At 34.8% G+C, this 144179-nt stretch overlaps 1 protein-coding gene and 1 long non-coding RNA gene across 4 annotated transcripts; one reads left to right on the plus strand and one right to left on the minus strand.

The window, feature by feature from the left end:
- Window positions 1–12233: 12233 nt before the first annotated feature.
- LOC125667383 (baculoviral IAP repeat-containing protein 7-B-like) lies at window positions 12234–95983 on the minus strand. Of its 3 annotated transcripts, XM_056160049.1 has the most exons (7): window positions 95248–95977; window positions 16740–17063; window positions 16317–16592; window positions 15964–16104; window positions 15472–15534; window positions 14657–14715; window positions 12234–14079 (listed from the first exon to the last, which is right to left on the minus strand). In XM_056160049.1, exons 1-7 carry the CDS (start codon window positions 95846–95848, stop codon window positions 13939–13941), a joined length of 1605 nt encoding a protein of 534 aa, XP_056016024.1. In that variant the 5' UTR covers window positions 95849–95977; the 3' UTR covers window positions 12234–13938. The 3 variants fall into 3 exon arrangements, with proteins under 3 accessions (XP_056016024.1, XP_056016025.1, XP_056016026.1); XM_056160050.1 differs by lacking the exons at window positions 12234–14079; window positions 14657–14715; window positions 15472–15534; ... (1 more) ...; window positions 16317–16592; window positions 16740–17063 and adding exons at window positions 90665–92304; window positions 92868–92926; window positions 93683–93745; window positions 94175–94315; window positions 94528–94803 and having other exon boundaries at window positions 94951–95983; XM_056160051.1 differs by lacking the exons at window positions 12234–14079; window positions 14657–14715; window positions 15472–15534; ... (1 more) ...; window positions 16317–16592; window positions 16740–17063 and adding exons at window positions 90665–92304; window positions 92868–92926; window positions 94175–94315; window positions 94528–94803 and having other exon boundaries at window positions 94951–95977.
- A 31772-nt stretch (window positions 95984–127755) lies between these two features.
- LOC125667727 (uncharacterized) lies at window positions 127756–143633 on the plus strand. Its single transcript, XR_007367334.2, has 3 exons — window positions 127756–127874; window positions 140540–140648; window positions 140803–143633. It is a non-coding gene; the product is annotated as an uncharacterized LOC125667727 (long non-coding RNA).
- Window positions 143634–144179: the final 546 nt, after the last annotated feature.

Consider the following 144179-nt stretch of genomic DNA (forward strand, 5'->3'; position numbering starts at 1 on the left):
CCACTATACCGGGACGATCTTCACTTCCTTAACTAGCCCAACACATAAATTTACACACTCTCCAGATCAGGAAGTTCCCCTTTGTGGTTTTCAGATGTCACGACGCGATGAAAGGTCCAACAGAAAATAGAACACTCTGCTTAAAACACATCAAAAAACCGGGATGGCAGAGACAGTTTTTTTTTAATTTTTGGTTCTGAAACATGTGGGTAGGGGGTATACATCAAAGTCAAGTTATGACAGACTATTGAAAAACCATATTTCCCTTTTATGTCAATACTTGTATTTCATATTGGTGTAGTTCATAAATCATGATCCTTGATTATATATAATCCATACATGCTAGTGCGCAAAATATGCTTTCTCGTTTTGATTTTCTCTCATTTGGGTTAAATTCGAACCACGCAAATCCCATCAGAGTACCATGCGAGGGGATTTACACACTGTACATTCAAAAACTCTGTCTTTCACATCTGTGACCATCTAACTCCCTCCTCAGTACAGACATTTTGCTGGACCGTGTAGGTTTTAATTTGAATTTCGTCAGCAACATACCACGAGTCTTAGTTTCGTATTTGCACCCATTTGTGTAAGGAATCAAGGTGCTAGCTATACGTTGCATATCATTGTTTCTATTAAGCAATTGGCTACACTTGACATCTATCCAAAACAAATTATTCTGCACATTTTTACACACATAATATCACTGTATACATGTATATGTAGTATCTCATTGTTTCATGAAATTTGACTATAAGTCATATAGTTCGAAACTCTTCCCCGCAACCCTGTTCGGAAAGGTGTCGCATCAATCCAGCAAACCCTGAGTCGAGTTATTCTCGATGAATATTTTCATTTACCGGCTTTGTAGTGATCATGTTGATTTTTTAAGTGAATGAGAGAAAACGATACCTTTACTCTAAACATTAGCTTGGATCTCGCCAACGAATGATTGTAACCTTAAGCTTCAAACTATTCACAAACAAAAGCTAATCGGTTGAAATATAAACCCAGCTGGGACACGTATATCGCTCCACTTCCAGTACTTCAAACAATCCCATTCATCAAGGAAGAACACTTCTTTAATTATTAATATTGTAAAGAATGAAATCAAAGTAATTATTCAGAGGAAGTCACATACTTTTTATGAATTTACTATTACGTATTGCACTGCTGGTAAGTATCATGGGATTCGCCAACAGTCCGTGCGAATCATCACGTGACGTACAGCGAAGTCTCATCAGGTACAACGAGATGATTTACTATAGCTATAGAGATATATCACGTATAGCGATATTTCACGACATACAGTGAGATTTCATCACGGATAGCGAGATTTCACGACAAACAGCGAGATATCATTACGTATAGCAATATTTCACGACAAACAGCGATATATCATCACGTATAGCGATATTTCACGATAAACAGCGAGATATCATCACATATAGCGAGAATTCACGACATACAGCGAAGTATCATCACATATAGCGAGATTTCACGACATACAGCGAGATATCATCACGTATAGCGATATTTCACGATCGACAAACAGCGATATATCATCACGTATAGCGAGATTTCACGATAAACAGCGAGATATCATCACGTATAGCTATATTGCACGACAAACAGCGAGATATCATCACGTATAGCGATATTGCACGACAAACAGCGAGATATCATTACGTATAGCTATATTTCACGACATACAGCGAGATATCATTACGTATAGCGATATTACACGACAAACAGCGAGATATCATCACATATAGCGATATTGCACGACAAACAGTGAGATATCATCACGTATAGCTATATTTCACGACATACAGCGAGATATCATTACGTATAGCGATATTGCACGACAAACAGCGAGATATCATCACATATAGCGATATTGCACGACAAACAGTGAGATATCATCACGTATAGCAATATTTCACGACATACAGCGAGATATCATCACATATAGCGATATTGCACGACAAACAGTGAGATATCATCACGTATAGCAATATTTCACGACATACAGCGAGATATCATCACATATAGCGATATTGCACGACAAACAGTGAGATATCATCACGTATAGCAATATTTCACGACATACAGCGAGATATCATCACATATAGCGATATTGCACGACAAACAGTGAGATATCATCACGTATAGCAATATTTCACGACATACAGCGAGATATCATCACATATAGCGATATTGCACGACAAACAGTGAGATATCATCACGTATAGCAATATTTCACGACATACAGCGAGATATCATCACATATAGCGATATTGCACGACAAACAGTGAGATATCATCACACATAGCGAGCTTTCACGACATACAGCGATATGTCATCACACATAGCGAGATTTCACGACATACAGCGAGATGTCATCACACATAGCGAGATTTCACGACATACAGCGAGATGTCATCACACATAGCGAGATTTCACGACATACAGCGAGATGTCATCACACATAGCGAGATTTCACGACATACAGCGATATGTCATCACACATAGCGAGATTTCACGACATACAGCAAGATGTCATCATACATAGCGAGATTTCACGACATACAGCGAGATGTCATGGCATAAACCAATATCTCATAATGTACAGCGAGATGTTATAGTGGTTATAACTTACAATTACTAGGTGAGTGTAGCCGCAAAAAAGATGTATCAAATGTACTAGTACTCAGCAAGTACACAAAGTATCTAGTTACGATGAAGATGAATAATTATAAATAGTTGAATAATTGTCAGTGCATTGTTTTTCATCCCGTTTATGCACTGCTAGTCTCAAGATATATACGTGTTAGTACAAACGAGAGAGAGAGAGAGAGAGAGAGAGAGAGAGAGAGAGAGAGAGACCCTATCCCCTATCCCCACCCTACCACCCCAACTACCTTTGGTATTTCATATCAAACATTACTTGTATCGGTATACTGTTTTACAAAAAAAAAAAAAAAAAAAAAAAAAAAAAAAAATGTAAAATTTCTAATTACAGATATTTCCCCCATTTTCTATTACTAGAACGTGTTCTTTTGTCAATCAATTTAGAGATTGACATAGACACATTATACTGGGGGTAGACTCTCTAATAGATAGTCACCCTATTTATTCATTGAACCTTCCGTCCCACTATATATAATATTAATGTTTTCAAAACAATTAAATTCCTTTGAGTCAGCATTTAATAAAAGTGTGACCCATGTTATTGATATAACACTTTTTTAAAATCTAGATTTTCACAAAAGAGAAGCGGAAAATGCGGCTATTACTTGTAAAAATGCAATAAAAATTTCATGGGACAGTCCTTAGAGATTCTAGGGTTACAATATAATGTGTTTTGTTGTACGTGTAACTCAGGGTGAAGTACTGTCATCTTAACTGATCTCAACGAAACGGTGAAACACTAATTTTGGACAACCCCACGAAATTTTATGTTATATGCTCTCTCACTGCATTTATCCGATTATAAATTTATCACTCGGCTCACATCTAACGGCCTAGGTGTGCCGAGTGCAAATGTATCATACTGTAAAGAAAAACAACGACCTACATTGATTGGTAAACCCAAGTTAAGCGGGTTAACTCAAGATGAATCGAACGTAATAAATATGTAACGTCACAAATATATATGACCTATTAACCTTTCCCGATCACACCTGGGTCCAACCCACATGTAATCGAGTATCTTACGTCACAGTAATGGCTGTATAAAGTGTAGGCTTGACTTATTATGGAGCATAATTGAACTTATTTCAAAATTTTCAATCCTTTAACTTTGATAAAAAAAAAAAAACTTTCTATATACCGGCGCCACTATGTTTGTTCACATGCGATGCAACCCGAGTTAGCCAAATTCGTTCTATTGCTAATTCGGTAGCGGGAGACAGTTTCGCACTATACAAGGCCCGTTCAACTTTCTTTAAAAAATGGAAATACTCCATATTTGAAGTGATATTACACATGTACAAATGTGTAAAATAATTTAAAATAAATATCAAGTGTAGCTGAGTGTTTAATGAAAACATTGATATGCAACATAAGTGTCATCATCATTCCGAGCATATAGATGTGGGTACAAATACGAAACTGAGACACGGATCAGTTGCTGACGAAAATCAGGTAAAACATGCATGGTCCATCAAAAGGTCTGTAGCTGAGAGGGAAGGTGGATGGCCCTATATGAAAGGTAGTTTTCAGAAGAGCAGACAGAGTGCATGATTGTGCACAGTATCTATATCCTCTTGCACAATACTCTGGGTTTGGGCGGAGCGGATTTAGTCCAAATGAGAGAATATCAAAGCGATAAAGGGGCACCTGCTCAGAGTATGTTTTGTGCATCAGCACTAGTACGTATAGATTACATGTAATTTAGGGTCATAATTTATCAACTACACCAATATGAAATACAAGTATTGACATAAAAGGGAAATATGATTTTTTTTATTAGTCTGTCAAAATTCTGACTTTGATTTATACCCCCCACCCACATGTTTCACCACACAAAAACAAAAAACAACAAAAAACCACACTCTGCCACCTTAGTTTGTACATGACGTGTAGTTTAAAGAACCCCAAGTTAACTCGGGTTAGGCTAAACAGAACAAAATATACAAATGTATGATTGATTGATTGATTGTTTTGCTGTTTTTCGCCATACTCAACAATTTTTCAGTTACATGCATGTGGTGGAGCCCAGTTTTATTGGTGGAAGAGAGAACCCAGATAGAGTGTACCTGGGAAGAGACCACCGACCTCCCGAAAGTAAACTGGGAAACTTTCTCACTTACCGGCGCGAGCGGGATACATATGTATGAAATATATATTTCATATAATTGAAACATAAAACATGAAATATGAAACATATGCTGTTCGTTAGAACGTATATGTGACGAACAACAAATATCGGTATATCTATATCTGCACATCTCTACAGCTAAGCTTAATGACATAACTTACGTGAAAAATATCCATTATTTGACGGCGATTTACAAGTACAGCTGTACTCAAACCTGCACGCTGATATTATTAATGTGTCTTTGTGGGGTGTGGGGCTCCTGGATCCGCCTCTGTAAGGGGTACGAAGTTTGCAACTCCCACTTTGGTTGAATAAAAAAAAAAATCATTTTTGGGCCCTACAATCCTCCATTTTGGGGGCGGTAAAGGTAAAAACTTAGGTCGCAGCCTTTACCATCCCCACCCCCTTAAAAAATTGTCTGCATCCGCTGATGACGTGTGCATGTATTATGCATGCTGTGTAAAAAAGAAATGTTTTACCGTGAACTTAACCTTATAGTGGATCGCTACACCAAAGTATCGTATTAAGGCTCGTTATCTCATATCAAGTGTGAATTCAACGAAAGAGTGATTTATAAGCCTTTGATTATTCCTTGTGTTCTTTCCGGAATAATTAAAAGGTGTTTTGTTTGCAAATACATGTATGAGATTTCAGAGTTCGAACTCGCTGTGATTTAATGCATGATATGAATATCTACTAAAACGTGCCCCGAATAGTTTTTAAATAAAGCGATATTTATGAAAATTAAAAACGTTAAATATCAATATTCGCGGGTTTGTCAAATTCGTTGATGCACATCAATTCAGATGACATTACCTCACCACGAGTTACACGTACAACAGTACACATTAGATTGTAACCCTAGAATCTCTAAGGATTGTCCCATGGAATTTTTATAGCATTTTTATTAGGTTTATTTTCTACTGGTCTTTTCTCCCCCTCTATATAATTGTAATTACACACATGTAAAATCAAGGCTTTGAGCGTATTTCATCTTATTGAGTACTGAAGTCTTGAAAAACATTTTCTCATGAATACGCTTACGCAGCGACAAAAATGATTAAGGACAGGGAAAATGAAACTATAAAGAGGTATTGATCTATTGTCCTAACCATTCTATACAATGAATTAATTAACTACAATGATTTTTATATTCCTTTTATCTAAGAAAGACAGGGTTAATCTTTGAAAAAATAATTAGTTTTACGGACTGACACAGATACTAATAAAATGAAAAAGACAGTGAGCTAAGTAATGTCATATGTACAAAGACAGTGAGCTAAGTAATGTCATATGTACAAAGACAGTGAGCTAAGTAATGTCATATGTACAAAGACAGTGAGCTAAGTAATGTCATATGTACAAAGGGTTGTTGTGAGATATGAACGCACCTATTAAAATATTGTATTGTTCATCATTCCACATAGGAACATGGTTTATTGATTAAAGAACGACTCATACAAATGTCAATAATGCTAAACTGCGGCAGTTATTTATCTTGGTTAACGAAAGATTAAAAAAATTGTCCTTATATTTAAAAATAACACGCCAGTCTATTACTGGAAACAGGTTTTCTGTGTCGGCCGTTTCGTAAGCAAAAGCGCTATACCTCTTTACTTTCAGTTTCAACCGGCTCTAGCAATTAATGTGCACTTAGGTGACACCGCTGTTCGCTTCGAATAAGTTAGTTGACTATTAACCCAAAATATATCACTGTTAATGCTGCATTACTTACCGTCTAAGTATGTAAATTCCATAAAATAAACTATCATTAAATTTTCCTTTCAAATGAGGACTTTCATATGGCGCAATATTTCATCTCCCGAAATTGAAGAGTTCCTATAGTTTGATTTTAAATTAGCGATATACAAGACGGTATGTGGAGATACAATGTGTCCGTTACTAGATAAAAAAGACTATAGGAACTCTTCAATTTCGGGAGATAAAATATTGCGCCATAGAAGTCATCATTTGAACGGAAAATTTAGTGACTAAATGTATTTTCATTTTGGGATTTTCATACCTAGACGGTAAGCAATACAAAATTGATATTGATAGAAAGTTAGTTTAACAGTCAACTAACTTATTTGAAGCGAACAGCGAATATCTAAGTGCACAGTAATTTGGTAGAACCGGCCGAAGCTAAAAGTAGATTTCCAAACACGAATTATGAAAGACTGCTCCGAGATTCGGCGAATGCCTCAGTCGAAATATTTAGCCAAGTCGAATCTCTGCCGAGATTAATCCAGGATATAACTTTCAAATATGCCATTGTTTTAAGTTTCCACTTCAATAAAACCTTTCTTTCGATAGTATTTTGTATGTTCTACATTTACAACTCTAGTTGAGTCAACTGTGTGGTAAAAATAAGCTTGAATTTGATAATTCATTAACACACATAAGAAAATCATTAGTAGTTCTATTTATATCCATGAAAAATCAAGATTGATGGCTAATTCCAGCATGGAGTAAATGTATATACTTTGCTCATATTGGAAACGCTGTACTATCTAAGACACAAATGACATAATTCCTGTCACGAAGAAAAATGGACAAATTGAAATCTAGGATACAAAGCCTGGCCTTTCTTAGTGATAAAGCACTGGTGTTATAACCCTAACGTGTAAGCATCCCCAAATAGATGAACTCTTGAAAATCGTTCCTTTGGAAACCATAATATGACGAATTAGTTAAGAAAATAATCGAATAGTAAAAGTGGTCAAAAACTTCATTGTCGCTGACAGCAAGGACAAGGGCTGTTCCCGCGGGAAAGATTCGACTCCGATAAACCGAGTACCTAATTTTCTCCATAACTACCGAGACAATGGAACCTTGATTGCGTTCGATATTTCGTAATAGAAATGGGTCATGGTATCGTGTTTTATATCTGTCTATGGCAATCAATGTACGTAAGTTTATATAGTAAGATTGAGTGGTGTTGACTCGAAGTGCACGATGATTATACCCTTACCGGGTTCGGTTACATGTCCTATATACTCATCCGCCATCAATAAATATGGGTAAATTTTCCTACATATATCATATTTGGGAAGAAAAATTGCAAGAAAAAGTTGACTTATATGGGTTGTCGGTCGGCTATTAAACTCGATGAATTCGCCGAGACGCCACAATACGACTGCTTATTGGCATCATAAATTGATATACGTTTGAAGTTTCGTATTATGAGAAAGCATGCAACATAAAGTCGTGTCTGATCTTATTATCCATAACCATTCATAGTATGTGCATGGAATTATTTTGGACTTATCCTTCTTCATTATACCGTACAATTAAAATTACTTTTGATGAATGTACCGTATTGTACAACATATACTTTTTGGAAAGGAACTATATCCAGTATATTTTTTTAAAAATTAAAAACATATATCGCACATTGTCTAATATATCTATTGCTATTCAGTGCGTGACGGTACCTTTACGTTGATGAAGCGATAGGTACGTGTGAGCTTAGTTATATTCTAAATGCTAGTAAATAGTATTTACCTAGAGAATGCATTTGTAGTTTCCTCAATCTTTCTCGATAATCTCAACGACAAATTCATCCTTGTCATTTTAGTATTTAAAGATTTATCGAAGAAATATCTATAAAATGAAATAAATCTTAAAATAAAATACACTATATGCATATATTTCAACTTTGAATACGTGGGGTAGGATTAAAATAGTACTAATTTTGAAATTCCCTAGACAAAGTAAAACTCACGTGTTCAGTTGTAAGTGTGTTAACAGGTCAAATTCGACATCCTCTGGATCACTGCCTAATACAATGATCCTAAATGTTTGTAATTATTCATGAATAATTAAAGACTCTATGATAGAGATCGCCATACTGTGCGCTGTAAATCTGTTCAAGAGAGAAATTAATTACAGCACCAAATCAACATAAGCGTATTCCATTAGTTCTATTGCTCGTTAATCATTTGAACAAATCTCCAAATGATAGGAAACATCTTCAACAGAATCAAGGAGCTTCAGATAGGTTGTTGAATTCATGCTATCTCGCACTAGTCGTATTGAGCTTCAGATAGGTTGTTGAATTCATGTTATCTTGCACTAGCCGTATTGTTGATAGCATATTTGATTAATGCGTGCTGTTATTCACAGGAAAATAAAGATACAGGTCTCTCTGACAGAATGGTTCCGGTCTCAGATTGAAATAGAGAGCATTCTGATTTAGAACTGTTACCGTAATTCAAATCGATATAGTGCTGTAATTCTACAATCCATACGTTTGGAGATATCTTGAATGCTATAAATGATATCTCTAATTCTCGAATGTATCCTTCGGATAAGACCGCAAAAACCGAGGTCCCGTGTCACAGCAGGTGTGGCACGATAATGATCCCTCCCTGCTCAAAGGTTATAAAGGCCGAGCATAGGCCTAACTTTTGCAGCCCTTCATCGGTAATGGTGACGTCTCCATATGAGTGAAATATTCTCGAGAGGGACGTTAAACAATATTCAATCAATCAGTCGAATGTATCATTCAGTGAGACGCGATCTTGAAGCGCCTCGATCATTCTGAAATGGACAGTCTCCTGGCAGGACACATTTATCCAATGTTTTTGTAATGATGGTCATTTCCTCATGAATGCGTTGTAGTTATATACAGTGCGCGTGTGAATCGGGATAAATATAGCCCGTCTATTTTAACGGATGAGAAATCAGACGAAAATGAAAGTAGAATACAAGTATAAGAAATGAATTTTGTGATGGAAAATACATGAGGATATGAACTGCAATGCTTCACGTTGACATGAACCCTAACCCCGACATGAACAATATGGTGTATATATATATATATATATATATATATATATATATATATATATATAGTCACACACACACACACACACACACACACACACACACACACACACACACACACACATATAATGTTTCGTCTGTATATACTAGTATAACTTTTATATTTTGTAGTAGCTGGCTACGAGTAGCTAACTTTTCTTACTTTTAGTAGCTGGCTACTAGTAACTGGATACTAGTAGCTAACTTTTCCTGGTTCAAGTAATCCACCATCATATGAACAATATGGTATATATATAATGTTTCGTCTGTGTTTAATTCACCATCATATGAATAATATAATGTATGAAGCAGTGGTGTCTATTTAGTATAAATGTTATACAGTATTCACCAGATGAGGGATACTTGGGATAGAGCGCTGCTAAGTTTAAATGTAATGAATTCCATCTTACCATCTTTAGGAATCGTGTAATCTCGGAACATTTTGGCGTTTGTTCGGACTTTTATATAATTATTATATTCCTTACATATTCCGGTACTTGTTGTACAAAGTAGTTCGCTTAGTTCTTTGACGCCGATTTATTAAAGGTTCCCCCATCCAAGTATAAATAATCCCCTGACACCAAACTTAAGAACTGACCTTATTAATGTGATATACACTATTATACATACAATTTTAGAAAGATTTATTTCTCCTTAAAGTAAATTTAGGTTTCCTTAGCAGACTTGGTTTCATATATTTACTGCTTATTCTATTTTGACAACGGATAACTGATTTTTTCCGTTTACCTCATACATGATCAAGATACAGGGCTCACAGCGGGTGCTGACCGGTCGACAGCGGATGCTTACATCTCCTAGGTACCTGACCTTTGATATATGCTTTGTGCTTCGCATTCTTCGTCAGGGAATTTATTCGAATTCTTTTAATTTGCTGGAATTATTTTCAATAACCTTCGTTCATTTTACTTTTGATATATTTTGGCTTTGACCGATTTTTTTTTAAAATACGTGTAATTTGTACGAGTTACATATCAAGTTTGTACAGCCACCAAACACACAAGCACGTTTTCAACTCATGTATTTATTCCGAAACTCACTCCAACAACAGAAACATAGTAACAAAACCTAGCATGGTTTATGGTATCCGGATTGCAATCCAATGTCATGGTCAATGATATGACAATATATTCTAGTTGTAATTTATGTAAAGTGAGCGAAAAATGAAACTTTACTATTCAAACCGTAATGTTGATGCAATGTATTAATAGGAAATGTAACATGTGTATATATTTCATATGTACAAAAATTCAAACAAATCCTTTCAATAAAGTAATTTAGATAAATCTCTACGCTTCACAACCGTAGTCACAGTATGCATGAATTCACAGTCATATTTCTGGTGTATGTAAATGTGAGTCTTATTAAAACATATCGGATGAACAGTTCAAAGAGAGATAATTCTGTTCACACTCTGATCATGAATACCATTCTTCATGATATTGTTCCTTTATACGTGAGCTACGAGTAGAATAACTGCAGTGATTTTTTTAGACCCACTTTAGATCAAAATATAGACCCTTTCCCCTCCCTAAAATTACAACAAAAATCCCATTTTGATTTACACTTCTAATAATAAAAACTGGGGAAAACGTATTTGTTTAAAAAAAATAAGTTTGATGTGAATTGTTTACTTACAACGTGACAAACACTGAACCTACATTTATGGAGTTCGCGTGCCAACCATAATCAAAAGCTTTAGTTTACTGGAAGTGAACGAGTCTAGCCGAAAATTACTAGTTACAGTGGCGGATTTAGAGGGGGCACAGCCGGCGCGCGCCCCCTAAACTTTTCAAATTTAAGGTAAATCGCGGTATCTTGTTTCGGAAAATGTACTAAACGATAAAAGAAGCAATAATTTCTTCCACTCCCGGAGAAATAAATAACAAAATCTTTTGATTTCTTGAATTATTTTATTGGGAGAACTTAATTTTTTCCAAAAAACCCTTAAAATGGGGGTCAATTTATTAATTTCACCTTATTAAAATGATAGAAAATAGTACAAATGACTAAATAGGAGAAATATTTCAAGCTCCATAAAATCTGTAAAATCAAGGAGCTTTCGCCATTCGGGGGCTTCGCCCTGGACCCATTGCCTCAAAGTTGAGCCCCCTTAACTGCAATTCCTGAGTTATTATTCTAATTCAAAGATAGCGGACAAAGTGTAAAAAGTAGCTTCTGCACATCAAGCAGAGATTAATTTAGAAGAATATTTGGAGAAATTACAAGGGATGCACATTTTCAGATATCTTAGTCGGTTACTCTCATCTAGGCCTCTGTTAACGACGTGGTAAAATGCAACTATATCAAAATGTTCTCCATTATAAAAAAGCGAGCTTAATGACTCCAATCAAACAAGCAGTGTATTTCGTCATTTTGAAGATGTTGAAATCGATGCCGAGAGACAAGTTGTAATTCTTCTCTGTATGCTGCTCAACGCCGTCATCGAAAAGACGAAATGAATATAGCATTGACAAAATTTCTACACCAGATCGGTTGCAGACGACCATATATTTACTTCTGACTAGATTCAGATTCTTTATTTCCTTAAGCTATACTGCTCATCGGTTATAAATACAAAATATTTAAAAATATATACAAATAAGATAGTAGAAGGTGAGAAGACATACAGATACAATACACGTGAATAATATGTGTATCAAGTACAGAATTCATAAGTTACATTTGTTTGCATGCACTAGTGAACACGCGGGCTCCACTATTGGTGAATATTAGTACTCTGGGGTGTGCAAATTCTCCATGCTTCCTAATCCTAACGCGTGCCAATATTCACCAATACAAGTTCGATAACTCTGTAATAATTTTAAACGTTCAAGAAAACAGGGCATTAGGGTTTTTCCATGAAGAAAGTACATTATTTATTATCTTCCACAAGTATATAAACTACAGATGAAGGAGAGACATGAAAATAAAGAAAATATTTTTGACCTTGTATAGTTTGGAAAGACAAACCCTTTAATGTACCAGTGCGAGACTTATAAAAGACTGAATTTCAACTTCAGTTATAAATGGTTTTATGATAGATTTATGACATTGTAATGATGATAAATAAAAACAGCCTGATTATCTGAAGGGTTCTGTCCTTAAGTAGTGCTAGCACGCCTAGAGGGGAAAATATTGTAGCGTTTTCGCTACTGCGAGGGTTTTTCAATTTCAACACTCAACTCCTGGTAGCGGAGTTATATCCAAACGATCGACAAAAGTTTCACTCTGGTAGCGAGGAAAAGTTTAGCTTTGGTAGCGAGTTAGATCTATAGTGACCTGGGCTCGGTCATATAAATTACCAAGTAATAAAATGACACAAAACAAGTGTAAAAGTTTCATTACTTTCATTTGAATTAAACATTGATTTTCTCATAACTTTGAAATACAACAATATTTCTAAAATAGTCACTTGCTAGAATATATAACCAGGGCCCCCCAGATTTCAGGTAAATTCCAATAAATATAAATTATAATTCCAACTATTTCCAATTAAGAATTTCTATAAAGTTTACCTGGACATTTCTCTTCTCTAAAAACAACACGTCCAAATAGTTCGAATGAAAAGCCAAAAGTGAATTGTCTTGTTACCGTTGACCCAACGTGACGTCAACCCGACCCAACGTGACGTTATAGACGTAACGTGCTATAGAGGAAGTATTTTATTCCAACTACCATTCTATGCTTTCAATAAAAAAAATGGATTTTAAAAAAAAACAAACGTTCAAGCAAATGCTAAAAGTTCTTCGTCTCAGACAAGCTATTACTTCGGACATCAAGTAATAGAGCGGGCTCTGACGAAATTAGATGATCTCCTCTATTAAGGATGAACGTTTTAAGACTATAATTTTTTTTATCATATTAGCAGGTTCTACACAAAAATCAATATATCAGGTTTGTCTTAAACCATTCAATAATTTCCTTTTTGAAAAACGTCATAATGTTTACATTGTTTCATTGTGTGTGAGTGGGGCTGTGGTCCGTATGGCTATGACTTATTACCGATGTCTGTCATTGGTATCATTGTTTTGTTAAACTAACTTCAAAGGAAGAGTGGGTGTATTATAAAATAAGACGTTAAAAACTGTCTAAACGTTCATGTGGAAGACCCTTGCACAGTCCTGCACCTCTTCATATTTGTATGAGGAAAACATTTAGAGAAGTAACTTATATGTAAACGATTAGTGAAACACACAGATTAATGAAACACATGGACTGTTTTTAAGTAGGGCTTTGGAACCAATAATCAGCACATTTCTGTTTTCTCAGGCCGGGAATGTCTTCACAGCCACATTGATGGACGCCCGGCAGATGGGACATTTGCGCATCGCTGGTGCACAGTGGGTACAACAGCATAGATGTCCACAGGGAAGAAAAGCGATCGCGATGTCCTCTTCCATGCAAATCTGAAAACGTTGTACATCAAACTAATATATACATATATACAAGTTTCACGAATTTTAATGTCTTTACAGAATATAATTACATCAATGCCAAGGCTACTGTAATGAAGTATAATACGTCGTCATATTGGCGGACTTTCTTTTCAAACATGAATGAAAATACAATGTATAAATATCGGCAATATTTGTATATTCCTTTTAAATTTGATTGCCTAGATGGGTAGCTCAGTCGGTTAACGTGTCGACTGCGGATGTGTAAATCGCGGGTTCAAGTCCAGCAGGGGTCTTGATTTTTAGTACTCTCTACTACATCTGCTTTTTTATTAAACAAAGTAATTTGAAAGTTTTAAATTTTAAACTGTTATTGTACATACCCTCCACTATTCATTGATATCAAACATCTCTAGTGTGTTATTTCCCCTTAATATATCTTTAAGTATCTATTTCGCAATACAGATAAGGTGTGGACCCATAAGAACAAGCCAATAAATACATGAAATAGTAACATATACATGTATGTCGAAATGCGCATCTGGTGCATCAAAATTGGTACCGTATAAGTTTTACATATGTAACATACCCGACAGAGTCTCTCCTCTCTCAGTTTTCGATTTTCTTCCCTCAGTGACCGAATTTCGTCTTTAAAAAACAAATACTTATGATGAAAATTCTGCAGTGATAATAGATACACGCAAAACAAATACCAATTGAACTTTTATATTCATAGATCAATATCTTCATATACTATTCGAAGTAGCAAGCTAGCATTTTTCAATACTCTGAAAGTTAAGTTGTCACGAAATACAAATCAAAGATTGTTGCTAGGGTTCCACGATGAAAGGTGAAGATAACGAACTGTGATCGATCTCGTATCTCCTATAAGGGATACAAAATAAAGAGTTGGACAAACACGAACCCCTGGACGTACCAGAGGTGGGATTAGGTTAACAGGAGGAATGAGCATCCATGTCGACCGGTCGCATCCAACGTGAGCCCCATGTCTTGATCAGGTAAATAGAGTAATCCGTAGTCAAATCAATGTGCCAAGGACGGCCTAACAACCGGTATGAAATATGCCAGACAGCATTTGACCCAATGATAGGTCGTATTGGTTAACTAGATCATTATAATAACTATAGAATTTGCAAAATACTGACTTTCAAAACGAGACTGTTGAAACCCCTGTAACATCAACTTGTTTGTCAGTAGCCTGCCTCGATTTCAAAACTGATCATTTGCAGAATAAGCTCTTGCGTATCGAATCAGTTGAGAGATATCAACACCATATGTTAAGTTTCTACCTAAACATTGGTTATATTTGTATTTAGTTTATTTTTTTCTCGTCATGATGAAGAAATGTTCAGAGAAGGAAGTAAGAAAAAATTTAATATATACCACTCAATCTCATAGCTCCTAATTCATCCATCATCTCTGTCGCTAGAAAATTATCTGCTGCATCTGCAATACACAAAAAGGATTAAATAAAGTGTTATTGATTGATTGTATCTTGTTTAACGTCGTCTTACTCTTACGGAGACATCACCAAGACCGGTGAAGAGCTTCGAATTTAGGCCTTTGTTCGGCGCTTTCGGCCATTTAGTAGTGAGGGTTCTTTAGCGTGCCACACCTACTGTGACACGGGATATCCGTTTTTAAGGTCATCTCCGATTACCTGTGACAGTCACACCTGTTGTCGAGCGTTTAGCTATGGAACTCTCACTACCTGTTTTAACGAGTTAGGTCTGTCGCGGCCGGGATTCGAACCCCGGCATTCCGCATGCAGGGCGAACGCTCTACTTCTAAGTCACCGCGGCGGTCAAATGAAGTGTTATAAAACATCCAAAGATGTGCTGATAGGGAGAGGGGGAGGGGTGTGGAAAGACTTACTATTTTCGTTTCTATTGTGAAAGGAAGGATCAACAGAAGTTACTGGAGGAATATCCTGATTATCATTCACTACTGGCTCAGATGATGATGCAGGGATGTCTCCTGCCAGGATTTCCTCGATCACTTCAGCTGTTGACACGTCTTGATGAATTCATACAAAATAAGAAACTACATGCATGATTTGTTCAGTGAAAATTCAACGAATGATCCATAGGAATATATTTTGAAATGCCAAATGCATGTAATTACCTTCATCCATGTCTTCTTTAATTATTCATACGGAGATGTTTTTATGACACTTTTTGGAATTATTTTAAACCATAGAAAAGTTTCATATCAATCTATTCATATACCTGCTCTATTTCTATTCAAGTGTTGATAGGCTTCCCTAATCGTGCCCCACGTGTACCCCATATGCCGGATTTCTCGAGCAGCCGGAAGTTGCTCGATGTCTCTCACGTGTTCTGTCTGTTCTTGTGGTGGTATATCTTCCGATTCTTCCTCCTGAACACTCTGTACAAGTGTTACAAAATCCTGACCACGATTCTGAATTGAGAAAGGGCATTTCGGAAACCATCGGGCGTGTTCCACCCAGGCATCATCGCCAGATTCCCAATTCCGCAATCCACCTTGAATGATATCGAGACACATAACTATGATAATCATTACTGGATTTGGATATAACTGAATACAAAACACTCTCTGAATTGCAGGTACGTTAAACGTTACATGAGATATAGAGAAATATACATTCATTGATTTGTAAAAGTAGATACCTCCACAAAAGAAACAGCGGACGTTGTCGTTATAACCAACATAAAAGAAGCCTGCAGTGCTTAAATCCCTCGGTGTCTGTGTCAGATGTGACGGCCATTGTTGGTAACTACTGATCCTGGTAGCCAGAACGGAATAGTTGGGATATCTCGGCCTATCTATTACTACTCCAAGGGGCTCTAAAGTGTCGTTGAAACCATTGGTTTGTGAATTGGGTGCTGTATGGTTTTGATGGTTCGTTCGATTTGGCGAATTTATATCATGACTTTGTTGTGCATCACTCACGTGTTCGTTGTTACCTCTACATGAGTTGTGTTCGTTGTTACCTCTACATGAGTTAGTCTCGGAATGTAACTCGTGAGACTGGTAACTCTCTCTTGATCCGATTGGTATGTTTGTGTCATGACGTCCTTGCAAGTGGCGACAGTTTGGAGATAGTTGTCTGTGAATTTCTGTAACGTTATTTCCTGTCCAATTAGAATTGTGTATTCCGCATGAAAAACAAACACATTCTTGGTTTCTCCCAGTGAAATAAAACCCAGACCGAGCAAGTCGTATTGGACTCAAAGATATGGGAAATGATAGGGGGAATGTGGAAAATGACCGCAATCGGAGCCATTCATAACGCATTTCATTGACAACATTCCCGCTGTCAATACAAGCACTGAAGTATGTGTCCAACGTGTTTGGTTGTTCGGAAGTTGGATACACGCTAATATGATTGGAATGGAGCTGAATGCCATTCTGAAGATGGAAACCAGGAGACAGTAATGAAATTACATGATTTTTCATTTCATGGGATCTTCTAATGTACTTTCCAAACTGTGATTTTCTTATTTGCTCACAAAATATCGCAAGTATAACGATAAGAATTAACACGGGAAACAACAACACCAACATTTTTCCACATATAAGTCAAGGAAATCAGAGTGTTCCTTCCTCTGCACAGTACTTCCAATATTTTCAACGTGACACTTTTGTCTCCAGGTTCGTGTGATGCATTCAAAATGCTTCACATTTGCAATGTCTGTGTCTGAAAATGAAGAGATTGCCTTGACTATAGATCTTGAAAACAATCAAACTTTATGATCAGTTTTTCTCAGCATTTCTAGCGTTTAAACATAATGGTGTAACTTATGGAAGTACAAAATCAAAATGTCTAAAACAGATTTAGATATAAAATAGGCGTGCCATTTCCACATCACACTCAGTCTACACTGTTTGTGAGAGAATGATTGTAAGCAGCAAACTCTTGGGCTATAATTATAAAGATAAATTTACTGGAACTGGTCGCGCCGATATATATATAAACAGGAATAATGTGAATATTTAGTTGATCCGTGGAAGTTGGGCCAATTGCTCAAGACTAAATCTTACTAGAACAACGCTTGCGTTGCAAAATACGCCCGTCCAGTATTTTTAGTAATCGTGTAATAGTCAAAGGAAGAAAATACAGTATGTGATATTCTTGGTGCTAACACCATGGAAAATATGTATACCAAGTTTGAAGTTTCTCATCATCGCAAACCACGCCAATTGTCTCTGTTCTCACTACGCCATAGCCGTGGTTGCATGAATATTTATGTTGATATATTAACCAATCAGGGAGCTCCCATCAATTTCATTTTAGATGAAAAATCACTTTGGAGATCATCGCGTGGCTCGTAGCGGAATAATCCGAGGATTATCGATTTTAAAAAAAATGACAAAATAGCTAATGAAAATATGGTTATTGATGAAAGGTGAATATAACGAACAATGATCAATCTCATAACTCCTATAAGTAATACAAAATAGATAGTTAGGCAAACATGAACCCCTGGACACACCAGAGGTGGGATCAGGTGCCTAAGAGGAGTGAGCATCCCCTGTCAACCGGTCACACCCGCCGTGAGCCCTATATCATGATCAGGTAAACGGAATTATCCGTAGTAAAAATCAGTGTGCCAAGAACGGCCTAACAATCGGTATGAAACACGTCAGACAGCATTTGACCCAATGATAGGTTGTATTGACGAACTAAATCGTTATAACGACCATAGAATCTGCGAAATGCTGACTTCAATAGAGGCTGTTGAAACCCTAGCTGCAGAACTGTAGCTCTCTGAAAAAAATATTTTGACGGAACATCAAAATATTTTTTTCAGAGACCTACAGTTCTGCAGCTATTGAAACCCCTGTACCATCAACTTGTTTGTCAGTAGCTTCTCTCGATTTAAAAACTTACTATACCCAGAACAAGCTCTTGCGTATCGAATCAGTTGAGAGATATAAACACCATATGCAAGTGATAATGGAATATTGCTACATAAATATGGGAAGTTGACGACGGAGAACTCAGAAGCTGAAATCATCCCGTTTGTCATACACTTGAGTAGTCAGTTTGCCGTAAATGTCTACTTTCAATAAAATATCTAAGTATGAAGCAGAATTGGACGACTCTGTGATATCTTTTATTTCAAGATTACAGGGATATATCGAATCGACATGTGAATGAAAATTAATATTGTTGATAGACAAAACGTCGTCGATATATCTAAATGTCGAATTGAATGCCACAACAAGAGATTTTTTCTTCTCGCGTAGAAGTTTTTGAATAAATTCCGCTTCATATGAATATAGAAACAGGTCAGCTAACAAAGGAGCACAATTCGTGCCCATGGGAATTCCAACAGACTGTTCGAAAACTTTATCACCAAAAACCATGAAGATAGTGTCAATGAGGAACTCTAGCATATTTTTTATTTCAACTTCAGAGTACTTGTGCGTGGAATCAGAGTGATGTTTAACAAAGTAAGTTTTTGGATGACTGATCGCTAGATATGAACATTTCTTTTTTCCATTTTTGTTGAAGAAGCAACTGTCTATGGTGTCAAACTGTCTAGTCTGTAATTTATCGTGGGGAATGGTCATCTATAGTGTTGAAAAGTCATAGGTTTTGATGTTATTGATTTGGGAAAAGTTTTACGATTTCAAGTTTACTAAAAGTTCTTTAGAATTTATCAAGGGCGCTCTAGGGGAATGTGCAGTTTAAGAAGCAATTAATTATAACAATATCAATAAATAACAATCATTCAGAAATATAGCTGCAGAACTGTAGCTCTCTGAAAAAATATGTTGACATAACAGAGAGCTACAGAGCCACCCCTTATAAAAACCTTCGATTTACGGCGCACAAAAAGCTGCGCACGGTTGAGGCCTTATATCGTTGTATTCTTGAGTTGCTGTCTCATAAATTTAATATCCAAAAATTCTTAACATATTTTCCTACTATACTTGTGTCTAAACATACCTTCAAATATTCATTAAAGCCCCATACGACCTGAAAACTCCCAGCTTCAAATGATTTCGTTTGTGCGCCGTAAATCGAAGGTTTTTATAAGAGGTGGCTCTGTAGCTCTCTGTTATGTCAAAATATTTTTTCAGAGAGCTACAGTTCTGCAGATATCAGAAGTACTAATTCTGTCAGATGTCACATTTCTGCACTGCAAACATCATAATTATATATGAAATACTGATCTAGACAAGATTTAGATTAACAAAATGAAATATACAATAATAAATAATCGAACTGCTTCACAGATCTAAGACAGTGGATAATGATAATGTTATGTGAATACATATGAAATGGTAATCAATATCAGTACAAGAGGTTCGTAAATACAGTATGCAAGTATAATACACATGTACATCCAGGATCCAGTTCTTCTGAATGTTTTATGCCTACAACTTTTACGATGTATAAACTACCCCAAATCAGGTGAAATTGTAAATCGTTTAGTCAATTAGCTACATGTATTCTTTAAACCAATATATTTAGGAATTAATAAATATCATATCCATGTATGACCTTTGTATTTATTTGTTATAAAATGTAATCATTTTAAAATTTTACGTTATGTCCATTTACATCTACATACAAATAGTCCCTTTGAAAAAGGAGGGGTATATTGTTTTTCATTTGTCGGTCTGTCTGTCAGTCTATCGGTCTGTAGACCAAGTCTTATCTGCTCAATATCTCAAGAACCCCTTGTTTGACAAACATCAAACTTTGTGAACAAGTACATCTTTATTGTATGGAAGGGGTTATATATCACAACTGTTTGCACATGTATACAATATAAAGAATATATGGAGACAAAATATATGGCAATACAATGTATAGCCTTAGGTATATATTATTTGAGAAGAGGCACGTGGGTCTCCACTCTGACCATCAATTTTCAAACAAAACCTCACAGTACAATTTCCTTTCTAACAAATAATTATTCTTAAAATATAAAAGAACATCATCAAATATGATACAATTTTTATTCATTATTATCACTATTTATTTATTTTTTTGAGTAGCCACCAATGAATCCGCCCATGAGATATGAAAACAGCGGGACGTAACTCTGAAATTTATCCATTGACCTATAAATAGCCACGCGCCACGACGAAAACAAGGCATTTTAGGCAATAAAGTTTAGAAAGCCAGATGATATAAGAACAATTAGCTATTTATCCTTTTTCAAACTTCATGAAAAAATAATTAGAATATCACAAGCAGGACACGTATAGACAAGTGCACATGCACGGAGCTGAACAATCGCGAATGTAAACAAACGTACGTCATTGATTTTTATGTGTTTGAATGAATATCGGTAAAATAATTTTTGACTTAAATGATAAATCTCTAATATGTATCATTTGAGTTTGTTTAAAATGCGTAACATTGAGTGTATTTATGTGCAAAGCGAAAGCGTATGTGTTTTACCTTGTATGTATTTTGGGGTTCCGATGTTGTGTTCTAATAACAATTAAGTAATATATTTTTTAGAAATAGAATAAGAAATGAGCTTTTGAACATTTATGGACAAAAATGTGTTTTGAAAATGATCGTGCCCTCCCCCCCTTTTTTTTCATTTTCAAACCGCATTTTTGTCCATAAATGTTTGCAAAATATAAGTTGTTCATATATATTTCTAGCTTTTAAAATCGGATATAAAATTATCATTCCGTCGGACTTTTTTTTTTTTTTCAAAAATGTATTACAAATGGTTAGCCTACATTTCTTCTAAACTTTGGTGATTACAATGATTCGTTCTCAAACTTGATAGTTTAAATTTTTTCAAAAGTTATACAATAAATTAATGTCTATTGCAATCATTTTGATGCTCAGAGTAGTGCAAACGAGTCCTAATATTTCAAAATCTCGGGGGTGACCCCTCCCCTTTACTTTTTAGATAGCTAATTAAGCATCGAATTGAACAAAAATGTGATAAACTGATTTTACTTACCAGTGACACTATATATTCAGTAGACTTAAACCATACGCAGTGACACTATGTATTCAGTAGACTTAAACCCTACGCAGTGACACTATGTATTCAGTAGACTTAAACCCTATGTAGAGCCCACTATTTTGCCTTTTACCACGTGACTCAGCTCATATTTTCATTCTTTAAACACTACACGTTACTGTTACGTTACTGTGTTGCAAACTGTGCAAGGATCGACAACTCTGTAATGTGAAACAGTGAACGACGACAGGTGATCACCAACATTTTACCACTACTAGTTGCAGATTAGAATGTTTCATTCACAAATACTTAATTTGAGCTGGTGAACCAAAGATCACTGTAGGTTGTTTATGTCTGCTCGCTACTTTCACTAGCAATGTTTTCTATCGAATTACAGTTGTAACGGGAAAGGAGAAAATGCAACGGACCAGGCCGGGATTCGAACCCGGGCCCCCTGAATCTCTAGTCAGGTGCTCTACCAACTGAGCTAACTGGCCACCTGTGATCGAACCCGGCCGACCGCTACACGGTCATTAGCTCTCTAAAATTAACCCAGTGAAGTAGTACATTGCATAGAGAAGTGATAACAGTTCAATAATTTTATTGACAATGTGTCTTTTTTCTTTTAAAATGACAAAGTAGTTTGATTTATCGACGAGGTAAGTTTTACCATGCGCGGATCTAGAGGGGGGGGGGGGGGGGGGGGGTCCCCCTGGAATTTGCAAAGATAAAAAAATTTACAATATCACGATTTATAAGAAAATAAAGGGTTGAACATTATATCACGGGTTCGATTTTGTGAAAAGGTTCGACCATAGACATATAACAGACTGTTATATGTCTCTGGTTCGACCCCCCCTGGAAAAAATTTCTGTTTAGGATTTTTTGTTGACTGTTGTACACCGATCCACTGCACTTCGTGACCTTATACTTTGACCAATGAAATACGCTGAAAAAATAAGCCCCGCCCACCAACTCGAGCCTCGGACATCCGCCATTGTTTTGTATAGTAAACACAGAAAGTTATCGACCGATCATGTGTTAATATAATTATACAGTGTGTACGCATCTTTTTGTATGAGGAATGATTAAACAATTTTCTCTGGAATCTGTAAACCACACAGTAGGTATTCAGACAAACTTAATGGAGCCAAATTCACACCATTTCCATCAACGAAAGACAGACTTGCAAAAGTGTACATACCGTTTATTGCCTTATGTCACAGACCTCAAAGTCAGCTAAATGTCCACAAAATAACAAAGACACGTATCAATGAACTCGGTAAGATGTTGATGTTTTGTTGTTTATTGTACTACGCAGACATTTATAATCCAGGCACATAGCATCTTTTTTCGGGGGGGGGGGGGGGGGGGGGGGGGGGGGGGGCTTGCTGATACATCAGGGTTGGGCGGTTAAAACCACCCCCGGTTTTAACCGTCCCGGTCAATACTCCCTAAGTGGTCAATACTGGTCAATTGAGATTTAAACTGTCCATTTTCCTATTTTTGTACATTTTTTGCAAAGATGAATTTAGTCTTTTCATTATATTCAATTCAATTATTTATTGATTCACCAAGCATGTTGGCATACAATCATGTTACACAATATGAGATATATAATGGCAATAAACTAATTACTAACAGTTCATTTACATATATGTAAATACAAGTATAGAATAGAATATGATTTATTTCCAAATTAGGGCCCTCTCGGGCATACAGCATACATGATTGTTAACATTTCAATGTGCAATGACGATAAATTTAAAAAAGAAAAACAAAACAAGAGTAAAATATGCACTATTAGTATGAGCAATGTTCATACATATATGAGACATTTGAACATGATAATACTTATTTGTATTATATGTAAGTACCACCGTGTATCCTAATGCAAAACAGTCAGAAATACACATAGGAAAATATAGATGTCTATATATATACATGTACATAACGACTCTACATGTAATAATAGTAAAGGTAGTAAAGTACATATGATTAACTCCACTGTAATGCAAAAGATACCACGGGACAGTGCATTGGTACTAGATCAACATGTCATGTTTATAATGAGTGCATATGTGCATTATGGTTTCATATGGTTCACACATAATATACAGTAATACTAGTAGTATGAGCTTAGACAATGTACATAACACGAGACATTACTTGATGTAATATATGTAAGTACCACCGTGTATCCTAATGCAAAACAGTCAGAAATGCACACGTAGTACAAGTACATATGATTGAATGTAATGCAAAAGATACCACGGGACGATGCATTGGTACTAAGTCAGCATGTCATGTTTACAAGGAGTGCATAATTATGTATAAACATATTGGTTTGAACTTTCACATGTTTCATTTTATATTGCTTCTTTAATCAAATCGCAAAGGGCTACAAGTACATCAGTATTTTCACAATTGAGTAACCATATTAATCTATTCATGTTGTCAAGACTGGAAAAATGTTCACATTGTTGTTTTATAATTTCATACATGTTCTGCCTGAGTGAGTTATAAGTTAAACATTCAAAAATTAGATGAATTTCATCACCAATTTTACAAGAAGAACACTTTGTGCAAAATCTTAAATGTCATTGTCTAGGGATTCCTGAATAACGACCTCGTTCTACTGGTAAATTGTGCGCTGATGTACGTAATCTTGCAAGTGCTTTACGTTGTGCAGGTGGTAAGAGTGTTAAGTAGTTTTCAAAAACAAGATTAGTTTTAAATTTAACATAAGTTTCAAGTTTTCCATTTTGTAAACTTCTGATATGTCCCCATTCTTTCAAATAATGATTGCATAACAATTCCTTGCATTTTTTCTTAAAAATTGATAGGTTATTGATTGCAATATGATTGTTTCTAATTCCAACAATTCCAAATAACTTTTGCACCACACCATACCATGATTGCGATTTTAATGTACAAGCATTATGCTTACTTTGCATGTATGCAGCATTTAGTAGAGGAAAAGAAGTACCCAGATTTTCTAATCTGTTTACATATTTTATTATATTTTTCACTACTGACATCAAAATGTAGTGGAAAGCTGCCAAGTTCGGATAGTGTTGCAAAGTTTGAGCTTTTTCTATGAAGACCTAGAATAAATTTACAGAATTTTACATGGAGGTTTTCACATTTTAATTTAGAGTAAAAATCATATAAGGAGATATCATTGCGATTGAAAAAAGAAGGGCGATTAAAAATTCCCCAAATCTCACTGCCGTAGAGTAAAATTGGCTTGATTGTGTGATCAAAGACATGAAGGGATGTTTTAATGCTAGGTTGTAATGATAAAAATTCTTTATGTAGTTTGAAATATGCTTTCATTGCCTTTTTGTACAGATCCTCTTGAGCATTAGAAAAATTTCCAGCTGTATTGAAATATATTCCCAAATATCTGTAAGAGGGGACACACTGTATTTCCCTTTTCTCCAAAATAAAATTTTGCTTGAGAAATCTTCCTGCCTTGTTAAAGATTAAAACTTTAGTTTTATCAATATTGACTTTCAAGCACCAATCAGAACAGAATTTTTGCAATTTATCAAGGTTACATTGTAAACCAACTGCTGAGTGTGACAGCAATATTACATCATCTGCATACATTAAACAGTGTATTATTTTATTGTTTAGAACTATTGGGTCACTTGCATATATATATATATATTTGATATGTACCTGTGATATTAGACTATGTATGCAATTTAGTATTGCATATTACATAAATTAAATGTAGTTATAGCACTCTACTTTTGGTGCGCAATTCAAAACATTCATGTAAAAATTCACAAAACCTTCTAGCATGAACTACATGGACAGGATTGCATAGTACTTTACAATGGTTTTCCTTTGATATATCATCGTCTGAATTGTAGATATTCAAAGGGTAATATTTCTTATATCTTTATACATGAAGCAGTCATATGAAAAATGTAACTCATCTTCAACAGTAGTTTTACAAAACTGACAAAAACGACATTCTTTTGGAATACATGGTTTTGAATATCTACCAGTTTCAATTTCTAAAGGGTGGGCAGATATTCTTAGTTTTGTTAATCTAGAGCGTACTACTTTCGTATTTGGAAATTTCAAATAGTCTTGTAATTCATAGTTCTTTCTAATTTTACTGTAAAATAGCAATTTTCCACGTTTAGAGAATTCAGTATTTTGCATTTGCATGTTAATATTATCAATATAGTAATTCTTCAAGTAATTGTAAAATGTGCTTTTATCAATATCCAATGATGGAAGATTTAGCTTATTTCTTAACTTTATTATTTGTCCTTGCCAATTTTCCTGTATGCCAGTATTATAAAGGTTATCATCTTCCAGTTTAGCAGCCATAAGTATTGGATTTCTAATACCATTTTCATTATCATAGCTTTTTAGTCTTTTGTAAAATTTGAACATATAGAGGAGAGCTTTAAAGCAGATGGGGAATGTTCCTAGTTCATATTTGATGGCTAAATTTGAAGCTTTTTTCTGTACACCCAAAATGTCTTTAAATATTAAGTGCTGTATTTTTTCAAAGGGTAGTTGGTCACAATTGTTAATGTTAATATTAAAGTCTGAAATCCAAATTTCAGAACCATATAAAATGATAGGTTCAATAAGAGCAGAATAAAGTTTTAAAAGAGTTTTTACAGATAATTTATCATAAAAGGGCAAGAAATGTTTAATTGCATAAAAAGCTTTCCGTGCACGGTCAGCTAGCTGTTCAGCTGCATATTTAAGTTTGCCATTACAACTGAAAATAATTCCCAAATATTTATATTCATGTGTAAGATGAATTATTGAGTGATTATAATAAAAATAGTGTTGGGCTGTGTCAATTTTCTTATTTGAGAAAATCATTGCATTAGTTTTATTAAGGTTAACAGTTAATTTTTCCTTTATGCAATATTCTGAAAGGCAGTCTATCGAAGTTTGAAGGCCTTCTTTTGTAGTTGAGAGGAAAATTAAGTCATCTGCAAAGAATAAATGACCAACTTCAACATTTTGAAGTCTAGGTGGGTTTGTGTTAAAATTCATAAGTTGTGAGTAGAAATCATCAATAAATATATTAAAGAGAGTAGGGGAAAGGTTATCGCCTTGCTTAACCCCACGCGTAGCCACAAATGGTTCACTATATCTAGATTCATCTTTGCAGCAATATTTAGTGTTTGAATACATGTGTTTTATGAGATTGTAAAATTTCCCACCTACACCTTTTTTGTATAGTTTGGTTACCAAAGAAGTTCTATCTATGGCAAATAAAACTTCAAATTACTCGCCCTTGCTTACAGGTGGCGCACGATTTGTTAACGTCCAAGGCGTTTCTAACCTCAAGTTTAAGAGAGCGTCGGAAGGACATGTTTAGATTAGAAAGTTGTTGAATATTTAGTAACGATGGCGGATTACGGTTCGTAGGACCTCACTGCGCTTAGAGACGAACTTAGAAAACGCATTGCAAGACTCTCTGGGCGGGAAGGAAAGCACGTTGAGAGTTTCAGCTGTAACCGAATTTTCTCTGTCACATCGATTAAATAAAGACATTCAATACACATTGAACGTTTTTCATTGTAAACTACTTCGTGGTGAAGTTTACATACTTAAACAGTAGTTTAGGTTGAATATATAATATACAATACATCATAATTCTTTATAAGTTGTTGAATTGCATATGTTTAAAACAATAAGATGCGCCCCCTCCCTCCCCTCTCTCGATCGAGGATTAAGAATATCAATTATAAATATATCCATATATATCTGAAATTCTATTATTAAGCTGTTGAAATGTGTAGTAATAGTGAATGAATATGTATAACTTCTCTTTATGAAATAAAATTCACGATAGAGAAGGCACATGTATACAGAGTACATGATATATCATACCACATTAAACAGTTTATTTGCGTGTTTTAACTTATATCACTTACGTGATGACGTTACGATAGGTAAACAGTTTGCGATTAACTTTTTTATTAGTCCATAGGGCAAGCGAGAGCATAATAATTGGCAGGTCAAATAAATTTTACTACCCCATATGCTAGCTGTACAATAATGATTCAAAATTTCGAGTTTCTACATTTTAATTGAATATTACAATTTGGATTGCAAGTTTAAGACGAAAGTTCAAGCTTTCTTTCAACTTCTAAATTCACGTCTCCATCCATATACCATGATTGATATACTATGAGTTGGTTGTACTCTGCGTGAAAAGCACGACTGTATCCTGCGTATAGGAATGGTTGTATCCAAATGACGTTTGTCCTTGGTGTTGCAGGAAACTGATGTAGGCCTACATAATTTGACCCGTGTTTACTTTCATGTATAAGATTTATCATGTTTATATGTACCATGACAGTTCATGATATGAATGATTTAATACTAAAATACATCACTTAACAAATGTAGTACACTTTTCAATTTGAAGGTCAATTTGAATGTTCATACTTCATGCAGATTGAAATCGAAGTTACAAGTGAATATTGAAAAACGTAATGCAATGATTTTTTAAAATAAAAACCACAATGAACAATATGCCTATGTGTGGCTTTTATTATAAACACGACATTGTATATATGATAGTGAAATTTGTATTTACTTCACTTGGATAAATTTATAGCTTTATGAATTTGCATTTAATTTTGATAAAAGTAGATATGATTCAAATTTTTTTTCTAAAAAATTCAGAAATATCTTAATCTCTTGAGATTCACTTTTCTTCTGGTTTGCGTCAACAGTTAAAATAGGCTAGGACTGGTATTTGTTTCTTTGACGTATTGGACTGTACTTCTGTGGGTCAGTTGATAAACATGACATAACAACATAACTATGATAATGCAAACTTTGATAAGTTATGAAAGTTTGACAATTTCATCTCATATTTTGATTAATTTCATATGTATTGACTATTGAAGAATCCAGACTTGTTTTCCCTGAAATTCATACAATATTTTACAACACTTTTTGAATTATAACAAAATTAACAATGAAAGTAAAGTGTTGAAATTAATTTACAATCCAGTCATCAAAAACGAAAACAAGACCTAAGAATATTCACTGCCTTACAGTTACAGTCTGATTATAGCCACCCCTCCATTACAGTCGTGTCGTCGTACCGAGTGACGGCGGAGGGGGGGGGGGGTGCTATTAGCAATCGCATTCATTCATATTTTGACGACCTTGGTTAACTCTAAAATTAATTTTTAAATGACATCTGAAATGTATTTTCGTACTATACTTGGTTTATGTATTGAGGACTCAAATTTCCCCTGTTCGATTATAGATCTAGTCTAGAAAGAATGGGGGGGGTGGGGGGGGGAGTCATAGAATTATAAGATCATTGATGACTGTATCACTAAGGATAAATAAAATTTCAGTATAAAACATTCATGCAGAATATTACGATCTACAGAGCAAATGTTTAATCCTCCGTAAATACTATCTGCAACAAAGTCGTCATCTGATATCTGTGAAGTCGGACTGAACTGAAGACTGAAGTTTATAGCGCACGACGCTGAGTGGAACTTAAAACGATCGTTGTCGCTGTCACATTTGATGACAATGAACCAACTGATTTTTTTAAAAGCTTCATATCTCGGGAATTCTACCCCCGCTCCCTGTTTGCACAACAAAAACCTTGCACTCTCTTATAAATCTTATGTACACCGGAAGTGAACAAGGACGTAAACGAGTCTTGCGCCACCTATGTTTGAAATAGGGGAAACAACTGACAAATATTCGCAATTGTATCAAAAGCTTTGGTGAAATCAACAAAACATGCATATATGTTTTGTTTCTTGTGTTTTAAATATTTGTTAATAAGAGTTTTTAAGATAAATATGTTATCTGTAGTGCGATGATTCCTCCTGAATCCAAATTGATAGTTACTAAGTAGTTTATTTGTTTCTAAGTATGAGTTTAGGCGGTACTGTAGAAGCCCATTAAAAGTTTACCCATACAGCTAGTAACACTTAATCCTCTATAGTTGGTTGGGTTACATGGGTCCCCAGATTTATAAATGGAAGATATTTGTACTAGATTCCAGTCTTCGGGTATTTCCCCAGAAAGAAGAATTTTATTAAAAAGTTTGTTATTACAGATAAAAGTATATTTGAACTACTTTTAATAAATTCATTGAGTATCAAGTCTTGTCCTGGTGAATTGCCACATTTTAGATTTTTAATACCAAGTTTAACTTCACTGTATGTAAAAGGATAATCAAGGGGATTAAGGTTTTGTATTTCAGAGTCAACTACATCTTCATAGGCATTATTTCCTTTAGAGCATAATAAGTTTTTATAGTGATCCACAAACATGTGAAGACTTGGGGAAGAAGAATTGGAGTTTAAGTGCATTTTATTTTTCTTTAAAATTTTCCAGAAATCTTTTGAGTTATTCTGATTCAAGTTATCAATTTTGTCAGTGATTGTTTTATAAAATTCATGTTTTGATTTCTTTCTCATAATGTTAAATTGTCGTTTGGCATTTTTGAAAGCATGTAGAAGATTACAGTCTTTTGGTTTGCTCTGCTCTCTTCTTCCAAGTCTTTGGACCTCCCTTCTTAATTGAATTATATCATTAGACATCCATGGTTTTGGTTTAGGTTTGTTTTTCTTATGCTTATTTATTGGTGGTTTAAAAAGAAGAGTTTTAGATGCAGCTGTTACATATATATGAGTTAATTTATTGTTAATTTCATTAATACTGAAGTTTTCACTAAGGCTGTTTTCAAGTTCAACTAGGCAGTTAGTGCTCTCTACATCAACTAAAGCTGTTTGATAAGCAAGTTTACATTGATCAGACCAAATATATTGTCCTTTCAAAGGACTAGATCCGCATATAATGTTTGGTTCACATATGAGTGGATTATCAAAGGGACAACATTTGAGCCTAGTACATATAATACTATGATCTGACAATTCTGTAGGTGGTAAAACACTAAAATACATCACATTATGTAAAACATGACTGGTAGCCAACATATAGTCTATACAACTAGAACCATTAAAATTATAAAATGTACAATAACCAAGAGAATCACCCAGGAATCTTCCATTAAGAATTCTAAGGTTTAAGGTTTTACAAAGTGTAGTTAAGAGTTCACCATGTAGATTGGTATGATTATCAGTGTTATTGCGTGGTAAAGTAGAATCGGGTGAATAATCTGGAGGTAGGGGGCAATCAGAAAATGTTTCTGTTACAGAATCATATGGAAAAAAATCAGGTAGATCCCCTGCGCGTGCATTGAAGTCGCTACTTATCAATACTTCTCCAAGAGACTGAAAGTAGGAAACTTCAGTAGTAATTTGAGAAAACACATTTTCAGACAAGTCTTTTGATTTGTATGGTTTCACATAGCAAAAGCATAAATATATATCCCGTGATCTACAGTCTGAAAATTTAACATTTTCTACTTTTATCCAAATGGAGTTATCAGATTCCTTTACTTTTGTAAAGTATTTGTAAATATCTTTTTTCACAAATATCATAAGCCCTCAAGATTTTCTGCCTCTCTTTTTAGCTCACCTGAACCGAAGGTTCAAGTGAGCTATTCTGATCACATTTTGTCTGGCGTCTGTCTGTCTGTCCGTCTGTCTGTAAACTTTTCACATTTTCGACTTCTTCTCCAGAACCACTGGGCCAATTTCAACCTAACTTGGCCAAAAGCATCCTTGGGTGAAGGGCTTTCAAGTTTGTTCAAATGAAGGGCCATGTCCCTTTCAAAGGGGAGATAATCACAAAAATGCAAAAATTGGGTGGGGTCATTTAAAAATCTTCTCAAGAACCACTGGGCCAGAAGAGCTGAAATTTACCTGAAAGCTTCCTGACATATTGCAGATTCAAGTTTGTTCAAATCATAGCCCCCGGTGGTAGGATGGGGCCACAAGGGGGGATCAAAGTTTTACATACAAATATATAGGGAAAAACTTTAAAAATCTTCTTCTCAAGAACCACTAAGCCAGAAAAGCTGAGATTTACATGAAAGCTTCCTGACATAATGCAGATTCAAGTTTGTTCAAATCATGGGCCCCTGGGGTTGGATGGGGCCACAATAGGGGATCAAAGTTTTACATACAAATATATAGGAAAAATCTTTAAAAATCTTCTTCTCAAGAACCACTGAGTCAGAAAAGCTGATTTTTACATGAAAACTTCCTGACATAGAGCAGATTCAAGTTTGTTCAAATCATGGCCCCCGGGGATAGGATGGGGCCCCAAGGGGGGATCAAAGTTTTACACACAAATATATAGGGAAAAACTTTAAAAATCTTCTTCTCAAGAACCACTAAGCCAGAAAAGCTGAGATTTACATGAAAGCTTCCTGACATAATGCAGATTCAAGTTTGTTCAAATCATGGGCCCCTGGGGTTGGATGGGGCCACAATAGGGGATCAAAGTTTTACATACAAATATATAGGAAAAATCTTTAAAAATCTTCTCAAGAACCACTAAGCCAGAAAAGCTGAGATTTACATGAAAGCTTCCTGACATAGTGCAGATTCAAGTTTGTTAAAATCATGGCCCACGGGGATAAGATGGGGTCCCAAAGGGGGGATCAAAGTTTTACACACAAATATATAGGGAAAAACTTTAAAAATCTTCTTCTCAAGAACCACTAAGCCAGAAAAGCTGATTTTTACATGAAAACTTCCTGACATAATACAGATTCAAGTTTGTTCAAATCATGGCCCCCGGGGATAAGATGGGGCCCCAAGGGGGGGATCAAAGTTTTACACACAAATATATAGGGAAAAACTTAAAAATCTTCTTCTCAAGAAACACTAAGCCAGAAAAGCTGAGATTTACATGAAAGCTTCCTGACATAATGCAGATTCAAGTTTGTTCAAATCATGGGCTCCGGGGGTTGGATGGGGCCACAATAGGGGATCAAAGTTTTACATACAAATATATAGGAAAAATCTTCTTCTCAAGAACCACTGAGCCAGAAAAGCTGATTTTTACATGAAAACTTTCTGACATAGTGCAGATTCAAGTTTCTTCAAATCATGGGCTCCGGGGGTAGGATGGGGCCACAAGGGGGATCAAAGTTTTACATACAAATATATAGTTAAAATCTTTTTTTCAATAACCACTGAGTCAGAAAAGCTGATATTTACAAGAAAACTTTCTGTCATAGTGCAGATTAGTGATGAAACGATTGTCGCCGATGATCGATTGTCGGTCGTTCAGATACCTACGATGCTACTAATCGATTACAAAATATAAGTCGCCGACATCGTTGACCAAACAAAATCCGGAAATCACTTCAACTTTGTTCAAATTTTATTTTCTGTATGTCAAACCCGATCAAAAATAAGCAAACAAAATGGCGGGAGATATGAAGGACGGTAACAACGACATTCAACAGTCAAATAAAGGAGCCTATCTCTGATGTCTTTGATACATTGAGATTATAGATAAATTCCATTACTTGATATATTGGAATTCTGATTTATTTACCAGTGAACAAATGAAACAAAGAAGAATTCAAATGTTTCCATACATTTAATGGTTCTGTTACATCTCATTTGAGGGGGAAACACTTAAAGCTGTATGGTCCGAATTACAATATTTTTTTCCATCTCGTAAAAACGCTATTAAATCATAGCACGTATGTAGTTATGAGAGTGTACGACCTATCATAAATTATTTCATCTGTTTTAACCCAAATAATTTGATTTTAAATCGATGTTTACAAATAACCGCGTCACTCTGCCATTTCAAGTGACAGTCACGTGACCAGTTCAAACTTTCAGATCATCGGTGGTCTTATCTGTGCAAAGCTGTGTATTTTGTTATAACAGTACCCGGTACCATAAGTTTAATAGAAATAAAAATATCAAATACCTCTTAGTAATTCGTTGTTTTAAGCTCTTTCAGCCTTAAAACTAGACAGTTGCGTATGATTAATACATCATGTTGGGATTCCCCTGACGCGCGTGGGTCTATTTATAGACGTCTATTCTGGGATGATTTATATATGTAGCCACCATATTTACTTTCTAAATAATATTCGCACTGTTTTCTTTTACATGCAGATGTTTTCAAGCATGTAATTAAGGGAAAGTTAATAACTTTATAAAGTAATGAATCTGCTTTAAAGTAATTATGTACAAAAATAATACATGAACATCGGGTCATACAGCTTTAAATGCCAATTCCGATTTTAATCGATTATTAATCGATTACATGTGTCCGATTATTGCCGATAATCGATTGTGGTTTTTGGTCCGATTGCCCATCACTAGTACAGATTCAAGTTTGTTCAAATCATGGTCCCCGGGGGGTAGGAGGGGGGGGGGGAGTCAAAGTTTTACATACAAATATAGAAAAAAGCTTTAAAAGAACCATTGGGCCAAAGAAGTTGACATTTACATGAAAGCTTTCTGACATAGTGTAGATTCAAGTTTGCAAAGGGTAGTTTGGGCCATAATAGGGACCAAGGTTTTACATGCAAATATATATGGAAAGTCTTCAGATATGGGCCAAGGTGACTCAGGTGAGCGATCCCATGGGCCTCTTGTTAATCTTTTTAGCATTGAGTATAAATGGAGTAGCAAATCCTGGAAGATTATGTGGTGAATCCTGCATGGTTTCAGAAAAACAAATAACATCATACTTGTGATACAAAGAACTAAAAAATTCAACATTATCATCAAATTTTGATTTACTTAAACTATGTATATTCCAGTATGCAATGTTAAGCATGTTGTACTTGATTGCATAAATTCTCTTGACTGACTATGGATCAATTGATTATCAATAATTTTCATTAGATAATTAGATGTAATTTCATAAGTTTAATATATCTGGTTTGCTGAAACTTCGATCATATCTTCAGAACTATAAAAGAGGGTCACATATAGCATAACTAGACAATAGGATCTGCTTATACATGTACCTGGACAGATTAAGAATAACAGGTAGCTGGATATTAAATAAACACAGTGATTTAATATGAATTGGGTGACAGGTGCTGTAGATAAACAATGTGTTGCAATGTACAGAGCAGGAGATGTACCTGAGCACAGGAAACAGAGTTGACAGGTGTTAATTAAAATACTCTGGGACCAGTGTACATGTTATTGTTATGAAAACATCACCAACACACCACCTCAAATGATTATTTAACAGTTAAATGAAGATTTGAAACAATAGGTAGTTCTTGATAAACTAAAGAATTTGAACAGAAATAGAAAACACTTTCCCCATCATACTATCTATGGCTTCAACAAAACATCCTTTTGGGAAATACCACAATTTTCCTCTCACATTCACTTCTTGACCTGCCAAGAGACACAATCATGAAGCCTAGAGATCTTATTTGGAATTTCTATGATATTGTTGAGGACAACAAGACCACAGCAAGATGTAAAGACTGCAATGCTGTTGTCAGTGCCAAAGTAATACGGCTAGGAAACAGTTTTTAATTTTTACAATAAACTTTTACATCTTCCCCAATTTAACAGAGTCATTTTAGGATTTACAGTATTTATTTAACATTATGACTTGCAAGTATAATATAAACTGATGGTGCATGTTATGAATTACAGTATTTACCATAATGGCCACTGAAACATTTAAAATAACCAACAACACAGACTATAATGACCAAACAATTTTCAATCAACCAGTATTGACCACCGGCCCGGTCAGTACTCATATTGACCACTTTTTTGCCAACCCTGTGATACATATCTTCAATTTTTATGTACTCTCTTTTTGCAACTGTCACAAAAGGGGAGGGTCAGAGGAAGTGTATATCATAGCTGAAAAAAAGAGGAAAAACTGTCATTGTAAGGGGAAAAGGGGTCAATATGTTGTCACACTACACTGCTCTGAGCACTGTTTGCAAAGTTGTAAAACACATGCAACTAAAATCCAGTGTTTGCAGTTTGTATTGTGCTTGTTAGTCATGGATTACATACTGCTGATATTGATAATTAAAGCATACATTTGTATAAATGTATCAGTTAAACTTAGTTGCGAATGTGTGAACAAAACCTAAACGATGACCCTACCGGGATCTGCTGAAAGTAATTTTGTTTTGTTTTCTTAGCAATATGATGAGCCAATAGCTGGATACCAAGTCCCGTGTGATGTTACATGTAAATAGGAGGAAATGCACCTGTCACTCAGGATACATATGGAGATTGGATAGAACAATAAACCAATTCAAGTGCATGAGCACCCAATTTACCGAAACGGTAATCATTACGATATGTTAAAAAAATTTAATCAGTCTACTGACAAAGGAATGTAAATTATGGAATAAATATATGAAGACAAATCTCAACAGCCTGTTTGGCAAGAATAATGAGAATTAAGCATTACAAAACCCGAGTGAGGATCGTCATCCTGACGCGGGGCCTGTCGTTTCGATGTGATTTCTACGTTTTTGTGAGTGGTATGAAATAATTTGAAAGCATATAAATAAAAATGAATTATCAAAATCAACCCTTCTCCTTCACATTGGATGAAATGATGACCCTTTTAAAGTAATCTAACGACAGTTTAACCGGGATTATCTCGAAAGTGTTTGCAGTCGCCGCCATTGTTTACTTTTTTTGTCCGAGTCTCCGTTGTTGCTATGACGTAACCATGGTGGGCGGGGTTTAAGTGGCGACAGTGGATCAGTGTATTTTCAATATTCGCACGACAGTCGTGCGCGCTTATATTACAGCTCCTATCCGCGCGATATTCTTTTCCCAATTATCAATTTCTTCTACTTGCCCATGAGTTAGAGATATTATATTTGATTTGCATGATTTAAAATCATTAATAGCTTCTGACAATTTAAATAAAATCAAACGAGATGTCTACACCATTATTTAATTCATCTCTAACTTTGACAAATCACCAGTTCAATGTTCACTTCTAGTTATAACATATATAGGCCTATATATATATATATATATATATATATATATATATATATATATCCAAATTGTGTTTTTAAAAAATTAAATCACAGTGTCCGGTATAAAATATTAAAAGAAATAGAATAAACAGTACACAAAGTTAAAAATTTAACGCAAGCGCTTTCATTTTATAATCCTCAGGCGTTACATTTTAAAATAGTTTTGAAATGGTTTGACGTCATAAAGGCGTCCTAACATTTCACGTACATAACGACGTCATAAACGAATGAAGGGAAAAGGATTTTATGTTAAGCATATTATGACGTCATAGATAATAACAGTAAACATATTTTACAGTAAGCTATTGAGAGCCGGTTTTAAAGTCTTAATAAAGTGTCTTTCTTTTTCTCGTCGGGAAATAGTATTTTCTGTATACAGTTTATAAAACGGAAATACACTGAATTGTCCGTGGCCACACACATCTATATGTTCACTAACTTTAATTTTTCTGTATTCGGGTGCTGAAATGTGTTGTTTATGAACTCGTATACGAGTTCGCAGAGTAGTTCCAGTTTCACCGATATAATGTTTTCCACAGCCAGCACATGTTATAACATAAATTAAATTTCGTTCGAATTTAACAACAAGGAATTTACGGTAAATTCAGATATGACGTGCTCCACCAAAAATTTAATTTATGTTATAACATATATTGTGCTGGCTGTGGAAAACATTATATCGGTGAAACTGGAACTACTCTGCGAACTCGTATACGAGTTCATAAACAACACATTTCAGCACCCGAATACAGAAAAATTAAAGTTAGTGAACATATAGATGTGTGTGGCCATGGACAATTCAGTGTATTTCCGTTTTATAAACTGTATACAGAAAATACTATTTCCCGACGAGAAAAAGAAAGACACTTTATTAAGACTTTAAAACCGGCTCTCAATAGTTTACTGTAAAATATGTTTACTGTTATTATCTATGACGTCATAATATGCTTAACATAAAATCCTTTTCCCTTCATTCGTTTATGACGTCGTTATGTATGTGAAATGTTAGGACGCCTTTATGACGTCAAACCATTTCAAAACTATTTTAAAATGTAACGCCTGAGGATTATAAAATGAAAGCGCTTGCGTTAAATTTTTAACTTTGTGTACTGTTTATTCTATTTCTTTTAATATATATATATATATATATATATAATAAAATGTTAAGGAAGTTTCTTTTGCATGTTTTTTTTTTTTGTATCTACACACACAGATATGATACTACTGACCACAGAGAATCCCCATCAGACAACTTCCTGTTTGTTCACCAGACAGCATGGCAAAGACGTCTTCTGAGCATGTACGGGACAGATATTTGCATCATGGATGCCACATATAAGACCTCCAAATATGCACTCCCTCTGTTCTGCAGTCTTCACGAAAAACTTTGTGAAGCACAGGCCCATCGGGCCTCCCAGTATAATAATTATGCAAGCCCGAACAATATTTTACAGGCCCAAAATGTTTTTTGTAATTTGATCACTTGTCATTTACAAGGTGCTGCATACTGATTCTACACTATAGATACATACATGTTTTATTGTAGGAAAATACAGGTCAAGATGATCAGAGTTAGAGAACAGCTGACATTAAAAGGATTATCTTATTTTATTTTTCAACATATTAATCTCGCAGATGCATCAGCAGCTCATGTTCTACTTTGTTTTGTATACACCACGTACAAAGCATTTTGTTTTCTCCAAAATCAAATCTTTAATAGCCAAGGCCTACCCTCGGTCCAATGGGCCATGCATTTTCGTTCTTTTCTCCTAGTATGACAGGTTTTTTGGTTTTTTTTTTTTTTTAAATCTGATGGTTGTGAATCTTGTGATTGTGAAATACGCTTGGGTGGTTTTGAATTTCCAGACGAGCCCCCTCCCTATACTTCAGAAAAGGCAGCATGGTTGATCGTTTTTCTATGCGAAATTTGACTACTAAGTCATGACAAAGTCTGAGTCAATCTCACGTTTTATTTGTAATATATACAGAACATATAAGAAAACATTTACAGGCCCGTCGGACTCCTGGGTTTAATATTTTAAGAAGCCCGCGATCCCGATTTTACTGGCCTCGGGCATCGGGCCACTGGTTAATGTCGAAGACTGGTTCTGTATATGTGTTCAGACTATTGTTGGGCATTCCATATGTGGTTCCTTCCTGGTTTCCACAGAGAGTAAGAAAGCAAACCATGAGGGTTTGATGAAATTAAGGAATGGAACCCAGGATGGACTCCCATGTACATGTATTTCATCACTGACTATGATGAAAGAGAAATTCAGTCAGTTGAGGAAATTTTTGAAGGTTAAAATAAGTTTATAATTCCAAGTTTGTTGTAGAATTGAAAGCCAAGTAAATTGATCCATGAAATCCACAGATATTTATTTATTCTGTTAAATTGATAATTTGTTATTACCACAGAATGTACTGTGTACCTCTGCTCTTTTCATTGGGAACAATCATGGATACGTTGGTTGAAACAAATTGCACATGGGGTTGGTTCAAATCAAGATGAGATGATTGAATTGTAAGTAAATATTCAAGTATATCAATCCTCAAGTATTGAAAAATGAAATTCATGCTTATTTGGTTTTACTTTTATAAACCTTTGATTTATCTGGTTATTATCATATCATGCTTTAATTTCTCACCAAATTTGTTTTTTTATATGTAATGATCTAAATCATATAGATATCAATGGCACATATACTCAGTTGCATGAAGTATCAAGTTTACAATTGACCATTTGTGGAGGAAGAAAACATTTGGGGGGGGGGGGGTGTACTATGGCACAGGGTAACAAAATTGTTTACATTTCTATACTGAAGCATTCATAATTTAATAATTCATTTGCAATGGGTTTTGTCATCAATAATTCCACAGGATGAGAAGAATAGCTAATGCTGATTCAGAAAATGAATGTAAAGAAGTTGTGGACAGACTGAAAGAACACCCTCATTGGCAAAGTAACCAGCAGATGCAAAAGTGGTTTGACAAACAATGGCTATCAGTGGTTATCAGTTGCACATGTAAGTTTTTATGTTGAGACACTCGAGTTACTGACAGGTGACCTATTGCTATTTTTCTGCATATGCAGCTCTAGGATTCTGACTCTTAAGGCGAGTCCAGAATAGTCATATAGTGTTAATATAACATATATTAAGTTAAGTAATATAGCATATATTAAGCCTTTCATCAATATTGGCACTTTCAGGGACATTTGTGTTTTAAAAAAACATCCTGTTTTAAGTGCCACTGTCGAATATTAAATTTTTACTTAGATATGCAGAACAGGAAAATTATTGAATATTTTGTAGCACTTAGGTCCACTGATGCAAATACAATAATAACATATTCTAGGTTCACAATTCTAAATTTATCCTGAAAATTTACACACTTAACGAGAAAGATTTTAAATAAGTGTACCAAGGATGTTTATTCATAATCTGATGTCAGAGTGATCGCCAAAAACTTAAAGACCATACTGCCAAAATTTCTAAATCTATAACTCTTTTTAGCTCACCTGAACCGAAGGCTCAAGTGAGCTTTTCTGATCACATTTTGTCTGTCGTCCGTTGTCTGTCAGTCTGTAAACTTTTCACATTTTCGACTTCTTCTCCAGAACCACTGGGCCAATTTCAACCAAACTTTGCCAAAAGCATCCTTGGGTGAAGGGCTTTCAAGTTTGTTCAAATGAAGGGCCATGCCCCTTTCAAAGGGGAGATAATCACAAAAATGCAAACATTGGGTGGGGTCATTTAAAAATCATCTTCTCAAGAACCACTGGGCCAGAAGAGCTGAAATTTATCTGAAAGCTTCCTGACATATTGCAGTTTCAAGTTTGTTCAAATCATGGCCCCCGGGGGTAGGATAGGGCCACAAGGGGGATCAAAGTTTTACATAGAAATATATAGGGAAAATCTTTAAAAATCTTCCTCTCGAGAACCACTAAGCCAGAAAAGCTGAGACTTACATGAAAGCTTCCTGACATAATGCAGATTCAAGTTTGTTCAAATCATGGCCCCCGGGGGTTGGATGGGGCCACAATAGGGAATCAAAGTTTTACATACAAATCTATGGGAAAAATCTTTAAAAATCTTCTTCTCAAGAACCACTGAGCCAGAAAAGCTGATTTTTACATGAAAACTTTCTGACATAGTGCAGATTCAAGTTTGTTCAAATCATGGCCCCCGGGGGTAGGATGGGGCCACAAGGGGGATCAAAGTTTTACATACAAATATGTAGGGAAAAACTTTAAAAATCTTCTTCTCAAGAACCACTAAGCCAGAAAAGCTGTGATTTACATGAAAGCTTCCTGACATAATACAGATTGAAGTTTGTTCAAATCATGGGCCCCGGGGGTTGGATGGGGCCACAAAAGGTGATCAAAGTTTCACATACAAATCTATAGGAAAAATCTTTAAAAATTTTCTTCTCAAGAACCACTAAGCCAGAAGAGCTGATTTTTACATGAAAACTTTCTGACATAGTAAAGATTCAAGTTTGTTCAAATCATGGCCCCGGGGGTAGGATGGGGCCAAAAGGGGCGATCAAAGTTTTACATACAAATATATAGGAAAAACTTTAAAAATCTTCTTCTCAAGAACCACTAAGCCAGAAAAGCTGATTTTTACATGAAAACCTTCTGACATAGTGCAGATTCAAGTTTGTTCAAATCATGGCCCCCGGGGGTAGGATGGGACCACAAGGGGGGATCAAAGTTTTACATACAAATCTATAGGAAAAATCTTTAAAAATCTTCTTCTCAAGAACCACTAAGCCAGAAGAGCTGATTTTTACATGAAAACTTTCTGACATAGTGCAGATTCAAGTTTGTTCAAATCATGGCCCCCGGGGGTAGGATGGGGCCAAAAGGGGCGATCAAAGTTTTACATACAAATATATAGGAAAAACTTTAAAAATCTTCTTCTTAAAGGTCAAGTGTAATAAAAATAGATTTGAAAATAAAGTTTATAATTCATTAAAACCCGTTTTGAAAAGTTTATTGATGTGTTTAGTTTTTTTTTTATATCCAGGTAAATGCGCAAAATACCTATTCCAATATGGTTGTTTATAGAAACGAATGAATTATCGCCCTTTCTTATGACGTCATCTGAGACAATTGTAGTGGTTTACGCCTGTATATCATCGTTTTAATTTCTGTGAGAAATTGCCAGTTTTAGCAACACCGTGGATAGTGACGGTGAAATACCGTAGATACACTTGAATTTAGGGATTCAACCTTTTATATTTGTACCTGCACCCCTTTCGAAACCATCCGATAGTAATATGTCTATGTTCGACAAATATCTCATAGGAATCTCAGTTAGAAATTATTTACCGAGCCAGTCCAGAGAAAAGTGGGAATGATATTGGAAAAAATGTTCTATCAAAAGATAACCTTTGTATTTTACACAATCTAGGCTAATCAAAATCAAACTTCATAGATACTCGCCGTATGCTCTATTGTAGCGATTGTGAGCGTATTTAACTAGATTGACGCTCACGTTTGTATTTTTTAAAATGGAATTTACCAGTATGAGATTGATCAGATTCAGATTATAATGTGTTTAACTAGATATATATTTAATTGAAAAATGCCTTTTTTTAAAAAGGAACAACAAAAGACAAAAGAAAAAAACTTATTATGCACAACGTTATTTGTACCCCCCCCCCCTTTTTGAAAAAAGAAAAACATTTACATGTAGATACAATATCATAAAATGTAAATTAGGCCTATCAGTACATGTAATTTCTTCACAATTAACACACGTCAAATGCGAAATTGAAATATTACGGCACAAAGTTAACGAATTGTTGCATTTTGAGGTGTGAAAATTGCCTTAATGATTCATGATCTATTAATTGATGTAGCACTTAAAAGCACATTAGGAAAAGGAAAAACTTGTACTTGTTTTCATAATGAACTTGAAGAAAAAGCTTTGGAAATTTGACTGACCTAATATTTTAAATAAGGTTTTATCAAAATCGGTTTTTTAAATTGAATTCATTTCCATTTGTACAATATTTCATTTTTTTCAATATATATATATATATATAGTGAAGAAATGAAATGATGAGTCCCTTATAAATATAGTATGAGTACGACAATATTCGAAAGATATTTCATTTAATAAAAGAAATAAAATCATTTTGAACTAGGTAATGGGCGACATTAATCTTTATGTGCAATCGCAAACCCATTGAATACAATGTCGCATTAAAGCTTTCAGTGGTGGATGTAGAGAGGGGTGGATTGCATCCCCCTTAATTTGGGTTGAACTTTTTATATGATTAAAATACATCCCTCCACTTGTTTTGTAGGATGTCCAGTTAATCATCACTTTGCACTTTGTTTGGAGTTAAACAGATGATGCGTCGGGGTTGATGGAAACCTGATCCTCGTTAATTAAAGTGTCACTCACTGATTCTCGTGGCTTGTCACAAATCTCAGTGTCTCTTTTCAGTTTCAGTGTCCAAATTCTTCGAAATTTAGGGTCTTTTGGGAAAAGAAACATACTTAATCCCTGTCCCGATTTGACATTGCAGTTCAAAGCAGTGCATTGTACCATAAATACAGGACTTTTCTATGTAGACACTATAAAACCCTATCAATGCAATCGAAAGTTGTCTCAGATGATGTCATAAGCTACGAACGATAACTCACGTCACGACACATTTATCGATCGCTCAGGTAAAAGTTTAATAGCGCCGTGTACTTCACGCCAAGTGATTTTTATCAAAACTGCCATGGAAATTAATCCATAAGTGTACGACAGACATTTTTCTGTGTAAAAGTCAAGTTTTAGGAAAATCACTGTACTTGACCTTTAAGAACCACTAAGCCAGAAAAGCTGAGATTTACATGAAAGCTTCCTGACATAGTGCAGATTCAAGTTTGTTCAAATCATGGGCCCCGGGGGTTGGATGGGGCCAGAATAGGGGATCAAAGTTTTACATACAAATCTATAGGAAAAATCTTTAAAAATCTTCTTCTAAAGAACCACTGAGCCAGAAAAGCTGATTTTTACATGAAAACTTTCTGACATAGTGCAGATTCAAGTTTGTTCAAATCATGGCCCCCGGGGGTAGGATGGGGCCACAAGGGGGATCAAAGTTTTACATACAAATATATATAGTTAAAATCTTCTTCTCAATAACCACTGAGTCAGAAAAGCTGATATTTACAAGAAAACTTTCTGATATAGTGCAGATTCAAGTTTGTTCAAATCATGGCCCCCAGGGGGTAGGATGGGGCCATTAGTGGGGGGGGGGTCAAAGTTTTACATGCAAATATAGGGAAAATCTTTAAAAATCTTCTTCTCAAGAACCATTGGGCCAAAGAAGTTGACATTTACATGAAAGCTTTCTGACGTAGTGTAGATTCAAGTTTGCAAAAATCGTGGCCTCCAGGGGTAGTTGCATGGGCCATGATAGGGACTAAGGTTTTACATGCAAATATATATGGAAAGTCTTCAGATATGGGCCAAGGTGACTCAGGTGAGCGATGTGGCCCATGGGCCTCTTTATTTAGTTCAGTTGAGGTGGGCAGATGTATGAAACGTATTCATGTTAGAAATTGACAGGCATCGTCTACATCCTTCTCTTTGCTAGCCTGTTTTGATTTTTGAAAATGTGAAAATATGCTAGAACTGGTGACAGTTTGCACTTTAACGATTCAACTCAGATTTGCCTGGATTGATGTACTGAGTATAGATCGACTTTCCATAATTTTGATATTGCATGCATCTTTTGTAAGGAAATCAACACTTACTTGCTGTTTATTCATTTTCACACTTTTCAAGTCTCTGGTTGAATTATCATGATTATGAGTTAATATTTATTAGCAGGAAGGGGGTGAAAATCCAAATATGAACAATTTGGAAAAATTAGTACACATATTGTTTCTCAGATAGCTTCTTGACATAGTTGAAATAATTATCTTTGTTGATATCATCAGAAACATATGCTTTTAAAATCAAATGTGAAATATCAGAAAGCTTTCTGAGAGATAAAATGCAAAGTTTTCTGACTCAGTTTTAATTTTTTTACTAACACCAATCTCTAGATAAACTGAAGTTGCATGCTGCTCTTTAAGAAAGGACTGCAATACATGGACCAAAGGCATGTGTTTCTAACAGAGACTCAATATTTTTAGGTGAAATAAAAGTGTTTTAAAAGAGTTTTTTTTTTAATCAATCTTGAAAAATGGAAATATTTCATTTTAAGTCTGATTTCCTACAGCTGTAATGAAATGCATAATGGATATGCAATATTTATAGCTTTTAACTTACCCCAGAATGAAGTTTCATTTTTTGAAAAAAAAAAATTTTTTTTGAATTTTTAGGTCACCTGAGTTAATTAAGGTGACCTATGCAATTGGTTGTCTTCCATCGTCATGCGTCATCCAATTGTTTTTGAATGAAGCATCTTTTAGACAAGGGGAACATAAATGATAAATTTCAGGATTCCTGCACCCCTAGGGCCCTAGGGATGGGGCAAAACTGGGAGAGAGATTACTGTAACTTGTTTACGAATTGACTGCATGAGAACCTGCTGAATAGCCGTCTTTTTCTATATGGTGCAATGTGATTGACGGGTAGTTTCAGTCTATGCGAAAGTTTTTTGGACCACACAGGACATTCGGTCCTGTGTAATCAATGAACACACCGGACAGAACCAAATTTTGTCAGACCGAAAAACCTAATGTAAAATAGAGAAACACGTGAAAATGCAAAACCAAGGAAATCTTATTTATTATACTAGTAATACTATACCAGGGATCCCTCCCGCATAATACTTTAGACGGTCCATGCGGTTTAATCACATTCATTTACGTATTTGGATTTGTGTGATATTTTTTACTTATAACAAACATTTAATTGACTCCGCGTCAAAATAATAAAGCTTAAAACCGAATACTGAGACATCGGACACTCCGGTCCGGTGTAAAAAATGACACATCGGACCTGAGGCACTGCACATCGGTCAGGTCCGACGGTCCGATGTCTTTCGCATAGACTGTAGTTTTCATGAATACATGCATTCCAAACAAAAGGTCATGCGGACGTGACCCTCTATTGGGTTCTTCAAATTCTATGGTAACAATCTATGTGAACGGATCAAGTACTTTAAGGCAAGCTTTTATAATTTGCATACATATAGATTCCTTATGGTAAGACCTTACATTTCATATATGAGGCCAAAAATAAAAATTGTTGTTTTTCCACAAATTCGACCAACCCTGAATTATAAGACCCTAGATTTTTTGTTTAAATGCTTTAACAGAGATAAAAAAAAAAAAAATACCCATTGTTTTGTGTCAGTCATATGAGCAACTCATGATGTTTGTAATCAAAACATTATGGTAGCTAGGCCAGTATTACATCCATGCGTGTATCGCACAGAGAAAGGTGATTTGACAGTACGGAATATCGGAACCATTATTTCCTCTCCAATTCCATTGCGGTTTCGATATTTAGTATGCCCAAAACGAGCTGCATGTTGATGCATGCATGTGTCTGGAGATTGATGCATAAATTGTGATTATTTATATCATTTCATAGTGGCCTGTTGTTTTATTGACTCGAGAAAATCTCATTATTTAGTAACTATCCACATACATGTATGCCTGTCGTGAGGAAATAAAATTTTGTTTTATTTCTCATGTTTTTGGTACTAGCTAGGGCATTCACTTGTATTAAACATTCTGAAAAATAATCTTCAAACCAGGCAGATATTTTTGTATCAGAAATGAGTTTTCTTTAGCCATCACTAATTCGTATACAAGAGTTGCCTAAGTGACGCATAATTTTCATAACTTCTTTTTCTGTAAAGTTTTTAAAAAATTTCTAGTTCCGTTATCCTATATTGATCAAGTTAGCAAATAGGGATATACTTCAAAGCTAATTAAGTGTCTTGTTCTTTACATTAAAGGGACTGGTTCACGTTTTTTGATAAAAATATTTTTCATTTTTGATGTTAAACATTAGAAATATAACTCATTTAATGTTGACAGCCAAAATTTTGACCTTCTGAATGCATGAATGAAAGCAATATTTTAGCTTTAAATATGTGTTATGTAAACAAAGACTCAAGTCTTTTTATGTAAACAAACAAACAAGTGAAATATTGATTTTGTAATATAATGCATCTTAATTTTGCATAGTCACAAATTTAAACTTTTAGATTACACTTTTCACCCCAAAAATGCTTGAAAAATGAAAGATATAATAATACTTAGATCGATATCCATTTCTTTTGAAAATTCCGTTAACAATAACATATCGCAATCTTTGTTTACAAAACAAATAATAAACTCTCTAAATTGAGCTTCTGTGATGATGTATAACCTTAATTTTCATGTCAAATCTTTCAATCACATTAGACAGTAAATTTTGATCATTAAAAGTGAAAAACAAAATTTTGCGTAAAATCGTGAATCAGTCCCTTTAAAGGGACTGGTTCACGTTTTTCGGAAGAATTATTTTTTATTTTTGATGTTAAAAATCCAAAATATAACTCATTTAATGTTGACAACCAAACTTTAGACTGTCTGAATGCAAGGATAAGAGCAATATTTTAGCTTCGATTCTTTGTTATGTAAACAAAGACTCGTCTTTTTATGTAAGCAAACAAACCCTTGAAACGTTAATTTTGTAAATTAAAGCATATTCATATAGTACAATTACAAATTTTAACTATGAAATGACACATTTTACCTAAAGTATACTTGAGATGTGATATGATTTTGATTTTTGTTTTGATGTTTCTGCCACACTCAACAATTTTTCAGTTATATGGTGGCGCCCAGTTTTTATTGGTGGAAGAGAGAACTCAGATACAATGTACCTGGGAAGAGACCACCGACCTTCTGAAAGTAAACTGGGAAACTTTCTAACTTACCGGCGCGAGCAGGATTCGAACCCGCGCCGGCAGAGGTGAGAGGCCGTGTGATTTTGAGTACAATGCTCTAACCACTCGGCCACGGAGGCCCCTAAGAGATGTGATATGTACAGTATAATGAACTTGGATCAATATCCATTTACTTTGAAATCTTCGTAAACAATAACACACCTCAATCTTTGTTTTCAAAACAAATAATAAACTCTCTATAATGAGCTTCTGTCATGATGAATAACCTTATTTTTTTTAGGTCACCTGAGTAAGCTCAGGTGACCTATTGCAATCGGTTGTCGTCCGTCGTCGTTCATTGTCCGTCGTGCATTAACAATAGACATTTTCAACTTCTTCTTGATAACTATCATTCCAATTCTTTTCATATTTGGTATGAAGCATCTTTGGAACAAGGGGGGCATAAATTTTAAATTTCAGGATTCCTGCACCCCTGGGGCCTTAGGGGCAGGGCAAAAACTGTCCAAAATTGACCAATTTTCAAAAATCTTCTTCTCAAGAACCGCACACGTGTAAGAAAAACTAAATGCATGGTGATGGAAAGCAGGAAAGGCTCTACCAAAATTGTAAATTTCATGATTCCTGGGTTAAGGGTTCTGACTCCAAGGCGGGGCCAAACTTGGTATATAGTGTTTATGTGTAAAACAGTTAAATATCTTCTTTAGTGCTGTTGATACTAAATTGAAAGTAAGTGGATAGAGCAGGTAGTCTTTTGCCAAAATTGTAAATTTGATGATCCCTGAAGTAAGGGTTCTGCCCCCAGGGTGGGGCAACACTTTGTATGCAGTATTTATGCGCAAGTTTACTGATGCTGTATAAAATCTAAATGCATACTTAGGAATAGCAGAAAAGGATGTACAAAAAATGGTGAATTTCAATCAAAACCCAGGATTATGACTTAAGGATGAGTCCAAATTAGTCATATACGTTTTGATGTTTTAATGTTAATACACCTATTATTTAAAGCCTTTCATCAGTGTATGTACTTTTGAAGGCAGTGAAGTTTTAAGAACACATCTCATTTTATACTGTTGCTGAACATTAGAATTTAACTTAGATATTCAGAACAGGAAAGTTTTTCTAGATTTTATAGCCCATGGAAGTAGTGATACTTTTTCACTAGTATTCAGGTGACCGATATGGCCTGTGGGCCTCTTGTTTATGAAACCTTCTAGACATATTAGACTGTAGATTTTGATCATTTAAAGTGAAAAACAAAATGGGGGGGGGGGGGGGAGGGGATCGTGAATCAGTCCCTTTAAAGACTTTAATTGATAAACTGCCAATCTGTAGTGCTTTTGATGTTGATGTCATCGATGCAGACAGATGTCACATTTGTCAGATTTTTATGCACATTTGTAACCATTTCTGCTGCATCTTGCTGAGGACATTGTGAAAAAACAGTAAACAAATTAAAATTTTGTTATAGTTAGATAATTTTAGCTAGAAAAGAGTTGGGTCCCATTAGGATGAGTGCATGGGGTGTGCCCTGACTGCATGTCTGCCTATCCTAGCACCATTTAGATTTTGTATCAGTATAAACTTACAATATGTTAGTGTTCATATCTCTGTGATGATTTTTGTTTTTTGTTCAAAATCATGACATTATTTTCCTATCAAACATATCCAATAGTAGTATTCGTATGGCAACCCATTATGAATTTAGAAACAAAATATCTGGTACATGTACAGTGAAACTTCTCTAAACCGGCCGGCTCTCGGACCGGAAAAAACGGCCGGTTTAGAGGGATGGCCGGTATACCGAGAATTTAGCAATTATAGACATTTTATCTCAATATTCACAAAGTAGGTACTGTTCACCTTGATCTGGTGATCTATGATCAATTATCGGTGGAGATTAAATTAGTCCGCTTGTACCTAAAGATAATTATGAATTACAAGAAATATTTTGCTGAAATCATCTAATTTTAAACTGAAAATCTATAACAGGATACATAAAGAAAACACAGAGGCCTATTATTGGAATTCCTCTTACCTATAAAAACTCTGTTTACATTCATCGCTTATGTCATTAACAATTTTGTTTTGACGTTTTTAAAAAGTACAGTAGTAAATATGAAATTGTAATTTGAATATTTCTTTGGAATTTTAAGTCTATGGAAACCAAGAAAATTAATCTATCTTTAAATGATTATCATTAACAGTCATGGGTTTGTTCTTTATTAACTACCGCTTATATCCATACGAAAGTATGGTGAAACAATATGGCGTTTGATATGGTATTCATTCAATAATTTCCCAACTGTGTTTTACATTTTGTACAGAATTTGGAAGGGTCTCTTGGATTAGCTAAGTGTCAATTAACACCCTTGACAGCACAGGTAAACAATAGAAATTAAAGAGGCCACTAGTGTTTTTCACACCTCCGAAGGATAATTTCACACCTGGCCAGTTGGTCAGTCAATTTGCACACCTGGATGATCTTAATTAACATTTGGCCAAGATTTTCTTGTCTTCAAAAAGTGGCCAGTATATTAAGGGTAAATTACACATGTTTGTTAACAAATGTACTTTAAAAAGTGGCTGATCAGATGTCCGGTTTTCAGGGGTGGCCGGTTTTGTAAGACTTTCTTTGTAAGGAAATGTTAAGATTTCTGCTGGGACTTTGAAAATCGGCCGATATTCAGGGAGAACCGGTATTCTGAGGGGCCGGTTTGGAGAAGTTTCACTGTATATAGATAATGTCATAAATGAGTCAACTTTTATGTTTTTTGATCTATATATTTTATCGAAAAATACTGTATAGAGTGAAAATAAATCGCAGTGGAAATTTTCACTATATTCGCAGTCTAGACAAATTCTCAAATTTAATAAACTGAATATTTTTATTTTCATAATTCCTTAATACACAATGTGTTTAAAAAAGGAGAGGGAAAGTATAGGGATTCAAATCCGCGAATTTATGAACCTGTGAATGTGTATAAAATAAAAAAAAAACCGCAAAAATTACAACCCATGAAATTATTCCCCTATACGATACTGATTGTTTCTCAAAAGACATCTGGATATAATCAATTAATCATCAACCAGCAATATCTTACTCTAATTGTACATGCATGTATTCAATGGGCCCATATGTAATGACCTTGATACCAGGCTGTTGTTATTTTAACATTTGTAACTAACTGTACTTCCATGTATAATTTAAGGTTTCTTGATTGTCGTGCTACATGTATGTCATCAGAAATGTTAGCATTATGTTATTCATTTATAAGGCGTCATATACAGCATCGTAAATTATTGCATCATTATCGAAATGATTTGAATTAAAAAGGCCAATTATAATAGCGATATCTTTACAGATTTAATTCATGAACATGATAAATGTAAAAACCAAATAGTGAAAAGTACATTTTTTATTGTTATGATGCCATAACACAGACGGCTGTGCTAGCAAATTTTCAAAATGTGTTGTTACACAACCACCCATGGTATTGCACCATCGCTGTAAAAACATTTTATTAGTATTCAAAACTTAATTGAGCTTTTAAAAATTATTGATGAATAAGATTTTGCAAACTATATCAGTTCATTTCATTAACAATTTTGAAGTCTACGATAAATATTGTAGTATTTACTTTCACATTATAGTTAATTTTGTAATGATATCTTGACATGATTGTTTATTTTACCCTAAAATAAAATTCCAAAACCAGTAACTTAAAGGAGAGTCCCTTAGACAGATGCTGAAAAGAGGACAGTTAAGTCAGAGTTGTGTCAATTCATCATATTCGGTAAAGCGTTGGTTTCAACATTTTAATATTTACAACTGACCAGGTGTAAAGGTGCACATTTTCCATTTTTTGAATGGGAAAAGGAGTGGGTTCGATTCCCTCGGTCAGTATATACAATAAATTTTGAAATCATAGCATATACCGAAACTCCATTTTTGTATTACTGTTTACATGTTGTAACTTGCTGGGTCCTTGAATAAAAGGGGAGGGGTAAAATGGAACACTTGCAATCTTAATTGTTTGTGAACAGTCAGAGGTCTTTCCACTTTTTGTTAGTTTTCTAACAAAGAAAATTAGAGCTAATTTGGGTATGACTAGTCAATAGCTGTTGTATTGTTTCATTTAGCAATATGAATTAGGGTAAAATTACAAGCATTCGATATCATGGAATTCAAATAGTTTCAATGTTATTTATTTCTGTATTGATTTATTAAGGTAGTTATTCTGCATTGATGAAGTGCCTTGTGTAGAATTCAAACTGGTGAATATGAAATGTGGTAGAGTTTGGATTTCTTTGCATGCAATTCTACTTTCAATTTAAAAAATGGTAAACTTTATATAGAATGCTGTGCAGATTTATTTGTTGGATTTGTTGAGAGTGTTTATGTATTGGGTGTCATTCATTGAGTTGACTAGGATTTTAAAAGAGGATGTGCAAAATGTGCAGTGTGTTCAGGATGACAATTGTGTACAGTTTGCATAGATTGAACATTAGTTATTCGTTTGTCTGTTTTTCATGTACTCTGTGTAGGCAGCTGTTTGAAATCCTGGGTAAGCTTGACTGTGATAGATGCATATAGAGAAAAAGAAAGAACTCTATAGGAAAACATGGAAGGATATCAAGAACTTGTTTCTCAATTCTATACAAAAATATCAATTAAAGGACTAAACGTTTAGGTTAGTGATGTTGGTAACCTAGACAATATGAAGGGAGATGTATGCATTTATGTTAAATTCTATATATACATAACTTTTGATGTACACCAATAATTTCTCCAAGACACAAAACTTCTTATGTGTACATTATGAATGAAATCTACCCTCATATTTTTGGCCCACATAGTTTCATCAAACCCCTGCAAGAAGATGAAGAAATATCGGACATTTGTCATTATAATGTGCATTGTGTAAAAGATGTTGATATACAGATCAAGATACATAACAAATGTTTGTGATGTTATTGTTACTAAAAATAAAACCATATCTATATATGAATTGCAGATACATTAATATGTTTATAACTTAAGGTAGTACTCTACATCGTCACAATGGCTTACTTCCTTTAAAAACATGGATGAAAAAATCGATATCAGCAATATTTGACTTTTCCTTTTCCATTTAAATACCTAGCCGAGTAGCTCAGTAGGTTAGAATAACGACTGCTGACCTGTAGGATGCAGGTTCGTCCAGCAGGGAATTTAATTTTTTTTTCAGATTACCCTCCACTAAAACTGTATTTTTGACAAAATAAAGTAAATTTGAAAATTTTCAACTTCAAAATATTATTGTACATATCCTCCAATTTTCATCTACATCAAAATTCTCTGATGTAGCATACCTCCTTAAAGATATCTCAAAAATGTTAGAATGAACTTTTATGAAAATTCAACAAAATATCATTTTATTTATACCATAATGAAAAGTGAAGATAACAAATAATACAAATTTTATGAATATTCAACTACATGTACATATGTAAATGATTATATTAAAACAGAGATTGAAATTTGTCAAAATGAGGAAAATATATTGGTATCAAAGTACAAGTACTAAGAAATAACATTGGACTGACATTATTGTTTAGCTCACCAAAGGCTTTAATTAGATCTGTAAATGTTTGATGAATCCTGCCATATATTTTTTAAGTAAAAACTGTAATTCCAGAACATAATTTGCTTCCAGAATGTATCAAAACATTAATACTTTATTAAATGTATTGATATATCAAATTGAACCCCTCTAATCACAAAAAAAAAAAAATATTAAAAAATGGGGGTCTCTTGAAAGAGAACTTTTTTTACAGGATGGATGTCCTACAGAATTTGTAAGAACTACAATGGGTACAGTTGGAAACTTGATATTTTTTTTTTATAAAGGGAAGATTAAAGCAGAAAATGTGTGGAGTAATAGCTTTCAGTAGCAATATAAAAAAGGTTTGAAATGGACAGACAGTGTACCAGTCATGCTGAAATGTTTTGGTATCCAAGTAATATAGATGCACATTGAAATCATCCAGAATGAATCAAACATCCATCAGTTTTGGTGGATACATGTAAACGATTATTAATAAGCATTTTCAACATAATTTAGAAAATAGGCTCAAAATAAATTTCTTATACATATATATTTTTTGATGATTCGATCCTTATGCCAAATCCATTCGCAATATTGTATTTACAAGGAAATGGAATTTGTTAATTTCTTAAAGTCTCTTCCTTATAGCCCCTTAAAGTTTGAATAGTTTTATTAAAAAATATATTTTAATTGTTTGTGGTGATTTTTTTTTTACTTCACAATTTTTTCCCCAAAACATAGAAAAAAGGAAACATTATTCATATGTACATGTATTTAAGAATATGTATCGTTCAGGTGTTAGGTGTACTGATTTTGGAATACAGTTGTGCTTAATTAAAGAATTAAGCACAGTTACTGACATGATATATGCATGCAGTTAAAACAAGTTTAGTTTGAAAAAAATAATATAACTTTTAATATAACCTGTATGTGTATAAACGTTTTGAATTTATTATGATTAAGTAGTTTAAAACCATGTTGCATCAAATTGAAAAACAACCAAAATAAGATATTATTGTCATATAAAAGATATGTGAAGGAAAAAGCTCACAGGTTTCGAACCGTCTACAACTCGCAGGTTAACGAAAAAATAAATGCCTTAACCATATATATTTACACGGTCATGAGATGATTTGGCAATGCATAAAATGAAAACGAGGACACTACCCATAATATTTCAAAAAGATTAATTAGTAACTGTTTGCAATGAAAGAGGATCTTGAGGAAGAAAAAAAGTGTGGCAGAGGGACGGACTGACCATGTCATTAACAATATACCCGAACTTTCTTTTAAAAATGCAGGTATAAAAAAAAAATCAAAGAAAAAGAAGACAAGTTTAAGTGGAGGAACTGTTAAACCGACAGTAGGATCTATTCTGGCTTATTTGTGCCATTTTACATTTCGTCGTCTTATCGTAATTTCGAGGTGAAAAGACGACAAAACAATGATTAGCGACTTTTCGCCCCGAAATAACGAAAAGACGACCCCCCAAAAAAGTCAAAAAGATGACAAAATACATGCGAAAAGACGACCAAACAGACAAACTATCGCAAATTAACGACCAATTCAGTCCTTTGACGTTTTGTCGTTATTTCGAGACAAAGGGACAAACGAAATGACAACAAAAACGAAGATAAAACACTGGGGTCAATGTAACGGACATCCCACGATGGATGACGCTGACACAGCTGAAAATTACTATTGTTGATTTCGTAATAATATAAAAGGATTGTTTATCCGTGTTTCGTGTTTTAATTGCTATACTACTATACATAGAAATAAAATACAGAGACACGGTGTCATAGTTTTTTTCCTAAATAAAGACATCAACTGTACAAAAGAAATACAAACAAAGAACTGGGTAATGTGGGTAATTGTAAAAACTAAATCACAGTTGATGTTGGTAACTTGATAAATTGGTGTACGTAACTGATGCTGCCATTAGACAAGAACGATCATATACATCTAGCTCTGAAATTCGTGTCTTCACAAATAGTTGAATCTGGTCAATATAACTGAGGAGTTTGCCAATCGACGACTCTCGCGATCAAAATTGAACCCTTTCCCATTACCAAAAATACCATAGGGGGAAACATATCAGGAACAGGCACTTTGTATCGTTTTACGAGGCGGGGAGGGGGGTGGGTGTCCGCGGAGAAGATGACTTCACAATTATCCAAAATGCTTTAAAAGGGAAGGGTAGCTGAGAGATTGTTCTTCAATACATGTTCGGTTCACGATTCGCACAATAAATATTACTCTACTCCCCCACCCCCAGACCCATCAATACGATTAAAGGAAAATATGTTTTGGAGATATAATGAGTTGCATATTACCCCCTCCCCCTCATAATTATGATTTGTATCGACCAAAAATCATGTTCGAATTTGTATTATTTTTTAATTAATTTTATGTTTTGATTTGCTTGTCAATAATTTTACGCATTTATTAAGTCATCTTCTCCGGCTGCTCTCCTTCGTAACATTGAAAAACGATACCACGTGCTGTTATATGAGACTTCACCAAATGATATGAAAGAGATGCGCGTTAATTTTATATGTTGAAAATTTCAAAATTCAGGTAAGTATTATTGATAACTGTAGACGAAAATTGTTAAGTATGTTCACATAACAAAGTCACAAGAAAAAGAGATGGAGAAAAGGGAACAATATTTAAATTTTGTTTCGTATAATCATAGAATTTGTGCATACCGGTATCAATTCACTAATTCATATATCAAATAATGTATGCGTTCCATAAAATTAAGACTTGTTGTTTTTTCTGGGTGTTTATGTACTGCTTACAAAATTTTGATATCTCAATGTTAATGGGAATTTGAGAAATGTAAACAAATTAAGAGTTGAAGATAATGAACAGTGATCAATCTCATAACTCCTATAAGCAATACAAAATAGAGAGTTGGGCAAACACAGACCCCTGGATATACCAGAAGTGGCATTATGTGCCTAGGAGGAATAAACATCGCCTGTCCACCGGTCACACCCGCCGTGAGCCCTATATCCCGATCAGACAAACGGAGATATCCATAGTGAAAATCAGTGTGCCAAAAACGGCTTAACAATCGGTATGAAACACATCAGACAGCATTTGACCCATGATAGGTTGTTTTGACGAACTAGATCGTTATAACGACTATAGAACTTGCGAAATGCTGACTTTAAACGAGGTATGTGTAATAGACTTTACATGTGTATTATCATTTTAATATCGTACTGGTGATTGGGGAAATACTTTTTAAAAATCTGGAGGTTTATATTTTCGATGGCCTCGACAATTTGAGCTTTTTATTTTTAGAGCCGTGTCTAGACGAAAGCAATGCCTCTCAGAGAGAGAGAGAGAGAGAGAGAGAAAGAGAGAGAGACAGACAGAGACAGACAGACAGAGAGAGAGAGAGAGAGAGAGAGAGAAAGAGAGAGTATAATTACATGTACAAGAATTTTATCCGTCCCGTATTCAAAATTACAAAATCGTCGTAAAACTACATGTAGCAACATCAAATACACACTGTTAAGAATACTTTAAAAAATTGATTAAGTTAGATTTATGCATCTGTGTACATCGCTGTTGATCCGATGTGGTCGAATCATGTGCACTTTGGTGTAGTAGAATATATTGACATTGAAGGTTTTATACATTAAAATTCCTTGATTTACTTAATATCGAATCATTCTTTTTATTCTACTTTACAATTTACTTCACTTTAACTATTCTTTTTCCTCGATTTTTTGTTTTTTTTGTTTTTTTTTGTTTTTGTAAATGGAAAAATCAACTTTGACAAATGAGATAAATTATATAAAGTGATCTTTCTATTTCTAAAAAGTTCAAAAACAGTAACTTCCTAAATAACCTCGAGCTCTAGTCTACATATTGAAAGAGTAAAACGATGTTAATGCAAGTAAAGTAAGAAAACATTATTGGTATATAAGTTCCTTTGTCTAGAATTATTAGTAAAGATTTTTAAAACAAGATATGTATTTTGATGTGCATTTACTGATACTTACATATGCGCCTGAAAAATATCAAGTTATACCCCAAACTATTTGCTGATATTTTGGCTCCAAACTTGTTTTTAATGATTGTAGGAAATATAATCAATCGTTTTCATTCATTTTTTTTCAAATACATAAAAACTCATATAAATGAATATATACAGTAATTGTACTTTAAAGTTTACAAAATACGGAGAGTAAAATCTACAAATGTTTCGCCTCGCCATTTTTCAGCCATAGTGAATTTTTCGTTGCATTTACCAACACCTGCTCCACATACACGGTGCAGGTGATGTACACCAAAACGCCTAAGGAGAGGTGTACAATGTAGACAGATAGAATGCGCATTTAGTGGTATTCTCTATTCTCTTTAGAAAAGTGGACAGGCATGAATGTAAACTATCCTTTATTTAGGTTTTCTGATCATTTACGGACATCGTTTTCTATTGTTACTCTTTTTGTTTGTTGTTTTTTTTTTAAATTAATTTATTTATTTTTTGTTGGTTTTTGTTGTTGTTGGGTGTTTTTTTGTGGGTTTTTATACGCCCGTCTTAAGACGGGACGTATTATGGTATGGCGTTCATGTCCGTCTGTCTGTCCGTCTGTCCGTCCGTCTGTTAGCTTTTTCGTGTCCGACCCGTAACTTAAATACTAAAAGGCGTAGAATCATCAAACTTTGTCTGTAGATACATCTTGGGTAGAAGGTGTGTCGCACATTAAAACCAGGTCACTGTGACTTTTCATTAAGAAGATATCCGTCTGTCCGTCCGTCTGTTAGCTTTTTCGTGTCCGACCCGTAACTTAAATACTACAAGGCCTAGAATCATCAAACTTTGTCTGTAGATACATCTTGGGTAGAAGGTGTGTCGCACATTAAAACCAGGTCACTGTGACTTTTCATTAAGAAGATATGGCCATATATGGCAAAAACTTGTCCGGCTCATAACTTGAAAACTATTAGACCTAGAATCACCAAAATTGGTCAACTAATGCATCTTAGGTAGAAGGTGTGTCGCATCCTACTTTAAGGTCACTGTGACATTTAATTAAGGTGATATAAAAAAATGTTTTAATGGGAACAATCTATACTGTTAACAATATGTGACGGGCGTATCATGTGCCGTGGCGGTGCACTTTATTTTTTTGTACTATGGATTTCTTCATTTAGGGATTAGATTATGAACAGGCTGCTGTGTATTTCATTTCTATATCTAATACATGTAACACATTAATGAAATTATAAAACAAGATGCCCATGGGCCACATCGCTCACCTGAGTCACCTTGCCCCATATCTGAAGACTTTCCATATACACTATATTTGCATGTAAAACCTTAGTCCCTATTATGGCCCCAACCTACGCCTGCAGGCCATGATTTTTACAAACTTGAATCTACACAATGTCAGAAAGCTTTCATGTAAATGTCAACTTCTTTGGCCTAATGGTTCTTGAGAAGAAGTTTTTAAAGATTTTCCCTATATTTGTATGTAAAGCTTTGATCCCCTATTGTGGCCCCATCCTACCCCCGGGGGCCATGATTTGAACCAAGTTGAATCTGCACTATGTCAGAAAGCTTTCATGTAAATGTAAGCTTTTCTGGCTCAGTGGTTCTTGAGAAGAAGATTTTTAAAATTTCCCCTAGATATTTGTATGTAAAACTTTGATCCCCCCTTGTGGCCCTATCCTACCCCCGGAGCCATGATTTGAACAAACTTGAATCTGCACTATGTCAGGAAGTTTTTATGTAAATTTCAGCTCTTCTGGCCCAGTGGTGCTTGAGAAGAAGATTTTTAAATGACCCCAACCTATTTTTGCATTTTTGTGATTATATCCCCTTTGAAAAGGACATGGCCCTTCATTTGAACAAACTTGAAAACCCTTCACCCAAGGATGCTTTTGCCCAAGTTTGGTTGAAATTGGCCCAATGGTTCTGGAGAAGAACTCGAAAATGTAAAAAGTTTACAGGCAGGCGGACAGACGACGGACAAAAGACGATCAGAATAGCTCACTTGAGCTTTTAGCTCAGGTGAGCTAAAAACGAGAGAATTACAAAACCAATGATAATTTTCAGCTGAGTTTGCGCTAAACATCTTAGGATAACTTTAGTAACGGACATCACACTGACCCCAGTGAATATACGACTTAAAGCTGATATGTTTTCTTAAATATAGTAGAATTCTCTGTGTTTGCCATATTTCTCTGCTTATCCGCCACATTAGATGTATATCCTATAGTTATATCTATCAGGGTTGACATGGTATATAAGGGGACGAATTTGGTACCCTTCATCCGATAGTAATGTGTATAGGGTATATGTAAGTAATTTGTTATATATATAATGACTCGTGTTTTATAGAAATTCATCGAATTTCACGTAAATAAATTAACGCTTGCCCCAAATGGACCTATATATCACTTTGAATCTATATACATGTATGTATGTATATGTATGTATTATAACAATGTCTCTATATGAGAAAGGAAATGATGATATATTTCTCCTTTATTTTTCCAGTCTGATTTGTAGGAATGGAATATTGATTTTGTTGTCTGTCGTAGATAATCAATAATTACATTTACAAAGAAGGAATCATCTAAAATCATAAATCATTGTGCTCAGATACTAGTATTCTACTGAAGAAATCTTTAATGTTATATAAACAATAGTGTAGTAAAAACTGTGCCGGATTTAAAGGGCCCCCCCCCCCCCCCCCCAATTATAAGGTAAATCATGGCCTCTTGATTAGAAAAAAAGGATAAAAGAAGCAATCATTTTTTCTGAAAATAGACTTATAGCTGTATACACGTATTGAAATTTCAAATCGATGTATTCGATAAGATAATAATATTCAGTAAAAATCCATGATGAGGTGTTATCATTCTTTTATGATGCCATGTCAATATAATGCATTAGTGGGAAATCCCAGAATCATATACTGATTTAGATATCAATAATAACAAAGCTGAATGCTTCTCCTTTTTCTAACATGTCTAATGAAAATCAAGAAAAGAACACCGCTCTTGCATTTAATCTAAATGTACTTCAAAATCAATTTATTTCTGCTCTGACCGTAATCGTGTTTCTAATTTTCAGGGACGATTTAAAAGGAAAATACATAAATTGGAACTCCATTAGGATGGAATGAACTGCAAATAAGTACATTTATCACGCCTCAGACAAAATTGTTGAAATCTAATTGGTCAGATCTTGGTCACATGACGCCGTGAAAAAAACCGTATCATGCGAGTAAAATCCGTATTGGGCGAGTAATTTTATTTATCGTCGGGTTCGACTTGCAGCCGTGTCAAAAGGAAAGACATTTGACTAAGTTGTATGATATAGATATAGACCCCCACATCTTCGACGTGATAAATTCGTTACACAGTTAGTTAGTGACCTGATACGGAAAAATACATGTACTTGTATCAGTAGTGAATCACCTTTTGCCACCCCTTTTTAAGAAATATCCCATCCATTTTTCTTGCTTGTCGAGAAATTTAATGCAAGTGTGAAATGAACTCCTCCGGCTGTTTCCTCCTCACGTGGGTGTATTCTCCATACGATTAATTGATTATATATTGTTTAAAGTCCCTCTCGCGAATTTTTCACTCATATTGAGACGTCACCATTGCCGGAGAAGAAATGCAAAATTTAGGCCTATGCTCGGCGCTTACGGCCATTGAGCAGGGAGAGATGTTTATCGTGCCACACCTACAGTACCAACCAGACCCAACCTGACACCCAAACAGTCCCGGGTACTGCTCTGGGACTGCTCTTTTCAAAACGTGGGACTGCCCTGGAACTGCTCTAGAAAGCAGTCCCAGCAGTCCCCAGGACTGCTTTCTAGGACTGCTTTGTTCAGCCAAACGTGAATGAATCACTTGATGTTATGATTGACAAGAAAGCCCCGTCCACCATGTATTCAGAATATACACAAATCACTTCAGTAGTTTTTTCACTGCTCACTGACGCACTTTCACTAGAGAACTTGAGAAATTAATGGATGGAAATAGAATAACAAGAATAACAAGAATATTTCCCTACATTCGGCGAGGCAATGCTGGCAATAGGTAACCCATATCTAACTAATCATTTACAAATTAAAAATACGTGTAAACGTAAGTGGAAAGCAGTTTTTGCTAGTTTAATAAGACGATAAGTGAATAAATCATTTAGGCGACTTTAAACATATTTATTTCATTAATCCAGTCAAGAAATAGATATCATTATGCTACATAATTTTCAGAACCCAAGATACACTTCACATGTATGAAATATTAAAAAAATAAATAATGAATAACAACAACAAAATTGCCTGACAGAACATGGACGTCAATTAATTTTACGTTGTGAAATTGTTGTTATCAGACTTATCAACTCTGCATGTACAGTGTATCTTTTTTCATTCGTATTCATAAAGTATCATTTTGTTATAAATTCATGAAAAAGTGCCACAAGTATTTTGAATATGTTCTGTTTTCATGTATAATGCATTGTTTTTCTCTTTAATTACATTGTAAGTCATTTATCTTGAATTTCGACTATCGTATTGACACACTCCAGCGATTATCGACAATGTTTATTGTTTACACTGTCAGCTTAGCTCCTTTCACTAGTTATTTTAACCCCGCCTACTGGGACTGCTGGGACCGGTGTAGCGGTGATCGCTGTCGCTAGTGCTCAGGGTCGCTCTAAATATAGCGGTAGCCCTGCTGTTCGACGCTCGCATAATTCGACCCATAGGTAAATGTAAACATTTTATATGGTTGTAATCAGCAATTCTTGTGAAGTATGGTGATGAAAAAAACCCAAAAGACAATAAAACAATTTGTATTATTGAATTATTTTGTTTAAAAAAACCCAGAAAATGCTTGGTTTTTAATTCTACATCTGAAATTGTGATCGGCATATGAACTTCATTTATGTACATATTTTAATGAGAAGACGTGCATTTTAACTAATATATTAAATTATATAACTAGTGCAGCTCCTTTAGAAAAAATATCAACAGAAACTTACTAATAATTATTCATTTTACATGCAAGAATCATCGAGATCGGCATCCCACCAATGTCGTCCTGTACTCGAGTCTCGACTGATTTATTTCATTATGATTATGATAACAATACCTTGAAAGTAAGATAGTGGTTTAAAAAGAAAAAGTAAATATTATTGTTTTTATTGTCGATGATTTAATTGCTAGTATGAATAAATGCGAATCATGATCACACTCTATCAGTCTAATTCAAAACAAAGTTGTGACTCGAATTTCCTCTATTGTGTTTTTTAATATCGAAAAGCAATCAGCTATGTCAATGAAGTATTTTTATATAGGTGTTGAAATGCTTAGGTATTTAGTTTTAATTTTTTGCGCAATTAGTTATGAATTTAAAGCAGATTTTCGACATAGTTTGTGGTCAGAATAATCCATGCCGCATGGCTAATTTTCATTTGTAATTAAATGAGCACAAAGCACAACTAACCAATCCAATAAACTTATCATGGTTATGTAACACTAACCTGACTGTAATAGAGTGAATTTTACATGTTTTTAATACTTTATTTCAGGGATTTTATTTATTGAAAATAAATTGCTTTAATTCAATTTCTTTACAGAGTTTTGAAATTTGATATGAGAATAAAGTTTTATCTAATTGAAATCATTATTATAACTATGACTTGTGTTTGTCTTGTTATTTCATTACTTATTAAATTTTACTGCTTACTATGCAGAACAGGTTTTTCTTTAGGATAATTGTTACTATTTATAGATCACTCTAGCTTGGTCACATGGTTTTTAGGAGGGAAATTTCTTTTGAGGACAGGTATTCTTGTTTTCATGCTTAAGTGGCACAGAAGGGTTGTTCGATAAAAGTTTCATATAGTAGTTTGTTCTTTACTAGTGGATTGATTTGTTGCATTTTAATGCATTTCTTGTTCTTTCTTCCCTTCATTTGTAGTCACCACATCTTTTATATGTTTGGGTGTGGTAAAACAAAAAAGAAGACCCCCCCCCCCCAATGAAATATGCTGGTGTGACGTGGTGTCAGTATATTTTTCTGAATTAAAGTAACAGAAAAGCAGTGTTCGAAATTGGTTTAAAACTTAGTACAGACTGGGTTTATGCCAAAACAAGATGACATAGACCTCATCGAATTGGCATACACCGCAAGATTGAAAAAAATAACACAAATTTAAAACATTTTTATTTACTTCTATTGTACTTATAAAGCATATTTTCTTTCCATTTCCAAAATAGTGTTCTCTTTTCCTCATAACGTTTATCAGACGTCGACTTGTGGGATAACTTAATTGCTTTAAACTAAGAAAATTAACATACACGGTTTGTTATATCCCAATTACAATTGTTATAGACCAGTGTCATTTGACATAGACTCGGTCTATGGTTAATTTCAAACACCAAGAAACGTCCGAAAGGTCAGTTATAAAACAGCATCACACATAATTGTAATATATCAACAAGTAATTTTGAAACAGTGCACTTTCTAATGTTGACTGTCTGGTATCACCCTCATCTTACTGGAGTTTGATAGGCTATATATCAAAATAGCAAAACCGGCTGAAAGCTCAAGTGAACTTTTCTGATCACCTGTTGTCCGTTGTCTGTCCGTCTGTCTAAACTTTTTACATTTTCGACTTCTTCTCCAGAACCACTAAGCCAATTTCAACCAAACTTGGCCAAAAGCATCCTTGGGTAAAGGGCTTTCAAGTTTGTTCAAATGAAGGGTCATGACCCTTTCAAAGGGGAGATAATCATAAAAATGCAAAAATAGGGTGGGGTTCATTTAAAAATCTTCTTCTCAAGAACCACTGGGCCAAAAAAAGCTAAAATTTACATGGAAGCTTCCTGACATAGTGCAGACTCAAGTTTGTTCAAATCATAGCCCCCGGGGGTTGAATGGGACCACAGTAGGGGGTCAAAGTTTTACATACAAATATATAGAATAAATCTTTAAGAATCTTCTTCTCAAGAACCACTGAGCTAGAAAAGCAGAGATTTACATGAAAGCTTCCTGACATAGTTGCAGATTCAAGTTTGTTCAAATCATGACCCCCGGGTGTTGAATGGGGCACAATAAGGGATCAAAGTTTTACATACAAATATATAGGAATACATAGGAAGAAACTGTAAAAATCTTTTTCTCAAGAACAGCAAAGTCATGATTATTCATAATTATATGTAAGCATCTTCAAGTAGTGAAGCAGTTTGCTCAAATCTTAACCCCCCAGGGGTAAGCGAGGAACACAATTGGCAATGGGCAATTTAGTTTTAGATAGGAAAATGAAGAAATTTGTTTACAAACAGTGATCAGTCTTATTAATATGGAATCATTCTCAGGTATTGTAGATTCAAGCTTTTTCAAATCATGACCTCTGATTTCCTTAATTAAATCATTGCCTAAACCATAATATTGTCAATCCCCAAAAAAGTAGACCAGGGGTCATAATGTGAAAGTGCGTTCTTTTTAAACTAGATACAGATATATATTTACAATACGAGGATGTCTGCTAATGTCACTTCTTTTAATAAGACTAAGAAAGAAGGTAATTTTGTGACATCATTGCCCAGCTCATACCACGTGGAGGTATCCTCATATGAGCCATAATTTTGAATAAAAATTTAAACCCAAATGAAAAATAAAGTCCTGAAATTTTCTTAGTAAGTAAAAACAAAATATTAACAATTAGAATGAAGCTTTAAAAAATTTCAGTGCTTGATTTAAAAAGTATGATCTAATTTGGAATGAATAAAAATAAATGTTATAGAAAGCCAAAATGAAGAGGCGAAATAAAATAATATGTGTGGTTTCAGTTACAATCCCTTGAAAAATAGGGTTGGTATGTAGGAATTATATTTAATTTCTTTTTTATTATAGACTTTAGATGGAAACAGTTTCCTTTTATCGTCACTTCCTTGCATATACCATTTACATATACCTATCAAAATTGGTAGGGATCACCCTAGTTTTTACAATTCTAAGACTTATATATATATTCTAAAAAAATAAAATAAAAATGCAGAACAAAATCAGTGCATTTGCCAAAATCATATTGTCATATTTCAACCAGGTTACAGTTTTCAAACCCTTCCAAGTTTTTAAATCTATCCAACTTTTTCAAAAATAAGTAGGGTTATTGCTCAGTATATTCAGACAACCTGAATTTTGCACTATTGTTTATTTAAGCATTTTTTAGTTCTATGTCACTCTTTGTCTAACGTTAGATGGCCTGTTGTAAGTGTTTACAGCTTAGCATTTTAGCGGTATCTATATATTGGCTATGCAAGAACTTTAAGCTTCACCTGAAGGAAAACGGGTCAAAAACCTATATTGTATAGTGGTAAATAAAGTTAACCCCTTCTCATAAAAGAAAATCTTGAAAAAGGTGTGTATTGTATTTGTATACGGTAACGAATTTTGGAAATATTAAAAACAAAAAACAAAAAAGTTGAGGGACGGGGGTAAAAAATAGGGACTGTCGGGTAACCGTAACCGCACATGTTTTTATTTGGCCTGAACAATAATGAAGAAAAGGTCAGTGCTCAAAAGGTGAAAACAAAAGTTTTAAACCAAAGTTTTCAAGAATGTCTTGCCAATCAGAATTTCATGCTGTACTGAAATTTTTTATTATTATGGATCCATTGAAAATAATATCAAGTTGTTATTTTGCTGTTTTCAAATGAATGAACTATTATCTTGTTAAAATTCCTGTCTTTAAAGCATTCAAAAAAAAATTTCTCTGAACCCTACAGTTTTGAATTTACATGGAAAAAGTTTGAAGATGCAAATATATCATACTATGTATTGATTTGCATCTAAAACCAACATTGAAAGAATCCTTAAACTCCAGAAATTATTCTGCATGCAACACCTGATGAGCTTTCAAAACCCTTGTATGAAAAATAAGGATGGTTAAATGTACTTGAATTAATTACATTACATAAGTGTATGTTATTGATAAAAAAAAATAGTATGGTATGAGCTCCACATATGTACGGGGTATTTTTGTTTTTCAAACTCATGAATCATACTCCCTGATTTCCGAATTAAAATATAATCTTCGTTTACCAAATCATCGAACTATCTTATTCAAAAACGCTCTTAAATACTCCGGTGAATATGTATGGAGTGAGCTACCACTGAACATAAAATTATCACCATGTCTACCTGTAGTTAGAAGAAATGGTGAAAAATTCATAATTAGTCCTCGTTAATCTTAAATACATGTTCTTATATATACATGTGTATGTATGTGAATATATATATGTATATCTTTTCATACCCGCCCCTTTTCCCTTCTGTACTACCTATATCTTCCACACCATGAATATTGACCCCCATAATTGTTTTAACTACCACTTTCTTATACATTTTCTAAATAAAGCATTATTATTAGTATTAAATAAATTCAAATTGTGTAATTCTCTTAATGCATTACATGTAATTCAAGTAATTTTTTTCGGATTGTGTGAAGTAAAAAGGTTAATAATAACATGAGAGCCAAAATTTGAATGATTGATATTAAATGGGTTTATGAAAAAGATAAGTTTTTATTAAAACCTTTAATAATTACATAACAGAGAGTCAGCATACAACATTGAGAGTAGTAATAAAATAAGTGTATATTATTTACAATATCTCAAGAACAATAAAACTGCTATTTACAACAACTGCATATATATACATTTTTCGCACTGATGTACTCGAGGTTCATAAAAATCAGGTGGACTCGCCGATCAATGCATCTGTTTCCAGGTTCAATTGATACTGATTTATTATTTACCTGTACATACCTTATAGGTCCACAGACCTCATAATTGGCCTCAATGTCTCAGAAATGTGGGTAGATTATTTTACAGAATGAAAGCTTCTGCAATCTACATTAAGTCCATTTAGTATCAAGGTTCATAAAAATCAGGTGGACTCGTCGATCAATGCATGTTTCCAGGTTCAATTGATACTGATTTATTATTTACCTGTCATGAGTTTCTGTTGCAGAATTAGGTCCACAAACCTCTTAATTGTCCACAGGATTTCGGAAATGCTGTAAATCACGGACGTCAAGGTAGGATTCAAGCCAACCAGTGTATGCCTGCACTTGCTCTTGGGTCATGAGAACAAGGTTTCCAATTCGCCTCATTGGGGTAGTGCTTTTGGTGTGCCAAGTGAACAAGTAATCTGAAATCAAAAGATTTTGAGATCTTTTAGATTTTCTCCATTGATTAAACACCTGAAAAACAACATCATTCATGAGTAGGAATGATCTTGACTGGTCACACTGCACATGAATGCCAACCTTAGATAAAATAAAAGCAAATGTGTTAGTAAGGTCGTTAAGGAAAACTGGAATTGTGCTGGCATCTGGTTCCATCGGATAAGAGGAATGGTCATCAAAGACACGTGTTGTCACTGTGGCATCATCCAAAAGTCTGGATCTATGAAAGGATGGATGGAAAGGAGGGTAAACTTTTGAATTTGAAAATATGAATTGACCAGCTTGAAGACGTGATATGTTGATGCTTCCTAGCATGGACTGTATGCATGATTGGGAGTTGAACTATGTTCAATCTCCCTGGGTCATCACGCACTTTTCTGCGCAGTAATTTGTATTGATTTGTATAGTGGTCGTCAGCGAGGGTTCTGTGTCAGCTGATTTACTCCTAGGTAAATCAACATAAACTTTTATAAACATCCGCCATTAAATAATCCATGTAACTTTTCTGAATTAATCTAATTTTGATAATTGACATGTAAATAAATGCAATGATATTGTATTCAAATCAATTTGAATACAAGATTTCGATCAAATTGATACTGATATACATAGAAAAATAAAAGATAAGGTTGAAAATTGTCGTTTGTAGCGTAGCGTCACCTACAAACATTGATAGGGAAACGAACGACAACTGCACACAAGCCCTATTGACACCGTGGCGCGAAATATCGAATACGGTGCGAAACCTCAGAACATTTACAAGAAATAACTCTACAACATTGTGTATGTGTATATATTTGGTGTTTTTTTTAATGTGATATAAAAAATGCTTGATGTTACATGTAGATTGAATTAAAACACGTCATTCCCAGTCAAGAACTTTCGATTGGGATCGGAATACGAAATAAAATTTCTTATAAATCCGGTGGCAAAGTGAAACTTCTTCATGCTTCAAGTTATTGAATTACGTAGTAATTGCACGTTACACATTAGAGAACTGTTCCTTTTAATAAAGAAAGTCACAAAATAGATACAAAATGAGTGTACCTTATTCATTACTGTTACCGAGCTTTCGTCGACTATAATCTCGAAATGGCGTGTTTCGCTGCGCTTGATGACGCTAAGGTCCACATTTTCTACGTGAGTAGTGTGATATTTGTTTATGGATTTTTTGCGCATACATGGTATGTCCCGGCTAGGAATAATGGAAACTTTCTCACATATGTATGTAAAGACATATTAATCTCTATTTTTAAAATGTAGAACACTTTTATCAAATGACAATGTTTGAAAACGCTTAGAGCCCCGATGTCAGAATTTCCTTTTCCAAGACATTAATATGTCAAATTCATTATCCTTTTTTAATAGTATGTACCATATTTTGTACCAGTTATCCATTTTGAATCCCCTATTACAATGGGATTTTGCTGCACTCTGTAATGTTTGAGTGGATGTCATGAGTGTGTGTCAAACAGAAATTTTAAGAGCATGGGATAAGGTGCTGCCATGTATTACTTCACTATCAAAGTTTAACCCAGTTGCCACAATGTTGAATTTATGCTGCAAAAAGGATTGGAAATTGCTCTGGTCAAAATACATTGTTTATTTGTCTACAGATGAAAGAGACATGAGGATTCTCCCTCACAAACTGAAAAAAAAAATAGTTATGGATCTTGTACATGTATAGTTTATTAATCACTATAGATTTCCAGCATCACAAGTCTGATTCCACTATATGCTTTCCATACTGTCAGGTTCATTCACCCCCTGTTTGAGCCACAGTATAATATCCCAAATACCTTGGCAATAAATAACATTATTTGACTAGTGTTTCATTTTTAGCGGAGTTGCTATGAAGTCGAACTCGGCTTATGATGTGATGAAGTGCCTTTGGGCGGGCAGGCGGGCACGCATCAACATTTCATTTCCGCACCATAGCTCTTGAGCAAATTATAGGATCTCATTCAAACTTAGATGGATTGTCACCCTCAGTAAGATGAGAAAGCTTATCGATTCTGGGGTCACTAGGTCAAAGGTCAAGGTCACTGGCTATAAATAGACTGAAATTTGGAGAAAATTTTGTTTTCCGCACCATAGCTCTTGAACGAATTATAGGATCTCAATCAAACTTAGATCGATTAAGTAAGACAAGAAGCCTATCGATTCCGGGGTCACAAGGTCAAAGTCACAGTGGCTATAAATAGACTGAAATTTGGAGAAAATTTTGTTTTCTGCACTATAATTTTTTAACAAATTATAGGATCTCAATTAAACTTAGATGGATTATCACCCTTGATGAGACAAAGAAGCCTATTGATTTTGGTCAAGGGTTAAAGGTCAAGGTCACAAAGGATTTAAGTCGGCTGAAATTTATGTACGCAAAATTTTGCTCCCTGCTTGATAATTCTTGAAAACTTTTCTGCCGGTTCCCTCTATGCCCATTCCTTGCGCAACTCGGCTTGCGCATTTCCGATGCCCGACAATTTTTAATTTTTTTGCATTTCATTTATTTTGAGTTATTATACAATTATTTACCATTCCATTGATCCTCTACAGGACTAGTATACTCAGGTGACAGTTTAGCATATTGGACTACCTTTTCAAGTAATGAATCCTTAGAATTAGCTATAACTAGGATTAAACTTGAATGTATATATACAGGGGAAAAACTTCTTCACAACTGCAAGGCATTGATAACCATATTGATTTGAATGTTTTGGCCATAATATGTGGTCACATTTTTCATGAAAATATAAAGGGGTGAAATTCTAGAAAACAACAACACGACTTTAGTTACTCGAGGAGCGTTGTGGCCCATGGGCCTTCCATTATCCATGTTTGCTGTTGTAACGCTTTGAAAAACAACAACAGTTGATTTGTATCTAAAATCATGATAATATTGAGTCATTTATCCCCCTACCCTTCCTGTACTATCTTTTCTAACTGAATTTCCACAATGTTCAACTCCCACGAGTACTTTAAGTACTTTGATTTTTCCAGGTTGTCTCGCAGATGGGGAACCATCAAATTCCATCTACAACAAACTAAAGAAATTAAATTCATGTCAGCATCACACTTGGCAGCATAGTTCAAAATGATGAGAAGAACATTGTCTGGAAGGGAAGAAAAGAAATCTTTATTTGGATGTGTGTTCTGTCCCTTCTGTCTGCGGCGGCTTGGAAGCTTCATGCTCGTTTCCCAGCTGTTTGAACCGCTTTGCTGGTGGGTCTTTTCGGAAGCGGTAGAACCTAGAACTACAAGGATTAAAATTATGAATATTACTCCCAGCAGTGTTTTGGTTCTGGTCGAGAGAGCTGGTATCTTGAGCTGTTGCCTGTTCTGGTTGGTAATTAGTGGCAACCATGATGTCAGCAAGGAGGTGAAGGTTGTCCTCAGCAGACGACATAATGCCTTAACTGTCAATGAAAAAACATCAGTTTGTTGGTTAGACAGCATACCCCTATGACAGCCAAATTCCCTAAAGTGCCTGCATAAAGAAAGAGAATTTGGGAAGTAAATTGTCACTGCTTTACCACCTTGGTCTGGAAAACCATTAGCATCCCTTGCATGTGATAAGTATTTTCCCCATTTTTTCTCTCCCGAATTCTGAAACTACACTTAAATTATCTAGTTCAAATCAAACCGCCACCTATTTGCACCTTTTACAGACCATACACTAGTCAGTTGTGACAAAATATGAAACGGTCATTCTGAAGAACGACTCCAGTCACCGACGCTCATAATTAATTCTAAATAATTATTTTCCCCATTTTTTCTCTCTCGAATTCTGAAACTACACTTAAATTATCTAGTTCAAATCAATTTCTTATGTAGATAAAATAAAAATAAGCTTGATGATCATTTGGTTTAGTATACTACATATTACATGTAATGATTGTCAAAACAAAATCTGATGGCAGAATTATGGTTGGCTTCCTTTCACTCCAGATTATTGTCAAAACAAGAAGTAAGTGAACTATCATATAATAATTGCTATATAAACAAGTTAATGATTTCTCCTTTCTTATTATCTAATAATGAACATCTAATAATGAACTGAAAGTGCTAAATGTGGCAAAACAAACATCAATAATGATGACATGTATTCCCTTCTACCTCCTATCCACTGTAAGAAATGTCTGGTGTCTGAACAACAGCTTTAGTGAGCATTTGGGTACCACCTGTTATTATTATTTTAAAAGTATATATGGGGTCTCATTTGCTAAGTAATTTTTGTGACTTTTCCTACATATTTTGTGACTTTCTGTCCAGTGACGTTTATCCTGTGACTTTTTGTCCGTATACCAAACATGAGTCCTATTTTGACTAATTTCGTGAAACTGAAACGTGTCCTTTGTAAGCAATTATAGTTGGGGCATAAGCGAACAGATATACGTTGACCTTGAAAATAAATAAATAGATATTAGGTGAATAAAGAAGAAGAAAAAGCCGCCAGACGTTAGTTTTGTTGTCTTATGGTTTTTATTGTGAATAAGAAGGATGGCACGATCCCTCATGCCTGCTGGTTTCTACACACGACCCTGCTATATGTACATGTATATAGAGTCTAGTTGGTTAAATTTTAACACAAAAAGAATTATCTCGTAATAGGAAAGTCTTCCACTTTTGTACAAAAACACCCAAAGTAAACCTCCAAGTTGTATACAGTAGATGTGTGGTTGTTCGCATATCGGAGATAATTTGAATTCAGATAATCAGAAAATATATTTGAAATAAAAGAGGGTGAGAGAAGAAACATACTATGCAAAATAAATAAATGAATAATAAAACAATGTTGAATATGTGCCCACGTATTGTTCGTAAATTGGGCGAGTGGTACTTGTACTAATACGATTACGAAGGTTGGTCACGGTAGAATAACCTGATGTTATTTTATTTACAGGTAATTGTTTACACCTACACTTTAATCCAAGTTTAAGGCGTCTAGCTGGGCCTTGTTCTCACCTGTTATCATGTGATTAAAAAATAAAAGATGACTTAGGAATTGTTATGGAGATAACACTATTGTAAATATGTTTTGAATAAAAAGCCATTGTTTTCAAGTTGTTTATTCGTTATTAGATATCTTAGACATAATTCAGAAATCTTATGCATTAAAATATCAATTTTGGAGTTGGATAATACAAGTTAATTTGTATCTTTCAAGTTATGATGTGCATACGAAACAGAAAACTGAGAAGGGGGTTTATTATTACTATGGATTTAAAACCAATGGGGCACCGCTTCGAGTTAAATACCACGCATGCGCAGAAGCCGGTGATCCGAGTCGTTCTTTTCCCTATATATTCTATTAAGAGCGACCCTGGTCACCAGCGACAGCCACCACGGTTACACCGCTGGGACTGCTTTTCGGTTTGTTTACTGGGACTGCTCTGGGACTGCTTTCTGTCAGGTTGGGTCTGGTTGGTACTGTACTGTGACACGGGACCTCGGTTTTGCGGTCTCATCCGAAGGACCGCCCCATTTAGTCGCCTCTTACGTCAAGCTAGGGGTACTGTGGACCTATTCTAACCCGGATCCCCATGGGAATATCTCCATACGAAGAATTGTTATACTTAGAATTTCATGCGATTTTATAGACTTTCGGTAATTTATAATTGATTATATTTAAGTTCAAACCCAAACAAATATTTTTTTAATTCAAATATAAGCACCAATGTCACTCTTGTATGTTTCCGCCAATCCACAACTTTAAAATACAGTAACTGCATGCTTGAAAGCACTTATATTAATGATTCTTTTTCTTTCTATATGTGAAATGACACCGCGCCTCGAAGTAGGACAGCCTCCCCCCCCCCTCTCTCTCTCTCTCAAACACCAATTCAATCATTGAATATGTACATGTAAAACGTCGTAAATAATTATCTGATGCCCGAAGAGACAATGAATCTTGAAAGCTTTACTATACATGTATTTTTTACTTAAATATTCCTTTTCATACATGTTTTTGTGCAATCAACTGTCTGTTTGGATTGCGTATACAATGCCCGTATTTCTATTCAGATATAGTAATCATCTTTAATTTCGAATTGTGCACATAATATCTCCAAACAAGTGTACAGTGTATATGTACATGCATTGTCAGATTGATGATTTCTAACTTCAAAAACCCTGACCAGTCGAGATTTCAATACAGAAAAAATATTCGACTCTGGTATCTCCTCTGATTAAAGATATCGTGGTTGACACTTGTGAAGTGTGTCGCAATCTCTATAATGACAATTTGTTACAAAAGAAGTTTATTATTGTATCAGAATAAAGAGAATCTAACATTTTTGGTAAACGTGCCTCTCGAGTCCGGGTAAAAAGCTGTCTGCATTTGTTGCGGTATTTTTAATGTCATGTACAATACTTATGCATATCTGCCTGTATTTTGCAAGAATTGAATATGCCATCTCTCTCTCTCTCTCTCTCTCTCTCTCTCTCTCTCCATTCTATCAGCAAATTATTTCTCCGCGTTTCTCTCATGTCATTGACATAACTGCAAAGTCTTGCATGCACATGTAAGTAATAGTATGCAAGAAAACCTGTTTCGCATTTTAGTCTAAATCATGTAAACTTTCAGAATATTTCACTGATATACATGTACATGTATACAATATGTTATTTGTAATTTTGAGCAATCCATGATATTTCAAAACGTGATTTCATTGTTTTCCATTTCCTGTACATTCTTATCAGAGATGTGCACAGGTCGAATCCAGCTAGAAAATCTTGTATAGCAATTAATTGGCTATCTGAAAGAAATATGGCCAATGAGAAAAAAAAAATTCGTACATGTCAGTTTAAAGGAATACGCTGTTTCTGTTAAATTGTCGTCTTTTTGCAAGTGTTTTGTCAATTTACCTGCTTTACACAAGGCGGGTTGTCATCTTTTCAATATTTTGGGGCAAAAAATCGCTAATTAACGTTCTGTCGTCTTTTCACCACAAAATAACAACAAAACCTAAGCGAACACACGAGAAAATTGTTTGTTAATTTGCGGATTTTGTTTGTCGTCTTTTCGCATGTATTTTTACTCTTTTCGACCTTCCGTTTTGTCTTCCTTTGTCTTTTCGTTATTTCGGTGGGAAAAAGTCGCCAAATTTTCGTTTTATCGTCTTTTAGTTTCGTCGTCCCGAAATCACGATAGGAAGAAAAAAAAAGAAAAAAAACTGACACAAAACAGTCACCACAAAGATCCTCAAGGAAAATTTCCTTTGGGTTGGAAGTACGAGGAGGTATTGTATTTCATCATATTTCCGTGGAAGACAATTAGTCGCATGAAGCCAGTTTTCTAGGGAGGGGATATTTTTGCTGGTTAGAACAATGTTGGGGTCTATTTTTTAATGTATTTTCCATTTCAAATATAAATGTTCTATTTGTATGTAATTGGAAAATAAACATAGAGTATAAGAAACCTCAAAATTAAGTATCGCTACAAGTGCCCAGGTAAGAAACGAACAGCCAACCCCTGCCTATAAATTTTAATCAAACACGTTATGTGCCACGTTAACATTCCGTTCAAAAAATGCTCTTCCTACTTTCATTTGTAGGACAACTATAGCAAAGGAGGTCTTTCGAAATATATATTTTTGAAACCTGCTCAGGTTCGAAAAAAAGCTGTCAATGCGCATTTCAGATTCACTGCAACCACCCTAAAGCCAGGCAAGAATGTTTTTCTAATTTCTTCAGGGACCGACCCTATTTCTTTTCCAAACTGCATCAGTCACGTAGATATCAAATACCGTTCCAGATAGCGCCCTTGCATTAAAAGAGGAACAGTGTTTGAAGGGGTTAAATCCCACTAAAATTCATCATAAGACACCGATATACCAAATTTCATTTACTCCCAAATGATTGAAGAAACTAGTCGATATATATATATATATATATATATATATATATATATATATATATATATACAGTATATATTGCCCACATGCTGGGTCTGTTAAATCAAACCGATTTATTGGGACCTACAAGAAAGAACAGTGTTATGCACTAAAGTCTTTTTGAATACTATTAGCCTCTTGGGTAGTATTACATATATAAATATATATAGGGTTAAAATGGATACGTTTCTGGTAAAATTAAACTCCTTTCATAGAGAGATGCTGGGTCAGACACAGTAATAATCTTGGGACCCCCTCGGCCCCTCCCAAGGCCCAATAATCTCATTATATATATAATATACATATATAGAAACATTGGGACCTTCATATTGTTTTTGATTGAGCAAATTGGGTCTCGAAAATCAAACCAGATTTTTAGGACCAGTGATGATAAATGCTCACAATTAAAGCCCAACAAACAGCATTATTTGGCATGTCACTGCAGCAGCACCTATTGGGGTTTCAATGAATTAACAAGATGCGTTATCAGATGCTATCAACTGAGTAATATGTATAGCAGTTACATGTAAGTGTGCTGCAGTTTCACGGGAGATCTGAGTGCAATATTATATAGTTAATATAAAGAAAATATTGTTGTTTCTCTACTGTGGCCTTTGTAGTGACACAATCGAAACACTACATGCACAACTAGACATTAGACATAAAATGTCACACGAATGAGGTCCCCTAGAAGGTCATCAGAGATGCAAGCACAATTGTTTACAGACTGACAACTAGGCATCATACACTTTAGTTTGCAAAGAAACTCAACAAACACTGGGTGAAATCAAACCCAGACTTTGGGGTCCCCAGAACAAAAGCATGGCACTCTACCACCAAGTTACTGCAGTCCCAAGTTGATACCATTCAAATATAAAACATTGTTTCTGATGAAGCCAACAGATAAAACAAGTTTCTGATGAATTTTATCAACATATATATTAATCAATTTATAGAGACAAGTAAATTTCCAAAGGTCATGAAAGAAGCAAAAGTCGCATTAATTTAGAAACAAGAGGCTCATGGGCCACATCGCTCACCCGAGTCACCTTGGCCTTGCCATTGTTCAGCTGTTGTGAGTTTTAAAAGATTTATTTTATCAATCTTTATTTCCTTGAAAAAAGTTGACCCCATATTGTAGCCCCTAAAGATCACAACATAAATTGGTCAAAGTCGTAAGGTCCAACTTTAAGGTAAAAATTCACGAAATAATAAGGTCTTGCCATAAAGAACCTATATACAATGTTCAGGAAATATTGAATAGACCAGGATTTTGTTTTTAAACAGTAGGCCAAAATCACAATGATTTGAACAAACTTGAACTGCACTATGTCAAGAAGCTGTCGTGTAAATTTCAACTTTTCTGGCCCAGTGGTTCTTGAGAAGATTTTCAAATTACCCCACCCTAATTTTGCATTTTCGTGATTATATCCCCTTGGAGAAGGGAGTTGCTCTTCATTTGAACAAACTTATATCCCCTTCACCCTTTGGTGAAATTGACCCAGTGGTTCTGGAGAAAAAAATTAAAATGTGAAGAAAAGTTTACAGACAGACGGCGGACAACAGGCGGTCAGAAAAACTCACTTGTGCTTTCAGCTCAATAAATACAGAAAAAACAAAATGTATGGTAAAAGGTACAAAAGAAAAAATTTCAACACTTTCTGATCTATCACTTTTCATAAACAATGATTTATTTCAACATTCCTATGCTGAAAAGGTACTTGGAACAATAGTTAATCCGTCTCTGAATTGGACAAATCAAATAAATCTTGTATGCTCTGTTGTATCATCCTGTATATATCTCCTATCCAAACTTTATTTGCCTTTAGAGGTAAGAACATTATTTTACAATGGTTCTATTTTACCTATCTTGGATTACTGCTGTTCTATATGGGGAAACTGCAGTACAATGACATAGATAGAATACACAAGTTACAAAAAGAGCTGCTAGGGTAATTCTTGATGCAGATTCACTTCCCCCTCAGCGCTGCTGGGGTAATTCTTGATGCAGATTCACTTCCCTCCTCAGCGCTGCTAGGGTAATTTTTGATGCAGATTCACTTTCCCCCTCAGCGCTGCTAGGGTAATTCTTGATGCAGATTCACTTCCCCCCTCAGCGCTGCTAGGGTAATTCTTGATGCAGATTCACTTCCCCCCTCAGCGCTGCTAGGGTAATTCTTGATGCAGATTCACTTCCCCCCTCAGAGCTGCTAGGGTAATTCTTGATGCAGATTCACTTCCCCCTCAGCGCTGCTGGGGTACTTCTTGATGCAGATTCACTTCCCCCCTCAGAGCTGCTAGGGTAATTCTTGATGCAGATTCACTTCCCTCCTCAGCGCCTTTATTTTAAATTTTAAAAATGATAACATTTAGTAATAGGATTACTTATAATATTGATTGATTGACTATTGTTTAACGTCCCTCTTGAGAATATTTCACTCATATGGAGATGTCACCACTGCCGGTGAAGGGCTGCATTTAGGCCTATGCTCGGCGCTTATGGCCATTGAGCAGGAAGGGTTCTTTAATGTGTAGTCACCTCTTGCGACAAGCAAGGGGTACTGAGGACCTATTCTAACCCGGATCCCCACGGGGTGATTACTGATTGTTTGTAATAAGATGCTTTTAATATGCAAATGTTTACATATAAAAGGATCAGAATATATAACTGAAAATTTGAAATATATGTTGGAGATAATCATTCCTATAAACTAAAATGCTGAAACTAACATTCTTAGTGTTGAAAAACCAAAGACAGAACTTTTTAAAAATCATTTTAGATATTCTGGACCTTTGGTATGGAATCAACAACCCATACTCAGTTAATACTTTCATATTTTTTGTATATCACTTAAATTATTGCGTATGCTTTTTCATGTTTAACATCTATAAATTTTATTATTACACTTTGGGACACCGTGAAGATTTGCAGTAACTAACTGTGTTACCCTCTTCAAATATAGAATTATTATTATTATTCACATAAGGTTTTATCTTAACAAAATTAGTGCAAGTCAAAAAACATTGAAGTCACTGTCAGTATATCAAGCAATATGCACTTGAAAGCTGTTCCCCTTCATATATCATGTGGATTTTCGGAGTTTCATATTGTACAGTTTCGTTCTAATCTGTGGAAGAATACGCAACATGAGAGAAGGGCACAAACACTGGACATCTTTTAAATTGGAATTACGGACATTTTTGCCTTACCTACACACTATGGTTTAAACTTTTTACGAAGACTTTCTGTTTCTTCCTCTCTCCAATGCCTTTTCTTGCTTTTCTTCAAACCTGAAATTATCCAAATAAATGTGGGAATCATTATGTTACTTCACTATAAATATTAACATTACAATCAACAAACAGACTCCATGAGTAAAAAATCCCCACTGTCAGAAATATAGGATCTTGCACTCATACATGTATCGATGTATTAAATTTATGAAAGGAGTTAATGATTTCATGAATAAGAACACATGCTTTAAACAAGACCAATACAGTCAAAACCGGTTATCACGTTCACCTCTGTACAAAATTACTTGAGTGTTTAAACAGATTGCAGGGTTCGAAATTAACTTTTTCAAGCACTAGTCTATACCGACTAATGACTATGGATGTTCATTAGTCCGCAAAGCATTTTACTAGCCCGTCCAGTGTATCATATAAAATGATTCCATAAATAAATTTTATTTAATGAAACCAAACACTTCGCAGTTGCAAACAGTTCAATTTTTGACACCTACAGTGGAAAAAGACAACCATACTTTATTGTGCTTTCATGATCTTCAGTCTCTGAGATACTGACGTAACCCCTTAAAAATGTCCATGAGTTTTGCAGGTCAGCATGTCATTATCACGCAAGCACTTAATCATGTACGTAATCGACCATAAGTTCAAACATCTCAGACAAATTGGCTGAAATCTTACTCAATTCAAGATTTATATGCAGATTCTCACTAGTCCATACGGACTTACTAGTCTAACATGTTATTTTTTACTAGTTTTGGACTTACAGACATGAGGTAATGTCGAACCCTAGATTGGGAGAAATATTGTACGAAATTTTTTTAGACCCACTCCTGACTTTTTGATACTAACAAAATCGTCTCCATACGAGTCCATAGTATCTGATTTTAATTGACCATTATTTCCTTTTATATCACAAGACTGGTAAGTGCTGTAGATCCAGTTTTATTCGTGAGACTTCTATTTTCGCGTAAATTCACAAGAACATAGATTCATGAGAATATAACACTTGCGAATGAAAGATTTGCAATGATAATCACTGAGTTTACTTGTTATATGTACCAGAAAATTCTGTAAATTATAATGTTTTTTCCTCAATTTTGAGTAGCACCTCCAAAAAGTCCCATAATTTATGTCTAGCACAACTGCGTGAATTTTAAGACCATCTACAGAAGTCAACACTTAGGGCTGTAGAGATATGTGGGAAAGATGTAAGAAGTGTTGATTGCACAAAGTAGACAGGGTTGTACAATAACAGTAGTCTGTGACAAGAAAAATAAGTTGGGGCGAATAAAACTGGGTAAATCAGTAGCCCAACAGACTAATAGTGGTTTTGTCTAATACTATTGAATGAAGAGCTCCAGATAAGTGGCAATTCTGCATCTTATATGGAATGTGAATTGAACATTCAATCCATGTGTCATATACGCAAAGCAACTCTTACTCCTCGCTTAAGATTGAATATGAATGGTGTTTACTACAGATATATACAGTTTCATGTCTATAAACATCAATGAGAAATTAAAGAAACTTTCCAGATCCCCTGCCATTTCTGCATTGGGAAAAGCTAGTACCGAATGCATTCTTGGTCACCAAAGTGCTTTTCATTTAAAGGACTATGCATTGAATATGAACTTTAATAACTTGGACTTTGAATTACATTTTTTTTTTCAAGGCAGGATGTCAGGCACACAAAAACTTACATCTCTTCTACATGATTAAAAAAAACACCAGTACCAATGTTACAAATTATGCATCTGATGCAGGAACAAATGGAAAGGTCTGTCGATCAGGGAAAAGTAAAATGTTCATTCACGTAATAAAGGACAATTCACTCATGAATAACAAAGCAATACCCTTGGTTTAAAGTAGTCAAAAATGAACGTGTTCAATATCAAAGACACTGAAATTGACAGAGAATAGACAACATCTAGCTTTGTATGTCATAATATTTCAATTCAAATATAAAGCAATAAAACATGTTTTACAACCAGTTAATTTGTTTGTTTTTTTAAATATATTTCATATTTTTTTTTTATTGAACACATTTCAAAAATACTACTTGGGGGCAATTTTGATGGGTAAATACTCCACTATATTTTTAAAATGATTGTTCCGAAAGACCCTATAAGTCTATTGGAACACTGCTAATGTATACTATATGTACATGTATTTCCATTATAACTTCAAAACAGCAATTAAAATATCCAACCATAATTTGTCTCAATTAAATGTATTAATAATACGTTTGAATAAATTAAATACACATGCATATTTCAATTTTTCAAAATAACTAGTGTTACAGATTATACAAAGATGTTTAGCATAGTAGATGTGTAGGGCTGGTAACATTTCTACTCATGTACTAGCCTAACTGTTGTGTCGGGCCTTGAGTAGGTACACTTTACTTAGGACGCCCGCCTGCCTTGCATGCCTGCATTCGCCATACTATTCTAAGATGTACATGTTGTGTAATCTGGCCAAAAAGTAGTGATGGTGCATCAGTTAATGTTCATAATTGATCATCGGTTGGAACCAGTTGCTGCTTCCAATGCGATTTTACAGATTATAATCGGAAGACATGGTTTTATTTTAAAAAGCATAATCTTACAAAGTATTTCATGGTTTATTTTTTCATTTACACATGGATATCTATATATTTACACATAGATATGATTAGAAAGTTATGTTAACAATCGCTGTTTTCTGATTATCGGTACAACACTACAAAAAAGTGCATCATCAGGTGAGTTCCATTAGCGCCTCTAAAGACTTCTGCCTACATTGATCCATGTAGTAAGAAGGCTTACCGGTACCCTTATTTACAAAACCACAGAAAGTAATAAAAAGCACATTCAAAATATGGTACTTACAACCGTTAACTCTCTTGTAGAATGTAGAATGATCGAAACAGCCTATACTTTTCTTTTTGTGTATTGACGTCATGTCCAAGATGTTTGTTATATCCAGAATCTGAAGAAATTAAAGAAACTTGCTTATTCCACAGCTTTTCACAAAATATACAGTCAAACTTTGATATTTTATTATCCAACATAAATCCTGAAAATGTGATTTTTGTCCATATTTACATATCAGTGTATTCAGATTGTATATCTTGAACTACGAGTATTTCAAACAGATTCTGTTGGTACCTTTGGATTCGCGATAATGAAGTTTGACTGTACATTTCTATATTTGAAACATAGTAACAAACTACCATAAAATTTTCTTCATGTTACAGCATGGTCATGCCATTTTCATATGTCAAATTGTTATTGTTTTGTCATTGTCAATTGTATATTCAGTGCCAGTTTATCAAATAGTATATGTAGGTCATATTATGTTTCTTTCAGTTGTTGTGTCATTAAGGAAGTTAGCTCCTGAGCTTTTGAGTACAACTGCACAGGATGTTACAACTAAGTATTTACTGAATCAATACTGATCCCATTGCTGCAAACATATTACACATCTTATACTGAACCCTATCCAGTTGAAAACTTTTGTGCCAATTCAAATTTTGAAATGGTTTGACATGGACTATATTTTTTGGCGGAAGGATTGATTAGTAAAAAAGTTCTAAATCTGCATGATATTACAGTTTCTGTTTCATCCAATATATCTTCTATTTTTATACTCTTATATGTGTATTTCAGGTTTATAATTTATGATATAAGTGGTTGAGACTTGGAACTCATTCAAATGTTGTAATTTATTAATTTGGTTGATATATTTTTCCAAATAGAACACCAATTCTTTAAAAAGTTTAAGATTTCTTTACTCGAAATTTTGTGTAAAAATTAAGTATTTTCACCAATGATTTTAAGATTTGATCTCTAACCCCCCACTATTTTTAGTTTCATTTTCAATTTGAAGACAAGACCTTGGAAATTATGTAAAATTTTAGAAATTGACATTACTCCTAAGATGTTCTTTTAAACTCTCAAATTTCATGTCATGAATTTTTTTGTACATCAATGGAAAAAGGTGATTATTTATTTCCATTACTAGTATTAGACTTTTTTTTATCTGTAGTGTTAGAAGACATGATTATATATCTATTTTATGTAATGATTGATTTGTATTGTTTATGTTGTGTTGACACCAACAGACAAATCAAGGTTGACATTTCAAGTGCAAAAGGTCATGTTCAGAACACTGTAGCTCAATAAAAAGCATTGTGACCCCAGTTTTTGTTTTTAATTTCCTAATTCTCCTTCAATGTAGAAATCAAAAATACACTTCCCAAAAGATTGACATTACTTCAAATCTCAGGTACGAATCTCTTTTAATGTTTTCAATGATGTTTGTACTATATACAATCCATTTACTTATGAAACAAACCTGTGAAACAGTCGAAATGCATTTCCTAAGAGCGATAGACGTAATTTGTTCAGGAGACTGTAGACCAGGGCAGTGGTCCACTACTTCTCTCAGGTCAGCATTTCCAGTCGAGGGGGATTTGAATTCTGTACTTATTTGTTGGTAGGATTCCAACTTCATCATGCAATGCATTAAGGAGATCTATTGCATTCTTTGCATCTGGCAGAAGTAGAACGTATGCATCAACATTTTCGTGAGATTTTATCATAATGATCATATCCATTCCGAAAATATCATATACATGATATATTTTGCAGAGTTTACTTCAGAAATAAAATTATGTGAAAAAGGGCCCCTTGACCTAAAAAAAATGGGAGACAATTTTTAAATATTAGGGGGTAAAAGATTTAAATCTTTAAATGAGTCTCATAACTAAATCAACGAAAAGGTATTAATGGATTCCTCAAAAGGGGACAGACCAAGGTAAATATACAAAGTCAACGGACACAAAAACGCATACAACAGGGACAGACCAGGGTAAATATACAAAGTCAACGGACACAAAAACACATACAACAGGGACAAAAATGAACCAAGCAACAGCTACTAGGTACAAATATCAGCCCTTTCCCCTCCCCAAATTTACAAAAATTTCCCAATTTTAATTTGCACTTCTCCCAATAATAGAAACTGGGGAAAATGTATTTGTTAAAAGATAAGTTTGATGTATGACGTAACAAAGACGCATCAATTCTAGATTATTTAGAGAGAATAGTTCAAGATTTTAAGAACTTAAAGAAAAGAAAGTTAAATATTTAAAATAAATGAAGAATGGCGTCAATTTGTGTTTGATTACTTGTTTGATATGATATAGTTAGCTTATTTACAATGATGCTTGTTTTTCCCGATCGACCAAAATGTCGACACTTTTTCCAAATTCGACAGCCACAGGACCCTCTGGAAATATGATAAAAAATCACTGAACTGTTTTCAATGAACAAGAGACTTGTCGGCCTTACTGCTCGTACCACACACAGAACATCCAGCAGGTATATGAAAAGTGTTGCATACTAATTGTGCAATGAGTTAATCTTTCAAACGAATGGGCCTCAGATTTTATGATCGATCATTACACATAATTCAGTGGCTCCCTCCAACCCATTATAACAATGTCTGTTAAATATGTAATGAGTCCTGTCAAATTGACATATACAGTGTAGTTAAGGACCAATACATATCTGGAACATATCACTAGCATGGGTGGATACAGTAGAGTGAACAATGAAATTATCTATAACTCATTAACTGTAATATATCGCACACATTTACATCATGCAGTGCCGTTCATGAATACTTTATTTTCTAAATATGACGAGAAAATGAATTATAAATTATTGACATATAAAGCTAAATATTTATATTTTCAACTTTTTCCTCTTATTTAACACTATTACGAGCTGTGCGTATTTATCACTGTATAGGCACTACTTTTACTAAGGCAATGCACATCTAGCCAGCGCTTCCGCTTATTACAGACGTCTATCAATAGATGAAATCAACATCACAAAATGTATTTATGATTTTATCTGTATTCCAAGCAGTGGACTTTCATCAATATTAGACATATTTCTGTAAAACAATGTTTTACTTATAAAAATTCATCTGCTACACTGAGTTTTGGTCATCCTTATGTAAACAATGGTTGAATTTGGCAAATTTGATATGGGTGATGTGGAATGTACCTTCTGCTTGACGATGACATATTTGCAGGACTACATCTTTCCTTTATGGCACCTCAGAAGTACATCAAGACCTACATACCACACAGTCTATGTGCCACAGCCATTACAGCCATGTCAGTTTAGAAATAGTCCAATCATGTTTATAACGGGGCATCGAAGGGAGGCGTCATTAAAATTTATTGAGTCAACAGAAGAGTTCAGTGAGCTCATGTTTGTCAACAAATAGTCTACAAATCCAAATCGATACCGCCCCTTACCTTTGTGCACTTCCACATCCTCTGTGATGTCAGTTCTGTCAGGAGTTCTGCGTCCTCTGTCCTGTATATAAATGATTTGCCTACACCTGAAGACTGCCGCTCTGTTCTTCATGTTCCTCCACCTCACTGTTCTGTTACCTCCGTAATGTCCACAGAATAATTTTCAAAACTGCCCTGCAACAACTGCGTCTTCTACCTTTAAAAGTGAAAGGGTGCAGCAAATCTGTAACGTTACGCACCCAGTACGTTTTTATAAGTTGTTCCAAAGTTACCAATTTAGACATAAGGAAGAGTTGACAATTATATATTCCTGAGTTAATGTATGAAAGGTAAAGATAACGAACAGTAATCAATCTCATAACTCTTACAGACAATACAAAATAGATAGTTGGTCAAACACGGACCCCTGGACACACCAGAGTTGGGATCAGGTGCCTAGGAGGAGTAAGCATCCCCTGTTGATCGGTCGCACCTGTCGTGAGCCCTATATCCTAATCAGGTTAACTGAGCTATCCGCAGTCAAAACCAGTGTGCCAAGAATGGTCTAACAATCGGTATGAAATACTCAGACAGCATTTGACCCAGTGATAGGTTGTATTGGGAAACTAGATCGTTATAACGACCATAGAATTTGCGAAATGCTGACTTTAATCGAGACTGTTGAAACCCTTGTATCATCAAGTTGTTTGTCAGTAGCTTGCCTCGATTCAAAAACTGACTTAATGCAGTACAACCTCTTGTGTATCGAATCAGTTGAGGGATATATACACCAAATGCAGGTGATAGTGGAATATTGCTACATAAATATGGGAAGTTGACGATGGAGAAGCTGAAATCATCGCGTTTGTCATACAGTTGAGTTGTTAGTTTGCCGTTAATGTCTATTTTCAATAAGATATCTAAGTATGAAGCAGAAGTGGAGGACTCTGTGGTCTTTATTTCGAGCTCACAGGGATGTATCGAATTGACATATGAATGAAAGTTATTATTGGTGATAGACAAAACGTCGGCGATATATTGGGTCAAATGCTGTCTGAGGTGTTTCATACCGATTGTTAGACCGTTCTTGGCACATTGATTGTGACTACGGATAACTCCGTTTACCCGATCAGGATATAGGGCTCACGGCGGGTGTGACCGGTCGACAAGGGATGCTTACTCCTCCTAGGCACCTGATCCCACTTCTGGTGTGTCTAGGGGTCCGTGTTTGCCATACTATCTATTTTGTATTGCTTATAGGAGTTATGAGATTGATCACTGTTCGTTATCTTCGCCTTTCATATATCTAAATGTCAACTTAAAGGCCATAGCAAGACATTTCTTCTCATGTAGAAGTTTTTGAATACATACTGCTTCATATAAATAGAAAAGCAGGTCAGCTAACAAAGGAGCTCAATTCATGTTCATGGGAATTCCAACAGACTTGGAAGACCTGATCACCGATAATCACGAAAATATTGTCAATGAGGAACTCTAGCATATTTTTTATTTCAACTTTAGAGTACTTGTGCGTGGAATCAGAGTGGTGTTTAACAAAGTAAGTTTTTGAATGACTGATCACTAGATATGAATGTTTCCGTTTTCCATTTTTGTTGAAGAAGCAACTGTCTATGATGTCAAAAAGTCTAGTCTTTAGTTCGATTTTGTGAGGAATGGTCGTGTAAAGTGTTGAAAGGTCATAGGTATTGATTTGGGAAAAGTTTTGCGATTTCAAGTTCACTAAGAGTTCTTTAATTTTTTTAAGAATCCACATTTGATTAACACCACGTCTGGCATATGTAGTAGCCCAGTGTCTGTCTTTATGGGATTTGATCACGTGACCAACCTGTATTTATATCCGGATAGATATTTTAAAATGATACCTTGTTTCTGAAATAAAGTATGATTTTGCTATCCAACAAGAGAATTGAACTTACATAAATGGAGTTCGCGTGCCAACTATAGTAAAAAAGTAAAACTATTATAGTTGAACCGAACGTGCATTAGTTTGCCGGAAGTGAACAACTCTAGTTGAAAATTACTAGCATTTCTACCACGTACTACAATGTAGTGGTGTAGTTCAAAGATGGCGGACAAAGTGTAAAACGTAGCTTCTGTACAACAAGCAGAGAAATGACAAGGGATGCATAATACATGTATCAGTTGTCTTAGACGCTTACTCCCATCTAGGCCTCTGTATTACCTTTAACTCCCGTTAACGACGTGGTAAGATGCAACTATATTAAAATCAAAGTTAACCATTTTACACTATAGAAAGCTAGCTCGATATCTGCAATCAAACGACTAGTGTATTTTAGATTATACATGTATGATTCATCGTTTCGAGGACATTTTCGAGAAACAAGCTGTAGTTGTTCTATGTATGCTGCTACATTTTGTAATTCTTCAACGCCGTCATCAAAAAGACGAAATAAATATAGCATTGACAAAATTTCTACACCTGATCGGTTGCAGACGACCATATTTTTACTTCTGACTAAAATTTGTTTACATGCACTAGTTGACAAGACATGCGTAAATGTAACTTCCTCATGCACTAGTTAACACGCGGGCTCCACCAATGGTGAATATTAGCACTCTGGGGTGTGCAAATTCCTCATGCCTCCTAACACTAACGCATGCCAATATTCACAAATATAAGTTCAGTAACTCTGTAATATTTTCCCCACTCACTCAAACGTTCAAGCAAATAGTGCATCAGGATTTTTCCATGAAGAAAGTAAAACTACTATTTCACTAATTTAATTGTTATCTTCCACAAGTATATAAAATACACTTATATGTGGACCTCGGGTGCCTAGGAGGAGTAAGCATCCCCTGTCGACCGGTCACACCCGCCGTGAGCCCTATATCCTGATCAGGTAAACGGAGTTAACCGCAGTCAAAATCAATGTGCCAAGAGGCTTAACAATCGGTATCAAATACTCAGACAGCATTTGACCCAATGATAGGTTGTAATGACGAACTAGATCGTTATAACGACCATAGAATTTGCGAAATGCTGACTTCAATCGAGACTGTTGAAACCTTTGTATCATCAACTTGTTTGTCAGTAGCTTACCTTGATTTAAAAACTGACCTAATGCAGGACAAGCTTTTGTGTATCGAATCAGTTGCGATATATAAACACCATATGCAGGTGATAATGGAATATTGCTACATAAATATGGGAAGTTAACGATGGAGAAGATGAAATCATATCGTTTGTCATACAGTTGAGTCGTCAGTTTGCCGTTAACGTCTACTTTCAATAAAATATCTAAGTATGAAGCTGAAGTGGAGGACTCTGTGGTGTCCTTTATTTCGAGCCCAAAGGGATATTTCAAATCGACATATGAATGAAAGTTATTATTGTTAATAGACAAAACGTCATCGAAATATCGAAATGTCAAAATGAAGGCCACAGCGAGAGATTTTTTCTTCTCACGTAGAAGTTTTTGAATAAATTCTGCTTCATATGAATATAGAAACATGTCAGCTAACAAAGGAGCACAATTCGTGCCCTTGGGAATTCCAACAGACTTGGAAGACCTGATCACCAAAGACCACGAAGATGTCAATGAGGAACTCTAGCATATTTTTTAATTCAACTTCAGAGTACTTGTGCATGGAATCAGAGTGGTGTTTAACAAAGTAAGTTTTTGAATGACTGATCACTAGACACCTCTGTCGGCGCGGGTTCGAATCCCGCTCGCGCCGTTAAGTGAGAAAGTTTCCCAGTTTACTTTCGGAAGGTCGGTGGTCTTTTCCCAAGTACATTGTATCTGGGTTCTCTCTTCCACCAATACAAAACTGGGCGCCACCATATAACTGAAAAATTGTTGATTGTGGCGGAAAACATCAATCAATCTGATCACTAGATATGAATATTTCCGTTTTCCGTTTTTGTTGAAGAAGCAACTGTCTATGATGTCAAAAAGTCTAGTCTTTAATGTATCGTGAGGAATGGTCGTGTATAGTGTTGAAGGTTTTAATGTTATTGATTTGGGGAAAATTATGCGATTTCAAGTTTACTAAAAGTTCTTTAGAAATTTTTAGAATCCACATTTGATTAACACCACTTCTGGCATATGTAGTCGCACAGTATCTGTCGTTAAGTTTCTCCTTCACAGCTGTTAATATTTTCGTGAGGAGGAAAGATAGGGGCTTGGAAGAACATTCACTGGATCCAGCAATGTATCTTTGTAAGGGTTTTTATGTAGTTTAGGAATCCAGTATAGGTACGGTAACTCATATTCATTCGACCCATTGACTGGGATATTAAATGTCTAAAACCGAAGCATGGTTTTGAAGAATTTCATATTTTGAAAGGGCAGCTGGAGTATAAGTACGATTACCAAATGTGGAATTAATGCCAAGTTTGTTGAAAATACAGTTGTAATAATGAGCCTTACAAACAAAGACAATGTGTTACTAGCTTTGTCAGCTGGAACCAAAACATATTCCTTATGTAACGTATCTAATTATTTTATCTTTTATCATTTCTGGTTTACTAAACACAGAAGGATAGATGGTACGTACTTTTGTTTTCATATGTCTAATGCGGGATTTTAATATTCCTCTTATCCTTTTAACCCATTCTGACAATGTATCAAGTTCTTCTTTTTCATATTTAGTCCATCGTGTGTGGCATTATCTTCAACATAATTCATAATAGAGATGAAGTTCATGTACAACTACTGTTAAAAGTAATGGGGGAGGGGACAGTCTCAATTTATTTGCACTATTAAATTTTAAAAAAAAATGCTCATTGTCAAAGACGGGGGGGGGGGGGGGGGGGGGGGGGGCTAGTTCTTCGTGCCTGTTTTGGAATACATTGTTAGAAACTATATTTGTTTTGAACCTATTGAAATATTTAGAATTTTCATGATCATGGAACAAAAATTGAGTTAATGAAAAGAAATTAATTTTCTTTTTAAATATACATGTATATATTAAACATGGCTTCGGACAACACGTCTAGTCTAACTCTACAATTCTTCTTCTTTCAAACCACGGGTTAGATCTAGTTAATGTCAATATGAGCTACTACTTCCTTTACAAGGTCAACAGCATTTCCGCGGCCATGGTAGCTAGTGTCGCTTGATTTGATCGTCTCCATGCTATTTTTCAAGGTATTTATGTGTCGCACATGTTGTGACTTTGCACCTTTTTCTTTTTCATATGTCTGCTTCTCGCATACATTCCGACGTGTGTCATATTTTTACATTAGTTACCATTTCCGCAGCAGTGTTTGGTAAAGTTAGTAAAAATGATTTGGAATATGAAATGGTTTGAGAGATAAAGCGTACTTATATTTACATGAAAATGCTTGCGAGAATTAAACATTCCTAGTATGGACGTTAATATTTGACCAAAAGTATCGATTGTCGTCATAAGGGGAGGGGGTATTTTTCGCAAACAATGATCAATTATAAAAGCACCAGAATAGTTCGTACGTTTCCCAAGCAAGATTCGGAGAAATGCGTGTCCAGTTCTAGTTTCACACTACTATAGTAAATATCAACAAACGATCATCGTCTAACACTTGCACCGAGTCATTGTTTACACACTATCATTATTATTATGTTTATTTAGGCAAAGCATCAGATAAATTAAAAATCAGAATCAAATATTTTGTAAAATACATTAATAATGTCAATCAGGGATCACAAATGAATTTGGCACATTGCTATCATATGTACACATTAGCACTCCAGATATTATCACAGCTATAGTCACCAACAACTTCATTATCAAAATACATGCTTATCACTGTACCAGGTCTTATCACAGACAATACAAATTATATACTTTAAATAAATCTTTGCCTAGGATAACCCATGAAAACAATTTATAAATCTTGCTTATTTCCAATGGGGTCCTAAGATGTTATAAGTTAATTATAGATTATATATGACTAAGACAGCATAGACAAAAATAAGATTGAGCATCAGATGATTTTCCTAGCCCAATTTAAGTAAAACTATGTACATTGTTTGATTATATATTGATACAAAATATTTTTTAAAATGTATCATTATACACTATAAAAACATTAGATATAATGCTTTCTTCCCAAACGATTGACTTGCTTTTTGTAAATGCCTAGAGATGCAAATTGCATGTACATGCAGGAGCGATTTCGGTGACATGTAGGCTATGCTATCAAAATCACTGCACATGGCGCATACTATATACATATATGTATAATATATGCAATGTATATGAAAAGGGAGACTTGTAATCAATATGAAATAAAATAAAAATTATCATTTGACAAGAATTCAATCAACAGATTTACACATGACACTTGACAGCGGTAGCAAATTACGACAAAATATGATGACATTTTCCCCGCTATACAATGTGGTGACGTACTTTTTTATTGTGACGTCATATAGTGTGTCTGTACAGCATTGTGATTTTTCTCGGGAAGCTTTAACTACGCTGCGTCCGGTTCTAAATTTATAATAAATTCACAATCATCACGTGATCATCGTCCCGCATATCCTTAAATTAAGCAAATGCTAAACGTTCTTCGGTCTCAGACAAGCTATTACTTCGGACATCAAGTAATAGAGCGGGCTCTGACGAAATTAGATGATCTCCTCTATTATGGATGAACGTTGTAAGAGTATGAAAAATGATTTTTTTTTTTTTTTAAATCATATTAGCAGGCTCTACATAAAAGTCAATTTATCAGGTTTGTCTTAAACCATTCAATAATTTCCTTTTTGAAAAACTACATAATGTATACATTGTTTCATTGTCTGTGAATGGGGCTGTGGTCCGTATGGCTATGACTTATTACCGATGTCTGTCATTGGTATCATTGTTTTGTTAAACTAACTTCAAAGGAGGAGTGGGTGTGTTAAAAAATAAGACGTTAAAAATTGTCTAAACGTTCATATTGAGGACCCTTGCACAGTCCTGCACCTCTTCATATTTGTATGAGGAAAACATTTAGAGAACTAACTTATATGTAAACGATTAGTGAAACACACAGATTAATGAAACACACGGACTGTTTTTCAGTAGGGCTTTGGAACCAATAATCAGCACATTTCTGTTTTCTCAGGCCGGGAATGTCTTCACAGCCACATTGATGGACGCCCGGCAGATGGGACATTTGCGCATCGCTGGTGCACAGTGGGTACAACAGCATAGATGTCCACAGGGAAGAAAAGCGATCGCGATGTCCTCTTCCATGCAAATCTGAAAATGTTGCACATCAAACTAATATATACAAGTTTCACGAATTTTAATGTCTTTACAGGATATAATTACATCAATGCCAAGGCTACTTTAAGGAAGTATAATACGTCGTCATATTGGCGGACTTTCTTTTCAAACATGAATGAAAATACAATGTATAAATATCGGCAATATTTGTATATTCCTTTTAAATTTGATTGCCTAGATGGGTAGCTCAGTCGGTTAACGTGTCGACTGCGGATGTGTAAATCGCGGGTTCAAGTCCAGCAGGGGTCTTGATTTTTAGTACTCTCTACTACATCTGCTTTTTTATTAAACAAAGTAATTTGAAAGTTTTAAATTTGAAACTGTTATTGTACATACCCTCCACTATTCATTGATATCAAACATCTCTAGTGTGTTATTTCCCCTTAATATATCTTTAAGTATCTATTTCGCAATACAGATAAGGTGTGGACCCATAAGAACAAGCCAATAAATACATGAAATAGTAACATATATGTCGAAATGCGCATCTGGTGCATCAAAATTGGTACCGTATAAGTTTTACATATGTAACATACCCGACAGAGTCTCTCCTCTCTCAGTTTTCGATTTTCTTCCCTCAGTGACCGAATTTCGTCTTTAAAAAACAAATAGCTATGATGAAAATTCTACACTGATAATAGATACATGCAAAACAAATATCAATTGAACTTTTATATTCATAGATCAATATCTTCATATACTATTCGAAGTAGCAAGCTAACATTTTTCAATACTCTGAAAGTTAAGTTGTCACGAAATACAAATCAAAGATTGTTGCTAGGGTTCCACGATGAAAGGTGAAGATAACGAACAGTGATCGATCTCGTATCTCCTATAAGGGATACAAAATAAAGAGTTGGACAAACACGAACCCCTGGACGTACCAGAGGTGGGATTAGGTTAACAGGAGGAATGAGCATCCATGTCGACCGGTCGCATCCAACGTGAGCCCCATGTCTTGATCAGGTAAATAGAGTAATCCGTAGTCAAATCAATGTGCCAAGGACGGCCTAACAACCGGTATGAAATATGCCAGACAGCATTTGACCCAATGATAGGTCGTATTGTTAACTAGATCATTATAATAACTATAGAATTTGCAAAATACTGACTTTCAAAACGAGACTGTTGAAACCCCTGTAACATCAACTTGTTTGTCAGTAGCCTGCCTCGATTTCAAAACTGATCATTTGCAGAATAAGCTCTTGCGTATCGAATCAGTTGAGAGATATCAACACCATATGTTAAGTTTCTACCTAAACATTGGTTATATTTGTATTTAGTTTATTTTTTTCTCGTCATGATGAAGAAATGTTCAGAGAAGGAAGTAAGAAAAAATTTAATAGTATACCACTCAATCTCATAGCTCCTAATTCATCCATCATCTCTGTCGCTAGAAAATTATCTGCTGCATCTGCAATACACAAAAAGGATTAAATAAAGTGTTATTGATTGATTGTATCTTGTTTAACGTCGTCTTACTCTTACGGAGACATCACCAAGACCGGTGAAGAGCTTCGAATTTAGGCCTTTGTTCGGCGCTTTCGGCCATTTAGTAGTGAGGGTTCTTTAGCGTGCCACACCTACTGTGACACGGGATATCCGTTTTTAAGGTCATCTCCGATTACCTGTGACAGTCACACCTGTTGTCGAGCGTTTAGCTATGGAACTCTCACTACCTGTTTTAACGAGTTAGGTCTGTCGCGGCCGGGATTCGAACCCCGGCATTCCGCATGCAGGGCGAACGCTCTACTTCTAAGTCACCGCGGCGGTCAAATGAAGTGTTATAAAACATCCAAAGATGTGCTGATAGGGAGAGGGGGAGGGGTGTGGAAAGACTTACTATTTTCGTTTCTATTGTGAAAGGAAGGATCAACAGAAGTTACTGGAGGAATATCCTGATTATCATTCACTACTGGCTCAGATGATGATGCAGGGATGTCTCCTGCCAGGATTTCCTCGATCACTTCAGCTGTTGACACGTCTTGATGAATTCATACAAAATAAGAAACTACATGCATGATTTGTTCAGTGAAAATTCAACGAATGATCCATAGGAATATATTTTGAAATGCCAAATGCATGTAATTACCTTCATCCATGTCTTCTTTAATTATTCATACGGAGATGTTTTTATGACACTTTTTGGAATTATTTTAAACCATAGAAAAGTTTCATATCAATCTATTCATATACCTGCTCTATTTCTATTCAAGTGTTGATAGGCTTCCCTAATCGTGCCCCACGTGTACCCCATATGCCGGATTTCTCGAGCAGCCGGAAGTTGCTCGATGTCTCTCACGTGTTCTGTCTGTTCTTGTGGTGGTATATCTTCCGATTCTTCCTCCTGAACACTCTGTACAAGTGTTACAAAATCCTGACCACGATTCTGAATTGAGAAAGGGCATTTCGGAAACCATCGGGCGTGTTCCACCCAGGCATCATCGCCAGATTCCCAATTCCGCAATCCACCTTGAATGATATCGAGACACATAACTATGATAATCATTACTGGATTTGGATATAACTGAATACAAAACACTCTCTGAATTGCAGGTACGTTAAACGTTACATGAGATATAGAGAAATATACATTCATTGATTTGTAAAAGTAGATACCTCCACAAAAGAAACAGCGGACGTTGTCGTTATAACCAACATAAAAGAAGCCTGCAGTGCTTAAATCCCTCGGTGTCTGTGTCAGATGTGACGGCCATTGTTGGTAACTACTGATCCTGGTAGCCAGAACGGAATAGTTGGGATATCTCGGCCTATCTATTACTACTCCAAGGGGCTCTAAAGTGTCGTTGAAACCATTAGTTTGTGAATTGGGTGCTGTATGGTTTTGATGGTTCGTTCGATTTGGCGAATTTATATCATGACTTTGTTGTGCATCACTCACGTGTTCGTTGTTACCTCTACATGAGTTGTGTTCGTTGTTACCTGTACATGAGTTAGTCTCGGAATGTAACTCGTGAGACTGGTAACTCTCTCTTGATCCGATTGGTATGTTTGTGTCATGACGTCCTTGCAAGTGGCGACAGTTTGGAGATAGTTGTCTGTGAATTTCTGTAACGTTATTTCCTGTCCAATTAGAATTGTGTATTCCGCATGAAAAACAAACACATTCTTGGTTTCTCCCAGTGAAATAAAACCCAGACCGAGCAAGTCGTATTGGACTCAAAGATATGGGAAATGATAGGGGGAATGTGGAAAATGACCGCAATCGGAGCCATTCATAACGCATTTCATTGACAACATTCCCGCTGTCAATACAAGCACTGAAGTATGTGTCCAACGTGTTTGGTTGCTCGGAAGTTGGATACACGCTAATATGATTGGAATGGAGCTGAATGCCATTCTGAAGATGGAAACCAGGAGACAGTAATGAAATTACATGATTTTTCATTTCATGGGATCTTCTAATGTACTTTCCAAACTGTGATTTTCTTATTTGCTCACAAAATATCGCAAGTATAACGATAAGAATTAACACGGGAAACAACAACACCAACATTTTTCCACATATAAGTCAAGGAAATCAGAGTGTTCCTTCCTCTGCACAGTACTTCCAATATTTTCAACGTGACACTTTTGTCTCCAGGTTCGTGTGATGCATTCAAAATGCTTCACATTTGCAATGTCTGTGTCTGAAAATGAAGAGATTGCCTTGACTATAGATCTTGAAAACAATCAAACTTTATGATCAGTTTTTCTCAGCATTTCTAGCGTTTAAACATAATGGTGTAACTTATGGAAGTACAAAATCAAAATGTCTAAAACAGATTTAGATATAAAATAGGCGTGCCATTTCCACATCACACTCAGTCTACACTGTTTGTGAGAGAATGATTGTAAGCAGCAAACTCTTGGGCTATAATTATAAAGATAAATTTACTGGAACTGGTCGCGCCGATATATATATAAACAGGAATAATTGGAATATTTAGTTGATCCGTGGAAGTTGGGCCAATTGCTCAAGACTAAATCTTACTAGAACAACGCTTGCGTTGCAAAATACGCCCGTCCAGTATTTTTAGTAATCGTGTAATAGTCAAAGGAAGAAAATACAGTATGTGATATTCTTGGTGCTAACACCATGGAAAATATGTATACCAAGTTTGAAGTTTCTCATCATCGCAAACCACGCCAATTGTCTCTGTTCTCACTACGCCATAGCCGTGGTTGCATGAATATTTATGTTGATATATTAACCAATCAGGGAGCTCCCATCAATTTCATTTTAGATGAAAAATCACTTTGGAGATCATCGCGTGGCTCGTAGCGGAATAATCCGAGGATTATCGATTTTAAAAAAAATGACAAAATAGCTAATGAAAATATGGTTATTGATGAAAGGTGAATATAACGAACAATGATCAATCTCATAACTCCTATAAGTAATACAAAATAGATAGTTAGGCAAACATGAACCCCTGGACACACCAGAGGTGGGATCATGTGCCTAAGAGGAGTGAGCATCCCCTGTCAACCGGTCACACCCGCCGTGAGCCCTATATCATGATCAGGTAAACGGAATTATCCGTAGTAAAAATCAGTGTGCCAAGAACGGCCTAACAATCGGTATGAAACACGTCAGACAGCATTTGACCCAATGATAGGTTGTATTGACGAACTAAATCGTTATAACGACCATAGAATCTGCGAAATGCTGACTTCAATAGAGGCTGTTGAAACCCTAGCTGCAGAACTGTAGCTCTCTGAAAAAAATATTTTGACGGAACATCAAAATATTTTTTTCAGAGACCTACAGTTCTGCAGCTATTGAAACCCCTGTACCATCAACTTGTTTGTCAGTAGCTTCTCTCGATTTAAAAACTTACTATACCCAGAACAAGCTCTTGCGTATCGAATCAGTTGAGAGATATAAACACCATATGCAGGTGATAATGGAATATTGCTACATAAATATGGGAAGTTGACGACGGAGAACTCAGAAGCTGAAATCATCCCGTTTGTCATACACTTGAGTAGTCAGTTTGCCGTAAATGTCTACTTTCAATAAAATATCTAAGTATGAAGCAGAATTGGACGACTCTGTGATATCTTTTATTTCAAGATTACAGGGATATATCGAATCGACATATGAATGAAAATTAATATTGTTGATAGACAAAACGTCGTCGATATATCTAAATGTCGAATTGAATGCCACAACAAGAGATTTTTTCTTCTCGCGTAGAAGTTTTTGAATAAATTCCGCTTCATATGAATATAGAAACAGGTCAGCTAACAAAGGAGCACAATTCGTGCCCATGGGAATTCCAACAGACTGTTCGAAAACTTTATCACCAAAAACCATGAAGATAGTGTCAATGAGGAACTCTAGCATATTTTTTATTTCAACTTCAGAGTACTTGTGCGTGGAATCAGAGTGATGTTTAACAAAGTAAGTTTTTGGATGACTGATCGCTAGATATGAACATTTCTTTTTTCCATTTTTGTTGAAGAAGCAACTGTCTATGGTGTCAAACTGTCTAGTCTGTAATTTATCGTGGGGAATGGTCATCTATAGTGTTGAAAAGTCATAGGTTTTGATGTTATTGATTTGGGAAAAGTTTTACGATTTAAAGTTTACTAAAAGTTCTTTAGAATTTATCAAGGGCGCTCTAGGGGAATGTGCAGTTTAAGAAGCAATTAATTATAACAATATCAATAAATAACAATCATTCAGAAATATAGCTGCAGAACTGTAGCTCTCTGAAAAAATATGTTGACATAACAGAGAGCTACAGAGCCACCCCTTATAAAAACCTTCGATTTACGGCGCACAAAAAGCTGCGCACGGTTGAGGCCTTATATCGTTGTATTCTTGAGTTGCTGTCTCATAAATTTAATATCCAAAAATTCTTAACATATTTTCCTACTATACTTGTGTCTAAACATACCTTCAAATATTCATTAAAGCCCCATACGACCTGAAAACTCCCAGCTTCAAATGATTTCGTTTGTGCGCCGTAAATCGAAGGTTTTTATAAGAGGTGGCTCTGTAGCTCTCTGTTATGTCAAAATATTTTTTCAGAGAGCTACAGTTCTGCAGATATCAGAAGTACTAATTCTGTCAGATGTCACATTTCTGCACTGCAAACATCATAATTATATATGAAATACTGATCTAGACAAGATTTAGATTAACAAAATGAAATATACAATAATAAATAATCGAACTGCTTCACAGATCTAAGACAGTGGATAATGATAATGTTATGTGAATACATATGAAATGGTAATCAATATCAGTACAAGAGGTTCGTAAATACAGTATGCAAGTATAATACACATGTACATCCAGGATCCAGTTCTTCTGAATGTTTTATGCCTACAACTTTTACGATGTATAAACTACCCCAAATCAGGTGAAATTGTAAATCGTTTAGTCAATTAGCTACATGTATTCTTTAAACCAATATATTTAGGAATTAATAAATATCATATCCATGTATGACCTTTGTATTTATTTGTTATAAAATGTAATCATTTTAAAATTTTACGTTATGTCCATTTACATCTACATACAAATAGTCCCTTTGAAAAAGGAGGGGTATATTGTTTTTCATTTGTCGGTCTGTCTGTCAGTCTATCGGTCTGTAGACCAAGTCTTATCTGCTCAATATCTCAAGAACCCCTTGTTTGACAAACATCAAACTTTGTGAACAAGTACATCTTTATTGTATGGAAGGGGTTATATATCACAACTGTTTGCACATGTATACAATATAAAGAATATATGGAGACAAAATATATGGCAATACAATGTATAGCCTTAGGTATATATTATTTGAGAAGAGGCACGTGGGTCTCCACTCTGACCATCAATTTTCAAACAAAACCTCACAGTACAATTTCCTTTCTAACAAATAATTATTCTTAAAATATAAAAGAACATCATCAAATATGATACAATTTTTATTCATTATTATCACTATTTATTTATTTTTTTGAGTAGCCACCAATGAATCCGCCCATGAGATATGAAAACAGCGGGACGTAACTCTGAAATTTATCCATTGACCTATAAATAGCCACGCGCCACGACGAAAACAAGGCATTTTAGGCAATAAAGTTTAGAAAGCCAGATGATATAAGAACAATTAGCTATTTATCCTTTTTCAAACTTCATGAAAAAATAATTAGAATATCACAAGCAGGACACGTATAGACAAGTGCACATGCACGGAGCTGAACAATCGCGAATGTAAACAAACGTACGTACGTCATTGATTTTTATGTGTTTGAATGAATATCGGTAAAATAATTTTTGACTTAAATGATAAATCTCTAATATGTATCATTTGAGTTTGTTTAAAATGCGTAACATTGAGTGTATTTATGTGGATACATATATGATCTTAGATCGAAGTGCACCGGCGGTATTACCCCTCAACATGCGCGGATCCTAGGCCCCTTGTGTATAACTTTACTATTTCTGCAGGGCAAAGCGAAAGCGTATGTGTTTTACCTTGTATGTATTTTGGGGTTCCGATGTTGTGTTCTAATAACAAATAAGTAATATATTTTTTAGAAATAGAATAAGAAATGAGCTTTTGAACATTTATGGACAAAAATGTGTTTTGAAAATGATCGTGCCCCCCCCCCCTTTTTTTTCATTTTCAAACCGCATTTTTGTCCATAAATGTTTGCAAAATATAAGTTGTTCATATATATTTCTAGCTTTTAAAATCGGATATAAAATTATCATTCCGTCGGACCTTTTTTTTTTTTTCAAAAATGTATTACAAATGGTTAGCCTACATTTCTTCTAAACTTTGGTGATTACAATGATTCGTTCTCAAACTTGATAGTTTAAATTTTTTCAAAAGTTATACAATAAATTAATGTCTATTGCAATCATTTTGATGCTCAGAGTAGTGCAAACGAGTCCTAATATTTCAAAATCTCGGGGGTGACCCCTCCCCTTTACTTTTTAGATAGCTAATTAAGCATCGAATTGAACAAAAATGTGATAAACTGATTTTACTTACCAGTGACACTATATATTCAGTAGACTTAAACCATACGCAGTGACACTATGTATTCAGTAGACTTAAACCCTACGCAGTGACACTATGTATTGAGTACTATATTGCCCTTTTGCTTTTCTATATTGCCCTTTTGCTTTTTACTTTTCCAGTAATTTGCCGTTTGCCTTTTACCAGGTGACTCAGCTCAAATTTTCATTCTTTAAACGCTAGAGTGATTTCCAATATCACATATCTCGTTACTGGGATTTCCGTTGCGAACTGTGCAAGGATCGACAACTCTGTAATGTGAAACAGTGAACGACGACAGGTGATCACCAACATTTTACCACTACTAGTTGCAGATTAGAATGTTTCATTCACAAATACTTAATTTGAGCTGGTGAACCAAAGATCACTGTAGGTTGTTTATGTCTGCTCGCTACTTTCACTAGCAATGTTTTCTATCGAATTACAGTTGTAACGGGAAAGGAGAAAATGCAACGGACCAGGCCGGGATTCGAACCCGGGCCCCCTGAATCTCTAGTCAGGTGCTCTACCAACTGAGCTAACTGGCCACCTGTGATCGAACCCGGCCGACCGCTACACGGTCATTAGCTCTCTAAAATTAACCCAGTGAAGTAGTACATTGCATAGAGAAGTGATAACAGTTCAATAATTTTATTGACAATGTGTCTTTTTTCTTTTAAAATGACAAAGTAGTTTGATTTATCGGCGAGGTAAGTTTTACCATGCGCGGATCTAGAGGGGGGGGGGGGTCCCCCTGGAATTTGCAAAGATAAAAAAAATTTACAATATCACGATTTATAAGAAAATAAAGGGTTGAACATTATATCACGGGTTCGATTTTGTGAAAAGGTTCGACCATAGACATATAACAGACTGTTATATGTCTCTGGTTCGACCCCCCCCTGGAAAAAATTTCTGTTTACGATTTTTTGTTGACTGTTGTACACCGATCCACTGCACTTCGTGACCTTATACTTTGACCAATGAAATACGCTGAAAAAATAAGCCCCGCCCACCAACTCGAGCCTCGGACATCCGCCATTGTTTTGTATAGTAAACACAGAAAGTTATCGACCGATCATGTGTTAATATAATTATACAGTGTGTACGCATCTTTTTGTATGAGGAATGATTAAACAATTTTCTCTGGAATCTGTAAACCACACAGTAGGTATTCAGACAAACTTAATGGAGCCAAATTCACACCATTTCCATCAACGAAAGACAGACTTGCAAAAGTGTACATACCGTTTATTGCCTTATGTCACAGACCTCAAAGTCAGCTAAATGTCCACAAAATAACAAAGACACGTATCAATGAACTCGGTAAGATGTTGATGTTTTGTTGTTTATTGTACTACGCAGACATTTATAATCCAGGCACATAGCATCTTTTTTCGGGGGGGGGGGGGGGGGGCGCTTGCTGATACATCAGGGTTGGGCGGTTTTAACCGTCCCGGTCAATACTCCCTAAGTGGTCAATACTGGTCAATTGAGATTTAAACTGTCCATTTTCCTATTTTTGTACATTTTTTGCAAAGATGAATTTAGTCTTTTCATTATATTCAATTCAATTATTTATTGATTCACCAAGCATGTTGGCATACAATCATGTTACACAATATGAGATATATAATGGCAATAAACTAATTACTAACAGTTCATTTACATATATGTAAATACAAGTATAGAATAGAATATGATTTATTTCCAAATTAGGGCCCTCTCGGGCATACAGCATACATGATTGTTAACATTTCAGTGTGCAATGACGATAAATTTAAAAAAGAAAAACAAAACAAGAGTAAAATATGCACTATTAGTATGAGCAATGTTCATACATATATGAGACATTTGAACATGATAATACTTATTTGTATTATATGTAAGTACCACCGTGTATCCTAATGCAAAACAGTCAGAAATACACATAAGAAAATATAGATGTCTATATATATACATGTACATAACGACTCTACATGTAATAATAGTAAAGGTAGTAGAAGTACATATGATTAACTCCACTGTAATGCAAAAGATACCACGGGACAGTGCATTGGTACTAGATCAACATGTCATGTTTATAATGAGTGCATATGTGCATTATGGTTTCATATGGTTCACACATAATATACAGTAATACTAGTAGTATGAGCTTAGACAATGTACATAACACGAGACATTACTTGATGTAATATATGTAAGTACCACCGTGTATCCTAATGCAAAACAGTCAGAAATGCACACGTAGTACAAGTACATATGATTGAATGTAATGCAAAAGATACCACGGGACGATGCATTGGTACTAAGTCAGCATGTCATGTTTACAAGGAGTGCATAATTATGTATAAACATATTGGTTTGAACTTTCACATGTTTCATTTTATATTGCTTCTTTAATCAAATCGCAAAGGGCTACAAGTACATCAGTATTTTCACAATTGAGTAACCATATTAATCTATTCATGTTGTCAAGACTGGAAAAATGTTCACATTGTTGTTTTATAATTTCATACATGTTCTGCCTGAGTGAGTTATAAGTTAAACATTCAAAAATTAGATGAATTTCATCACCAATTTTACAAGAAGAACACTTTGTGCAAAATCTTAAATGTCATTGTCTAGGGATTCCTGAATAACGACCTCGTTCTACTGGTAAATTGTGCGCTGATGTACGTAATCTTGCAAGTGCTTTACGTTGTGCAGGTGGTAAGAGTGTTAAGTAGTTTTCAAAAACAAGATTAGTTTTAAATTTAACATAAGTTTCAAGTTTTCCATTTTGTAAACTTCTGATATGTCCCCATTCTTTCAAATAATGATTGCATAACAATTCCTTGCATTTTTTCTTAAAAATTGATAGGTTATTGATTGCAATATGATTGTTTCTAATTCCAACAATTCCAAATAACTTTTGCACCACACCATACCATGATTGCGATTTTAATGTACAAGCATTATGCTTACTTTGCATGTATGCAGCATTTAGTAGAGGAAAAGAAGTACCCAGATTTTCTAATCTGTTTACATATTTTATTATATTTTTCACTACATCAAAATGTAGTGGAAAACTGCCAAGTTCGGATAGTGTTGCAAAGTTTGAGCTTTTTCTATGAAGACCTAGAATAAATTTACAGAATTTTACATGGAGGTTTTCACATTTTAATTTAGAGTAAAAATCATATAAGGAGATATTGCGATTGAAAAAAGAAGGGCGATTAAAAATTCCCCAAATCTCACTGCCGTAGAGTAAAATTGGCTTGATTGTGTGATCAAAGACATGAAGGGATGTTTTAATGCTAGGTTGTAATGATAAAAATTCTTTATGTAGTTTGAAATATGCTTTCATTGCCTTTTTGTACAGATCCTCTTGAGCATTAGAAAAATTTCCAGCTGTATTGAAATATATTCCCAAATATCTGTAAGAGGGGACACACTGTATTTCCCTTTTCTCCAAAATAAAATTTTGCTTGAGAAATCTTCCTGCCTTGTTAAAGATTAAAACTTTAGTTTTATCAATATTGACTTTCAAGCACCAATCAGAACAGAATTTTTGCAATTTATCAAGGTTACATTGTAAACCAACTGCTGAGTGTGACAGCAATATTACATCATCTGCATACATTAAACAGTGTATTATTTTATTGTTTAGAACTATTGGGTCACTTGCATATATATATATATATATTTGATATGTACCTGTGATATTAGACTATGTATGCAATTTAGTATTGCATATTACATAAATTAAATGTAGTTATACCACTCTACTTTTGGTGCGCAATTCAAAACATTCATGTAAAAATTCACAAAACCTTCTAGCATGAACTACATGGACAGGATTGCATAGTACTTTACAATGGTTTTCCTTTGATATATCATCGTCTGAATTGTAGATATTCAAAGGGTAATATTTCTTATATCTTTATACATGAAGCAGTCATATGAAAAATGTAACTCATCTTCAACAGTAGTTTTACAAAACTGACAAAAACGACATTCTTTTGGAATACATGGTTTTGAATATCTACCAGTTTCAATTTCTAAAGGGTGGGCAGATATTCTTAGTTTTGTTAATCTAGAGCGTACTACTTTCGTAATTGGAAATTTCAAATAGTCTTGTAATTCATAGTTCTTTCTAATTTTACTGTAAAATAGCAATTTTCCACGTTTAGAGAATTCAGTATTTTGCATTTGCATGTTAATATTATCAATATAGTAATTCTTCAAGTAATTGTAAAATGTGCTTTTATCAATATCCAATGATGGAAGATTTAGCTTATTTCTTAACTTTATTATTTGTCCTTGCCAATTTTCCTGTATGCCAGTATTATAAAGGTTATCATCTTCCAGTTTAGCAGCCATAAGTATTGGATTTCTAATACCATTTTCATTATCATAGCTTTTTAGTCTTTTGTAAAATTTGAACATATAGAGGAGAGCTTTAAAGCAGATGGGGAATGTTCCTAGTTCATATTTGATGGCTAAATTTGAAGCTTTTTTCTGTACACCCAAAATGTCTTTAAATATTAAGTGCTGTATTTTTTCAAAGGGTAGTTGGTCACAATTGTTAATGTTAATATTAAAGTCTGAAATCCAAATTTCAGAACCATATAAAATGATAGGTTCAATAAGAGCAGAATAAAGTTTTAAAAGAGTTTTTACAGATAATTTATCATAAAAGGGCAAGAAATGTTTAATTGCATAAAAAGCTTTCCGTGCACGGTCAGCTAGCTGTTCAGCTGCATATTTAAGTTTGCCATTACAACTGAAAATAATTCCCAAATATTTATATTCATGTGTAAGATGAATTATTGAGTGATTATAATAAAAATAGTGTTGGGCTGTGTCAATTTTCTTATTTGAGAAAATCATTGCATTAGTTTTATTAAGGTTAACAGTTAATTTTTCCTTTATGCAATATTCTGAAAGGCAGTCTATCGAAGTTTGAAGGCCTTCTTTTGTAGTTGAGAGGAAAATTAAGTCATCTGCAAAGAATAAATGACCAACTTCAACATTTTGAAGTCTAGGTGGGTTTGTGTTAAAATTCATAAGTTGTGAGTAGAAATCATCAATAAATATATTAAAGAGAGTAGGGGAAAGGTTATCGCCTTGCTTAACCCCACGCGTAGCCACAAATGGTTCACTATATCTAGATTCATCTTTGCAGCAATATTTAGTGTTTGAATACATGTGTTTTATGAGATTGTAAAATTTCCCACCTACACCTTTTTTGTATAGTTTGGTTACCAAAGAAGTTCTATCTATGGCAAATAAAACTTCAAATTACTCGCCCTTGCTTACAGGTGGCGCACGATTTGTTAACGTCCAAGGCGTTTCTAACCTCAAGTTTAAGAGAGCGTCGGAAGGACATGTTTAGATTAGAAAGTTGTTGAATATTTAGTAACGATGGCGGATTACGGTTCGTAGGACCTCACTGCGCTTAGAGACGAACTTAGAAAACGCATTGCAAGACTCTCTGGGCGGGAAGGAAAGCACGTTGAGAGTTTCAGCTGTAACCGAATTTTCTCTGTCACATCGATTAAATAAAGACATTCAATACACATTGAACGTTTTTCATTGTAAACTACTTCGTGGTGAAGTTTACATACTTAAACAGTAGTTTAGGTTGAATATATAATATACAATACATCATAATTCTTTATAAGTTGTTGAATTTCATATGTTTAAAACAATAAGATGCGCCCCCTCCCTCCCCTCTCTCGATCGAGGATTAAGAATATCAATTATAAATATATCCATATATATCTGAAATTCTATTATTAAGCTGTTGAAATGTGTAGTAATAGTGAATGAATATGTATAACTTCTCTTTATGAAATAAAATTCACGATAGAGAAGGCACATGTATACAGAGTACATGATATATCATACCACATTAAACAGTTTATTTGCGTGTTTTAACTTATATCACTTACGTGATGACGTTACGATAGGTAAACAGTTTGCGATTAACTTTTTTATTAGTCCATAGGGCAAGCGAGAGCATAATAATTGGCAGGTCAAATAAATTTTACTACCCCATATGCTAGCTGTACAATAATGATTCAAAATTTCGAGTTTCTACATTTTAATTGAATATTACAATTTGGATTGCAAGTTTAAGACGAAAGTTCAAGCTTTCTTTCAACTTCTAAATTCACGTCTCCATCCATATACCATGATTGATATACTATGAGTTGGTTGTACTCTGCGTGAAAAGCACGACTGTATCCTGCGTATAGGAATGGTTGTATCCAAATGACGTTTGTCCTTGGTGTTGCAGGAAACTGATGTAGGCCTACATAATTTGACCCGTGTTTACTTTCATGTATAAGATTTATCATGTTTATATGTACCATGACAGTTCATGATATGAATGATTTAATACTAAAATACATCACTTAACAAATGTAGTACACTTTTCAATTTGAAGGTCAATTTGAATGTTCATACTTCATGCAGATTGAAATCGAAGTTACAAGTGAATATTGAAAAACGTAATGCAATGATTTTTTAAAATAAAAACCACAATGAACAATATGCCTATGTGTGGCTTTTATTATAAACACGACATTGTATATATGATAGTGAAATTTGTATTTACTTCACTTGGATAAATTTATAGCTTTATGAATTTGCATTTAATTTTGATAAAAGTAGATATGATTCAAATTTTTTTTCTAAAAAATTCAGAAATATCTTAATCTCTTGAGATTCACTTTTCTTCTGGTTTGCGTCAACAGTTAAAATAGGCTAGGACTGGTATTTGTTTCTTTGACGTATTGGACTGTACTTCTGTGGGTCAGTTGATAAACATGACATAACAACATAACTATGATAATGCAAACTTTGATAAGTTATGAAAGTTTGACAATTTCATCTCATATTTTGATTAATTTCATATGTATTGACTATTGAAGAATCCAGACTTGTTTTCCCTGAAATTCATACAATATTTTACAACACTTTTTGAATTATAACAAAATTAACAATGAAAGTAAAGTGTTGAAATTAATTTACAATCCAGTCATCAAAAACGAAAACAAGACCTAAGAATATTCACTGCCTTACAGTTACAGTCTGATTATAGCCACCCCTCCATTACAGTCGTGTCGTCGTACCGAGTGACGGCGGCGGAGGGGGGGGGGTGCTATTAGCAATCGCATTCATTCATATTTTGACGACCTTGGTTAACTCTAAAATTAATTTTTAAATGACATCTGAAATGTATTTTCGTACTATACTTGGTTTATGTATTGAGGACTCAAATTTCCCCTGTTCGATTATAGATCTAGTCTAGAAAGAATGGGGGGGGGGGGGGGGGGAGTCATAGAATTATAAGATCATTGATGACTGTATCACTAAGGATAAATAAAATTTCAGTATAAAACATTCATGCAGAATATTACGATCTACAGAGCAAATGTTTAATCCTCCGTAAATACTATCTGCAACAAAGTCGTCATCTGATATCTGTGAAGTCGGACTGAACTGAAGACTGAAGTTTATAGCGCACGACGCTGAGTGGAACTTAAAACGATCGTTGTCGCTGTCACATTTGATGACAATGAACCAACTGATTTTTTTAAAAGCTTCATATCTTGGGAATTCTACCCCCGCTCCCTGTTTGCACAACAAAAACCTTGCACTCTCTTATAAATCTTATGTACACCGGAAGTGAACAAGGACGTAAACGAGTCTTGCGCCACCTATGTTTGAAATAGGGGAAACAACTGACAAATATTCGCAATTGTATCAAAAGCTTTGGTGAAATCAACAAAACATGCATATATGTTTTGTTTCTTGTGTTTTAAATATTTGTTAATAAGAGTTTTTAAGATAAATATGTTATCTGTAGTGCGATGATTCCTCCTGAATCCAAATTGATAGTTACTAAGTAGTTTATTTGTTTCTAAGTATGAGTTTAGGCGGTACTGTAGAAGCCCATTAAAAGTTTACCCATACAGCTAGTAACACTTAATCCTCTATAGTTGGTTGGGTTACATGGGTCCCCAGATTTATAAATGGAAGATATTTGTACTAGATTCCAGTCTTCGGGTATTTCCCCAGAAAGAAGAATTTTATTAAAAAGTTTTGTTATTACAGATAAAAGTATATTTGAACTACTTTTAATAAATTCATTGAGTATCAAGTCTTGTCCTGGTGAATTGCCACATTTTAGATTTTTAATACCAAGTTTAACTTCACTGTATGTAAAAGGATAATCAAGGGGATTAATGTTTTGTATTTCAGAGTCAACTACATCTTCATAGGCATTATTTCCTTTAGAGCATAATAAGTTTTTATAGTGATCCACAAACATGTGAAGACTTGGGGAAGAAGAATTGGAGTTTAAGTGCATTTTATTTTTCTTTAAAATTTTCCAGAAATCTTTTGAGTTATTCTGATTCAAGTTATCAATTTTGTCAGTGATTGTTTTATAAAATTCATGTTTTGATTTCTTTCTCATAATGTTAAATTGTCGTTTGGCATTTTTGAAAGCATGTAGAAGATTACAGTCTTTTGGTTTGCTCTGCTCTCTTCTTCCAAGTCTTTGGACCTCCCTCCTTAATTGAGTTATATCATTAGACATCCATGGTTTTGGTTTAGGTTTGTTTTTCTTATGCTTATTTATTGGTGGTTTAAAAAGAAGAGTTTTATACGCAGCTGTTACATATATATGAGTTAATTTATTGTTAATTTCATTAATACTGAAGTTTTCACTAAGGCTGTTTTCAAGTTCAACTAAGCAGTTAGTGCTCTCTACATCAACTAAAGCTGTTTGATAAGCAAGTTTACATTGATCAGACCAAATATATTGTCCTTTCAAAGGACTAGATCCGCATATAATCTTTGGTTCACATATGAGTGGATTATCAAAGGGACAACATTTGAGCCTAGTACATATAATACTATGATCTGACAATTCTGTAGGTGGTAAAACACTAAAATACATCACATTATGTAAAACATGACTGGTAGCCAACATATAGTCTATACAACTAGAACCATTAAAATTATAAAATGTACAATAACCAAGAGAATCACCCAGGAATCTTCCATTAAGAATTCTAAGGTTTAAGGTTTTACAAAGTGTAGTTAAGAGTTCACCATGTAGATTGGTATGATTATCAGTGTTATTGCGTGGTAAAGTAGAATCGGGTGAATAATCTGGAGGTAGGGGGCAATCAGAAAATGTTTCTGTTACAGAATCATATGGAAAAAAATCAGGTAGATCCCCTGCGCGTGCATTGAAGTCGCTACTTATCAATACTTCTCCAAGAGACTGAAAGTAGGAAACTTCAGTAGTAATTTGAGAAAACACATTTTCAGACAAGTCTTTTGATTTGTATGGTTTCACATAGCAAAAGCATAAATATATATCCCGTGATCTACAGTCTGAAAATTTAACATTTTCTACTTTTATCCAAATGGAGTTATCAGATTCCTTTACTTTTGTTAAGTATTTGTAAATATCTTTTTTCACAAATATCATAAGCCCTCCAGATTTTCTGCCTCTCTTTTTAGCTCACCTGAACCGAAGGTTCAAGTGAGCTATTCTGATCACATTTTGTCTGGCGTCTGTCTGTCCGTCTGTCTGTAAACTTTTCACATTTTCGACTTCTTCTCCAGAACCACTGGGCCAATTTCAACCTAACTTGGCCAAAAGCATCCTTGGGTGAAGGGCTTTCAAGTTTGTTCAAATGAAGGGCCATGTCCCTTTCAAAGGGGAGATAATCACAAAAATGCAAAAATTGGGTGGGGTCATTTAAAAATCTTCTCAAGAACCACTGGGCCAGAAGAGCTGAAATTTACCTGAAAGCTTCCTGACATATTGCAGATTCAAGTTTGTTCAAATCATAGCCCCCGGTGGTAGGATGGGGCCACAAGGGGGGATCAAAGTTTTACATACAAATATATAGGGAAAAACTTTAAAAATCTTCTTCTCAAGAACCACTAAGCCAGAAAAGCTGAGATTTACATGAAAGCTTCCTGACATAATGCAGATTCAAGTTTGTTCAAATCATGGGCCCCTGGGGTTGGATGGGGCCACAATAGGGGATCAAAGTTTTACATACAAATATATAGGAAAAATCTTCTTCTCAAGAACCACTAAGCCAGAAAAGCTGAGATTTACATGAAAGCTTCCTGACATAATGCAGATTCAAGTTTGTTCAAATCATGGGCCCCGGGGGTTGGATGGGGCCACCATAGGGGATCAAAGTTTTACATACAAATATATAGGAGAAATCTTTAAAAATCTTCTTCTCAAGAACCACTGAGTCAGAAAAGCTGATTTTTACATGAAAACTTCCTGACATAGAGCAGATTCAAGTTTGTTCAAATCATGGCCCCCGGGGATAGGATGGGGCCCCAAGGGGGGATCAAAGTTTTACACACAAATATATAGGGAAAAACTTTAAAAATTTTCTTCTCAAGAATCACTAAGCCAGAAAAGCTGAGATTTACATGAAAGCTTCCTGACATAATGCAGATTCAAGTTTGTTCAAATCATGGGCTCCAGGGGTTGGATGGGGCCACAATAGGGGATCAAAGTTTTACATACAAATATATAGGAAAAATCTTTAAAAATCTTCTCAAGAACCACTAAGCCAGAAAAGTTGAGATTTACATGAAAGCTTCCTGACATAGTGCAGATTCAAGTTTGTTAAAATCATGGCCCACGGGGATAAGATGGGGCCCCAAGGGGGGGATCAAAGTTTTACACACAAATATATAGGGAAAAACTTTAAAAATCTTCTTCTCAAGAACCACTGAGCCAGAAAAGCTGATTTTTACATGAAAACTTCCTGACATAATACAGATTCAAGTTTGTTCAAATCATGGCCCCCGGGGATACGATGGGGCCCCAAGGGGGGGATCAAAGTTTTACACACAAATATATAGGGAAAAACTTTAAAAATCTTCTTCTCAAGAACCACTAAGCCAGAAAAGCTGAGATTTACATGAAAGCTTCCTGACATAATGCAGATTCAAGTTTGTTCAAATCATGGGCTCCAGGGGTTGGATGGGGCCACAATAGGGGATCAAAGTTTTACATACAAATATATAGGAAAAATCTTCTTCTCAAGAACCACTGAGCCAGAAAAGCTAATTTTTACATGAAAACTTTCTGACATAGTGCAGATTCAAGTTTCTTCAAATCATGGGCTCCGGGGGTAGGATGGGGCCACAAGGGGGATCAAAGTTTTACATACAAATATATAGTTAAAATCTTTTTTTCAATAACCACTGAGTCAGAAAAGCTGATATTTACAAGAAAACTTTCTGTCATAGTGCAGATTAGTGATGAAACGATTGTCGCCGATGATCGATTGTCGGTCGTTCAGATACCTACGATGCTACTAATCGATTACAAAATATAAGTCGCCGACATCGTTGACCAAACAAAATCCGGAAATCACTTCAACTTTGTTCAAATTTTATTTTCTGTATGTCAAACCCGATCAAAAATAAGCAAACAAAATGGCGGGAGATATGAAGGACGGTAACAACGACATTCAACAGTCAAATAAAGGAGCCTATCTCTGATGTCTTTGATACATTGAGATTATAGATAAATTCCATTACTTGATATATTGGAATTCTGATTTATTTACCAGTGAACAAATGAAACAAAGAAGAATTCAAATGTTTCCATACATTTAATGGTTCTGTTACATCTCATTTGAGGGGGAAACACTTAAAGCTGTATGGTCCGAATTACAATATTTTTTTCCATCTCGTAAAAACGCTATTAAATCATAGCACGTATGTAGTTATGAGAGTGTACGACCTATCATAAATTATTTCATCTGTTTTAACCCAAATAATTTGATTTTAAATCGATGTTTACAAATAACCGCGTCACTCTGCCATTTCAAGTGACAGTCACGTGACCAGTTCAAACTTTCAGATCATCGGTGGTCTTATCTGTGCAAAGCTGTGTATTTTGTTATAACAGTACCGTACCATAAGTTTAATAGAAATAAAAATATCAAATACCTCTTAGTAATTCGTTGTTTTAAGCTCTTTCAGCCTTAAAACTAGACAGTTGCATATGATTAATACATCATGTTGGGATTCCCCTGACGTGCGTGGGTCTATTTATAGACGTCTATTCTGGGATGATTTATATATGTAGCCACCATATTTACTTTCTAAATAATATTCGCACTGTTTTCTTTTACATGCAGATGTTTTCAAGCATGTAATTAAGGGAAAGTTAATAACTTTATAAAGTAATGAATCTGCTTTAAAGTAATTATGTACAAAAATAATACATGAACATCGGGTCATACAGCTTTAAATGCCAATTCCGATTTTAATCGATTATTAATCGATTACATGTGTCCGATTATTGCCGATAATCGATTGTGGTTTTTGGTCCGATTGCCCATCACTAGTGCAGATTCAAGTTTGTTCAAATCATGATCCCCGGGGGGTAGGATGGGGCCACAAGTGGGGGGGGGGTCAAAGTTTTACATACAAATATAGAAAAAAGCTTTAAAAGAACCATTGGGCCAAAGAAGTTGACATTTACATGAAAGCTTTCTGACATAGTGTAGATTCAAGTTTGCAAAGGGTAGTTTGGGCCATAATAGGGACCAAGGTTTTACATGCAAATATATATGGAAAGTCTTCAGATATGGGCCAAGGTGACTCAGGTGAGCGATGTGGCCCATGGGCCTCTTGTTAATCTTTTTAGCATTGAGTATAAATGGAGTAGCAAATCCTGGAAGATTATGTGGTGAATCCTGCATGGTTTCAGAAAAACAAATAACATCATACTTGTGATACAAAGAACTAAAAAATTCAACATTATCATCAAATTTTGATTTACTTAAACTATGTATATTCCAGTATGCAATGTTAAGCATGTTGTACTTGATTGCATAAATTCTCTTGACTGACTATGGAACAATTGATTATCAATAATTTTCATAAGATAATTAGATGTAATTTCATAAGTTTAATATATCTGGTTTGCTGAAACTTCGATCATATCTTCAGAACTATAAAAGAGGGTCACATATAGCATAACTAGACAATAGGATCTGCTTATACATGTACCTGGACAGATTAAGAATAACAGGTAGCTGGATATTAAATAAACACAGTGATTTAATATGAATTGGGTGACAGGTGCTGTAGATAAACAATGTGTTGCAATGTACAGAGCAGGAGATGTACCTGAGCACAGGAAACAGAGTTGACAGGTGTTAATTAAAATACTCTGGGACCAGTGTACATGTTATTGTTATGAAAACATCACCAACACACCACCTCAAATGATTATTTAACAGTTAAATGAAGATTTGAAACAATAGGTAGTTCTTGATAAACTAAAGAATTTGAACAGAAATAGAAAACACTTTCCCCATCATACTATCTATGGCTTCAACAAAACATCCTTTTGGGAAATACCACAATTTTCCTCTCACATTCACTTCTTGACCTGCCAAGAGACACAATCATGAAGCCTAGAGATCTTATTTGGAATTTCTATGATATTGTTGAGGACAACAAGACCACAGCAAGATGTAAAGACTGCAATGCTGTTGTCAGTGCCAAAGTAATACGGCTAGGAAACAGTTTTTAATTTTTACAATAAACTTTTACATCTTCCCCAATTTAACAGAGTCATTTTAGGATTTACAGTATTTATTTAACATTATGACTTGCAAGTATAATATAAACTGATAGTGCATGTTATGAATTACAGTATTTACCATAATGGCCACTGAAACATTTAAAATAACCAACAACACATACTATAATGACCAAACAATTTTCAATCAACCAGTATTGACCAGTATTGACCACCGGCCCGGTCAATACTCATATTGACCACTTTTTTGCCAACCCTGTGATACATATCTTCAATTTTTATGTACTCTCTTTTTGCAACTGTCACAAAAGGGGAGGGTCAGAGGAAGTGTATATCATAGCTGAAAAAAAGAGGAAAAACTGTCATTGTAAGGGGAAAAGGGGTCGATATGTTGTCACACTACACTGCTCTGAGCACTGTTTGCAAAGTTGTAAAACACATGCAACTAAAATCCAGTGTTTGCAGTTTGTATTGTGCTTGTTAGTCATGGATTACATACTGCTGATATTGATAATTAAAGCATAAATTTGTATAAATGTATCAGTTAAACTTAGTTGCGAATGTTTCAACAAAACCTAAACGATGACCCTACCGGGATCTGCTGAAAGTAATTTTGTTTTGTTTTGTTTTCTTAGCAATATGATGAGCCAATAGCTGGATACCAAGTCCCGTGTGATTTTACATGTAAATAGGAGGAAATGCACCTGTCACTCAGGATACATATGGAGATTGGATAGAACAATAAACCAATTCAAGTGCATGAGCACCCAATTTACCGAAACGGTAATCATTACGATATGTTAAAAAAATTTAATCAGTCTACTGACAAAGGAATGTAAATTATGGAATAAATATATGAAGACAAATCTCAACAGCCTGTTTGGCAAGAATGATGAGAATTAAGCATTACAAAACCCGAGTGAGGATCGTCATCCTGACGCGGGGCCTGTCGTTTCGATGTGATTTCTACGTTTTTGTGAGTGGTATGAAATAATTTGAAAGCATATAAATAAAAATGAATTATCAAAATCAACCCTTCTCCTTCACATTGGATGAAATGATGACCCTTTTAAAGTAATCTAACGACAGTTTAACCGGGATTATCTCGAAAGTGTTTGCAGTCGCCGCCATTGTTTACTTTTTTTGTCCGAGTCTCCGTTGTTGCTATGACGTAACCATGGTGGGCGGAGTTTAAGTGGCGACAGTGGATCAGTGTATTTTCAATATTCGCACGACAGTCGTGCGCGCTTATATTACAGCTCCTATCCGCGCGATATTCTTTTCCCAATTATCAATTTCTTCTACTTGCCCATGAGTTAGAGATATTATATTTGATTTGCATGATTTAAAATCATTAATAGCTTCTGACAATTTAAATAAAATCAAACGAGATGTCTACACCATTATTTAATTCATCTCTAACTTTGACAAATCACCAGTTCAATGTTCACTTCTAGTTATAACATATATAGGCCTATATATATATATATATATATATATATATATATAATAAAATGTTAAGGAAGTTTCTTTTGCATGTTTTTTTTTTTGTATCTACACACACAGATATGATACTACTGACCACAGAGAATCCCCATCAGACAACTTCCTGTTTGTTCACCAGACAGCATGGCAAAGACGTCTTCTGAGCATGTACGGGACAGATATTTGCATCATGGATGCCACATATAAGACCTCCAAATATGCACTCCCTCTGTTCTGCAGTCTTCACGAAAAACTTTGTGAAGCACAGGCCCATCGGGCCTCCCAGTATAATTATGCAAGCCCGAACAATATTTTACAGGCCCAAAATGTTTTTTGTAATTTGATCACTTGTCATTTACAAGGTGCTGCATACTGATTCTACACTATAGATACATACATGTTTTATTGTAGGAAAATACAGGTCAAGATGATCAGAGTTAGAGAACAGCTGACATTAAAAGGATTATCTTATTTTATTTTTCAACATATTAATCTCGCAGATGCATCAGCAGCTCATGTTCTACTTTGTTTTGTATACACCACGTACAAAGCATTTTGTTTTCTCCAAAATCAAATCTTTAATAGCCAAGGCCTACCCTCGGTCCAATGGGCCATGCATTTTCGTTCTTTTCTCCTAGTATGACAGGTTTTTTTTTTTTTTTTTTTTTTTTTTTTTAAATCTGATGGTTGTGAATCTTGTGATTGTGAAATACGCTTGGGTGGTTTTGAATTTCCAGACGAACCCCCTCCCTATACTTCAGAAAAGGCAGCATGGTTGATCGTTTTTCTATGCGAAATTTGACTACTAAGTCATGACAAAGTCTGAGTCAATCTCACGTTTTATTTGTAATATATACAGAACATATAAGAAAACATTTACAGGCCCGCCGGACTCCTGGGTTTAATATTTTAAGAAGCCCGATCCCGATTTTACTGGCCTCGGGCATCGGGCCACTGGTTAATGTCGAAGACTGGTTCTGTATATGTGTTCAGACTATTGTTGGGCATTCCATATGTGGTTCCTTCCTGGTTTCCACAGAGAGTAAGAAAGCAAACCATGAGGGTTTGATGAAATTAAGGAATGGAACCCAGGATGGACTCCCATGTACATGTATTTCATCACTGACTATGATGAAAGAGAAATTCAGTCAGTTGAGGAAATTTTTTAAGGTTAAAATAAGTTTATAATTCCAATTTTTTTGTAGAATTGAAAGCCAAGTAAATTGATCCATGAAATCCACAGATATTTATTTATTCTGTTAAATTAATAATTTGTTATTACCACAGAATGTACTGTGTACCTCTGCTCTTTTCATTGGGAACAATCATGGATACGTTGGTTGAAACAAATTGCACATGGGGTTGGTTCAAATCAAGATGAGATGATTGAATTGTAAGTAAATATTCAAGTATATCAATCCTCAAGTATTGAAAAATGAAATTCATGCTTATTTGGTTTTACTTTTATAAACCTTTGATTTATCTGGTTATTATCATATCATGCTTTAATTTCTCACCAAATTTGTTTTTTTATATGTAATGATCTAAATCATATAGATATCAATGGCACATATACTCAGTTGCATGAAGTATCAAGTTTACAATTGACCATTTGTGGAGGAAGAAAACATTTGGGGGGGGGGGGGTGTACTATGGCACAGGGTAACAAAATTGTTTACATTTCTATACTGAAGCATTCATAATTTAATAATTCATTTGCAATGGGTTTTGTCATCAATAATTCCACAGGATGAGAAGAATAGCTAATGCTGATTCAGAAAATGAATGTAAAGAAGTTGTGGACAGACTGAAAGAACACCCTCATTGGCAAAGTAACCAGCAGATGCAAAAGTGGTTTGACAAACAATGGCTATCAGTGGTTATCAGTTGCACATGTAAGTTTTTATGTTGAGACACTCGAGTTACTGACAGGTGACCTATTGCTATTTTTCTGCATATGCAGCTCTAGGATTCTGACTCTTAAGGCGAGTCCAGAATAGTCATATAGTGTTAATATAACATATATTAAAGACCCAATTTTAAGTCTATATATATATATGCTATATTACTTAACTTAAAGACCCATCTCATGACCTTAAGGTCAGTGAAAATGTAGGCGGAGCCTAATCTAAACAGATGTTATTTACCTGGAGTGGCCAGGGTCTACCAAGGTGTTAATTGCTATATCCCATGACACTCAAAGAAATACACAGAGGCAGAACATGGTAGAAATCTACCTGTCCATGCTTTTTTATAGTTTTGATATACGCAGGACCTGTCTCAGGGACCTCTGCAGAGGGTAGCTGACACACATTCTACATCCATCCCCCCCCCTCTCTCTCTCTCTCTCTGCATGTCATTGACTCAATGAATAATTTCTGTTATAAATATAGAGGTATCATAAATTGATGACATAAATTATTTCAATAGGTTACAAGTTTTAAAACTTATTGTGTAAATTATTGTTCAATTTCTGATTGTGTAATTTATAATACATGTACAGGTATATAGAGGGGGAAAATTACAATTTTATTGAAATTGCATTGTTCAGGGGCCTTTTTAAAAACAATTGAATTACAAGAAAATAGCAGTTGTGGACAGGTCATTTGCTATCAAAACTCAGGTATATTGGGCTTCCTCAAGATCTAAAGAATGCCTGTAGATACTGGCTGTTATTGTTATCAAAACACCTCTCTGGGGTAGCCCCAGACCACAGTGTCTGCAGATGTCACTCCACCTGAGATCTATTGTTAAATGTTTGATTGGCAGGCAGCTTACAATTTGGGGGTGTCAACTTAAAATTGGGTCTTTAAGCCTTTCATCAATATTGGCACTTTCAGGGACATTTGTGTTTTAAGAAAACATCCTGTTTTAAGTGCCACTGTCGAATATTAAATTTTTACTTAGATATGCAGAACAGGAAAATTATTGAATATTTTGTAGCACTTAGGTCCACTGATGCAAATACAATAATAACATATTCTAGGTTCACAATTCTAAGTTTATCCTGAAAATTTACACACTTAACGAGAAAGATTTTAAATAAGTGTACCAAGGATGTTTATTCATAATCTGATGTCAGAGTGATCGCCAAAAACTTAAAGACCATACTGCCAAAATTTCTAAATCTATAACTCTTTTTAGCTCACCTGAACCGAAGGTTCAAGTGAGCTTTTCTGATCACATTTTGTCCGTCGTCCGTTGTCTGTCAGTCTGTAAACTTTTCACATTTTCGACTTCTTCTCCAGAACCACTGGGCCAATTTCAACCAAACTTTGCCAAAAGCATCCTTGGGTGAAGGGCTTTCAAGTTTGTTCAAATGAAGGGCCATGCCCATTTCAAAGGGGAGATAATCACAAAAATGCAAAAATTGGGTGGGGTCATTTAAAAATCATCTTCTCAAGAACCACTGGGCCAGAAGAGCTGAAATTTATCTGAAAGCTTCCTGACATATTGCAGTTTCAAGTTTGTTCAAATCATGGCCCCCGGGGGTAGGATAGGGCCACAAGGGGGATCAAAGTTTTACATAGAAATATATAGGGAAAATCTTTAAAAATCTTCCTCTCGAGAACCACTAAGCCAGAAAAGCTGAGACTTACATGAAAGCTTCCTGACATAATGCAGATTCAAGTTTGTTCAAATCATGGGCCCTGGGGGTTGGATGGGGCCACAATAGGGAATCAAAGTTTTACATACAAATATATGGGAAAAATCTTTAAAAATCTTCTTCTCAAGAACCACTGAGCCAGAAAAGCTGATTTTTACATGAAAACTTTCTGACATAGTGCAGATTCAAGTTTGTTCAAATCATGGCCCCCGGGGGTAGGATGGGGCCACAAGGGGGATCAAAGTTTTACATACAAATATGTAGGGAAAAACTTTAAAAATCTTCTTCTCAAGAACCACTAAGCCAGAAAAGCTGAGATTTACATGAAAGCTTCCTGACATAATACAGATTGAAGTTTGTTCAAATCATGGGCCCCGGGGGTTAGATGGGGCCACAAAAGGGGATCAAAGTTTCACATACAAATCTATAGGAAAAATCTTTAAAAATTTTCTTCTCAAGAACCACTAAGCCAGAAGAGCTGATTTTTACATGAAAACTTTCTGACATAGTGCAGATTCAAGTTTGTTCAAATCATGGCCCCCGGGGGTAGGATGGGGCCAAAAGGGGCGATCAAAGTTTTACATACAAATCTATAGGAAAAATCTTTAAAAATCTTCTTCTCAAGAACCACTAAGCCAGAAGAGCTGATTTTTACATGAAAACTTTCTGACATAGTGCAGATTCAAGTTTGTTCAAATCATGGCCCCCGGGGGTAGGATGGGGCCAAAAGGGGCGATCAAAGTTTTACATACAAATATATAGGAAAAACTTTAAAAATCTTCTTCTTAAAGGTCAAGTGTAATAAAAATAGATTTGAAAATAAAGTTTATAATTCATTAAAACCCGTTTTGAAAAGTTTATTGATGTGTTTAGTTTTTTTTTTATATCCAGGTAAATGCGCAAAATACCTATTCCAAAATGGTTGTTTATAGAAACGAATGAAGGAATTATCGCCCTTTCTTATGACGTCATCTGAGACAATTGTAGTGGTTTACGCCTGTATATCATCGTTTTAATTTCTGTGAGAAATTGCCAGTTTTAGCAACACCGTGGATAGTGACGGTGAAATACCGTAGATACACTTTTCGAAACCATCCGATAGTAATATGTCTATGTTCGACAAATATCTCATAGGAATCTCAGTTAGAAATTATTTACCGAGCCAGTCCAGAGAAAAGTGGGAATGATATTGGAAAAAATGTTCTATCAAAAGATAACCTTTGTATTTTACACAATCTAGGCTAATCAAAATCAAACTTCATAGATACTCGCCGTATGCTCTATTGTAGCGATTGTGAGCGTATTTAACTAGATTGACGCTCACGTTTGTATTTTTTAAAATGGAATTTACCAGTATGAGATTGATCAGATTCAGATTATAATGTGTTTAACTAGATATATATTTAATTGAAAAATGCCTTTTTTAAAAAAGGAACAACAAAAGACAAAAGAAAAAAACTTATTATGCACAACGTTATTTGTACCCCCCCCCCCCCCCTTTTTGAAAAAAGAAAAACATTTACATGTAGATACAATATCATAAAATGTAAATTAGGCCTATCAGTACATGTAATTTCTTCACAATTAACACACGTCAAATGCGAAATTGAAATATTACGGCACAAAGTTAACGAATTCTTGCATTTTGAGGTGTGAAAATTGCCTTAATGATTCATGATCTATTAATTGATGTAGCACTTAAAAGCACATTAGGAAAAGGAAAAACTTGTACTTGTTTTCATAATGAACTTGAAGAAAAAGCTTTGGAAATTTGACTGACCTAATATTTTAAATAAGGTTTTATCAAAATGGGTTTTTTAAATTGAATTCATTTCCATTTGTACAATATTTTATTTTTTTCAAAATATATATATATATAGTGAAGAAATGAAATGATGAGTCCCTTATAAATATAGTATGAGTACGACAATATTCGAAAGATATTTCATTTAATAAAAGAAATAAAATCATTTTGAACTAGGTAATGGGCGACATTAATCTTTATGTGCAATCGCAAACCCATTGAATACAATGTCGCATTAAAGCTTTCAGTGGTGGATGTAGAGAGGGGTGGATTGCATCCCCCTTAATTTGGGTTGAACTTTTTATATGATTAAAATACATCCCTCCACTTGTTTTGTAGGATGTCCAGTTAATCATCACTTTGCACTTTGTTTGGAGTTAAACAGATGATGCGTCGGGGTTGATGGAAACCTGATCCTCGTTAATTAAAGTGTCACTCACTGATTCTCGTGGCTTGTCACAAATCTCAGTGTCTCTTTTCAGTTTCAGTGTCCAAATTCTTCGAAATTTAGGGTCTTTTGGGAAAAGAAACATACTTAATCCCTGTCCCGATTTGACATTGCAGTTCAAAGCAGTGCATTGTACCATAAATACAGGACTTTTCTATGTAGACACTATAAAACCCTATCAATGCAATCGAAAGTTGTCTCAGATGATGTCATAAGCTACGAACGATAACTCACGTCACGACACATTTATCGATCGCTCAGGTAAAAGTTTAATAGCGCCGTGTACTTCACGCCAAGTGATTTTTATCAAAACTGCCATGGAAATTAATCCATAAGTGTACGACAGACATTTTTCTGTGTAAAAGTCAAGTTTTAGGAAAATCACTGTACTTGACCTTTAAGAACCACTAAGCCAGAAAAGCTGAGATTTACATGAAAGCTTCCTGACATAGTGCAGATTCAAGTTTGTTCAAATCATGGGCCCCTGGGGTTGGATGGGGCCACAATAGGGGATCAAAGTTTTACATACAAATCTATAGGAAAAATCTTTAAAAATCTTCTTCTAAAGAACCACTGAGCCAGAAAAGCTTATTTTTACATGAAAACTTTCTGACATAGTGCAGATTCAAGTTTGTTCAAATCATGGCCTCCGGGGGTAGGATGGGGCCACAAGGGGGATCAAAGTTTTACATACAAATATATATAGTTAAAATCTTCTTCTCAATAACCACTGAGTCAGAAAAGCTGATATTTACAAGAAAACTTTCTGACATAGTGCAGATTCAAGTTTGTTCAAATCATGGCCCCCAGGGGGTAGGATGGGGCCATTAGTGGGGGGGGGGGGTCAAAGTTTTACATGCAAATATAGGGAAAATCTTTAAAAATCTTCTTCTCAAGAACCATTGGGCCAAAGAAGTTGACATTTACATGAAAGCTTTCTGACGTAGTGTAGATTCTAGAATTAAAAGCAAAATGAATCAGGCACGCAGCATCGTAAAAAAAGGGGGGATGTGAAGATAATTTCACACTATTGCCTGAAAATTGACAAGTAAATTTTAATCCAAAGTTATAAAAAATCCTTGATGGTGTGTGTGGTGGTGGTGGTGGGGGGGGGGGGGGGGCTAAGGTTGTTCTCTCAATTCAATTTTACACTTCCACTGTGTACAGTTTAAGAGAATGCTATTAAAAAAAAAAAAAAAAAAAGAGGAGGGAGGGCAACCAGTCTGTCTAAAAATCGACCTCTGTACGTAAAAATTTATCAACTTTGCATGTAATGATAAAAGGTGTAGAACCATTGCTACGTGCCTGATAATTATATAAGTGATCATTTGAGTAATTGCAGTACAGTTCAGTCCATGTTTTTACAAGTACAACGGCTAGTGTCACAATTTGCCTTGCATTTACAGCGAAAAACGTTCAAAAGTTTATCTGGCGAGACTTGTAATTTAGTTTTAACGGATACAAGAATTGCTGAAAAGTGATAAGCCCCAATTCGAAGGATCCAAATTAATCATTTCTTTAGTCCACTCTATGACTTAAAAAATTCTTGCATTGCTCCTTTTTTGCAGCTGTAGTTAGTAGTTAGTGGCAATGACTGAACTTATAAAAATGATATTGTGTTAGACAATACTTCACAACGCAAATCTCCTATAAGTGTCTCTATGGTATTCCATCGTACAAAGTCGACATGACATCGACACCAGAATATATCTTTTTGCTCTATGAAATCCTCATATAGGAAGGTGAAGATAACGAACAGTGATCCATCTCGTAACTCCTATAAGCAATACAAAATAGAGAGGTGGGCAAACACGGACCCCTGGATATACCAGAAGTGGGATCAGGTGCCTATGGGCTATAAGGAGTAAGCACCCCCTGTTGACCGGTTACACCCGATGTGAGCTCTATATTTTAATAAGGCAAACGGAGTTACCCTTATTCAATATCATTGTGCCAAAAAACGGCCTAACAATCTATATGAAACAAGTCAGACAGATTTGACCCAATGATATGTTGTATTGGCAAAGTAGATTGTTATAACAACCATATAATCGCGAAATGCTGACTTTAAACGAAACAGTTGAAACCCCTTCACCATCAACTTGTTTGTCAGTAGCCTGCCTCCATTTAAAAACTAATCATATACAGAATTTTTTCGCGATTTGTCTACATTTTGACTATACAGGACCCGTTCCGATGCCGAACATTCTTGACGTTGTGTCGCATCCTGTGAATGCATGTAGAAATGGCAAGGATTGACAAATTTCGTTTCCTAAAAAGACGTCTGGTTTTAACGATATTCTTCACTTAGGGGCAAGATCAAAAATTCAATGTCTCACAAAAAACTAAGTTCACATACATGTAGTTTTCACCAAGAACACCCCCCCCCCCCTTTAAAACTTAATATGACAAATGTTGAAACTAATCGAATAACAACAGAAGAAACGTACGATTATAAATAACACTAGTATACCTTTTCTACTGTTTATTCACAAATGAAAGTGTACATTAAATCTATTAAATGTTCATTAATATGTTTTAAATATTATGTGGTATTCAACAGTCGCTTGTCTTTTTCCTTTTTCCACTAAAGTGTAATCGATGTCGGATGTCAGAAACTTACGGGAGTTTTTATTCCCCTCCCCCTAACTAATTGAATTTAAATTTTCATCCGACATTGATTTCGTCCCTTAGGGCAGTTATGTTTATTTCAGAGTTCGTTGCTATTTCTGTGCTTTATATATAGACATTTCGAACACAATGTGCATTTTGTATGATCCTCTAAAATTTACGATAAATAACTGTATCCCATTTCCATTCTCAATGATCGTGTGCCAGCGTGGCGAGAATTCCATCGTCATCGAAAACAAGTTTTGTCTTGAATAGATGGCCGGGCGGTCTAGCACGCTGTTCGCATGCTGCTAGGAGATGTGGTTCCACAGGTCGTGAGCCCAAGACTAATTAGAAAGAGTAACTACTCGATTTTACATCAAATCATGATACTATGCGCAAGTGTTTATTATTTATATTATCAATGTTTTATTATCATTATTATTACACATGAATGACTCCCCAAACCTGAATTTGAAAAAGAAAAGCAAAAATACTTTACTTACTTAGTTTTATAAAAGTTTTTAATACAAAGCGCTTGCTCAAATGATGAAGATACAAAATAACTGAAACTTTTAACCCGAATGGCTTTCCATACTTTCTTTTTTAACAACCGTAATTCCCCCTTGTAAATTGACACTAATTCTTTAAAATTTCATTTATAATTGATTATTCATAACTTTTAAAGTAAATATTGTGTTCTATATTAAAATTAATTCAGTAGAGGGTCAAACAAAATATTTTGAAGATTTATTCGCGAAAGTTCCCCGGGAATGGAAGTCGGCAAAGAATATGAGATGCTGAGCAATATTGTATGTATATAGGTCTTAAAATCACCTTTTTAATACAACTGTTTAGCTGTTTAATCGCGTTTTTTATTACATGCACTTTAGATCATCGTGTATAACTTTATTCCGATGACTGTCACAGTTAAGTTACTCCCCTTTACGTGTACGGCGTGCCGTAAACACCACAAAATATCGATGATTTACTAAAATATTTAAGTCTAAATTTTAAATATTTCCCATTGTCCGATTTTGTCCGATTTTTTGTATGTTGTTAATCAAGCTTTTGTTTATTAAATTCCATCGAGTTTGTTTCTGTTGCAATTACTTTGAGGTGATTTGCTAGATTGATTAGACTATATATGCAATGTACTACTTCACTGGGTTAATTTTAGAGAGCTATTTAATTCGATAAAAAACATCGCAAGTGAAAGCACAGGGGCTAAGCCCGTTTTGGGCCCGAACTCTGTGATACCATAAATCTATATTTATGGTATCACAGAGTTCGGGCCCAAAACGGGCTTAGCCCCTGTGAGTGAAAGTAGCGAGCGCGAGCAGACATAAACAACCTATACTCCACCAGCTCAAATTAAACAAATGTGAATGAAACATTCTAATCTGCAACTCTTAATGGTAACTTTAAATTGTATTTTTTACGAATGTTATATTTTTATCATCTTACATGCTTAAACAAACTATGTCTCACCCGTAAAATGTTGGTGAGCAGCCGTCGTCGTTCGCTGTTTCACATTGACAAAGGACCCGGATGTAAGATTTTTTTCCCTATGACCTTTTGACCTAGCATGACGTTAGAGTGTGCAAAACAGAGATTTTGAGAAAAAAATGGTTGCCATCACTTTCACAGCAATGCCCCTTTAAAGTAAGATGTAAGTGCACAGGTATCTGAATTTTAATCTAATTATTTCAATTATCTATTGATTCACCAAGCATGTTGGCATACAATCATGTTACACAATATGAGATATATAATGACAATAAACTAATTACTAACAGTTCATTTACATATATGTAAATACAAGTATATATTTGATATGTACCTGTCATATTATATGTATGCAATTTAGTATTGCATATTACATAAATTAAAGGAGGTTGACAAAACACGGACAGTCACGGACGCACGGATGCACGGAAATAGATAAAAATAGTACAAATCACGGATTCATTTTGCACGGATGATAAAATTTTCCGTGCATTTTTTAAAATATAGAATATGCATGTGCATGTAGGTTGGGGATATGTAGGTAGAATCTACCAGTCACGGACATTTTCTGTGCATTGTGACGCCACTGTAATTGTTAAACATGCGAAATGTACACTAAATTACAGACGGAAGACTATATTTCTTTCATAATACAAGAATAATATTTTATTTTAATCGTTATTCTCTTATAATTCTTTAATAAGAACAATTTACAGAATTTCCGTAACTTTTGTATCCGTGACTATAAAATCGTCCGTGACTTTAAAATCATTCGTGACTTAAAAAATCGTCCGTGACTTTTAAGATTTGTTCATGCAGTTTCCGTGATTTGATGTGTTTATGGATGTAATAAATAATGATAATTGTGTTTCTAGTTTGATACAGAGGCAATGAGACCCCATTTAATGGATTGCATAAACAACGGAATTTTCCGTAAATTCCCTTCATCTACATGCAAGCGCGAACAGTCCGTAGAATTAACATTCGACATAAAGTTGTTTTGTACTTGTAGAATGCCTGACTATGGATTCATGTTTAATTGTACAAAGTGTCGCCAGTGGTTTCATCCACGATGTCAAAATTCAACACTTATAGTACTAAACAAATTAGGAAGTCAAAAACAATCAAATGTATGGATTGTAAGAGTTCTTAAATGATATATGATGTTATTAAATTTCTTTTAATTATTTACGTGCAATTTGTGTTATTATTCCAGGTATTACATGTCAGTACACATATAATACACTTCTTTTTTTTTTTTAGATTCACGGAAATTGTTATCATCCACGGATGAATCCGTGATTTATATTATTTATCAAATCACGGACAGATTTTTTCTTCAGTCGCGGATACCATAGTTTACGGAAATTCCGTAAATTGAAGAATTTATATGAAATAACGATAAAATACTTGTATTTGAAAGAAATATAGTCTGCCGTCTGTAAATCTTACATTGTTATGATGTAATGAAGGAATCACGGAAATATTGCATACAAATCACGGACAAATGTTTGTGACGAAACAATTACGGTGACGTCACAATGCACTGAAAATTCCGTGACTGATAGACATTCTCTGGGGTGTACACAAAACAATTCAAAATATGTTCAAAGTCACAAATCAATTGATTTTATAATTTTAAAAAATGCACGGACAATTTTATTATCCGTGCAAAATGAATCCGTGATTTGTACTATTTTTTCTATTTCCGTGCATCCGTGCGTCCGTGACTTGTCCGTGTTTTGTAAATGGCGAAATTAAATGTAGTTATAGCACTCTACTTTTGGTACGCAATTCAAAACATTCATGTAAAAATTAAATGTAGTTATATATAGCACTCTACTTTTGGTGCGCAATTCAAAACATTCATGTAAAAATTCACAAAACCTTCTAGCATGAACTACATTGACAGGGTTGCATAGTACTTTACAATGGTTTTCCTTTGATATAGCATCGTCTGAATTGTAGATGTTCAAAGGGTAATATAGTAATTAGAAAAAAATGTGAAGAAATTTTTTTCTATATCTAAATAAATGGAGAGAGAGGGGGAGAGAGAGATTTCTTTATTTACATGTATATCTGTTGATTACAGTTCAGATACTGGGTTTGTGAGTTGAAATTAATCAAATGGAGTGGTAAAAATTCACCTTTATATCGTATGATTTACATATCAGGATTTTATCCAGGTTCGTTATTCTGGTTTGTGGAATGCTAATTGATACTAAGTTAGAATAATCTAAGCTGTATACCAAAGTAGGTCTTCATGGGACTTTACGGCTCTATGCATCGTAAATAGAGATCGGGTTCAATGCGTCGGGTGTGGGATTCACACAATATATGCTGAGCGCGAAAGGCGCCATGATGTTATACCGGTAAACATCATTTTGAACATGAATCGAGAACAGGAGTTGAATCAGTTGATGCAGATATTCTGAGGAGAATCTTCCAGTCATTGAGTAAGTGAATTACTGTGTATCTTATAGTTATAAACTCTCTAATATATTGTTCAAAACGAAACTGACCATCGCTCATATTGTATGTTGTTGCGTCAAATCTAGTTTCTGTGGAAACGAGGGCGTTATTTATATTCGGTCTTTCTATCCCCCTCGTTTCTGTCCAAGCCTTCATAAAGTATGTGGGAAATCAGTCGCGATTCGGTTTGAATTTATTTCAGCTTACATTTAATGTGAATCGTTCGAAAACTTGCATAAATCAATTCATGAATGATTTTGCCCACAGGTGCTTGGGTCATAATATATGAATACACATCTAACCTTATACATATGTAAATAATCAACAAGGTCGGAAGCTTAAAAATGGCGGCGATTCAACTCGCTTATTTACAGGCCGAAGTTCTGCAAAAAATAAAACTTACTGTATCTTTTCCTGTGATGTGCACATCCCAATATAGCTAAATCACAGTCTTATATCCGTACATGTTGTAAATATACTCTTTAAATTTAATTTTGACAGTTTTTTTCTGTCAACCTTCTCAACCTGCCTGGAACTCTTCTTAAAATGTATCACGCGAACCAAAAATGACGCTTCCGGAAAATTCGAGGTAACCCGAATGCCAATGAACAGTATGAAAAACGTAAAGATATTCCGAGATTTTCAAACATATCGACTTGGCGCGTATTCAAACGAAGAAAAGGAAACAAGATGAAAAATAAAGAAAATTTTAATCTGCAAAAATGTTACGTAAAAAAAAAAAAAAAAAAACACCAAAAAACAAGTATTTTGTATATTCATGTAGTTATTTCTTGAGTTACTGCAAATACTAAACGTAAATAATCGTTTTCAACAAAAATACCCAAGGATTTCCAAGATTTACAGGTCACATAATACATTATTGCATAGTACTAGTAGGCTAGTACTTTATGGATATAAAAAAAAAATATTGCGGATACTGAACTTCTGATTCTAGTCTGAATTAAATTTACTTCTCTTATAAGAAACTGGATTCGGGTTACCTCGAATTTTCCGGAAGCGTCATTTTTGGTTCGCGTGATACATTTTAAGAAGAGTTCCGGGCAGGTTGAGATGGTTGACAGAAAAAACTGTCAAAATTAAATTTAAAGAGTATATTTGCAACATGTAAGGATATAAGACTGTGATTTAGCTATATTGGGATGTGCACATTACAGGAAAAGATACAGCAAGTTTTATTTTTTTGCAGAACTTCGGCCTGTAAATAAGCGAGTTGAATCGCCGCCATTTTTAAGCTTCCGACCTTGTTGATTATTTACATATGTATAAGGTTAGATGTGTATTCATATATTATGACCCAAGCACCTGTGGTTTTGCCGCAAGGGAATGTTTTCTCGACGTTCCGTCCCATAATCAATCCGTCCCTTAGTCGATTCGTCCCATTACCGATCCGTCCCTAGACTATCTGTCCCCTAGTTAATACGTCCCCTAGTCGATCCGGCCCAGAAAAAATGATATTTTTTCAAGTGGTATTTACAATACTGAATTGATTTAATTCATCTGTGTATTTCATCTTCATGCATGGTGTGTGTGCCGCTGATATCTTCTGTCATCAGGTAGTCATCCTTTAATATGCTCTATGGTATTTATGGCTTGATTGCAGACTAATTAACTTGGATCACACGTAATGTAAATTAATCTTCTTGAGACTGTTTATCATAACGAATATCTCTTCTTTTAAAAGGAAGAAAAATATACTTTGCCAAAGCATTTAAGGTATTTGTTCCTCCATATTGAAATAAGCTTTCAGTATTTCCCAAAAAGAAGAGATGTTTTGATATTTGACAGCTTTATCTAAGATCATTATACACATAACAATATTCGATTAAGTGGGCTTAATTTTCAATACAAAGAATACCTTTTGTTTTTAGACAAAGTTTACATACTCTCATTTCTTGGAATATTTCTATACCTGCCACATTCTATTTCCAAATCATGAGCAATTCTTTGAACTTCTGGAGTTTAAAAAAAACACAAAAAACTTCTAATAGTTACATGTAGGTTACTGTAAGCTCGTAATTAATGATCAAAGGTTGCACAACAATGCAGTTATAAAAACTGTTTTCACTAAGGTGTTTTCACAAAGATCAGTGGACATGGGACACACATTTACATTGATTGCTATACATAGTTGAATAACTATGTTTTTACAATAATTAATGAGCACACATTTTCATAACTATCTCACTTAAAACAACAATTACAAATCCTAGTTAAGGGTTGTATAAATTTTTTTATTTACATGTCTGATTTCGGCACACAGGCACTTGTTTCTGTAAATGACTTACGACTTCTGTATACGAAGAACAACATTAGTATACAGAAGTCATAAATCATTTACAGAAACAAGTGCCTGTATTTCGGCAGTTATCTAATTTTGATAACTATAACTGCAATATATATGCAAAAACTTCCCTTTTTCTTAAGTAATAATCATTTATTGTGTCTCTGATTTAAAAAAAATGGAGGGGCCGGATCGACTAAGCAAAATGGGCCGAATCGACCATGGGACGGACCGTCTAGGGACGGAACGACCTGTTATCCAAGGGAATACATTTGAAAACATTCAATTCCACACGAAAGCAACGATAATCGTCGTCATTTCAAACACAACAGCTTTTCTCTGTCAAGTTCGCCTCCATGATAAACAATTACTTCAGCGCATGCGTCACCTCAACAGCTAGAGGCCCAAGAGGGATGAAATGCCTTACTTTAGTAAATCGCACACAAATCTAACTTTTTCAGTTTATTTTTTCATTACACGCATCATATTTTTGTGAATAGACATATTTTTCTGAATTTGAAAATACAGAAAACAATATAGATAAAAAGGAAGTTGTTACATAAATTATTCTAAGTGTTTGTTGAAATGAAAAATAGAAGAAAATGTACGTAATTTGAATTTAATCGCAAGTTCGATATTGTCTGAAATAAATGCACATATTGTTTTTGCTGTGCTGTTTGTTTTGAAAAATGTCATCGTTGTAACAAACAAAAACAAAAAAACAAAAAAAACAACAACAAAAAAATATGAATAATAATAATAAAAAGAAAAAAGATAATTAACAGAAGTGTTGAAATATTGTTTGATTGATCTCGACCCGCATAATATCAGGCGCGGATATAGATTTTCAACGAGGATGAACCAGAGGATCTGTTGACTGTTGTTGGGGCCATCATTAAATTTTTGTTTGTTTGATGTACTCCGACCCACATTTTTCAAGTCGGGTAGGTAGGCCGGTATTTTTTTAAAATTTTTTTTTTTGAAAATCAGATTTACAAATTTTCTTATGTTTTCATTAAACACATAACGCTGCCAGACAGAATAGAGTTTAGAACAATAATTTTGTACACATTGTATATAGTACATGTAAATCTTCCAATGTCTCCTGAAATTTACTGAGGTCATTTTGCATTCGTCACGGATGAGGACCTCTACAGTTGTTAATTAATTAATGAACACCACTTTTTGTTACCACCGGTCGATTCCGACATTCATAATAGCAATCACTTAAACACTTTCATGTGATCCATGAATATCCAAGTGAATTGCATGATGACAGCAATTTACAATAAGTTTTAATATTACCCAATATAATTTTAATGCCGACTTTCCCGCATCGTTCAAATAGTTATGACGATCGTGGTCCATTCGTGGGTCTCAGTTTAAGAGCAAAGTAAAAGTGCCGTTCGCCTATTAAATCGTCATAACATTTAGATAATCCTATATCAAAATAATATGTGTGCCTTTTCAGAAATATAGACCATCAACTTAAGCGCCGACTCGTGGTCCGCCATAATTTTGGTGCGCTATCCCACGTGATTTTTTTTTTTTATCTTAATAACATGCATGGCTTTCTAACTTTTGTACATAAATACGATCAAGCCTCGACGGGGGAGTTCGTAGCTCCTTGTTCTATCTTTTTGGTAGATAATGTGGTAATTTGGAGCTATGATGCGGTATATTTGATCGTTCACATAGAAAAGTGTTTGAAAAGTTCCCGGATTAACAAATGGTCATTATCAAAGTGAAAGTAGAACCGAAAGACGTCCTAAGGACATTTTGATATCAAGAATTCTGTAAAACAACTAGTCCAAATAATAAAAAAAAAAAATGGCATAAAGTTTAATACAAATTCAAAGAATGTCTATTTTCCAAGGAGCAAATAAAAAAAAAATTAATAAATTTCCAAGTGTGGAAAAAATGACCGGGTCGGGGCAAATTTCACGGGGCGGTCGGAGTACATCAAACAAATCAATTTTTATTTTAAGCCTGATACCATGATATGTGTTTTGTACAGTGTACTTATTTTTTATCGTATACTTGCAGTTTTATAAGTTAGTTACCGATTAAAACATCCTTTAAAAAAGAATTGAATATGACAAACGTTTATATTTACAATGTTCATTGATAAACGTTCAATATCTGACAAAAAACTTCATTCACTTAGTCTTCATCAACACACACACACACACCTTAAAATAAAATTTGATGATGTTGAAAATAGTAATCAGTGTACATGAATATCGATGTCTGATTGCATAAACTTGCAGGAGTTTCGAACCCCTCCCCCATAAATATTTAAAATTAAGTTTTGATCCAGCATTGATGATTTGACATTTTCCCTAAAAGAGTTCAATTGATTCTGTCCGATGCATGTGAATGGATCTCTTTGTTAGATAATTAATGTCCAGTTTGATATTGGGGGTAATCGTTCATTAATGACACTCCAGAAAGTCTCTCCTTTCCCATTGTGGAACGTATAGTACATCTTTACAAGTAAGTGTTGAAATGAAAAGGACCTTTCTACTTTGCAGTTGGTAACGGGTAAGGTGCAGCCGATGAAGAATTATAATTTCTGCGAGTTGGAAAATATCTTTATTGAATTCCGACAAGCATTTCACTTGGCATCAACTAAATCTACGACTGACCACTTCTGTTTCCAAGCGCTGACCTCGTGTTGGAGAGACGTGGGCGATTAAAAGTCATTTCCCCGCATAAATAAACTCTCTCTCTCTCTCACTCCCAAAATCAAAAGGAGGATTGCAGCCTGTGCAACCCCCACCCCCCGTCGAGATCCGCCAATAAATGTTCAGTAGACTGAAATTAATCACCTTCATTGATTTGCAGTTTAACAGTCTGTATAAACAGATAAAGTTCTTATGTCACAGGTTTGTAAGATACAACCCCCCCCCCCCAAAAGGAAGATATGATGAATAAATATAATAACAAAATATAAAAATAAAAATGACTAGTTCTAATTGTAACGGGGACCGTTACATATGTTCCCCAATTAAAAAGTGATGTCTTTGTGAATCTATAGCAAAAAATCATTTTATTTTAGGCTTTAATTTCATGCACAATATGGTCATTTCAGTACCAAGAAATGAAAGAAGGCGTTGCACGTGCATTCACACACGCGCGTGTATGATTCCGAATTTTTGTTGATGTCGTTCAACCGGCATTTGTATCATATACCCACAGTATGAATTTCATAACGTTTCCACCAAATATAAGGAAGTTATAGCAATTTTAAAATCGTCCAATCAGAATTCAGCACACGTGCATGCACGTGCTGAGCAGTAATTCTAACCACATCAATTTGTAAGGAGTACCAAGAAACATCTAAACCCCTAATATCAATAGAATATGATGAAAAACAAAAACGTTATCGTCCTTTAAAAATTGAACATTTGAAAAACGTTGCACGCGCATGCGCGTGTGCGTTGGCATTTTTGTTCTACCAATATATAGATACACATATTGTCTACGTATTTTGTGAATATCATCCCATTCGCTTCATAAATAAGATAGTTACAAACGTTTTAGTATTATCCAATCAAAATGAAGCGCACGTGCATGCGCGTGCAAATTGGTAATTTTGACCATGCAAATCAGTTAAGGGTCTCAATATCTACCTATGGTATGAATATCAAGCCATTTCAATGAACAATAAAAAAGTTAGACTGATTCCAAAGTTAGTGTACAAATTTTGTAATACACGCGCATGGGTGCGCGTGCAGACAAAATAACTATTATTTTTCATATCTACAAATGATATACTACCATCCTATTTAGGTTTCATATCGATCCCTTTAATATTCTGATTTTCCATTTTTTGTACCAAAATTGCAGTGCGCGCGCGTGCATGCACGTGCAGACAAAATGACTATCACTATGCACATCTACAAACGCTATACTATTATCCTGGAAAGTTTCATATCGATCCCTTTTGTAGTTTCTGAGAACACTACCGGACAAAAAAGTACCGGAGAAAAAGAATAATAAAAATAACTAGACATGATCTCGTTGCGAGCAACGAGTAGGTCTTCCGTCCGATTTGTTGATGCACTCGGAGTTAAAAAAAAAAAAAAAAAAAGACAAATGAGTCCCAATTTAGTTTCCGACTTTAAGGCACTTTAGATATAATAAATTTTTCATATCATAAGCTTCTGAAGCAAAGTTGCGGTGAAATTCGTTTGAAATTCGACTCTCCAGGCGAGCCATAAGGCCCGCGGGCCTATTTCTTGATGTCATTTGTTAGCCCTCTATAGACTCAACAACTTTAGTTCTATATGTCTTTACAAAATATTTACCTGTAAAAAGTTATTGAGATCGACCGATATTGACAAAAAATCGACTCTACAGGCGAGCCATTAGGACCATAGGCCTATTTCTTGATATCAATCGATAGATCTCGATAAACTGAACAACTTTTGTTCAATATGTCCTTACAAAATATTTACCAGTTACAAGTTTTTGAAATCGACTGATATCGACAAAAATCGACTCTACAGGCGAGCCATGAGGCCCACAGACCCATTTTTTGATATTGATCGATAGGTTATGACACATTGAACAACTTTTGTTCAATAATGCTTTTCAAAAAATATGTCGTTTTAAAGATATGAGGCGTCAAATATTTACGATTTTGGCCCTTAAAATCTCTAATTACGTAACATATGACCTACTTTTTGATTTGATAAGATCAAGCTCGTTGAGATGAACATTTCCGCTTCTACAACTTATTATAAAATATTAATAGTTTCTGAGATATTCTCAAAAACATTTGGACCCTTCTGAACCCCTAATTTAAAGGGCCAGCCCGTTTTGCTTGATATCGTAAGAAAGGCCTTGTCATTTTAAACATTTTTTGCTCAACAAGTATTTAGAAATTCTTTACCGTTTTCGAGTTATCTCTACAAGAAATATTTAGGGGCCAAACTGTAGCTCCCTAACGGGGCCACATAGGGAAAAAACGAAATGTACATATTGTTTAGATTATCATTCTGAACAACTTTTGTTCAATAATGCTTTTCAAAATATTTGTCGTTTTCAAGATATGAGGCGTCAATTATTTATGATTTTGGCCCTTAAAATCCCTTATTACGTAACATATGACCTACTTTTTGATTTGATAAGAACAAGCTCGTTTAGATGAACATTTCCGCTTCAATGACTTATTACAAAATATTAATAGTTTGTGAGATATTCTCTTAAACCTTTGGACCCTTCTGGGCCCCTAATTTAAAGGGTCAGCCCCTTTTGCTTGATATCGTAAGAAAGGTCATGACATTTCAAACATTTTTTGTTCAACAAGTATTTAGAAATTCTTTACCGTTCTCGAGTTATTTCTAGAAGTAATTTTTAGGGGCCAAACTGTAGCTCCCTAACGGGGCCACATAGGGTAAAAACGAAATATGCATATTGTTCAGATCGTCATTCTGAACAACTTTTGTTCTTTATTGCTTTTTAAAATCTTTGTCGTTTTCGAGATACAAGGGGTAAAAAATTTATGGTTTTGGCCCTTAAAATCCCTTATTATGTAACATATGACCTAAATTTTTATATGAATAGATTTGGATTGTTGAGATGAACATTTTTTGTTCTTTGACTTATACCAAAATATTAACGATTTTTGAGATATTTGATCTAGACTTTGAGCCCTTCTAGATCCCTAATTTAAGGGGCTAGCCCCTAAATCTTGATATTTTCGAAAAGATCTCGTAAATGTGCACAACTTTTGTTCTACATGTCTTAACAAAATATTTGCAAGAAAAAAGATATTGGAGATCAAAGGTCAAAAATCGCCAAAATCGGCGAAAAATTTTGGCATCCATTTTTTCAGGTCCAGGCGAGCCTTTAGGCAAATCGCCTCCGGTAAAATCGAATCCCCCACAAATCTTCTAAAATGTTTACTCTATCTTGTGTAGAAATTTCAAGACTCTAGCTTCAAAACTAACGGAGGAGATGTGTGGACAACAAGGCCCTTCAAAAAGTCACTAAAAGAGAGATAACTCCTGACTGGAAGTGACGTCAAGCACGAAATTTTGCAAGCAAAGTCTCGTCACCAAAAGACATCTTTCCTGAAAATTTCGTGAAAATCGATCGAGAAATGGCTGAGAAAAACGCGTGTACTACCAAGGAAAATAATAATAATAATAATAATGAAGAAGAAGAACGCGAACAATAATAGTAAGGTCTTCAGCAGGACACGGAAGACCTTAATAATAACTAGACACTCATTACTAGTAATGAGTAGGTCTTCCGTTAGACCACTTCCGGTAAAGAGCTTTCTATTCCTACGAAAACCATTTAAATGTATCAGAAAATGTGCCTTGACAATGAATGAGAAATGTATTATCAAATTTTTTACTCCTTTCTTGTAACTTCCGGTGACGACCGGAAGTACTATTCAGATGCTTTTTCCTATAAATGACAGCGACTCTTATTGTCTATATCCCCTCAAAATTTCACGTCTCTATCTGAAAGAGTTCTCAACAAAAAGAAGTAGACTAAAGAAAGAAAAAGTAGTAGGTTACTACCGACCGGAAGTCAATTTTGAAAAAAAATTATCAAAACTTTAGAAGTTGATACTTTTTATTAAGACATGTGAAAATCATATGAAAGATTTCAAATATAAGCGAGATTTATGGGGACAAAGAGACAAAAAGTAAAAAGGTATTTTATCAAGAAACCGGAAGTAGTTGTTTTGACTACCGACAGACTGAATATTCTTTTGACACTTTGAAAGAGAGTTAATAAACTAGTATAGGTTTCAATTTAAAAGAAAAAGTTTGAAATTTGCGATTCTTTCGATCACTTCCGGTGACGACAGGAAGTGACGGTCGACATGTTCAACCCCCTACTGCACGCTTACAAACGGAGATTGATCATCCCTGAATATTTGATGACCCTATATTTTACCTTTTCCAAGAAAAATGCTGGACAAAATTCCTTTTGAGAAACAGAAAATCGGCCATATTTTCCGATCGGAAGTGAATTTTGTAAAAACAAAAATAATTATAGCAAGGTCATTTTATAAGACATTATCCCTGAAAATTTCAAGAAAATATATCCAGCCATCTCTGAGAAATCACTTGAAGAAATCGGAAAATCGACATTTTTTTTAAATACTTCCGGTATAGACCGGAAGTGACGGACGAAAAAATTGAATGTATGTGTGCAATGGACTACTGTTAGTTGATCAACTCTACAAGTTTCAAGCGTCTATCTATATTCATTATTGAGAAACTGAAAAAACAAGGTTTGAATATGTCCACCCCATATCTCACGACCGGAAGTGAATTTTACAAAAATAATTAAATTTGATCTAGACATTTATAGTGTCTAAAACATATGTAAAATTCAAATCATTAACTTGTTTTATGACCGAGATTTATGGCACTGAAAAATGAGAGAATGAATAGTCTTTCTTTGATATAACCGGAAGTTGGAGATTCAACTTCCGGTGGGATCAATAGTTTTTTTGAGAATTACAACGAGACCTAATAAAGCGATATAGGTTTCAATTTGAAAGAAAAAAGTTTGAAATTTATGATTTATTAATCACTTCCGGTGACGACCGGAAGTGACGGCCGACATTCTTAACCCCCTATTGCACGCCTACAAAGTGAGATCTATTAACCCTGAAAATTTGGTGACTCTATCTTTTACCGTTTCTGAGAAAAACGCTGGACAACGAAAACAGCCAATAAGCTGTATTTGCCGACCGGAAGTGAATTTTACAAAAATATTTGACGTTACTCTAGACATTTATAGTGACTATAATATATGTAAAACTTCACTCATTAACTAGTCTCATGACCGAAATTTATGGCTCTGAAAAATGAGAGAATGAATAGTCTTTCTTTGATATAACCGGAAGTTGGAGATTCAACTTCCGGTGGGGTCAACATTTTTTGAGAATTAGAAGGACATATAGTAAACCGAAATAGGATTCAATTTGAAAGAAAAAAGTTTAAAATTGATGATTTATTTAAACACTTCCGGTGACGACCGGAAGTGACGGCGACAAAAAATATTACATGCATGCACCATAGAGAAAATAGATCTATCATCCCTGAAAGTTTCATTCGATTATCTTTAGTCGTTTTCAAGTTTACCCCCGGACAAAGCTGCTGACAAAAACCGGAAAATCGGACGAATCTCACCAACGGAAGTGAATTTTGAAAAAATGAAAAAAAATGCCTCGAGGTACACTCGTTCTCTTCAATCTGTGAAAGTTTCAGGAAATCCATCCAACGGTCTCGGAGACGAAAGGGAAAAAAAAAATAATAATAATAAACAGTAGAATCACTAGAAGGTCTTCCGTTTGGAAACGGAAGACCTTAATAATAATAAGAAGAAACAGAGTAAAAACAATATGTTCCCAAACTTTGTTTGGGGAACATAAATATAAAAGGGGGAAATAAACACATGAGATGCAGTTCCTTTAATGATAATTAATCCCATTTCAGGAATGTAGTACACATTGCCCACTTTCTACCTTTGAATGGTCTTTTTTAAATATTTTTTATTCCCAATTACATTTTTTTTACTTATTTTGTTTCCAGTAATTCATTATTTTCATATTCAGAAGAATAAGTCCATTCACAGATATGAAATGCAATGCGTGTGATGAGAAATAAACTGAAAAAGTTAGATTTGTGTGCGATTTACTTTTAGTAACTTATTTCACCCCTCTTGGGCCTCAAGCTGTTTAACAAAATGTGGTGACGCATGCGCTGAAGTCATTGTTTATCATGGAGGCGAATTTGACAGCGAAAGGCTGTTGTGTTTGAAATGATGATGATTATCGTTACTTTCGTGTGGAATTGAATGGTTTCAGTTGTATTCTCTGCGCAAAATCATTCATGAATTGATTTATGTAAGTTTTCGAACGATTCTTATCAAAGGTACGCTGAAATAAATTTAAACCGAAGCGCGGCTGATTTCCCACATACTTTATGAAGGCTTGGACAGAAACGAGGGGGATAGAAAGACCGAATATAAATAACGCCCTCGTTTCCACAGAAACTACGTCAAATCTTGCAAGTCAGTGTTTACGTTCATAAATGTACATGCTTCATTCAATTCTTTGAAATTATGTGGAATTATTATTTTTTTTTTTAGATTTCCTTTGTATGAGATAAGACTCCTAGTTGTATTATCGTAGCCCTCGCGGATTTTTTTTTCTTCTTATACATTTGGACAGGACCATATAGGCACTTTAAAAAAATGGAGATAGAGGGGGAAAGGCCGAAAAACAAACAAATAATTAGGCCTATTTCCGTAATAATTATGCTGTTTTTTGTTTACTTTCTACTCGGGTGATATTTGCAAAACTGGATAGTTTATTAAGTAAATGGTGTTTTTTAATAAATGGTTGATTATTATTTTTATTCAAATGCTTATGATTTGAACCCAGATGTCCAGTTAGAAAAATTAAACTGCATTATGATCAGGGATGTGACCTCCGGAATCTCAATTTTGTCACTACATCAATGCATATACGTTTTTAAAATGGATTGAAGATCTTGTCTTGGCAATAAAGTTAATTTGTACGTAAAGTCGGGTCAGCATGATATTAACAGTTGTACATCAGATATTGCATTTATTAGCCCAATGGGCTGTAACGCAACATTGATTATTGCTCGGCTTTGAAAATCGGTGGCCCCAGGTGTCAGGTGACGGTAAATACCATTTTCTACCCAGAGTTCCGTGTGCTCCTCGCACTACACCTCTGTCAACGGCTTTTTACAGAAATCTTGTAATTTAAATGTTTCTTTGATCCAACATTTATGTTTTGGACTAAATATTTAGTCATATTATGATATGTTTTTGGTGCAATTAAATTGATGCTTACTGTAAATAGTTTAAAATCGCCGTTTTCTGATCATAAATTTGGAACTACTTCGTAATATGCGTATGAATGTAGGATATACACGTGGTGGAGATTTAAATGTAAACATGGAATCAAAAGTAAGAAAGGCTGTAAAAATACGATAAAACTTGTAAAATAACAGACAAACAGGTAAACGGTAAATATGCACTTACTAAAGTGTCAGTTGGCTATGAAAAGAGCCTAATGTATCACATGTTGCCTGAACTTTTAGAGGGAAAGGAAACCGAGAATGATTGTTTATATCATGTGATTATATTGTCACGTGATTCCAAGCGTTGACAGAGGTGTATGTGAAGCTTGCGTAACGCGCCCTCTTGTGAGAGAATGGGTAATTACATGTACACACCCCAGAATGATTCTTCCTATGCTAGATGCCTTGCAAACTTGTATATAGGAGGGCCAATGATATCTCGTAATTATTTACAATTTTATATCTTTTTCAGAATATATTTCATGATAGTCGTGTAGATTCAGAAGTTGTGATGGTGTGTTGATAGGCTGTCTTCAACTTGCCATATCTGAGAGTTCCAACACGCAGGCCTGGATTAATGTGTATAAATCACTAATGAAGTTACTTAGTGTTATTTAGTTTTTTAAAAAAAAAATGACATTTCAATTTATACACACTTGCCAAGTGAATTTGATGAGACTGATACATGTATTTGTGAGTAAAGGCACTCTGTCTTACCTGAAAAACTATTTGCAGTTTATCACAACAAATGGATGGGACAGTAGAGCTGTTGCGGACAATATGTGATTGTGATGACCAAGTACTGAACAAGTGGAAGATTAGAAGAAGGTCCAGAATTCAATCATGTTTTTGATTCTAAGGCGCAGACAGCATGGAGATAGTCTTATTATTCTCCCGTTCATCTATGATGGAGAAACTTGTGTAAATGTTTACAATGTTCTCCCTAATAATTAAGTGCCCACAAGTCTGTATTAATTTATCAGAATATAAAGTCCTTCACAGTACTGATTTTAAAATTAATGTAGATTGTCTCCAGATTTTTCTGAGGAAAAGTGCATAGTTTACATGTGTGAATTTTGAATATATTTCATTCTTGTCTGCAAATGTTGTCAAAACCTGTTGTTATTGATGCACATAGTCATGTTATGCAAATGATAGACCTCCTTCTTAATTACATGTGCATAAGATCATGTCAACTCCTTTGTCTTAATTGTATACACAATTCTAGCATTTATAGCATCATTTGTATAGCACTTGCTAGTTTAAGAAGGATTTTATTTTCTAAAAGCTTTCATTGGATATGATTGATTTAAAATGGCCAAAATTCACAAATCTATTTATTATAAATCACAACCTGACCTTAGGCCAGAAAAGTGCCACTGTGGGTTGATATTTTTCTCTTGGATCTTGAAAGAAATTCTTTATGTAACAGTTTCCAAATAAAATGTACTCTCATGGCCAGGGTGGGACTTCACCGAGAACTTTTTAACATTGCACAATGCAATATTTGTAGATTAGAAGTTGTTGCAGTTTCTTAAAGTTTTCTCTCACATCTGGTGCATCAAAATTGGTAGCGTATAACTTTTACATTATGACCCCTGGGTCGAGGCCTCTGTTGGTGGACTGTTAGTCCCCGAGGGTCTCTACAGCCCAGTAGCTAAGTACTTCGTTACTAGCTTGAAAATACGGATGTATATTTAATTGCTGTTATAAAATTTAGAAATTCATTTCAAAATTAAGGATTATCTCCCTCATGCATAGCTCTTATCCTTGGAGGAATTTGGCTCCACTTTTTTGACACGCTGGTTTTGGCTATATTTAGCTCTAAAACTTCATAGTTATTTCGGATTTCAAACATTTCGGTTGAGCATCACTGAAGAGACGTTATTTGTCGAAATGCGCATCTGGTGCATCAAAATTGGTACCGGATAAGTTTAACATCTAGTTATAATTATATTTTATATTTTTGGTCGGGTTGCATAATGTGCAAACAGTTTATAAAATGGTGAATGACTGGTGGGCAAGCGACAGTAGCTTCCCTGTAATAGTACCTACTTTGTGTAATCAACTCCTTTCACATCTCTCACTTGATGTTCCTCTAACTTTGTACAGTTGTTAGGGATACATTGAAGATGTGCATGTGCCTTTTTGAAAGTGATCAGACATTTTTTGAAAAAATTTACATGTAGTTGAACTTCGTCATTTTTTAAGCATTTCTTTAATCGACAGTACCTATTTTGTGTAATCATCTCCTCGTACATACCTCTAACTTGACATTCCTCAAACTGTGTACATTTATTATGAACACATTGAAGATGTGCATATGTGTTTTTGAAAGTGATCAGACATTTAAAAAGAAATGTATATGTCGTTGAACTTAGTAATTTTTAAGCATTTCTTGAATAGATGGTAACTATTTTGTGTAATCAAATCCTCATGCACCTCTAACTTGACATTCCTTAATCTTTGTACAGTTGTTATGAACACATTGAAGATGTGCATGCATCTTTTTGAAAATGATTAGACTTTTAAAAAAAAAAAATATGTGTAATTGAACTTGGTCATTTTTATGCATTTCTTGAATAGATGGTACCTATTTTGTGTGATCAACTCGTGCACATCTAAATTGACATTCCTCAAACTTTGTACAGTAGTTATGGACACATTGAAGATGTGCATGTGTCTTTTTGAAAGTGATCAGACTTTTTTCAAAAAAATTACATTTAGTTGAACTTTGTCATTTTTTTTAAGCATTTCCTGAATAGATGGTACCTATTTTTTGTAATCAACTCCTCTTACAGCATTTATTTGACATCCTTCAGACCTTGAACAGCTGTTATGGAAGCATTGTAAATGTACATGTGTCTTTTCGGAAGTGATCAGGCATTCTTTGAAAAATTTACATGTGCATGGTGAAGTTGAACTTAGTCATTTTTTAAGCATGGTACTTTATGTAACCAACTCAGCTTTTACTTAACATTTTCCAGACCCTGTACATTATAGATGTTTTAAAAACATTGAAGATATTCATGTAACATTTTAAAAATCCTTCTCTTTTTTTTTTTTTTTCTTCTCTTTTTTGTTGTTGAAAAATTCTACCTTTAATTTGTCATTTTTTTCTACTGTTGCTCCTATGATAGATAACATATTTTACAAGAACCAGGCCATTTCTGTTTTTGAATAAATTTTTTAAATTAGTATTTTTGAATATGTTAATTACTAAATATGTCATTGTTCTTGAAATTATATTAATTGAATTGTTATTGTGTTTTTGTTTTGTAATGACAGTTTATATAGCATCCCTTAATTTCAAGCAGACAGTGCCAGAAGTGTGCCGCAAGTTTGCTGCAAACTGTGTGCCAGAAGTCTGCAGCAAGAGTGTGCCGCAAGTTTGCCGCAAACTGTGCCAGAGGAAAAATTTGCATACGAAAAGTATACCTGCGGCAAATATGCCACACACTGTGTGCCAGAAGTGTGCAGCAAGTGTGTGCCGCAACTGTGCCACAAACTGTGTGCCAGAGGAAAAATTTGCATAGGAAAAGTATACTTGCGGCAAATGTGCAGCAACTAGTTGCGGCAAACTTGCCGCAAATGCGCTGCAAATTTGCAGCAACTGTGTGCCAGAGGGCTTATATTTTGGTAAGGGATATATTATATATATACGTGCCCGATAGCATTTCAAATTATTCAATCATAAAAAAAAATTAAACATGGGAATGTTAGGCAGACAAACATTCTCATTGGGCGAGGTGAAAGTCGATCTATCCTATATACATGTACAATCTATCCTATATACATGTACAATATATACATATACAAATCAGCTATATAGGTAATTGCACTGTATATATATGTGTGTACATTTGTATATATAAAGTATCCTATCATAGATTCTAGTAATCACTTTTAATATTTTGAATTATTCAATGATATAATAAAACAATTATTGGTATACGATGCTTTACCCGAGAAGTACAATATTAACCTCGTCCGCATTGAATATTGTACTTTTCAGTCAATTGAACAAAAATGTTATAAATTAATTGTCCTTACCATACTCGGTGATACGGGTGTATTCATATTTGTTAAAAATATTCCGCTCAAAATACGGC

This window comes from Ostrea edulis, chromosome 3, assembly GCF_947568905.1.
Source record: "Ostrea edulis chromosome 3, xbOstEdul1.1, whole genome shotgun sequence".
Taxonomy (NCBI): Eukaryota; Metazoa; Mollusca; class Bivalvia; order Ostreida; family Ostreidae; genus Ostrea; species Ostrea edulis.

Coding starts and splice junctions, on each gene's coding strand:
- LOC125667383 (XM_056160049.1), bottom strand. CDS start 95,848: ATGTTGGTGTTGTTGTTTCCCGTGTTAATTCTTATCGTTATACTTGCG. Junction 17,064..95,247: donor CGAACACAACTCATGTAGAG/GTAACAACGAAC, acceptor ACTCATGTAGAG/GTAACAACGAACACAACTCA. Junction 16,105..16,316: donor CTTGAATAGAAATAGAGCAG/GTATATGAATAG, acceptor GAATTCATCAAG/ACGTGTCAACAGCTGAAGTG.